Here is a 144179-nt window from a genome sequence, read left to right as displayed (position 1 = left end):
CTTTATTAAAAATGTGTTTTTATTCCTTTTTGAAACCATTTTTCTATACGTCTGTACAAATAAATAAATGAGACTAAAAAAAGCTTGTTACAATAATTATTGGCTTATTCGTGGTCCGAATCCACCCATAGCAAAAAATAATTAATTAGTGGTTTCACACCACTCCAATCAACGCGGTATGAATCGGGAATACAAAATATTTAAAAAACGGTTCTTCGCTGTTTCGAACCGTGGTTCGAAATTCTGTGGTGCGAACCAGCGAAAGACCCAATTTTTGTCGGTCGCGGTCGCACGCGGCAAAGATCCGAAAGCCACCTTTAGACCCTTTCAATTTTTGCCAAGTTATGGAATAAGCGTCACATCGCTCCGTTGCAAAATTTTCAGTAATGAATATTTTAATTTATAATAGAGCTATTATTAATATTGTAAAATTTCAAATTAGCTTAACTGTCATCATGTTTATGTTTCAGCTCTAATGCCTTATCAAGTTTTGTTAGTTTAATATCACTTAACATAATTCTGTTGACAGATCCAATGTAATTATAATATCCTATAGCGCAAAGTAGCTTTAACATTATTTAATCTAATGAGATGAATAATTTTTAGTTCCTATTATTATATTAAGTACTTACGTACTAACTTTGTTTTTGGTCAAAAGCTACGAATAATAAAAACTAAGGAAACGCTCCCCGGCCATTCTCAGGAGAGCAAAATTTAAGTGTCCCGGGCTTGTATACTCTGTAATATTATCTTATTCAAGTATGCAATATTTTTAAAAGGTAGATAGCATCCGTAACTAGCTACAAACTTAAACATAGGCTTCTAATTTAAGTAATTCAGACTAAATTAATTTAAGTCGTGTTCAAAAATCATATTTTTCTCATTACCGTGACGTGTCCCCACGCCAACTTGATCTCGAAACTTGCTTGTAATTTTTATAACATACATATTAACCATGATCTATTCATCGTTTTAAATGCTCATAAACATTGGTTATCGCATTAGAAAATATCGACTCAATAGGCCCAGCCTACAAATAGTTATCATGATATAATCGCTTGTCCTATCAAAAGTTCTAATTACCGTAACGCATGCTGTTTTCGGGTGCCCAACCAAAAATAACAGGATTTGGCACATTACAAGTGCACGGGTCACTTCTCCTTAGCGTGTTCCACGACCCATCAGCGGTCCCACGTCGTTAATGTTAGTGTGCCGCCGATGAAGCACGAGAGTATCTACTTACCGTAGCTTTGGTAACGAACTTTTCCAATTACCGTAATCTTATTTTGCTACTTGATTTTTAAATAAGATTGTATGTTGATCATGTCAATCTAGAAAGTAATTTGGCCTACGTACTTTTCCCTAAGCAAGTTTTTGCAAACTGTGTCGGTTTGTTAAATTTTTCAAGAAAATCTAACTTTTTCTAATTACCGTATACTAATTACCATATGTTCCTAATTACCGCTGTATGAACAACTGCTACGTACTTTTTTATCGATTGAAGTTTTCTCGCGGTTTTCATAGATTATTATTATCATGAATGAGTCTTTAATAATACTAGCTTTTGCCCGCACTTTGCCCGCGTTAAAAAGTATTATTATATACAATCTTTCATCCCCTATTTTATCCCCTTAGAGGTAGAATTTATCAAAACCCTTTCTTAGGGGATGCCTACGTCATAGTAGCTTTATGCATGGAAAGTATTAGCCCGATCGGTTTAAAATTATGTTGTAAAGTGGTCTGGGGCTCTCTCTAGCTCTCTCTGCTTTTGTGGAGTTCGACAAAGTGGATTAACATCTCCTCGTCTGTTCAACCTTTACGTAAATAAGCCTAAATTACACAAACATTTACATAAAGCGCTGCTATCAAAGCTTCCATCATACGGGCTGCCCGAGAAATTTTGTAAGTGGGTCACTAGTTTCTTAGCAGACAGAAGCATAAAGGTCGTAGTTGACGGCGAATGCTCGGAAACTCAGTCTGTTAATGCTGGTGTCCCTCAGGGCTGTGTGCTATCGCCTACTCTATTCATACTGCATATCAATGACATATTACAAACCAACGGCATTCATTGCTATGCGGATGATAGTACAGGTGATGCTGTATATACCGGCTCTCCTAATATTTCTCGGCAAAATGTCACTGAGAGTCGAAACGAACTTGTGTCTAAGGTGGAGAATTCATTGGAGAAGGTCTCTGAATGGGGTAGACGTAACTTAGTCCAATTCAACCCCGCCAAGACACAAGTCTGCGCGTTCACCACTAAAAAGTCACGAATGGTCGTTTATCCTCGTTTCGAGGGCACATCTTTAACCATCTCCCCTAGCGAAGTCCAGTTCCGATATCATCTTGAGGGTAAGGCCAAATTAGCCTCGAAGAAGCTTGGCGTTCTTAACAGAGCGAGACAGTACTTCAGTCCGGACCAACGCCTACAACTCTACAAGGCGCAGGTTCGGCCTCATATGGAATATTGTTCTCATCTCTGGGGCGGGCAGGGCAGGGGCGCCAAAATACCAACTGCTCCCTCTGGATCGTATCCAACGAAGGGCTGCTCGAATTTTTGACTGCCATAGTGTTTCAAACAGCTTGGACCCCCTGGAATTACGCCGAGATGTAGCTTCACTCTGCATCCTCTATCGGTTGTATCACGGGGAGTGATCTGAGGAATTGTTCGGAATCATACCACCTGCAACTTTTCGCTATCGTGCCACGCGAATAACATACCATCCTCATCACCTTGTGTGGCAGTCTTCCACAGTGCGTTTTTCGCGTAACTTTCTGCCGCGCACTGTAAAACTCTGGAATGAACTGTCACCAGCAGTATTTCCGGACCGATATGACCTGCAAACCTTCAAGAAAAGAGCGTATTCCCTCTTAAAAGGCCGGCAACGCACCTGCAGCTCTCCTGATGTTGCGAGTGTCCATGGGCGACGGTAGTTGCTTACCATCAGGTGACCCGTTTGCTCGTTTGCCCCCTTATTTAATAAAAAAAAAAAACGATCGAGGAGCTGAGCAGCACTAATATCGGTTGTTCCATTGGCGGAGTAATGCTGAATAACATTAGTTATGCTGATAACATGGTGTTGCTCAGTCCCTCGATCAGTGGCCTCAGAAAACTACTAGGCAAGTGTCAAGCGTATGCCGATGCCCAAGGACTCAGGTATAACTCTAAAAAAAGTGAACTTCTTGTTTTTCAACCCCGTGAACACAAAGTTAGCACAATACCACCCGTGTTTCTAAATGAAGTTCCACTTGCTAGAGTCAAAAGTGCAAATACCTGGGTCATTGGGTAACTGTCATGATTGCTAACGAAGTAGACATTGAGAGGGAGCGAAGGGCGTTGGCCGTACGTGGGAACATGTTAACTCGTAGATTTGCAAGATGCTCTACAGAGGTGAAAGTGACTTTATTTAAAGCTTACTGTCAGTCCTTTTACACATGCAATCTATGGGCGAGCTACACCCAGCTGCGATAAATGCTCTTCGTGTTCAGTACAATAATATCTTTAGAATGCTGTTGGCCGAAATGCGCAAAATTTACAAAGTTTTATAGCCCTTTGGGGGTAGAATTGATAAAAAAACTTTCTTAGCGGATGCCTACGTCATAACATCTACCTGCATGCCAAATTTTAGCCCGATCCGTCCAGTGGTTTGGGTTGTGCGTTGATACATCACTATGCCAGTTAGTCCCTTTGTGATATATATAATATTTAGATATCTATATGCTGAGTATTCATAAAATTATATACAATTTTTGTTTTATATCAGAGGTCACAGAAAAAAGTGAAAGAAAGGTATACTTAATAAAGGAAAATACTGCTTATCAGCGAAATTCCCACAAAACGGCGGAAGAAAACTCAAAAAAGAAATGAGTTAAACTTTAGAGCTTATTACAAAAGACAAAAAGAAAAGAGAAAAATGGAAAAAAATCGAGAAATAAGTGTTCATAAATAGAGATGAACTTCAGAAAACAAAAGTAAGTAAATTTCGAGCTGTAAAAGCTGTGAGCTACATTTCAGTTGCTATTCTGTCCAAAGAGATTTAGAATATAATTATTTTTAGGTTCATCGTACCTGGATCTTAATAAATATCTACCGATTAAAACAATGTTTGTTGTTATTTTCTCATTTTTCAGATTTTATTTGAAAGTGTCTATTTCTTACTATTGGCAGGTTATGGTAGTATAGGACATCGTTTATTCTACCCCTTTTGTGACAATTATACATGTGTAACTTATTAATCAGTGTTTTTCTATGATGTTTTAGATAGAATTATAATGCTTTCTAATTACCGTTACATACAATTTTACATTTGTCTAATTACCGTACCCATAAAATTTTTAAATCTTATTATCTAAAAAACTATAATTAACTGTACCACGCCAAATTTATTATTGTATTCGTATCTTTCATTACTTTCATATTTTAATGAGTTTAAGTCAAATTAGCGAAGAAAAAAAATGGTAACGGTAATTAGGCAAATAATGCCAAACCGGAGAATGGCCGTCCCATACTTCAATCGTTTTGAATTTGGTTCTTAAAGTTCTTTTCGCACACTTAAATAATATGGCAATAGCTACGAAACACTACATTCAAATTGACAAAATAGAACCAACAATGATTGTCACTTCTATAATTACACAAAATTCTTGCATGTATTCGGGTCTCTTTTCGCATAAAGTATGCATGTATTCGGGTCACATTTTGTAGAATCGGGAAAAATTTGACACAGTTACTCTTCCTTTGTTTTTATTATCCGTCGGTCAAAAGTGATTTCCTCTCAGTGGTGTACTAATAACGTTATATTTGTAGAAAATCTATCTAAATCAGTCCAGTCTTTATATTATGGATATAAAAAAAAATCTTGCTCTTAATTTTTTTTCGTCAGTAGGTAAAAAGTAGTTGCTTAATATTTTCGAAGAATATTATAGTCTATTAAAAGGTTCTATATTCATTGCTTATGGCGTGCTTTGTCAACTATCTACTGAATAGATGTCTTGGCTATTGTATTAAAGTCCAAGACATAAGGAGACTAGATGCGAATAGTTCTATGAGATGTTTTATATGAAATACACATTTCAGGTTGAGCAGAAATCTATGTCTATCAGAATATAATTTATAATCTATCATCTCTTTACAGCCATCTTTACTATTATAAGTTTTGTGATTACTGTAGTCGAGTCTAGAGTCTGGATAAGCCATTCCCAAAAAACATAAATTGACATCGGCATGGAGGCAATTCATTCAGACATTTTTTTGGGATCCGTCAATAATGTCACTTTTTAAAAAGGTTCCGCCACCTAAAAAGTTTGAGAGCCACTGGTCTTTAAGCGGACCCCTAGACGATCAATTTTATTGCGCAATATCACACACAATATTTATTGAACAACCCCCTTCTTGTCAACAAGATTGAAAGGAGGGCGCGTTCAAGCTTGACGGTCAATAATTTTAGACAATACATGATATTGCACAGTAAAATTGATCGTCTAGGGGCCCGCTAAGACTAAGTAGAGTCGAAAAAGTTCTAATTTTTTACCATTTTTAGGGTTCCGTAGCCAAATGGCAAAAAACGGAACCCTTATAGATTCGTTATATCTGTCTGTCTGTCTGTCCGTCCGTATGTCACAGCCATTTTGCTCCGAAACTATAAGAGCTATACTATTGAAACTTGGTAAGTAGATGTAGTCTGTAAACCGCATTAAGATTTTGATACAACAATGGAAAAAATATTAAAAATTTTAGGGGTCCCCATAGGTACAACTGAAACAAAAAAAAATTATGCGTATGGGATATCTATGGATAGGTCTTCAAAAATCATATTGAGGTTTCTAATATAATTTTTTTCAAACCTGAATAGTTTGCGAGAGAGACTCTTTAAAAGTGGTAAAATGTGTCGTCGTCGTCCCCCCTCTAACTTCTAAAGTAGGGGTATGATAAATCTAAAAAATATATATGATGTACATTACTATAAAAACTACCAACTAAAATTGGTTTGAACGAAATCTAACTAGTAGTTTTTTTTTATACGTCATAAATGGTAAACCTCAATTTAACTTTCAATAAATCAACTGAAATATAAAAATAAATCAAAAACCTTTTAATTTCATAAAAATAAACCTTATTGCTGCTGCGGAACCCTTCATGGGCGAGTCCAACTCGCACTTGGCCGGTTTTTTAAGAATAATGAAATTGTTTTTACTACGTGTTAAGAATAACACGTAACATGTAGTAAAAACAATTTTATTATTCTTAAACATAGTTAAAACTTTTTTGACTCTACTTAGTCTTAGCGGGCCCCTAGAGGATCAACTTTTTAAATGAAAATGTTTTCGAGTATGTTTGGATACTGTTCCCACCACAGAAGATTCCCACTGACAAAGTAAAGATGCATGTTGCATATTTTCATCACAACCGTCTGTCGTTACACATTTTGCTATTATATTTAATCAGGCATTTCCAGTAAAAATATTATAGATACGGTTGTGAACTCCCAAAGCAGCTGTACCAATAGTCCGCAATAAAGCACTTCTCAGTAAAATTTTTACAATGCAATGGACATTGGACAGTCTTTTGAAATTTAATACGATCTCGTTGTCATAATATTCTCTTGATCTGCCTGTACAGGTTTTTAAGTTTTGACTTCATCTAGAAACGTCTGGATCTGTAAAAGTAGTTCGAAAACAGCTGGAAATATTAAGAGAAACAACGCGCTGTTTTATACACAATTTCAAGACAGTTGTTAGAACTGAGCCGAGCTTTGTGAGGGCTCGCGTCGTCACACCTTAACTGACTGATGATGACACATCTACTTATATAAAACCTTGACTGACTGATGACAACACATCTACATTCTACATATAAATAAAAATTACTATGTTAAAGCACAAATCAATAGGCGTGATTGTTTTTCCATAATGTGTACCACAAAATGTACAGGTTGTGGCATAATATTATTATTACTAAGGCTAGCTTCACTCGCCCTGATAATAAATAAATAGTACCATCGAGGAAGTTGATTCCTATGCAATTGACAGACCAACGTTATTTGGTCGAATATGTCAATTCAATGTTAATTGTGATCTGTCAGCTGGGTTTGACGTAACGCAACCAAACTACTTAGGTCCCCGATTTGCATAGGAATCAACTTCTCTGATAGTACATAGGTTTTGTAACTATGTAAGTATTACGATATTCCACGAAAAAAGTATATAATATTATCCTTAGACTATTTCTTTATTAGAAATTAGAATTAATTTTATACAACGCTCGTATATCATAACTTTTCTTATTTCTGTTTATCACGAAATGAGTATTTCAATTAGGGCCTAGGGGAAAAAGCTTTAACATTTTTATCGTACTTCTATCTAATGTCGTGTTGCATAATCGGATTAAAGAAAACATAGCTTAGGATTATGTTATATCGTGTGGCGATACAGAACGGTAATTAGGGATTAACCAAAAGGTTAAGTCGGCTTAATTAGAAACACGCAAAAAACAAAAAAAAATTAAAATATACATTTTTTCACATCAACCGCTAATTCTGAAAAGGCCGACGCTGCCGCGCTCGCTGATGATTGCCCTAAAATTTGTGGCAGGGGCTTAATTCTCATAACTACGAATGTCATTTCGGATCATAACCAAAAATTTTAGCTTAATCCAATGCATGTTACGCCTTATCGCTTCCATCTCATCAACTTTATCTGTGTTCAGAACTTAAATCTGTGGTTGAGAATGACAATCCTCCATTCGTGCAATTTACGTAGGTATATTGCTGGTTTCAGACTACGCTATTATATGGCATGTATTTAAATCAATATCTGTATATTCCCTTTTCTCGATCAAAATATTTGAAAGTTTCACCAAAAATACTGACTTGCACACTAATTATGCACCCTAAATAATGCGAATTCAGCATACTATTAAAAGTTATTTGCGAAACTGTTTTACTGAACAAATAACTATTATTAAAATAGTATATCTAACAATTCCTTAGTTCAACAAACATACTACAACTTTTTAAAGGAAAACCATCACCTAAATTACTTTCAGGAACATCATTTATTCTAAATAAAACCCAATTTAATCTGTTATGTTCGTATAATTAAGAACACATAAAAATCATCAAGTGCTAACTAAACATGGCCTGAACTTTAGCATAGTGAATGGTAACTCAGTTTACAAACAATAATAATAAACAATCGGCAAAGAGCGAGTCGGATTCGCGCACAAAGGGTTACAAATCTTTCACCATATCTCATCATAATTACCAAAAATCTTTGTCGGTAACACAGAAATAGATCAAGATATATCTGTGGTCGCTAAAGAGTAAAGAGCGAGCGCAAAGGAGTGAGTGCAGCGTTAGATGAGGAGGCCCCAACATGTTTTTCAATAAAACAGAGAAACAAAAAGAAAATAAAGTTAGGTTGAAAATATTTTAGTTGCACGATTTGTCAATTTGTAGATTTGTTTTGATAATAGAAATTGATTTTATTGTGGTGCACCTTTCGATATCGTTTTTAGAAATTCCGTTGTAAGATTGTCCAATTTAGAGTGCAAGTTAGTATTTTTGATAAACAATTTAAATTTTAGTTTTACAAATAATATATCCGATGTATGAACCATATTTTTGGTGTAAATTCGGTTATAAAGGTCGTCTCGTTTTGTATGATGTTTAAGATTTTTTTGAAGGACATGTTCAGTTAATCTATTGTTTTTTTTGATCAGCATTAGTTTCTCTGGTATGCATTCAGTTAATTAGCGGAGTTAAGGTAGTGTGCTGAAAAATTATTCTGATGTGCATTTAATAATATCCCCTATTATATTATAGCGTAGTCTGAACCCAGCTTTAGGATGTGCATTGACGTCATTCATTTGTTTTAGATTTTTCAACTGCATGCTATTCTTACTAGATATATGACTTATTACAATATTAAAAATACGAAAGTGTGTCTGTCTGTCCATCTGTTATCTCTTCAAGCCTAAACCGCTGAACCGATTTTGCTGAAATTTGGCATGGAGATACTTTGGGCCCCTTGAAAGGACATAGGATACTTTCTATTCCGGAAAAATGTACGGTTACTACGCGATAAACTAATTTTGGCGCAACGGAGTTGCGGGCGTCATCTAATAATTGTGTACCCGGCGAATAGAAGCGCTAGCGGTCATTGACCCCTGTCAAATACTTTTAATATTGCATCTTTTTTTTGAGACACAATTTTTCAACAAAATATGACATAAATCATAACATTAAACTTTAACCCATCTTATTAGTTTTTATTATTGGTAGCATCTTACCCATTTAAAGCACCAGGGCCTAGAGACAAGTATCAAGCAATTATCGTAAACGCCAACAAATTGTATGGGATTTTGTATTCGCTAGCGAAGCGATGACTTATGTCAAATCGCATACATTTTGTTGGCGTTTACGATAATCGCTTGCTACTTGTCTACTAGGGCTGAGCAGAGAGCGGGCGAGAGATTGCAACGACAATAAGAGATTTTAGTGTCGAAACATTTACGGGTGGACTTATTTGACGGACGATAATATCGTCCGTCAATGCAGATCCTTACTTCCGATAAATTAGTAGGTCCGAAGTGCAATTTTTTAGTCGACTGTGCCGGGCAATTTGAATATTTCACGTCTCAAGCTTGAAAGAACTGTTCGATTTTAAAATAGTGGTAAGTTAAGGTGGCATCGGATTTTTTAAACTGCAGTTAGTTTACGTAGCATCCCTGACAATTAAAAAAAAAGAATCCTTTTGCAAAATTTATCTAAATAATATACAATATGTCCCGACCCGAATTTGAGAGCCAATTTTTCAATAAAATATGCCATACGTCATGACATTAAAGGATCGGACACCGGTGTCGGGACTCTCGGGAAAGGACAAAGGATACTTTTTATCCCGGAAAATGTACGGTTCCCGCACAATAAACTTTTATGATTTTCGCCTGAACTATTTAATCTATTTTGATGGGCATGGATGTACTAATTTGGGTCTCGGGACAAGGAATGCCTTTTGTCCTGTAAAAATGTGTGGTTCCCACACAATATACTTTTATGATTTGCACGTAAACTATTCAATCGATGTACGAGGACAACTATAAACTAAAGTCCACGCGAACGAAGTCGCGGGCAACAGCTAGTCTATACTTTTAATATTGTAAAGAGGTAAACTTTGTTTGTTTCTTTGTTTGTTTGTTTAATTGTAATGAATAGGCTCAAAAACTACTGGACCGATTTTAAAAATTCTTTCACCATTCGAAAGCTACATTATTTACGAGTAACATAGGCTACTTTTTATTTTGGAGAATAAAGGGTTCCGTAAGATATTTCAGTTTTTCGGAAACAACCAGAAAATTTACTTATTTTGCGTACGCTGCCTAAACTATAAAAGATCCTCCGTGGTCTAGTGGTATAGAGCGCGGCTCTTGACTCGGAGGTCGTGGGTTCGATTCCCGCGTTGGAAACATGTTATTTCCAAGTTTGGTTAGGACAATGCAGGCTGATCACCTGATTGTCTGACAAGTAAGATGATCCATGCGTCGGATGGGCATGTAAAAAGTTGGTCCTGCGCCTGATCTCTCGCCAGTCGTGTCGGTCGTCCGTCCCACTGGGTTATGAGAGTAAAGGAATAGAGAGTGCTCTTGTGTACTGCGCACACACTTGAGCACTATAAAAATTACTCCTGCGTAGCTGGCCTGGCTTCAATGAAACCGGCCACCGTCACCGAAACCGGTGTGGGAGCTATTATTATTATAAAAGATAGAACTATATAATGTTCTAAGTAAATGTAGATCTTATAAATATCTACAAAAATGTCCGCGACACACTATACCTACCTATGTCAAGTGAGGCACAAAAACCATTTTTTTATTTAAAAATCTTGATTTGGACTACATTTAAACGCATTTATTTTACTCATGCTAGTAATCCTTATCAAAATAAATAATTTCATCACTAAGTACAGTTTATGTAGATTATATTTGCTCTGTGAATGATTAAAATTGGACGTTTGGTTTAAAAGTTATGGCGAAATTAAAACATTGCGATTTACGCCCGTTTCGAAGTGGGCGCTACCAATGCCACAGAATAGATAATAGTACAAGTACCAATGCAGGGGTGCGCATTGTACACATTGAAAAGGTCTACAGAAAACTCCGCGATGGTATATATTTTTTTATGAAATAAGGGGGCAAACGAGCAAACGGGTCACCTGATGGAAAGCAACTTCCATCGCCCATGGACACTCGCAGCATCAGAAGAGCTGCAGGTGCGTTACCGGCCTTTTAAGAGGGAATAGGGTAATAGGGGAGGGCAGGGATGGGAAGGGAAGGGAAGGGAATAGGGTAGGGGATTGGGCCTCCGGTAAACTCACTCGGCGAAACACAGCATAAGCGCTGTTTCACGCCGGTTTTCTGTGAGAATGTGGTATTTCTCCGGTCAAGCCGGCCCATTCGTGCCAAAGCATGGCTTCGGCACGAATGGGCCGGCTAGGTAAGGGGGATATATCCCACAATGACATATTTTTTTGTCATTTACTTTTAACTTCAAATAATGGCTAATTTTCGAAGCGATTTTAACCAATACGGCAATAATCCTTATTCAATTAAATACTTTAAATACATTATTGATTATGGCCCTTTACAGCATAATTATTACGATTTTAATTTTAAATGAATATTTTCGAAGATATTACAGATTTAAAAATTGCGGGACGTAAGTAGCTTTTGCGGCAGTACCGACCAATGCGGGCCACGGGTAGTAATGAATATAAATTATTTAAAATCAAACTACTGAATCGATTTTAATCATTTTTTCAGTGACTTAGGCCATAATTTATTTTATACCCGTGCGAAGCCGGGGCGGGTCGCTAGTGTAGAATATATTTGGTCTTTGAATTATTAAAATTTGACGTTTGGTTTAGAAGTTATGGCGAAATTAAAATATTGCGATGTACGCCCGTTTCGAAGTGGGCGCTACTAATGCGGCGATGCGCTCGCGGGAAGGGTATCACTATACATCACCCGCGTAATTTAGGAATGTCACGGAAACCGTACATTTTTCAGCAAAAAAGAAACCTATGTCCTTTCACGTGGTCTATTCTTCAATTAAATAATGTACTAAGTATTGTACACATTGAAAAGGTCTACAGAAAACTCCGCGATGGTATATACGTATAAGGATATCCCACAATGATAATGGCTAATTTTCGAAGTGATTTTAACCAATACGGCAATAATCCTTATTCAATTAAATACTTTAAATACATTTTTGATTATGGCCCTTTACAGCATTATTTTTTCTGAAATAAGGGGGCAAACGAGCAAACGGGTCACCTGATGGAAAGCAACTTCCGTCGCCCATGGACACTTGCAGCATCAGAAGAGCTGCAGGTGCGTTGCCGGCCTTTTAAGAGGGAATAGGGTAATAGGGGAGGGTAGGGGAGGGAAGGGAAGGGAATAGGGGAGGGTAGGGAAGGGAATAGGGGAAGGGGTTTGGGCCTCCGGTAAACTCACTCACTCGGCGAAACAGCGCAAGCGCTGTTTCACGCCCGTTTTCTGTGAGAACATGGTATTTCCGGTCGAGCCGGCTCATTCGTGCCGAAGTATGGCTCTCCCACGTATGAAAGCGTGTAAAGCATATTATGATTTAAATTTTAAATGCATATTTTCGATGATATTACAGATTTAAAATTTGCGGGTCGTAGCTTTTGCGGCAGTAGGTACCGACCAATGCGGGCCACGGCCCACGGGTAGTAATGAATATAAATTATTTATCAAAACTACTGAATCGATTTTAATATTTTTTTAGTGACCTAGGCTGTAATATATTTTATACCCGTGCGAAGCCGGGGCGGGTCGCTAGTGTAGTATATTTTTGTATTTTTTGAATACCGTTTTTTAGGGTTCCGTAGCCAAATAGCAAAAAACGGAACCCTTATAGATTCGTCATGTCTGTCTGTCTGTCTGTCTGTTTGTCTGTCTGTCCGTATGTCACAGCCACTTTTCTCCGAAACTATAAGAGCTATATTATTGAAACTTGGTAAGTAGATGTAGTCTGTGAACCGCATTAAGACTTTGATACAAAAATTTAAAAATTATTAAAAATTTTAGGGGTCCCCATAGGTATAACTGAAACAAAAATTATTTTTTTCATCTTACATATGCGTGTGGGATATCTATGGATAGGTCTTCAAAAATCATATTGAGGTTTCTAATATCATTTTTTTCTAAACTGAATAGTTTTTTTTTTTAATATATGAAATAAGGGGGCAAACGAGCAAACGGGTCACCTGATAGAAAGCAACGACCGTCGCCCATGGACACTCACAGCATCAGAAGAGCTGCAGGTGCGTTGCCGGCCTTAGGGGAGGGTAAGGAAGGGAATAGGGTAGGGGATTGGGCCTCCGGTAAACTCACTCACTCGGCGAAACACAGCGCAAGCGCTGTTTCACGCCGGTTTTCTGTGAGAGCGTGGTGTTTGTCCGGTCGAGCCGGCCCATTCGTGCCGAAGCATGGCTCTCCCACGTTTGCGAGAGAGACTCTTCCAAAGTAGTAAAATGTGTCCCCCCCCTCTAACTTCTAAAGTAGGGGCATGATAATTCTAAGAAAAATATATGATGTACATTACTATAAAAACTACCAACGAAAATTAGTTTGAACGAGATCTAGCAAGTAGTTTTTTTTATACGTCATAAATGGTAAACCTTAATTTAACTTTCATTAAATCAACTAAAATATAAAAATAACTCAAAAACCTTTTAATTTCATAGAAATAAACCTTATTGCTGCTGCGGAACCCTTCATGGGCGAGTCCAATTCGCACTTGGCCGGTTTTTTTTTTTTAGTTTTATTTATACGTAATTTATAATTACCTTCATTTCGTTTTATTTGTGCCCAGTTTAGGGTCATAGGAGTTTATTAATCGATTGGTTAACTTTTTGACGCTAGCTAATTAAACTATGATTTAGTGAAAATCCTCAGAAACCGAGTATAAGTCAGAGTGCCAGAGGTTCAAAATTCCAATGGAAAAATATTTTTCTGACTCCTTCTATTGTTCATTTTAGTAGTTGATGAAAATGAAAATAATATCTAATAAAAATATAGAAAACAATATAGAATGATTTACTCTTCGCTATCAGTATAATAATATATTGATGACTGAAATTATAGAATGTAGTCTATAAATGTTTAGTTTTCAAACGTCAAAAAAGTGGTTTCCATAGCCTCACAACCTTACTCCTATATAAGCATTACCACAGAAGCGCTATTGATCTAGAATAGCCTAATTACAACAAGATGGAAGCGCCTAGACCTGCTTCCAATACCTGAAAATATCCTGAGATTTCTATCGTAAGTTAATATAGATATTAGATACCCATCTACAGTTAAAGTTGGTGTACAGCTAACTATGTCGATGGTAATTTTAAAATAACCGCCTCACCAACCTCACAATAGACAGTAACGAACCAGTAGGCCGACTTCAAACAAACTGATGAATCGGCCCTGGTACCGCCGCGCTGTATGCAGTATGCACGCTATAAACGGCTCAGCAACGCAGTGTCACGGCGCGGCGTGCGCCAGCCGATATTATGTAAGATGAATTTTTGAAAACACTTCTCAGACGTAGTTTACACATTCAGTTTGTCATCAATCTGGTGTCAGTCCCAGACTGAGACCAGATTGATGACAGATTGATGGCTAAAAAGTACATAATAAAGAAATGAGTCCGTTAATCAACTGGTTTGACATTCAGTTACGCGTCAATCTTACTAAATTGATGGACTGAACTGATGAAAAACTGAGCCTGTAACCTAGACTTGCATGACGTCTCATGCAATTGAAGTCTGTCAATTCAATTCATATTTAGAAATTCATCTACGCGTCGCGTTACGGTCTGAATTAATCCGTTGGCCTACTGGTTCGTTCTGTCTATTATGTTGACCTCTTTCAGCTGACAGTCTTTACGTTTGATGCCACCATAAACTCGACACAGGTTGTTTTATAGCACGTTAAAGCCTGGTAATGGACCGAAATACTTTTAACCGACTTCAAACTTTGATAGTATCTTTCTAACTTTCGCTATTTGATTCAGCATCATCAATTTGTAGTCGTTAACAAGATAATTATTAACCACAAGATTTTGCTTGTAAACTTAGTTGGGCCAAAATTATCCAATTTAACGCGGGGAAATGGTACATTTTTTGGTATAAAACTACCCTATAATATAATATTTTATGACACTCAAAAGTATCTTAGTACATCGTCAAAATAAGTGTTAAAGTAAAGTGAAGTAGGAATAGAATAGGTATGTTATTCGCCTGTTTATGCAGACAGATGTAGATATAATTATGCACGTGTGCGATTAAAATAATATTAGTATGATAATACAATACATATTATATTATGTAGTAATATTGAATTCTATCCCAGCAAAAATTTTGATTATCAAAGCTGTTATGTTTATGATTCCTGGGAAAAAAGGACTCTGTAATTACACATTCTACATTTTAATATATTTTTTATATGCATTCACAATTAAAGTTCATTTGGAAAAACGAATTAGTTTTCTTTTTTGTCTGATATTCTGTTTTATTTATACAGCAACCATTAAGCTTATCCGAAAATAAATATGAAATATCAGCGATGACGGATCCCAACTCGGATATAAAACTTCCGAGGAGATATAACTCCCGGGAAACAATATTTTGGCAACATTAATCAGTGTTCGGTTACTTTGAAATATATTTTTCACTTTCCCTCCGAGAAAGACTAATACGAAATTATTTATCGTCGGTTCGACTGTCAGCCCCAGAGTTGTATTTTTCGTACTATTCCTATTTCGTCTGAAAACCATCATAATAGTAGAGTAGGGAAGGGTGAATAATAAAAATAGAATGCAGGTTTGTGGGGACATTTTAAAATATATTTTATATTTTAAAATGTCCCTACAGGCTTACCTAATCTTTGAATCGTCATTGCTTTATATGGAAGCTTCTTTGGGGTATACTAAAACATCCTCCTATCTTAATCTGACAGATCCGATGGCATTTCAATATTTAAAAAAAAAAAAATTTACCCACTACGTGAGAAATCTGACTTATATACCATGATAACTAGACACATGTCGGAAGCCTATGCAAGCTTAATCTGACACGCTCCCCCTCCCCAATTATAAGCGATACCGCGACAGAACTAGATTTTTTGTTTTTTTATCTCTTTCGAGAAATAAAAAATCCGGGTTCAAAATATTAGGACAGTGTTCACTTCCATAGAAGTCTATTTATTTAGACATACTCTTTTTTTCTACATTACAAACATGCAAGCTTCGTTTGTATAGTAAACGATAGCTGACCTGTCGCACAATTGCCTTCACTGGTCTGGGCTGGTTAATCAGAATAATATTAGTGCAGTGCACTGGCTTTCCAATAATCCCCAACCCTACCTATGCCTCCGAGAATCAGCGATATTATGGAGGTACCCACAACTAGCATAGCGCCACAATACCGCATCCCGCTATCGAAGTTTCTGAGAACGGCAAGATATAATATGTAACACAGTCTATTTAGCCGAAACTTTTTCGTTTTCGCTTCGTTATAGAATCGCCGATCAAAATGTATGGAATTGACATTAGACGAGTCGAACGTCAACGTCATATTAACGAACGCTTATGTCAATTCCATACATTTTCATCGGCGATTCTATAACGAAGCGAAAACGAAAAGATTTTGGCCTGAAATTGCGGCATTGGTATTTGGTGCTTTGGCCTGACTAAGCATAATATTATCTCGGTCGGTCAGAAGATCTTCCCTTTCGGCCGCCACGCTTATTCCTAATACATCATACACATATGGAGGGTAGATGGAGGAGAACTATCTTATATGGGGGATATTTGAAAAAGTGTCCAGCTATACGCAGTAAATAACAGTTGAAAAATCCTCCAAGAGTTGCGCTGGCTGCAGCAAAGGGTATGGAATGAATGTAGCCGTTGGTGACAAAATATAAATTGAAGTAAGCCGAATAGCCGAGTCACAGAATTACTGGGTTAATACTTAATAGTCAATATATTTGAAAAATATAACCTAAAATAGCTGAAATAAAAGCTGCTAAATGATTTAAAATTTACCCTGTTGCTACTGTAGCGCCACCCTAATTTAACGCATTTCAGCGGACACTTTTTACATACAGAGATAGTTCTTCTCCATCTACACTCTACACTATATACACTGACTCTTATACACTGATACACTGACTCTTAATAGTAAGAAATCTATTCAATGTTGACTAGTAATTTTAATAGACCTTAAAGTACTATATGTCAAATTACGCAAATACCTATTAATATAATATACGGTATATTATAATTCATATTATCATAAGGATAGGTACCTAAAGTACAATAGAGCTGATGATACCTGAACGGGCACAACTGGTTATGGCCTAAGTTACCTAGTAAGCTGTAGGCCCAATAATATGAAATAACTGGCAAAATTCATCACAGTTATGACGATCCTTGAAAATCTGGACTTTATTACCGTCAGCAGTATTGTGTTTTACGAGCGCTTGTATTACTTAGCCCTTACTGACTCAAGGTAAAAGCGGAAGCGTTTCGACGACCTTCAATTATTATGTTTTACCAACCATAGAACTGCTCGACAGTAATTGTGATACGTTTCAGTTTTTGAAGCAGATTTTATGGTAAGCCAAATCACGATTCGGAAATAAAATAAATATAATAATAATTGTAGCCTGGAAATAATTTCTGAACCTTTGTACGCCACGGCACAGAATATATATTAGTAGTACTAAGCCGCGGCAAAATTTATTTTCACTTCCAAAAACTAAGATTAGGATGGATTTTACTTCAGACTACAGACAAATTTTATAAATGGGATAAAAAAGATATATTACCAAAAATCCCATATATGCGACTGAACTTTGTATAAAAATAATGCTCTCTGTTCCTCCTGTCTCCTCAAATGTTCCTCAAGTCCTAGGTTCAATCAAAGTTAACACGTTAAAAAAAACACGAATAAAATAACATTTTCTAAAAATGATTCCTAGCTAGATCGATTTATCGCCCCCGAAACCCCCTATATACTAAATTTCATGAAAATCGTTGGAGCCGATTCCGAGATTCCAATTATATATATATATATATATATATATATATATATATATATATATATATATATATATATATATATATATATATATATATAACTCAAATACCAATATATATATATATATATATATATATATATATATATATATATATATATATATATATATATATTGGTATTTGAGTTAGTCAACCGAAGGATGGCGGTAAAACCATCAACGATAGGGTCAGTGAAGAAATCCATGGTCATCAATGGGCTGCAGCATTGATGGTTTGATTTATTGGCCCCCTGTCAGATTGCCCTTCTTAAAAAGGGTGTTATCGCCCTTCTTAAAAAAGAGAATCACCTCGCTTTTAAGCCACTCTTCGGGGGAAACTCCCCGTTGAAGGACAAAATTAAAGACTTTACGAAGCTCTCTCAAGACGGGTTCGCCTCCCGCTCTGAGAAGTTCGATCGTAATTCCGTCCCTCCCCGGGGCCTTTCCTCCTTTAAGTTGTTTCAGAGCCAATCCGATTTCATAAGAGGAATTTGCCCATAATTGCCACGCGGAGCACGCGGATTGGCAATCCAAGAGTGCTCCGCGTGGCAATTATGAGCAAATGCCTCTTATGAAACGCACCAGAAAAAGATGGCCCCTAGTTCCCGGTAACGGTACTATTCCTGGCCACGGTAGCGGCCATGGTAACGGCACTGCGAGGGGTGCTAAGAATCTCCGGGCTACGGATCGCTACCACCAACTGGACCTGGCGACGTACAACGGACGAACGCTTAGACTCGAAGGCCACCTAGTCGAACTGGAGGTAATAATAATAAATAATAATAATAAAGCTTTATTGATTTCCATAAAAAAAATACATTATATAAATTAGATTTAAAAACATTTGATTTTTATAGAAATATTTCGTATACAATTTACTACATAATAATTCTATTTTTAAAGGACTTAATCAGATCTTTATAAATTTAGTACATAATATATTAATTCCTAATAAGTAATTATATTTATTTATATTCTATTCTATTATTATTTATTATTTTTCTATGGACCCCCTAAGGGTAAAAGCCTCCTCCAAGGTAACCCATTCGTCTCTTGCCTTAGCGATGCTCGGCCAGTCTCTACCCGCTGTTGCTACTATTTCATCCGACCATCTAGCAATCGGGCGGCCTCTAGACCTTTTTCCTTTTGGGCCAGGCCATTCTGTCGACCTTTGAGTCCATCTGCTGTCTTCATATCTCGCTATGTGCCCTGCCCACTTCCATTTTCTTTGTAGCATGTAAGTTAGAGCATCGCTAACTTTGGTCTTTTTCCGGATGTCGGTATTTCTTACTCTATCTTTGAGTTTTAGGCCTAAAAAGCTTCTTTCCATTCGTCTTTGGGTTGTCTGGATTTTATTTCTTGTTTTGTTGTCGAATACCCACGTTTGGCACCCGTAACTTAGGCATGGTAGTAAGGCCGTGTCCATGACAATCTTTTTAGTAGATATTGGTAATTGCGATTTGAATATATCTTTATGGGCCCAATATTTATTCCAAGTTATTGCTACTCTCCGCTCTACTTCTTCTGCGTTTCGGCTTTTCTCGAATGATATTTGTTTTCCTAAGTATATATATTTCTGCACAAATTCTAATGGTGTATCATTGACCTTGATCGTTGAGTTTATATTTTGATAATTTGTCATAACCTTTGTTTTTTCTAAATTCATCTCTAGTCCGACTTTTGTGCTGGCTTGATGTAAATCATTAATCATTATATTGAGTTTCTGTGGGTTTTCGGAAAATAATACAATATCGTCGGCGAATCTGAGATGGCTCAAGAATTTACCATTTATGTTAATGCCTTGTTTGCTCCATCTAAGGTTTTTCATAATTTTTTCTAAGACGGCTATGAACAATTTTGGGGACATTGGGTCCCCTTGCCTCAGTCCTCTCTTTATATTTATTGGCGGACCAATTTTATCTAGTTTTACTCTACTTGTACAATTTTCATAGATGTTTTTTAGAATATTGATGTATTTTTCGTTTATACCAAGAGAATGTAGAGCTTCCCAGATGCTTTCGTGTGATATTGTGTCAAAAGCTTTTTTATAGTCTACAAAAGCCATAAACAAGGGTCGGTTGAACTCTATATACTTCTCTATTACTTGTTCTACAACTTGTATATGGTCTATTGTACAAAATCCACTTCTAAATCCAGCTTGTTCTATTGGCTGGTATTTGTCAATATCGTTAGACATTCTTTCCAGGAGACACGAAGAAAATAATTTATAAAAACAGGACATGAGACTTATCGGACGGTAATTTGCGATGTCAGCTGGGTCTCCTTTTTTGTACAACAATATTATTTCAGATTGTTTCCATAGATTTGGTACGACCTCGCATTCCAATATTTTGTTCCATAGAATGGTGATTGGTGTTAGTAACAGCGCTCTAGCAAACTTTATATATTCATTTATTATCCCGTCCGGTCCTGGGCTTTTTTCGGTCTTTAGTCTCATTATCTGTTTCAGGACTTCTTCTTCTGAAAATGGTTTTATTGGGTTTGTATATAGAGAGACGTAAGTACTATTGCTCTTTGTGTCAGTAGAGTCTATTTGGCTGTATAGCGAAGCATAAAATTTTGTGGCTATATTTATTATTTCTGTACGGGATTTACTTTCGACTGTGTCAGAGCGAAGTGAGTTTATCCATGTATGTGATGCGTTCAGCTCTTTTTGTGCTCTTTTAGTAGATCTAAATTTTTCTAAATAATGTTGTATTGTCTCTGTTCTATGAGAATCGTAACATTTTTTAATTTCCTTGCTAGAGAGCTTATAAAGGGCTTTCAACTTTTCTCTATCGGCTCTGTAGAGTTTTGGCTTATTCTGTATCCTATTCCTTTCTTTCATTAGTTCAATTGCTTTCTCTGAGAGTATTTTTTTCCTTTCTGTGCCCTTGTTGTGTCTTAAACTTTCTTTTATGCTTTGAACAATTTTTTGGTAGTATTCTTCTGCATTATAGTGATTATGTGTCTTGGTTAGTTCTGTGATAAAGTTCTTAAGATTTTCGGTGTATTTTTTTTGTTCGGTTGGTGTTTTCAGCTTCCTCGTGGCTTGTGTGTAATTTCTTCTGCTTTTTTTGGTTGGTTTTAGGTTCAGTTTGGCTCTTAGCAATCTATGATCTGATCCGAAAGAGACTGAGGATAGTACTTCATACTTAGAAATCAGGTGTGGTGCTGACGTCATAATGTAATCTATTTCGTTTTTCGTATTTTTGTCTGGAGAGATCCAAGTCCATCTATTCTTTGGTTTGAGTTTGAACATGGTGTTAACAATTTTTAAGTTGTATTCGAAAGCATATTGAGTAAGTCTCTCTCCTCTTGTACTTCTACTTCCGTAGCCGTGTTCACCTGCAATATTTATTTGCTCGTGCTTCCTGGGTAGTCCTATCTGTGCATTGAAATCCCCCATAGAGATAACATATTTAGCTGATGTAGAGTCGTGAGCTTTACCAAGGTTCTCGTAGAAGTGCTCTATTTCTTCTTGGGATGAATTCTCAGTAGGAGCGTACGCTTGAATTAACGCAAAGTGTAAATTATTCAACTCTATTTCCAGAACGCATACTCTATCACTTATCCCAATAAAAGATTTTATATTTTCCTTAAGCTTTTTCTTTATTAGAAAGCCAACTCCGTACAGTCCTTTTGTTTGGCCCAGGTAGTAGAAGATATATTCGTTGTCTTCAATTATTTTTTCTCCAAGGCGTCGAACTTCGCATAAACCTATTATATCGTGGTTAATGTTTTGTAGAGCAGTCTTGAGCTCTATAAATTTAATTTCAGAAGACAACGACTTCACGTTATAGGTGCAAATGTTGTAGGTATTCTCCGTTATTGTGGGTTTCCTTGGTGGGTTGTGGTCGCGCTCTCCCGCGGTGACCGGCCGTACTGGGAGATGTTGGATGAGGCGAGGGTCCGGTTTTGGCTGCTATGCTATATTGTTTTGTGCTGTCTTTGTATGGCAATCTGGCGTTTCCTGGCTGAAGATTAATCTGGGTTTTTGTATAATATAGTCGTTCACGTTGGCTTTATTTTTCTTTAGCGGCTGTTTGTTGATGTGCTGAGCGGCCATGGTAACGGCACTGCGAGGGGTGCTAAGAATCTCCGGGCTACGGATCGCTACCACCAACTAGACCTGGCGACGTACAACGGACGAACGCTTAGACTCGAAGGCCACCTAGTCGAACTGGAGGTAGAATTGGAAAAAATCCGTTGGCACGTATTAGGGTTGTGCGAGGACCGAAGACAAGGGGAAGACACCATGACTCTGCCATCGGGTCACCTTTTCTACTTCCGAGAGGGAGATCATACATCCCGGGGCGGCGTGGGATTCCTCGTCAACAAATCTCTCGTTGACAACGTTGTCGAGATCTCGAGTGTGTCGGAGAGGGTAGCGTACCTTGTTTTGAGACTCACCGATAGGTATTCTCTCAAGATAGTACAAGTGTACGCACCAACATCGACACATTCCGATGACGAAATGGAGACCATGTACGAAGACATCTCCAAGGTCTTAAATACCACCCCTAAGACCCACTTCAATGTTGTCATGGGAGATTTTAACTCCAAAGTAGGAGTACGAGCTAGCGGCGAATCTTGCTTGGGACAGCACGGTGTTGGGATTCGAAACCGCAGGGGGCAAATGCTGGTCAACTTTCTCGAAAAAGAGGGGCTCTTCTTGATGAATTCCTTCTTCAAAAAGAAGCCCCAAAGAAAGTGGACATGGCGAAGCCCTGGGGTTCTGTCCGAGATCGAGGATTTCTATAGCCGCTTGTATGCTTCACATGCTTCGCAACCTGATCCTCGTGATGACGACCCGCGTGCCAAACTCACCCGGCATCTTTCTGGCGAGCTTCCTAACGTCAGTATAGGCTAAATCGGATTGGCTCTGAAACAACTTAAAGGAGGAAAGACCCCAGGGAGGGATGGAATTACGATCGAACTTCTCAGAGCGGGAGGCGAACCCGTCTTGAGAAAGCTTCGTAAAGTCTTTAATTTTGTCCTTCAACGGGGAGTTTCCCCCGAAGAGTGGCTTAAAAGCGAGATGGTTCTCTTTTTTAAGAAGGGCGATAACACCCTTCTTAAAAACTATAGACCCATCTCGCTTTTGAGTCACATATATAAGTTGTTTTCTAGGATCAATACGAATCGCCTATCCAATAAATTTGACGAATGCCAGCCACCGGCTGGGTTTCGCAGAGGCTTTAGCACCATAGACCATAGTCACATGAGTACAGGCAGCCATTGTGCCTTGCTTTTGTGGACTATGAGAAGGTTTTTGACTCTGTTGAGACCTGGGCTGTTCTGGAAGCCCTGCAACGATGTCAAGTCGATTGGTGTTACGTCGAAGTTTTGAAAGGTCTATATAATGCCGCGTCTATGTCCGTCCGAGTACAGGGGGCCACAACAAGGCCAATCTATTTGCATCGAGGAGTGAGACAGGGGGATATTATTTCCCCGAAATTGTTCACAAATGCGTTAGAGGACGCCTTCAAGACCCTAAACTGGAAAGGACGTGGCATAAACGTTAATGGCAAGTACCTCTCACACCTTCGTTTCGCTGACGATATCGTCATATTGGCAGAATCATTGGAGGTCTTGCAAGTCCTGGACCTTCCTGGACCAGCAAGGAAATGTTGAACGACCTAAATGAATCTTCCCGGCGGATCGGTCTCGGGATGAACTTGGACAAGACGAAAGTCATGTTCAACGAACATGTTCTCCCGAGACCGGTTGCAGTTAACGGTGTCTTTCTCGAAGTCGTAACGGAATATGTCTATTTGGGGCACATACTGCAGGTAGGTAGACATAACTTCGGGAGAGAAACCGATCGGAGGATACAGTTGGGTTGGGCAGCATTCAGGAAGCTAAGCCACATTCTCACGTCGCATTTTCCGCAGAGCTTGAAGACGAAAGTGTTCGATCAATGCGTGCTTCCCGTTATGACCGACGGGGCGGAAACCTGGCAACAGCAGGGCTAGCTCGTAAGTTTTCCGTCGCTCAGCGTGCTATGGAACGCGCTATGCTAGGAGTTTCTTTGGCGGATAAGCTTTGAAACGAAATAATTCGTCAAAGAATATATATATATATATATATATATATATATATATATATATATATATATATATATGCATATATATATGCAAGAATTGCTCGTTTAAAGATATAAGATTGTTAGCAAATATTTTGGAGCATTCAATGTGATTCATATTCTAGACCTTAAATGTATTATTCATTATTTTCGCCGGTAACTTGTGCCACGAGGGCCCGTAGGTAGTTGGCCTTCAAACTATCTTACCAATAAAAAGGGCTTTCATGTGAATATTTCTAGAGCCCTCCGCGCTGTCCACTTCTGTAATATCATTTCGTACAATCGCTTACAGATTATTTTTACTGTCGAATGTAAGATTATAATATTATAACCTATTTAAAAATGGCGTTAACATAATTGAAGCAAATTATTACTAAGCGGATTAGTCCACCACTGCATTATAAAATATAAGTTTCGAAAGAAAAAATCCTGCGATTAACTCAACAGCGACTATACGAAAAATGTTACTGCATTAAAAATAAATTTTAGAAAACAAGAGAACCTTGTTGTTTGCACAAGCCTAAATCTAGGGCTTTCACGAAAAACTGGCAAGGTATTTGGAACTTCAACAAAGTATAGATTAGTATCAGGTGGCATAGTCCATAAAATGTTCGTAAAAATAATTTTACAACAACCACTAAAACACAATTTTAATATCAATAAAATTACATAATTTAATTTCACCGGCTCCCGAATGTTTATGGGCGATAAAGTATCAAATAACAATAACGTTGAATGTAATGTCTGCCTGTTTAATGTTTCGATTTGAGAACGAAAAATTCAACTAATCGGTAGTTTTTTATTAAATGGATGGACAAACTTGTGTTTTTTTTTTTATTAAACATTTCTTTAGTGGCATTGTGCACCTATTTTGGTATGGGCAAAAATGTCTAACTTGAAGAGTCAGGACACCTGACTTGACTGCCCTTTGTACGCCGCAGCAAAATTTATTTTTACTTCTGGCGGCTCCCCCGTAATACAACCTGTGGTTGTCTTAGATAAAAAGATATGGTAGATCCGTCTTAATCGTGGAACACTGAATAAAAACTAGGACTTTGTTCTTAATTTTGCTTCTACGACACTCCCAAACGGTTTTATTATTCATCTTACGTCACCAACCCTTTTCAATTATCATATCAATTATTACTTCTGAGTAAAGGGCCTACGCCATAAAACACCTCGACAATAACAAAGGTGATTTTCTCGTCGATGCCGATTGTAAAAGTTTTCCCCCTGAAACAGCCATAAAGAAAATGGCATAAGGCTTGAGAAATTCCATTATAAGATTAAGCCCCGCGTTTGCACACTTTTTAATGGAGTTCTCGGTTATTTAATTTTTTTATTTCTTCGCGACGTTTTAGACAAATAAGAATTTGCCGTTGTTTATTGTTTTTTTTTTGGTGACTCTCCATCTAGTGAAGACTAGGGATTCTTACCCACAAGATTGTTTTAGTTTACCACTTTTTTAGTTTATTGGGGTACTACCTAGTAAATATCCGACTATAGGCATCAGACTATAGTGTGTACTTTGTTTGTCTCAAAGGGTTGATATTCTACAACAGTCAAATTACGAGGAGATACATAGTGCTATCTTAAAAATAGTACATCGGTTTAACGTTAACAAATTATAAGAAAACTAAATGTTTAACATTTACTTTTAGGCAAGTTAAAAAGTTGGTGGACGCCACTGTATTACACTAGATAGTATATAGTGGGGTCCTCATATTGCTAATTTTGCAGATAGGCTCAGTTATGCAGCATACGCAATCAGAAAAATACGGGTTTGGCCTATGGGGGATTTTGTATGGACCCCGTCCCCACCCTTCAACAGTCATGGGATGCGTCTCAATTTGTTGACTGGGACCCAGAAAAGTCTTTAGTACAGTGTCAATTTCAAAATCAATTGGGTTTTTAAAAAAAAATAACTTTTCTCCAAAAAAAAGGTGTTTATTTTTGAACAAATAAATCACTTTTTTCTACAAACAAAAAGCATATCAGGGTTCCGAAGTCAACAAAGAACCCTAATAGTTTCGGTCTGTCCGTCCCTCTGTGTGTCTGTCTGTCTGTCCGCGGTTTTTCTCAGAGACTATAGGGCCTACAAAGCTGTAATTCGGCATGTAAGCATATTATTTTAATTGTGGCGACAAAATGGTATATAAAATCATTATTTTTATTTAATGGTATACATATCAAGCGGGAGTGATTTTTTTTCCGCGTCCATCCTATCGTGTGGGGTGTCATTGGGTACGTTTTTAAAAAATATCATAATTCAGAGTATTCAAAGATAATTTTCCGATTTAGGAATCCACTTGTGAAATATGAAGTTTTGAAAGTGGAAAAAATTTTTAGAGTCCAGTCCTTCCACTAGCTCAAATTGTTTTAGCTCAGGTTGCTTCTGGAAATGTGGAAAAATTCGCGGGAGTAGGAGATATTATGCTGGCTTTAAAGGAAAACTATCACGGCTAAGAAAACTTCATAAATAAGTAATAGTCGATCAGCTAAAAAACTAATTACGATTGTTGGTACCCCGTCAACAGTTTTGGGGGTGAGCCAAAATCTTTTCGTTTTCGCTTCGTTATAGAATCGCCGATGAAAATGTATGGAATTGACATGAGCGTTCGTTAATATGACGTTGACGTTCGACTCGTCGTATGTCAATTCCATACATTTTTATCGGCAATTCTATAACGAAGCGAAAACGAAAAATTTTCGGCTAAATGGCCTGGTTTTCCGCACGATGCACCAACGTAAATTCTTTTACGTTACCACTTACCTTAGTTACTTTGTTAAACTAATTTAGTGATTGAAGTTTCCAGATGATTTTTCCTGTTATTGTCCAGGGAACGGACAAAGGTTAACCGGTAATTATTTTCGTCCGCTCTATAAAATTTTGTGTGCAGTGATAATAATATTATTATTATTACGGATTGTTATATTTATGACAATGTTTTCTGGAATATTATTACTTATAATTATAATTTTTACTTATTATTTATCTATAAGTACAAAGATAATTATTATAATTGGTATTTGGTACCTTTTCACATCTTTATAAAATATACAGTACTTATAAAACCTATTAAAATGATTAAGTACTTGTTGGGCAATTTGTGTATTTAAAGTATATTTTATGTAACTTATTATATTAACTAGAGTCTAGACACGCGGTAGAGTGTCCAGTCAAGTACGTAAAAAATATACGATCGCCGATCGGTAAACGAAATTAACAAATTTTCCTTAAAGGACGCATCACACAGCACAGTGACCAGTAACACAAACTATAACAAAAAAAAACGCACACTCAGTCGATGAATATTTATGTTTATCAACTAAAATGCATAAGATTTTGTAACAAAAACATTAATTGGTAATTAATTTGCTTTAATCTTCACAATTTTCAGTACTATTTAGCTAAAACCCCATCTATTACAAGAGTATAGAATTAACGAACATAATGAAAACCTCTGACACTGTGCTTTCTACAGCTTACAACACGAACGAGTTATTTAGTTCTGTATGTTAGACAGAGAGGGCGTTTTACAGATTTTCACTAATTTTAAAACTGCTTTTCTTCCTTGATCAGTGATTACAATATAATATATACTTAATGTTAATTAGGTTATATTTTTCGCTTAGGATTTTATTGTTATTGTAAATGTAAAAAGTCAGCCCTGTGCCTTTCTATCATCGAAGCGTCTGTAAATATATATTTTGTAAAAATTCCAAAAACTAGAGATCGCCCAATGGTCGAAATTCGACCTTAGTTTCAACGACATTAAGACCTATATTTTGTAAAAAATTTTTGACTTTATCATATTTTTTTAAACTTTTGTCTCTGGGACTCAGCTGATCTCAGACTGGCCGTATAAGCATTGTCTAATAGTATCTAAGATTCAATTAAAAATACTATTATCCATTTTCAAGTTGTCACCTTGTTGTCAACAGATTTCTACCATGAATAAAGGAGTATAAAATTGTATGTATAGGCTTGTCACTCAAAAATCTGTCATTTTTCCTAGTGTGTGTTGTAGTGTGTGTAATGTTTTATTTGTTAAAAAATTAAAAAAAAAAAGTGCATCGAACTAATATTATTTTGAAATAAAAGCATAATTTCAAAATAATATTAGTTCGATGCACTCCTTCACCTTATAAACTATAACCGTGCAAAATTTCATGTACCTACGTTTCCCCATTTTTCGTAAAAAGGGTGACAAAGTTTTTCGTTCGCGTATTAATATTATGATGATGATATAGATACTTCTGTGTTAAGCAAGAGTTTATTCACTAGCTATAATACGAGCTTGTGAGGGCTCGCAAGTCGCATCGTTTTCCTACGTGGTAATAATCTTAAAGGCAGTTTATTTAATATATTTTATTAGTAACCAAACCTTGACTGACCCATGATAACGTTAAAGCACAAATCGATAGGCGTGATATTTTTTCCGTAATTTGATAGGTTTCCGTAATAAAGTGCACCACAAAATCAGTCCTTCGCCTGCCTGTCCTGTCTGTTTGTTTGCATCAATTTGATGATGATCATTACTTCAATATATTATATTAATTTTAGTATTACTTTAAACAATAATTGTCTTTTATTATGAACGTGCTTCTTTACTTAAACCTTCGTGAAGTCACAACGAAACCATAAAGTTTAATTAAAATCAGATAAGAGTTAAACGATTTACAGCGCAAAATTATTAAATCGATGTCAATGCAAATAGATGATAATAATAACGAACATCCGCTATTTTCTTGTGCGATAAAAACAATTCAAACAAAAACAATGCAATTCCATAACCATTTTCACACGATTAATAATATGCGGCGTACAAAGAAAATAGATTATATACAGGAATCTAGGTCTAAAATAAGTCTAGAAATCGTGTACGGGCTAAGATAACGACGGAACCAATATGGATACTGTAATGAGCATTCGTAGACCTTGTGTGGAATATATTGTGCGAACTGCGAGCTATGGAGTAATGTTACTGCCTAATACTTCATACTATTTCATTTTAATAAAATAATGTATTTTTTCTGTTACTACCTTACTATTATTATTTTTTTGTTTATAACTACTCAAGGTCACTTGTTTTTGATGTGACTTTTTCAATATGTCAGACAAAAACAAGAAGACAGATCTTGTATAGTTATTTACTGTGCAAATACTTTAATTACTAAGGGTTTGAGATATAATTTCTATGAAGATTTTGTAGGAAATTTATTATATTTTTTGTGCAATTTTTTCAAATAATTCAGCTAAATGATACTGTTACGTGATTACGTGCTAGGGTTCGAAGGATTTATAGAGATAGGTCTGCTGACTCTTCTCAAGACTTTAATCACTAGCACTAAGTCTAACACAAAGCACTAGGTCCAAAACACTAAGCACTTACACTGCCCTAGGTCGTAGTCAAGTCGTAGGTTTCACTAAAATCATATAAACTCTTGATCACTTATTTTCACTCCGAAGTCGCCTTGATGATAGCTCAAACTAAACTGATTAACTAACCCGCCTGACTGCCGCTATTTACATGGGCCGAGGTGTGAACTATTCCAGAGAGTTCGTTTCTAGAACGTACCTGTCACCTGACTCGCGTAAACATGTGTTGAACGTTTCTAAAAAATACGCGCATGTAATCGTTAACTTAACGCCATCTAGTATCGACTAGGGGATTCAGTTCCCCGAGTGATTTCACCGATTGACGCTAGATGGCACTGTGTGTCCGTATCCGTACCAATACTTTACAACTTTATGCTCATTGAAAAAATAAACAATGATTTTAATTTTGTGGCGGTACCCACAATTCGCCTAACATTCCTGCATCGCACTATCAAAGTTTTCTAAGTGCGTCGGTATATATACGACAGCTGAAATGTATCACGTGGGCTTCGGCTTGACCGGGCATAACACCTCGCTCGGTCGGAAGATCTTCCTTTGGCCGCCACGCTTATCCCACATTGGTGACCCTCGACAGAACACGCCTCCTTCATCATCATCACTCCCTGCCCCTCCGCACCGCGCCAGCAGCATCGCCTAATTGGGTACATCGTCCACTAGCCGCAAAGTACCGCGGCCTGGGCGACTCCGCATCGGCATCATCGGGCTTTCTCACTACACCAACCGGTCAGCAAGCAGAGCACATCTCTCCTGGTCAGCACGTAGCATCGGCCCCGCACGGCAGCTATCCGACTCACTGGATCCCGTGCAGCAGCTTACAGTTCCGACTCACTGGGACTCACTGCAACAGTTCCGACTCACTGGAACTCACTGGCACTGGCGACTCAAGCGACAAGTCTTCAGGATTCGACCTCCGGTCTTCGGGGGGGAGTGATGTGGCGGTACCCACAATTCGCCTAACATTCCTGCATCGCACTATCAAAGTTTTCTAAGTGCGTCGGTATATATACGACAGCTGAAATGTATCACGTGGGCTTCGGCTTGACCGGGCATAACACCTCGCTCGGTCGGAAGATCTTCCTTTGGCCGCCACGCTTATCCCACAATTTTTTATTTTATTTGGTATCGAAATAAACTAAATACTATACTAGTTTTAATAATAAAGTGTTTTAATAATAATAATAAAAAAAATCTTACATTTGCCTAGAAAAGTCTAAGAACTCTACATTCTACATATTGCCCTGTCCAATTGACAGAGGGCGAGGTCATTCACCCTCGATATCGGCCAATATAACCCTAACTGTTAAGGGCCCTTCTCACTGTAATCTCTGAATCTTACACGGAAGTTGCCCACTCGTGACCGTGGGGCGGGACAACGCCGGTAATTACTTATTTATTATACCTTAGATTTATGAAGTCGGTCTATCTAATTACTAATTTCTTTACAACTTAATCACCTGTCTTGGTTTGGAGTTGGAAAACCAATATTGCCTTCAGGCACTACAATGTTTCAATTCCATTGTCTGTGTGTCTAAACCGAATGTCATGAAAATTATATACAAATAAAACAGCAAGAGTGTTAAGATAGAGCCTGGTGGTACTCTAATTCGAAAATTTAAATTAATGTTAACATAGTACGTGACCCCAACGTACAAAGTTCTCGGTTTATAATAATAATTGATGAATAATCATCAATGAGCATATTATTTTGTACCTAAGAAAGCCAACAAAGTAAACTACCAATCAATGTAATATTATCTAGTTATGTCAAATGGCTTAGCAAGATCCAAAAAAGATTAATCAGGAACTACCATGTCGAGCCCTGTTAAATCCTGGTGCAATTTTTACTTGCCCTCGAGCATTTGAACTAGGTGTTCCAATAAAGATCACACCTACATAAATTTGGTTAGGGTTGAACGATTTGAACGTAAATTATACAGTGACCTATGGCGATAAATGTATTCAAAGTGAATCGTGAAACAATTAATTCGAGTCACACCTAGGGTTGTCAAAAGAAAACTATACATCGGATAAACTATTTTTATTTATCGTTTAGAATTGTCTATGAAAGATTAAGCGAGTTTCTTACGCCGGTTCTTCTCGCCGGGTTAGTTCCCGAACCGGTGGTAGGCCCCAGTAGCAACAACGTTCGGAAAACATTTGAAAATACTTATTCTGAATAAAAATTTTTGACTTTGACTTTGACTATAACGTTTTTATCATGTTATGTATGAGATCATGAAAACTCTCAACACTAGGAAAACCAATACTAATATTATAATTTGTTTTAAACGCGCTAATCTCAGGAACTACTGGTCCAATTTGAAAAGATATTTAAGCGTTAGATAACTTATTTATCGAGGAAGGCTATATATTATCACGCTAAGACTAATAGGAGCTAAGAAATAGAGAAAAATGTGAAAAAAGGGGGAAATTATTTAAAAGAGCTTATCTCACGAACTACTGGAGCAATTTTTATGTTATTTGGCACAGATAAGAAGTAGACCACGTGAAAGATCATAGGCTATTTTTTGTGGACTTATTTGTCTATCAAATACCTAATGGAACTAAGTGGAACGCCTAGTGTCTCATAATATTGCAGGCTCAGTACATACACGTATACCTGGCGCATACAAATTTTCAGTCTGAAATCAGACTTATCTTATCTGCATATTATTTGAGTCATTAATCATAATATTATCAAGTACCCGGATTAGTTGTTCAATAGTCATATAATATAACTTAAGTTGTTTCAAATACGAACCTAATAAAATCTTCGCAAAATCTCAGGTGGTATGCAAATTGGCTTATCAGATCTTTTGGCAACCCTAATGCAGACCAGTAACGGGATGCTGGTAGCGCCTCACGATCACTCTTCTTAACAATACAGGAATTGAAACTAGGGCTGTCATCTGATAAATTGCGAACCCCGGGCGATACAACGCGATGATCTTTTTAACTAATACAAGTGCAAAAAGATTATCGTATACCTTTGGTCTACCAGAAGATAATTATAGCGTTTTATATTCTTATTTGCTAACATAACAGCTAATAAGTGAAAATAAAACGATTGGATGTAACGTTGCGTCAGCGGTCTACTCTGCATCAGTCTTACAAATTATCTATCAGGCCCCGTGTCCTGACGATAATTTACAATTTTTTACCCAACCCTCTATAATGAGACAACACCGCTAATGAAATTATTAGTCCAAAAACTCTTAGAATCACATGATAGTGTCTTAAAAACATTTTAAGACACTACAAATGAATGCAACAATCACAGTTCATCAGTTATCGTGTTTCCATAAGATTGTTCTTCTAATCTTTGCAAACTGGGATGGTAATCCACTTCTCACACTAGCGCAATTTGTAGGAGGTCGAAGTCAATCACGTGCAAATCGCAAACCTCATCACAATAGATCCAGCCCAGCTTCCTTATTGCATAGTTAGTGATAACGGATTTTGTGATTTTGTGGCTTAGAAATTAGAGAATCACATCTCATTGGTTGTTTGATTTAATAAAAACATGTCATCATTAATAGTAGGGGAGGGGAGGGTGCTATTTGTGTAGTCACTCGAGCGTCATAGAGACCGAGCAGGTTTTTTACAATAGGTAAATTTAATATGGAAGCTTCTTTGGGGTATACTAAACATCTCCTATCTTAATCTGACAGATCCGATGACATTTCAATAATATTTAAAAAAAAGTTTTGACCACGTGAGAAATCTGATTTTTATACCATGATAACTATACACATGTCTATACAAGTATACAAGCTTAATCTGACACGCTCGAGCTGGTCCTGAAATTAATTCTAACTATAGATCGCCCAATGGTCGAAATTCGACCTTACTTGCAACGACATTAGGACTACTACCTATATTTTGTAGAAAATATTGACTTCATCATGGTTTTTTTTAATTCTTGTCTCTGGGACTCAGATGATCTCAGACTGGCAGTCTAAGCATTGTCTAATAGTATCTAAAATTAAATAAAAAAAACAATAATCCATTTTCAATTTGTCAACTTGTTGTCAGCAGACTTCAACCATAAACAAAAGAGTATAATTCGTATGTGTAGGCTTGTCACTCAAAAATCTGTCATTTTTCCTAGTAGTAGTGTGTGTAACGTTTTATTTGTTAAAAATATATATGATAAAAGCATAATTTTAAAATAATATTAGCTTGATGCACTCCTTCACCATATAAACTATAACTGTGCGAAATTTCATGCACCTACGTTTCCCCATTTTTCGTAAAATGGGTTACAAAGGTTTTCTCTCACGTATTAATATATAGATATACTTACCTTAGAGTAATAGTAAATTTAAGATTTGTAATACCTATTTCGTTTGGTTCGCCCCGAAAGCTACCTAACATTTCAAATGTTATGGAAATACTCAATGAAGTCCAGAAAAACATTTAATTCATAAATTATAGTGAAAAATTGTCTAATTTTAGGTATAGGACATAAAGTTAATACTTATACCTAGTGGAATAGAGCAATAATCTCGAGCTGTCAAACGAAACCGAAATTGGTTTCATCTGTGTGTAAAAATATGTGTACTTATACACTTACACAAGCATGATTGAACACGATTTCTATGAGATTATATTGTCAACGTGCGGCACGTGCCTGGACTGGACGTCAAAAAAAGAGTGCTGCTGTCATGTATCACACGTCTCTTTTTACCACGCAGTGCTACTGATAGTGACATCTCTCTTTCTCAGGCCTTTGTTTCTCTATTCCGCTAGGTATATTAACTTTATGGTATAGGATGAAATGAGAATGAAGTATTCCAAAATGATGTGTCATGTCATCTAACAAAATACATATTAATACCACAGTTTACCACAGGCAACTGGAATGTACAACCTTCAAGGTGTAAATTGGTAAACGCACAAGGGAAATACCCGCATCCAGAATCTAAAGCATTATTCATATAAAAAGTTCCCGGAAAGAGCAAAAAGTACTTTTTAGCATTGAAACATTAATAATACAAACGAGACACTTCCGTATTAACTTTAAGTTATTTTTCATTTTGATTGCAGGTAAACATACTTTTTTTTCATTAGACAATAGTCACCATCTACGTACTGCAATGCATTTCGGTGATACTATAGTGTTTTTCTTTTTTTTTATGAAATAAGGAGGCGAAGGAGCAAACGGGTCACGGAAGTTGCTTTCCATCAGGGAAAGCAACTTCCGTCGCCCATGGAAACTCGCAGCTTTAGAAGAGCTGCACGTGCGTTGCCGGCATTTTAAGAGGGAATAGGGTAATAGGGGAGGATAGGGATGGGAAGGGAAGGGAATAGGGGAGGGTAGGGAAGGGAATAGGGTAGGGGATTAGGCCTCCGGTAAACTCACTCACTCGGCGAAACACAGCGCAAGCGCTGTTTCACGACGGTTTTCTGTGAGAACGTGGTATTTCTCCTTTAATTTTTAAATTTATTAAAATGATAACTTATTTCATCTTTACAGTATTTGACGGTTTACACAAAATGTATACATTTTGTGTAAACCGTCAAATACTGTAAAGATGAAATAAGTTATCATTTTACGTGCTTTAAAGATTTTGGTGTTTTTAGCTTCTTAAGAAATGAAATCTATGAAATCATACGTGGGAGAGCCATGCTTCGGCACGAATGGGCCGGCTCGACCGGAGGACCGGCGAGAGATTTAAATATTTTATCTAGTTTTTATTATTCGTAGTGGTATAATATATTTTTTGTAAAAAGCGAAAATCTTGTTACTTCTTTGGTCCCAATCAAGCTAAATCTTGTTACTTCTTTGGTTACATCAAGCTAAATATTCTAACTTCTATGGTGGTAATCAAAGCTTTCATGAGAAGATTCACTCGTCTCTTCTTAAAAAAATATTAGAAGTGCATTTTTTCGTGATATTAATTGGGTGTATGACGGATGAATTTCCGTTACATATAATTAAAGCGAGGGGCCGAAAAGCGTGAAACATAATCTGATTCGCGACAAGTGAGCCCCAACCAAAGTTAATTCCACGAACATAACAAAACTAAGACGCCAAAATTTGAATACTACGGTGGGCTCACATGGTGTTGTATTTGGGGTATAATTAACCATAGTAATAATATAAATAACTAGATGACGCCCGCAACTCCGTTGCGCCAAAATTGGTTTATCGTGCAGGAACCGTACATTTTCCGGGATAAAAAGTATCCTATGTCCTTTCCCGGGACTCAAAGGATCTCCATACCAAATTTTAGCAAAATCGGTTCAGCGGTTTGGGCGTGAAGAGGTAACAGACAGAGAGACAGACAAACGGACAGACAGACAGACAGACACACTTTCGCATTTATAATATTAGTATGGATTTTTCTTTTTATGAAATAAGGGGGCAAACGAGCAAACGGGTCACCTGATGGAAAGCAACTTCCGTCGCCCATGGACACTCGCAGCATCAGAAGAGCTGTAGGTGTGTTGCCGGCCTTTTAAGGGGTAATAGGGGAGGGTATGGAAGGGAATAGGGGAGGGTACGGAAGGGAATAGGGGAGGGTACGGAAGGGAATAGGGGAGGGTACGGAAGGAAATAGGGGAGGATAGGGAAAGGAAAAGAGTAGGGGATTGGGGACGTCACCTTATACAATGTGTCCCGACACCGGTGTCCGATCCTTTGATGTCATGATGTATGGCATATTTCACTGACAAATTGGCTTTTAAAATTTTTTTTGCTCCAAATTTTGAAAAAAAAAATTCTGGCTTCTTACTAATCTGACCAATATTACATAAGTAAATCGTTATAACTTCTAAACTATATGACTTAGAGCATAGCAGTAAAGGAATTTATATAAGATGAAAACCTCCTTTATCTTTTTAAAATAAAAAAGAATTATTTTAATGCGCTAGATTTTTCACAAAAAGCCATTAATTAAAATACACTTTTTTTTGCGTAAGATTTGGTTTTTCTATGTTTAATTCCACGAAATTTATAAGATAAGTATTGCCAGTGTAAGCGTAGTCCACAAGTTTAGCTATCAAATGATACCTTTTTATAAATCTTCATAGGATATTTACATGAAAAGTACTGGTCAGATTAGTGTGAAAGCCCAAAAAAAAACTAAAATGGCTGCCATTTTACAACCGTGAGAGAAAGAAAAAATTAGAGAGCCAATATGTCAATAAAATATTATGCCATAGATCATGACATTAAAGAGACACATTATATATTATTATGTATGTATTATTTTAATAAATGTGAAAATGTGGATGTGTCTATCGTTTTTTATTAATTATTATTAATTTATAATTTATGTCAGGACAATGCTTTAAAGTTATACAGGTATACTATTTAATGGTAATAGCTGAAAATCTTGCGACGCGACGACAATATTACTAACTACTAGGTATAAGGTACAGACAATATGGGGTGGGATGATTAATTACTAGATAAAAGTAGAAAAAAAGAGATTAGATAGGGAAAATATGAAAATATTCCAGATGTTTTTAAAATTTGAATTGTACAAATTACGTACCTATACGTTACAACGTCCATATTATACCTTCATACATCGTCTGTCCTTTAAATTACGAAAAAACTTTATCTATACTTCCATACTAATATTATTATAAATGCGAAAGTGTGACTGTCTTTATTTTGGCGCAACGGAGTTGCTGGTGTGTGTAAAGGTGTTATCTCATATTCTATGAATTCCGCATACCTTTCAGACAATAATCTTCCGAAATACAAGTAAAAAATTAAATCAGTCCATCGTCATGTGAGCCGAGTCTGTTCGCCAGGATGTGTCTGACCTCAATGCGGGACGTGTAAATTTTGCCTGAGACTTTTATTATAATTAATGCTCTTCAACCCGTCAACATGCTCCTATTGTCTGCCAAAAAAGAAACTTTAATACATCGAGGATGGGTGTGTTCGTTGGTTAAAAACAGCTTTTAGGAGCGAAGTCACGTTGCTCTGTTGTGTTGCGCTGCAAAACGCATTGTATGCCATACGTTATACGTGGGAGAGCCATGCTTCGGCACGAATGGGCCGGCTCGACCGGAGAAATACCACGTTCTCACAGAAAAGCGGCGTGAAACAGCGCTTGCGCTGTTTTTCGCGCAGTGAGTGAGTTTACCGGAGGCACAAACCCCTACCCTATTCCCTTCCCTACCCTCCCCTGTTCCCTTCCCTTCCCATCCCTACCCGCCCTATTACCCTATTCCCTCTTAAAAGGCCGGCAACGCACCTGCAGCTCTTCTGATGCTGCGAGTGTCCATGGGCGACGGAAGTTGCTTTCCATCAGGTGACCCATTTGCTCGTTTGCCTCCTTACTTCATAATAAAAAAACACTATTTCTACATAAATATGTAACACACCAGTGCAAGGATACGCTGCAAGTTGCACATTACTAGCCGATGACAGCAGATCAGAAACCCCCCATTTCATCCCTCGTCGGTCGACGACACATATAAGTATGTTGTTAATGAGCGACATACTTTTTATGACAAACGACACAATTAGAAGGAAATGCCATAATTTAGTATATTTTTAGCTCAAAAAAGTTTCCATGTAGGTGTTCTCAATAGCCTTAAAATAATTAGGAACACCATAATTGCATTCGTGATAAATAAATCGGTGAAGTTTAAAATGTGATAGAAAGTTAGTAATTACAAAAGTTGGAGGATTTATTTCACGATAATTAGCATATGCCGTGCCAAAACGCGATTACTGCTAAATATAGTTCTGTCCTTTGACATTTGCATTAAATGATTGTTAGTATCATTCTGCACCATTATTTTAGAAACTCACTAACACAATGATGTCATAATATAATGGGACATGCAGAAACCATAATAACTTTATTATCATAATATTAGTTAGCAGAATTGATTACTTTTTTCTTTAAGAGCAAACTCTTAAAGAAAAAAATATGCAATTTGGCTTTTGACTTGGAGGTCAAAAATAAATTGTTTAGTACTTTAGTGCAATACTTGCATTGCCCTCGCGGGCTAATTTAAATAATTATTAATTTTACTCCTCATAACTTCATTTTATTACGCACATCAAAAAGGATATAATAAGTAGGATCTACTAAGATCAACTTAAATCATTTTTCCGAGCTAAATACTTATCTAGCACGACAAGTATTCCATTCACTAACTCACAATAACACTGCGCTAACGAATTTGCAACTAACTTAATAAAATGTTACTCACGTAACAATTTCCATTTTAATTTCACACGACTGAGGTACTATTCTACGTCATGTGGTCGGATCGGTCGGCTGGGTTTGACATAAGTCGACCAAACTAAGTAGGTCCGCCGTTTGCCTATGAATCAACTTCTCTGATAGTACCATAAAGTTAATATACCAAGCAAAATAGAGAAACAAAGGCCTGAGCAAGCGAGATGACATTATCAGTAACACTGCGTGGTAAAAAGAGACCTGTGATACATGACAGCAAAACTCTTTTTTTGACGTCCAGTCGGCACTTATTGGCACGTTGACAATTGAATCTCATAGAAAGATGCTTGTGTAAGCGTATCCGTATACGTACACATATTTTTACACCCAGATGTAAATCAATTTCGGTTTTACAGCTCGAGATTGTTGCTCTATTCCGCTAGGTATATATTAACTTTATGGATAGTGCATAGTCGAAAAGCAACTAAAATTAATCAAAATGGCAACTTTCATTACACTAACCTCAGACAATTCGGTATCACTTCCGTCTCCGGTGTCGCCGTGACATTGCTCGGTAGCCATGACTCATGGTTATCTTTGAGGTTATTTGCATTATGCGCTGTAGGTAATACAACGGCTCCTTGTATAATGTTCTATGGGTATAACCAGGCTAGTGAAAATATAGGTAGACTTGATTTGATGATAAATAAAACCAATAATATATTAAAGCTTTATGGATTTATCTATCTTATCTGTTTTTAATCCTTCATCAACACAAAATATTATGTTTCTTTCCATTGAGTAAGCTTTTAAACTGCCAGATTTTGATTAGTTTAAGTACAGACGTGGGCACAGTGTTACAGAGTATAGACTATGTTATTGCTATTTACTAAAAATACATACTCAAACTTTTATCTCATTTCGAATTCAACTATTTAGGCTTGCAGCATACACACGTTTTTCGTATTCGATTTCCGATTTCGTTTCCCGTATTTGGGATTCCTTGTAACTAGCGCAAGAATTCTTGCGTTTTTTCACGCGCAAACGCGCCAGCTTGTACTTGAAACGTATGTGCGGAATTCGTTCCGTTTGGAAAAAGCAACCGTGTGCGACGGTAATTTTTTTTTAACTGACTCTATGCATACAATTTCCGAATACGGAAGACGAATTCGGAAATCGTATGCGAAAAACGTATGTATGGCCAGCCTTCAGATAGACCTAAATAGGATAGATAGACCCCAACTCCTATTATTATCTATCATCCTAATCTATACCTATAATAATAATAATAATAATAGCTCCCACACCGGTTTCGGTGACGGTGGCCGGTTTCATTGAAACCAGGCCAGCTACGCAGGAGTAATTTATAGTGTCCAAGTGTGTGCGCAGTACACAAGAGCACTCTCTATTCCTTTACTCTCATAACCCAGTGGGACGGACGACCGACACGACTGGCGAGAGATCAGGCGCAGGACCGACTTTTTACATGCCCATCCGACGCATGGATCATCTTACTTGTCAGACAATCAGGTGATCAGCCTGCATTGTCCTAACCAAACTTGGAAATAACATGTTTCCAACGCGGGAATCGAACCCACGACCAAGAGCCGCGCTCTATACCACTAGACCACGGAGGCGTTTTTCTTAATCTATACCTATAAATAGCTGGCGACTAACACACCCTTACCCCGCGTGAAAGCCGACACGCTACTGCTAATATTTTCGTGATTCAAAACAGGGTTGGACTACTAATTAGTCATAGTTTATGACAACTTTACACAGGAGACCGTGGCCAAGTTACGATGGCCAATTCGATAATGACACCTTTCGACTTGTTTTTCACATATTTCAAGAAGAAGAAACCATTGTTAATAATAATTTGAGTTCATTAAAGGCATAATAAAATAAATATATAATGGCAATATGTAGGACGCTCTGATTCAAATTTATTCAGAAATAAAATATATTTTTTAATAGATTCTGCTTTTTTGAAAGCCAGATGTCCTAGGTCCATTTTGTAATATTAAATCCAGTCGGACATCATTTTGTGATTTTATTGATTAAAACCGGTTCACACTCCAGTGGTTAACAATAAAACCTCGTCTCTATTATAATTACTGATTAGTAGAATTAAAAAATAATGATACAATAATAATATTATGTTATAAATTTTATTCAACAAATTCAGAAAACACTTCCAAATATTATTATCCAGGACAGTAACAAAAATAAGTGATAATACTTTAGGGTGTGTACGTGTGCCTTGTAGAGAGTTCACTGTGAAAGTAGCAGCGCTGAAAGACCAAAATTTTTTTTCACTTTTGTATGGAGAAACTCGTCACGCTCGGGCCCTTGCCCATCTTTTAGATTTTCTATAATTATTTATTATAGAGTTTCAGAAGTTTAGTGCTTCCAATAAAATAAATCTAAATCTATTAAACTTCGATAAGTAAAGTCCGCGAAAGCATAAGGGGTTAACTGATTCTCGCATTTGGTTAATGCGTAGAAGCCAACACTTTCGTGTTGTCGTTACTAATTACTGGCTACTGGCCACGATAATGCTCTACCATAGAGTTAGGGAAGGGTTTAATGTTTTAGGAATAGTCTAGGAATATTAAAATCGAAGGAAGAATAACTGTGTCAAAAATTTGTTCCATTCCGAATACATGATGCATACTTTATGCACGTATCTGGTACACAATTTTATAGAAGTGTCAAGTGACAATTATTATTGTCAACGGCTTTATTTATTTCGTGAGTAATAATAATTTTAAGGGCCTGTTTCACCACTTCCTGATAAGGCTATCCACCAATTACCTTGACAGATCAAGTATGGAGAATCTGTCAAAAAAGTTGTGAATAGCTATTAGGCACTTTATCAGAAAGTGGTGAAACAGGCCCTAAATAAAGCATGTAGTTTATTAATTTAATTATTTTATAACAATGATTATTATTATTAGATAGCAGAGAAATGGTTTTCTACCTTTATGACATTCCAAATTCGATTATTAAAACTAGCTAAAAGCCGAGCTTTGTGAGGGCTCACGTCGTCACACCGTGACTGACCAATGATAACACATCGACATAAATAAAAATTACTATGTTAAAGCAATCAATAGGCGTGATATTTTTTCCGTAAAGTGTATTACAAAATGTAAAGTAAGGTTGTGGAATATACATAGGGCTCGCTTCGCTCGCCCTGATTAGTAGTAGTTCTTTTTTAGTAAATTAAATGAAAAATCTAAAAGTAATAAATTGAAATTCCTCTTCGCCAATTTTTTCTAAGGATTAATTAATTGCACAACCCCTAGAATTGTATATACACAATACAAACTGTGTTACGTGATAGTAATATACGGTCACTTTATGTTTTATATGACTTCATAAAACTGAGCATTCAAAACATTTTACTAGCATTTTTTTAAATGTCACTTGTCTCATTAAGTCTCTTACTTTATTTGGCGCTTAGTGGAATAGTTGCATATCTAATATTGTAAAAGTCTTACAAAGAATTATCTAGTTGAATGTAAGCTAGAAATTAATTTCTACACAAAAACCAATTAATTAACAATTAATATAAAAAAAAACCTATTGTTTCTTCTTTATGGTTGTAAAAAGAGTTTTCATTTTTCTATTTTTACTAGGTACTCTCTCTAGGTAACAGCCACTTAGTACTTTAGTAGTACAGAGTACTATTTTAGTAGTTCTATTTCTGTGATCACTGCAACAACAACCTATTGCAAATTGTACACTAATAATAATTAGAGCATTTTAAAAGCAGAAAAACAAAATAACAAGCGTTCACAATTTCTTTTTAAATATTTGCAACATTGTAATGAGACTGGCTTAAATAATTATTATGAACAAACATAATAACCGTTGTTGCGCTACTAATTTACAGTGTAATTGTAAAAATACTTTTCAGAAAATCACTTCTGTACGTTTGAAATCACATGCTTATCTTTTTACTTTTAGTTTCAATAGGCTAGCCAGTATATTGCCGAAGGTGTCATAAAGTTTGTGGCACACATAAACCTTGATTTAGCTTTTATTGAGTGATATAGGAAAATCTGATGAATTTTGAAACCAAAATAACAATATCTAATTCCGACTGCAAGTTGGTAATCGCGGCCTATCACGAACCAGATAAACCGTGATTTCCCAGCAATGAGCAGGCTGATGATGATGAACTATAGCTAAGAACACTCTCGATCATGTCAGCTTTCAAACAATAAAAACTAGATCAAAATCGGTCCACCCGTTTAGATGCTACAATGCCACAGACAGACACACACACAGACAGACAGACAGACACGTCAAACTTATAACACCCCTCTTTTTGGTCGGGGGTGAAAAAAAAAGTATTATGTAGTAGGTACTAGATTACGCCCGCCACCCGTTGCACCAAAATTCGTTTATGGCGCGAAAACCGTACATTTTACGTGATAAAAAGGATCATTTATGTCCTTTCTCGGGATGCAAAGTATCTCTATACCAAATTTCAGGAGCTGGTTCAGCGGTTTGTGCGTGAAGAGGTAAGTAGACAGACACACTTTCACATTGACAACATTATATGAATATAAGAGAATGTGATGATTGCTTAATGTTGAAACTTGAAAGTTGAATCCAAAAGGAGTTCGAAAAAATAGTTTTGTTTTTATGTTATGTATACTATCAGTGAAATTGATTCATAGGCAGATGGCGCACCTACGTAAATTGGACGCATTTTTTCAAGTCCTATTATCACACAAGTCACATTATCACGCATTGACATAATTCGACCAAATGACGTTGGTCTGTCAATTGCCTATGAGTCAATTTCTTTGATGGTACTTAGGGCATTTTCACGTAAGTAAACAACTATCCGAAACGTTGTTTTTTGTTGTTTATTTTAAAGCAAACAGGAAAAAAGGACTATAATGTTTTAGATAACCTTTAGATCAGTGGGCACTAAGGAGCTATCTGTTAGTCATTAGTCGGAAATTTTATCAAACCACGAACCGCCCACTAGGCTTACCAGTTTGGACTTTGGAGGTCAAAACAAATTATTCCTTATCAGGTAATGTACTGAACCATAATGCGTCTAATTGAACATTAAACTGTACTGATAGAATACGGAGGCTGTATTTGAAAAGTCTAAACCAAGTAGGTGGTCACATACACAAATTTCAATGGACATGGATATACACTTGTTTTATCTAACCCAAGAATAACTTTACTAACACACCACGTGTTGGTCAATTTTTTTTTTAATTTATTGAGAAGTTTTAATTTTAAAAAATAATATTTTGCTTGGTGTGCCACAATCCCGCCGACTAAGAGCAATGGAACATTGTAAAGAACTTGCAAATGGGTTCTTAGATTCGTTTACTTTCTAAACGCCTCGTGTATACGTGGAACTGAGATGGGGAAGATAGGATTTACATATGCCCACGCAAGCCCAGCAGTGGGATTGAGTAAATACTGCTCAAATCTTGCCGCATAAAGCGTCAAATGAAGAAAGAAAGATATAAAAGTTCAATTAATAAAGAAAACTTAACAAAAATCGGCCAAGTGCGAGTTAGACTCGCGCACGAAGGGTTCCGTACCACAATAGAGCAAAAATATTCCAAAGGCCCGATACCCTACCCTTTTCCCTTTCCTACCCTCCCATATTTCCTTCCCTACCCTCCCCTATTCCCTTCCCTACCCTACACCCTATTCCCTCTTAAAAGGCCGGCAACGCAGCTCGTGTCCATGGGCGACGGAAGTTGCTTTTCATCCCGTTTGCTCGTTTGCCCCCTTATTTCATAAAAAAAATAGGCTGAAAATTGTGGTTTTTGTATGGGAGCTCCCCTCACTATTGAATTTATTTAAATTTTATTATTATTGATTAAAGTACAAATACTGAAGGAGTATAAAGGAAATACTGAGTATTTCGTGAATATTTCAAGTCACTATGTGTTGCCATTATTGATATCGAGCAAAAAATAGCACAAAAATCACGTTGGTTGTATGAGAGCCCCCCTTAAATATTTAATTTATTTTGTTTTTAGTATTTGTTGTTATAGCGGCAACAGATATACATACACAATCTGTGAAAATTTCAGAAGTCTAGCTATAGTGTTTCTTGAGTTACAGCATGGATACACACAGACAGACAGACAGACGGACAGACAGACGGACATCGAAGTCTCAGTAATCCCGTTTTTACCCTTTGGGTACGGAACCCTAAAAAGTTGGGATGTTTACTAAAAATCAACAACGCCTGAAGCCAAGTTTTTGTAAGAAAATCTTTATAATAATTTATACTATACGTTGGTTTTTTATTTATTTAAAAATATTAAAATATTATAGATGATAATATAATAAAATATGAGTACTTACTTATTACAATAATTTACAATATTCTTATTGGTTAGTACAAAATTTTAAGGACCCGTTAAGCATCTGTAAAGCCAGAAAATAATGAATGAAACCATATGCCATGGGTTCAAAAACCTTTCTCTAAAAGTGTAAATTTATTCAAATTAAAAAAGAGCCCTCACGTTATCCTCTCGAAACCTGAAACAGATGTATCAAGTGTACCCTACCCATGGTGTAAAAGAGAGACAGACAGAGTTCTCTACTTTCTTCTCACAAGTTTGTTTAACAATGGATGGAGAGGAATGATGTACACGCGTCGTTGAAAAAATGTTTTATGGCAATTGTTGAATAAAGTTACAGTTAGCAAATTCACCTGTCAGATATTAAGTACTGTTAATTATCATAATGAACGGCTAGATCCTAAAAATTGAATGGAGTGACTCTGTTATCGAAAAAGCAAGATGTCAAGAATCCTAAAACACCAATTATAAAAGCACATACACCTGCTTATTTGTCTATGAAATGAACCAGGAAACGAAAAAGTATGATCGGTGAAATGATGACGAAAGTAAAATAAGTTTTGATACCTTACCAGAATATTGTGTTTCAAAAACAGTAAATTTTTAGTTTCGTCTTTTTACTGTGCCAAAAATTTCGCAGAAGGTATCTTGTTTCGTAGAAGTACCACAGACGTAACTCGCACTCCCAGAATTAAACCGTCAAGTCTGATGTAAATGGGCTTGCCTGAAGTTATACCTGTAATTATAGCAGTCGGGTAAAAATTCTTATCTGGCATATTAAAGCTGCAGAGGAATCCGATACCTGTATCAGATCAGAAGATGGTCTGTGATGGTCGCCAAAGTCGATACCAATATATAAATACGAAAGTGTGTCCGTCTGTCAATCTATATGTGTACTAGCTGTCCCGGTGAACTTCGTGTCACTTTAAAACCTTCTCTGGACTTCTACGAATATTTTAAGACTAAAATTAGCCCAATCAGTTCAGCTGTTTTCGACTTTTAGCGTTACCACAATTGAAAATCCATTTTTATATATATATAATGTCTGTACAGACAGACAGACAGACAGCTGGACTGATTTAATGGGTATGAAGATACTTTGAGGCCCGGGAAAGGACATAGGATTTCCGCGCGATTAACGAATTTTGGCGCAACGGAGTTGCGGGCGTTACCTAGCTTGTAGGTAAACCAAATAAGTGCTATTATAGCAGAAAAAGATCAAAGTCTGACTGTATAGTTCTTTTAGGTGGCACAAAGTATTGTTTTATGTCGTCTTACTGACTTTACCACGCTGCTTCATCAGTCATCACACACGCCACATATTTCGCAACAGTTACGTTTTTACACCATTTTTACACCCAATGTAAGGAGACCAAATTCTTGTTAAAGCAAATATTGTGCCTATAATGGAACCTGGCTCGTGAAATATTGGTCGATAACAGACGTAATGATACTTATGTCACGCAAAATCGCGGCAACACGTCACAAGTCCGTGACCAACCTTGACATCCCTCAAGAACCGCAAAGGAATTGCATCACGCCAATAACGTGATGCTCCCCGTCAATTCTACGATCTATTCTTGTTCACGCAATTATAATGATTTCCAATCGGAAATCATTATAATTTTCAAGTTATAACAATAGTTTTACCGTTGGTCTAACACAAATTTCTAATTCTGTCTCTTGTGAGCCAGATCACAACGTCAATCCCTATCAATCCTGATAATTTCAATGTAAGTCTGCGTTTCCACCAGAGATGTGTTGCGAGGAATGTGTTTTTGAGAACCAATAGAATCGCTTCATTGACATGATTTTGCCATGACTTCGCTCAGCGCGGCGATGCTATTGGATCTTAAAAACACATTCCTCGCAACACATCTCTGGTGGAACCACAGCCTAAGGGCCCTGCAAAACTATTTGGTGACTAATAAAAAAAATCTTCTGTATTGTACTGAAACTTTTTAAAAGAAATAACTTCTTCCTAACATGTTACACAATTACTAGCCCACACAGAGCACAAAACCCATTTACTCTATCGTAATCTAACAATACTCGTTATTCTGATTCAACTTGTGCACCAAGTATACAGTCTCCAGTATCTGGTTTTAAGTAATTTATCTTGTTTATATTATTTATGCATCATGGGCGCCTTATCGGATGCGGTTAGCGGATGCATATACGTCCGGTACTGCTAGAGAACTTGAATTTCAATTGTCACTGTCTATAATTTTATACGATTAGAATGACTAATATCCAAAGATTTAATAATATTCAAGTAAAGTATATTTTCATCAATACGTTAAGTGCATTATTAAGGTGACATCACAATGAATGCTTAGTTTTTCTTTGAATAACTTTTACTTTTTTTTACTTTTTATGGTTTCGTACCCAAAGGGTAAAAACGGGACCCTATTACTAAGACTTCGTTGTCTGTCCGTCTGTCTGTCTCCAGGCTGTATCTCAAGAATCGCTATAGCTAGACTTCTGAAATTTTCACAGATTGTGTATATCTGTTGCCGCTATAACAACAAATACTGAAAATAAAATAAAATTACTATTTAAGGGGGGCTCCCATACAACAAACGTGATTTTTCGGCCTTTTTCGCTCTATATCAATAATGACAAGAGGTAGGCACTTGAATTTTTCACACATTCTTTTGTTATATGTGTACTTTAATATTTAACAATATTAAATAAAATAAAAATTTAAGAGGGGCTCCCACACAAAAAACACAATTTTTTGACTATTTTTGCTCTGTATTGGTGCCCTTCGTGCGCGAGTCCGACTCGCACTTGGCCGATTTTTATTTAAACATTTTAACAATCGGCCCAAATACCGTGTTTGTTGTCTTGTAACTTGGAAACCTTTATTAAAAAAACTTAAAGATGATCAATAATTTAATTATCTGGTCGTAAATCATTTGAGCGTTCCAGAGACCATGTTGGAGGTTAGGATTTATAACGACGCTTTTTATTAATTAAATTATGATTGCTGTTTGGACGCTCTGTTGGTTTTAAAATTCTTTACTTTGCCCTTTTTCTCTTTTTCCTACCTTATTTCTTATCTACATGAGATGGTAGAGTTTGAGCTTCTGTGTAATAATATTATTACTGTTTAATTCACTTTTTTTTGTTCTAGAGAAAAGTCTTCATCTTCTTTATAACTTGTAATAATTTCAATAAATGTGACATCAGGTTCTCGTTAAGGTAAGTAGGTAGTATAATTTTTGTTTAATTTTTAACTCTACATTTTACAATTCTACATATTTTATAGTCATAGTTCGTAGAATACGGGACTTACCACAATTTATAATTATAGTATGTAAAGGGAAGGAAAACACATATTTTAAAGTAGTTGATCATTCGAATGAAAATTGAAAGCTTTAAAATTATTATTTATCTTTTTTAATTTACCTCTTAATTACTATTGTCGTTATTTTATATAAAATGCATTATGCTAACAATAATAATAATAATAAAAACCGGCCATCGTCACCGGTTTCGGTGACGATGGCCGGTTTTTATTGAAAAAAAAAAGCTAACAATATCATAATTTAAAGTGAACCGTAAACCATAACATTACTATTCCAAAAAAAAATTGTCGTAGGAACAATTAATTATCTCAATTGATATCATTACTTTGTTTTTCTCTATTTAATTTTTATTCTCTATTTGCAATATCTACCTCCACTATAGCATAGTTAGTAAAAATGAAACGTTCAGCGGGGCTAAAATGGTCACATTTAGCAATTCCTCTCAATCAATTCAGCAAATGAATTATCAAAACTGTCAAACTGACAAATGTCAAATCAGTACAAAAATACAGAAATGAATTGCAAGCAGAGTTGCATTTTGCGGTTTTATAAAAATGAATCATATTATGATTCATATCATGATTCTTCAAAGCGACCATTTTAGCCCCGCTGAAGTGTGAATAGTTGAAACCACTTTTGCCTAAACCGGTCTGGCTTACCAACTTCACTCTGTCGCATTTCATTAGACGAAGGTCAATCCCGACCCGCGGCTCAGTCAGATGCTCGGCGGCGGCGAAGCGAGCGCGTGTCGCTACAAAGTTTCATCCACAAACTTGTGTTTGTTTGAATGTGTTTCGTGATTTTGTTCACACACTTTATGTGCTTGTGTTTGAGTTATGTGTGTATAAACTCTTTGGTTATCCGGTAAGTGTAACACTTTAATTTTATTACTTGACTTGTGTTTTTTAATTTTATTAGTTGTAAATATTTAGCAAATTGGATGCTATAAATAATTTCTTGTAATTAATGTAGTAAATCAGATTGCATAATTCATAAACTATAGGTTTAAAGAAAAGGATCGCGGTTTAGTCCACGGATTCATTTTAAAATAGACAAAGCCTTGCGTTTTTATTCTGCCTATCTGGTTACAGCCAGTCTCGGATGCCTGAACTTAAAAAGTTGTTTTTTCTTTACCCCGGCTGTGTGCTTGTGACGGTATTTTTCATTTCAAGGTTCTATTTATAATTTATCATGGCTTTTCACTTTCCATCCTTCTATTTTTATCTTCATTTTACATTTTGTAACATAAACATTATTAAATTTTTAAATGTTTTAACAACTATGATCGTCATCACAAACCACTAATTATAATATTAAAATTTGGGTATCTTCTGTATTGTACTAGGGAAGAGTATTGAAGATCCAAAAATAGAGCACTGAAGATCTACCAAAGGTTGCTAAGACTTTCTACAATTTAAATTCAGTTAGAAAAAACAATTAAACTCTTTTCAGAAACGTTTTACATACGAGAAATACGATCCTAAAATCTAATACTACTAAATAAGAACGTTAGCAGTACCTACATTATATTATTTGATACTACCCAGAATCAAAGTGTCTAATAGCCCTACAACTCACGTAGACTTAACTAGACGATTGACCAGATTCGTATACTGTATAATAATATTATGATGATAAGCCTAAAAGAGAGATCTACGCACAAGTAAGCTTGGTCAGGTCGAAGCCTAACGTAATCTTAAGAGTCCGGGTGCCATCGCAGTTCTCATACAAACGTACTACCAAGATAATTTCCCATACGAGAATATTTACCATATTTGAGTTATTATTCAGCTTAAAATAGTAATTACCTAGGTTCCTGTACAAAGATTCACGGCACTGCAAAATATTTTCGTATGGAAAATGATGTTGGTATTATGATTGTATGAGAATTGCGATGGCACCCGGACTCTTAAGATGAAAATGGCACCAAGGTATATGGCACATACATCATCAACACTCCACAGTAAATATTATTTACCCTTTAAAGTTAAAAAGTATAATTTGCTGAATTCTGACATCTTGTGAAAAATCATCAAACATCTCCTATATGGTACCAGCCCGTTACTTTTAGCAGCTGTCTTGGATCAAATTCATCCTCAAAATACATCTGGTCTTAATTAACCTACTTTGTTTCAAACTTGTTTTGAGCTACCTCTCAAAATTGCTACTAAAAGAGTCCAACTAACAAGAGCAACTGCTTTATCTGGTTCATCCAGTGCCAATGTGGTTACTGACTATGTACACTGGCAACATAATACTCCCAAGGATACTAGCAACCCCAAAGTGCCAATGGACTATAGAAGAACTAAAAAAAGTTTTTTCTTTTACGAACTTCGAGTTTTATGTACATTTATGTACCCGTCTACGAATAATAATAATGGTACTTTCCCACTAGGTTGATACACGGTGTCGAAGGCTCTGAAAAATTCTATACTTACTTACTAAAAAAATAGGATACTAGCAACCCCAAAGTGCCAATGGACTATAGAAGAACTAAAAAAAGTTCGACTTCGACGACCTCTGTGGCTCAGTGGTGAGCGCGTTGGTAGCTCAAGCCGGGGGTCGCGGATTCGAATCCCGCCGACGGAGCAAAAAGTGTTTAATGTTCCCGGGTCAGGATGTGTATTAAATATGTGTATGACATAATAAAAATCTTAAATATATGTATAGTATAAAAGTATTAAATATATTTCCGTTGTCTGGTACCTGTAACACAAGTCCTTTAGGTATTTGGCACGGGGCCAGACTGACGTGGTGTGAAGGGTCCATAGATATTATTATTATTATTATAAAGTTTTTTCTTTGACGAAATGCGAGAATACTTCTTCGCGCCAGCTTTTATGTACCCGTCTACGAATAATAATACTTTCCCACTAGGTTGAACGTGTCGACTCTGACAAATTCTATGTTTATTTACTAAAAAAAATGTAATGTCATGAATTTATGATTCATATTCCGCTTTATTTCACTATTATTAATTATATTGATGAATCACAATTTTCAGATTATTAATATTTATAATATATCTACGTTAGTAGCTTAATATTCTTATTATATTACATCCTAGACAGATATAAGTTATTTGTTGTTACCAAGACAAGAAATGTAATTAAATTTTCTGACGTCATCTCCACAAAAACAAGAATAATATTATAACCACATTAAATAAATACAATACCTATGCATTTAATAGGAGAATAAATCACATTTATTTTATTTTTGGGTTAAAAGATATCATTTTCAAGATATAATTATTATTCTGCTGCGGTAGCAACAAATTTTTGTAATATTAAAATTACGACGTTTTAACCAATATTTCATAAGTAAACTTCGTAATGTATACGAAGTTTTCTAAGTGCGTTGGTATATAATATACTAGCGACCCGCCCCGGCTTCGCACGGGTATAAAATAAATTATGGCCTAAGTCACTGAAAAAATGCTTAAAATCGATTCAGTAGTTTGATTTTAAATAATTTATGTTCATTACTACCCGTGGCCCGCATTGGTCTGTACTGCCGCAAAAGCTACTTACGTCCCGCAATTTTTAAATCTGTAATATCTTCGAAAATATTCATTTAAAATTAAAATCGTTATAATTATGCTGTAAAGCGCCATTATCAATAATGTATTTAAAGTATTTAATTGAATAAGCATTATTGCCGTATTGGTTAAAATCGCTTCGAAAATTAGCCATTATTTGAAGTTAAAAGTAAATGACAAAAAATATGTTATTGTGGGATATATCCATAAGAGATATACTTATACGTGGGAGAGCCATGCTTCGGCACGAATGGGCCGGCTCGACCGGAGAAATACCACATTCTCACAGAAAACCGGCGTGAAACAGCGCTTACGCTGTGTTTCGCCGAGTGAGTTTACCGGAGGCCTAATCCCCCACCCTATTCCCTTCCCTACCCTCCCCTATTCCCTTCCCTTCCCTTCCCATCCCTGCCCTCCCCTATTACCCTATTCCCTCTTAAAAGGGCCGGTAACGCACCTGCAGCTCTTCTGATGCTGCGAGTGTCCATGGGCGACGGAAGTTGCTTTCCATCAGGTGACCCGTTTGCTCGTTTGCCCCCTTATTTCATAAAAAAAATACCATCGCGGAGTTTTCCGTAGACCTTTTTAAATGTGTACAATGCGCACCCCTGCATTGGTACTTGTACTATTATTTATTCTGTGACATTGGTAGCGCCCACTTCGAAACGGGCGTAAATCGCAATATTTTAATTTCGCCATAACTTCTAAACCAAACGTACAATTTTAATCATTCAAAAAACAAATATAATCTACATAAACTGTACTTAGTGATGAAATTATTTATTTTGATAAGGATTATCAGCATGAGTAAAATAAATGCGTTTAAATGTAGTCCAAAAAAAATCAAGATTTTTAAATAAAAAAATGGTTTTTGTGCCTCACTTGACATAGATAGGTATATTGTGTCGCGGACATTTTTGTATATATTTATAACATCTACATTTACTTAGAACATTGTATAGTTCTATCTTTTATAGTTTAGGCAGCGTATGCAAAATAAGTAAATTTTCTGGTTGTTTCCGAAAAACTGAAATATCTTAAGGAACCCTATATTCTCCAAAATAAAAAGTAGCCTATGTTACTCGTAAATAATGTAGCTTTCGAATAATGAAAGAATTTTTAAAATCGGTCCAGTAGTTTTTGAGCCTATTCATTACAATTAAACAAACAAACAAACAAACAAAGTTTACCTCTTTATTATATTAGTATAGAAGTATAGATTACCGTTAGAATGCAGAATACGTTAACGTGCACATTACCTAGGTAATCTGCAGATTGCCTGATACCATCGGTTAAAATGTGAAATTTTTAAATAAAAAAGTTTTATTTCCACTTTACCTAGTTAGTTTACATTCTCTTCCTTCGTAAAAGTCCTAAAAACTTTGACCTACACTTGTCAACCTAAGACTGTTGTAGTTTTGATTGGTTTTTTTCTAGTTGATAAGATATGTTATATTTTATTAATTGAGTAACATTTTACTTAAAATTAATAATTTGTTCCTTTGTTTATGTCCAAAAAATATAATAAATAATTTTCTACAACTAAATAATATGTTTAAGACAAACAAGAACCTGTTTTATGCAATTTAATGAGAATAGAATAAACTGTTTGCACTTTAACTGACTCACCCAGATAATCTGCAGTCTAACTAGTTTACGCACATAAACGGTAACATATTATAATATATACGACAGCTGAAATGTATCACGTCAGGGTCACCAATTTTACGATGTGCGTGGCGGCTGCAAAGGAAGATCTTCCGACCGAGCGAGGTTTTATACTCGGTCAGGCCGAAGCCCACTGACGTGTTAAGTTACCATTGTAACAGGAGTTTGTGTGGTCTTCAGGATTACTCCTGTACATACAATCACAAAGCCATTTTAGCCGTACTGAAATACTACAAAGGGGTTACTAAAGAAACATGCAAAAAATCTATTAAATGCGTGCCGGTTTAAGTGACGACCTGTCACTAAACAGTTTAACATTTATTTCGGTTTTAATTCCGAAAGGATTTTATTTTCTCTCAAAGTTTTTATTCGTGTTTATAAATTCTGAGTTTATGATTTTAACTCATAAACCTGCTAGAGATTCAACTGGCTTACTACTTTTTTCGCTTACGAATGTTGTTCTATAACCCGCTGTCCTCGGCGCAGCCAGAAAAAAGTTGTATCCTCTTAATAAACTTAAAATACATTTTATAATCGTATCATCCAAACAAGAAAAAGTTGACACAATATTAATAAAGTTATTGAAGAAATAACTCAACTATTTAAACCACCTCACTATTTGATTTAGATTGTTACATATTATATCACTCTCACAGTGAAATGATGATAAAAAATAAAATAAAATATCTTTTTATTCCAAACTAGCTGTCCCGGTGAACTTCGTGTCACTTTGAAACCTTCCTTGGACTTCTACGAATATTTTAAGACCAAAATCAGCCGAATCCGTTCAGCCGTTTTCGAGTTTTAGCGCGACTAACACATTTGAAAATCCATTTTATATATAAGATGGGTATCATGATACACTTTTTGAAAGTCGAACGAAGAAACTACGTTGCCTACCACCGGTTCGGGAACTACCCCGCCGAGAAGAACCGGCGTAAGAAACTCGAACGGAACCCTATAATGATGATACAAGACGAATCAAAATATTATGATGATGCCTCCCTAGTTACATACGAATATGACTATCCTTCTAACGTAGGCGCATAGAAATGTATGGTTATTTTACAGTTTTGAATATTTGCAATAAGAATATTATGTAATCAATAATCATAATTCATAACATCACAATCACTGATTACTAAGTCTATACTCACTGAAACTATTTTCGATTACTTCACTTACAAGCTTACATTGTATTTTGTAACTTACAGTTATAGTTTCTACTAAATCTATTAGATAACTAAATTGCACTAGAAGAACAGCACTTAGTGCCATTTGGTGTAGTATCAAAAAATTTAGTGCCTTAGATACAGTCCTGAGGTACTCCAGTACACTTACGGAGTCTTACAAAGCAACAATGTTGCACAAGATTTACATAGCAATGTGAGCGAAAATATCACTAATACTGCTAATACATAGGATAATGCATTTAAAACTGTATAATTATTCTAACGATACAACAATTTCTCAAGAACAATATATCACAAGATTGAGAAAACTTAGCTAGACTTTTGCTGGCCCCATATCCAACATACAAATACACTTTCATGAAATTCTAAGACACTTGCACTATTTTAATTTATATACAAGCCAATCTCGTTTAAAGTATAGAATAAATCATAAATATAAAAATAATAACACGAAAATAACAATAATGTTTGCGCCAATAAAACATAACCTTACCCTACTAATAGATACTCAGAATCCGCTAGTAGTAGATAATACAATCTATGTCACAGATACTATATCTAATATCAGCGACTTTCACCCAAAATCCTTATAAGGCACCCGATAAACAAGTCCTTGAAATAAAATAGTCAATAGTCGTAAATAATTTCTAATACCATTGGCGACCTACTTGGAACATTGTTTTATGAGTCCTTCTGTAATATATTCAATAGGGAACTGTTCGTTTATGATATTTTGTGAAGAAATACTTCACATGATCTTATATAGACGTATAGAATTACCTTATAGATGTACGCAAAACGAACTAAAGACGACATTATTTTATTGCATCAGTTATTTTTACTTTTTTGTATGGGAGCCCCCCTTAAATATTTATTTTATGTTATATTTATTATTAAGTATTAAAGTACAAATATAATTTATAATATTGTGAGTATTTAATGCGTCTAGCTTCTACTATTATTGATGACGAGCAAAATAGGCAAAAAAAATCACGTTTGTTGTATGAGAGCCCCCTTAAATATTTTATTTTGTTTTTAGTATTTGTTGTTATAGCGGCAACAGAAATACATAATCTGTGAAAATTTCAGAAGTCTAGCTATAGCGGTTCTTGAGTTACAGTCTGGAGATAGATGGACAGACGGACAGACATCGAAGTCTCAGTAATAGGGTCCCGTTTTTACCTTTTGGGTACAGAACCCTAAAAATGACGTTATTGATAGAATCACCAGTAGAGATCTACTTAGATTCAACTGCCTTATATTAAATTCTATTGCTGACGTACTTTTGTCAAAATAAAGTGGCATATTAATATTATCTTACGACTGTTACGTCATAAAAGTCAATGTCTTATTAATGTAGTGCAAATAGACTCACAAATAGAGATATTTAAACCAGTTACTAAATGTAAACAACTCAATTGAATTTAATTAAGTTACAGGAAGGTAAAGAAGATCTGATTTTTTAGCAAATGCCGTTTATTTTTTAACCTTAAAGGTAAAGGTTGCATAAATGCATATTTATTAATATGATAATAATTACTGAGTCATATTTTTATCCAACTTCCAAAAAGATAAAACCAGTAAAAAACTTTGTAGGTACCTAATAAATATACAATTGTACAGGTACCTAAAACACCAAAATTAGTAACTTAGCTGAGCAGGAACTTAGTCTTGACCTTGAATTGAAGATGAGTCGATATTGGCGCCATACTCATTCGCCAATCCACAATAATAGCGTAGCAAAAAATTGATAAAACTGGCGTTAATAACTTTATATAAGTATATAAAGTTATTTAAGTTAGATGTATTGAGAGACTAACGACAAAAATACAAATAATAAGGACGCTTACAAACTCTTTTATTAAATTGTCAGTTGAAACCCGACACATTCGACCGCGATAACGATAGATTTCCACAAATCTACGATCGAGGGATTAATGGGTGATAGGACTTTTCTGCGCGCCATAGAAATTGAGGGGAATATAATTTCTTCTCCTTTGTCGATCTATCCTTCCTTAACCTTCCGTCTTATGCATTTTACATTAGGTTACATGTCCCTAGGATGCGGTGGCCCCACAATCCACATTTCCCGTGGATCTGTCAGTAGCAGAAAGGAACACAGTCGGGTTTTAGTGGGTACAGCTGCAGCCACTACCAACGCATCAGCCGCAGAGAGCCCCACATACCCCGGTTGTCCTCCCCAGTGCTGTTAAAAAAAGGTTACATGTCCTGACGAGAGTTTAATTTGAGCCATCAAAAATGCACATAACACTGTTAAAGAAGTTTTCACTTCAAAAATTCATAATAGATCAATGAACCATTTTCAAGATTAAAACACACAGGTCGTCACGAATATAGAACATGGCTTATCAGCAAAAATTATCTGCCCTCTTGCGAATGTTATCATACAGGTCAACTAATTCCGTTGTTAATACTGTGTTGATTTTTATAAGCGTTTTCTGATCGCGATAAAAATACACTTTGTATGAAAAATTGGAGAAAGTAAATTGGTAATAAGCCCGGCTCTTTATGAACAAGATCATTTCTGCTTTAGGTGAAGTAAAACCTAGTTAATATTATAGTGTCCTAAGGGAACACTACGTTTTATATGAGGGTCAAAAAGACGTATCTTGTCATCCCAATTGACCATGGTAAATTTCATTTTACTTTATTAGTTTTGCTCTTTACTTTCATAATACTTCTACATCTCCGTAATTGTCATTTTTATAATGTTCCAATGTGATGCGATATACCGATAGTACCTTTAATAAATGGATTTTTCTCAGGAACGATTCCTACAGCTAATTTAATATTCTCCGAGGGATAAGTCTAGATTTTCTCTCCGTCTAGGGCCTGGATCTAACCTGTATGATTGATGAGGTTCATTACACCGCTGTCGAGAGCGGTGACGGCTTCGCTGAGTACGTCGGTAATATTATATCGAACGTTACTCAGGATTATTAATAACTTTGCGACCTCGGTTTCCTTGAGCTTACGTGGTGGACCTTTAGGGCTCTCTTTTGCTAAAACAGTCCTATTGCAAACTATTGCTATATACATAAAAATATTTTGTGTTGTCTAAAAACAATACCTTAGCTCTCACAACACAGGTTATCCTAGTGTGAGAGCTACAGATAATCATTTTAACTGAGTTAGCAATTAGAATTTTTATTGTAATATTTTCTATATGCACTGTATGTTTTGCTTTAGTAATTTATATTTTTTCTTGTTTTAACGGACCAAGAGTCCTTAGCTTCTCCAACTATTGTTACCTTTGCAATTTGAAGGCCGTAAATAAGACTTTCTTCGTAGGGAATGCCCACGCTTCATACGTCCCAATGGTGTATGGGAATATTATTGAGAGTTTAAGTTATCAATTTCAATTCAATTTTATACATTTTCTATAGAGTATGAATTGTCACTATCTTTTTTTTTTTGGGATTCATTTAGACGATCGAGCCAAAGGTCTAAACCCCGGTCCCGTGCTGCTCTTCTCCATCGCCGTATTTGGTCTGGCGGTGGGATCCGTCCTTCTTCGCGTTCCTCCTGGTACAGCCAAAATATTTCAGCCAATGATTCGGCTTCGATATCCCACGGGATGCTGCCGGCAAGGACACACGCAGCATTTTTGGAGATGGTCCGGTATACCCTTATCGCCCTTATTGCCATTGTCCGTTGCAACCCAGTCAGGATCCTCCTGGTCTTGGTTGTCAGTCGCTCGGCCCATATCGGTGCACCGTACATGCACATGGAGCGAATTACTCCCATGTACAGGTGCCGACATCTCAAACTGGGTCCCCCTAGGTTCGGGAGAAGGCCCGGCAATGCGCCGGCGGCCTTGGAGACTTTCACCGTTAAACGGCGGAAGTGCTCTTTAAAAGTCCACCGGCTATCCAGCACCTAGGTATGTCATCGACTGACTGACCTCGATCCTTGTACCGCCTACAATTACGGCAGCTCCCGTCGGTGGCGCGTTTCGTGGGTCATGAAAACTGATCGCCTCGGATCTCTAAGGCAACCTCCAGGCCCAGAGCGCGGATGCGGCGCACCACCTGGGCGACCGCAGCTGTCGCAAGAATAATAGCCTCGCGGTGCGTTTTCCCACGACAAATTACTAGAGTGTCATCAGCATAACACAGCAACACTACTCCTCGTAGGTTGGCGATGCGTAACACCCAGTCGTATCCGATGTTCCACAGATGGGGTCCCAGGGCAGACCCCTGTGGAACACCGCACACAACTGCCATTCTTTTCCATCCTTCTTTTGTTGGAAACTCTATGTACCGCACCGCACTGCAACTTTTCAATCACCTGAAAAGTTGCACTTATAGAACTTATTTTAAAGCATTTGGTTTCTAATGCTTTTTAAAAAGCATTAGTTCATAATATTCATATCACTATCTCCGTGCCAATCTGCTTTTACTATGTGCCTGTTTTGAATAACAAGAGCCTACGCGAAGAGAGTGTAACATACGCATATTGTACAAATTTCGGTCAAGACCGTAAATATAGTGCTTTCACAATAATCGCGGTAATAATTTTCAGGTTATCAGTTGCCACGATTTCCCACTATCTTTGATTAGATAACACAATCGAATATCAATTTTATTCCTTTCTCGGAATTGATGTATTTAAATTATCTTTGATTTGTTTAGTTGAGCATCAGACGTGGGAAGGTTGTGCTTTACAAGACCTCTGTGTGATAGAGCCAAAAGTGTAATGTTAATTACATGCCATAAAAAGAATCTGTCAATATAAAATATTTTTACAAAATTATTCCTTCAATGAGGAACTGAGCCCTGACAGAATTTTATGAAAGCGAAAACTCGTCTTTCGTCATATATATTGCCTAAAATGCCCAACCTTTTCTTTTGTAACGGCCGTGTTGTTGGATTTAATTAGGTACAAATTGAGGTACAGATATATAACTTTATTGTGCTATCGAGCTAAAATTAGTTTGTTGATTTCAATAAAACAAATGAAACCGGTTACAATAATAACTTAACTGCTTTTTATTGTTATGTGCTAAATGCCAATTTGGGTTGAAACAAAAACCCCAATAATTGCCTCTTAAAAGCTTAATTATAAGCACCTCACAAGTCTCACAACATGTGTAATTTGAGCTTTTTTACTCAAACATCTAGTAGGTAGCTCTGGATTTTGCTTTCAGAATTTTTCATGTTCCTTTGTTTGAAATTTAATTTTTGAAGCAAAGAGTTTGGATAGAGGCATAACGTTTTTTATGCAAAGAGGTTAGATAGAGGTAAAACCTTTTTCATGCAAAGAGGTTGGATAGTGTTAAGAACTTCTTTTTCTGTGGGTGTCAAGGATACATATTCGGACGGACTGATTGATGTATCGAAACGTCCTATGATTGATGATTTGGGAGTGATCTCATTCGGCCTTAGCCATTGTTCTGTGATGATTAAATGATTTTTTACCCTCCCATGAAGGAGTTCAAATTTGTTATATCTAATAATAGACGTGTCTAATTTAATATTGGTTCTTTTGTATTGATTTATAGCGTTCATCATCAGCTTTGTGCTTTGTGCGTTAACCGACTTCCAAAATAGGAAGCGGTTCTCTGTTCGGGTGTATATAATATTTTTGTTCGTAATTTAGAATGTACTGTTAAAAAAAATATTTATAGACAGACGGCAAGCTCGATTTGACACAGCACAGCCAAATAACATTGACTTAGCCTGACCAAATAACTTGGTCTAAAACTTATGAATGTGACAGTGTGTGTCCCAGGAAAGGACATTAGGATACTTTTAACCCGCGAAATGCCGCGCGGTGAATGAATTTTGGCTCAACGGAGTTGCGGACGTCATCTAGTATCTTTATTCTTTATATTTATTTTTTTTTAAATAAGGGGGCAAACGAGCAAACGGGTCACCTGATGGAAAGCTACTTCCGCCGCTCATGGACACTCGCAGCATCAGAAGAGCTGCAAGTGCGTTGCCAGCCTTTTAAGAAGGAATAGGGTAATAGAGGAGGGTAGGGAAGGGAAGGGAATAGGGGAGGGTAGGGAAAGGAATAGGGTAGGTGATTGGGCCTCCGGTAAACTCACTCACTCGGCGAAACACAGCGCAAGCGGTTTTACACGCCGGTTTTTTGTGAGAACGTGGTATTTCTCCGGTCGAGCCGGCACATTCGTGCCGAAGCATGGCTCTCCCACATATAAATTATATATTGAATACTTAAGAGTCCGTATACGAAATTTTGTCGAAATTTTGAAGAAAACGACAGAAATAATCTACATAGATAAAATTCTATCCAATTCGAGAAAAAAGAAAAAAAAACAATTTGTGCAAAAAAACACGATTCAAAACAACATAAATCTCACATTATATTACACGCCGCAAGGCTAATGTGAGATTTAGAGTGTTTTTTTTTGGCACAATTTGCTTTTCTTTTTTTTCTTTTTTCTCGAATTGGATAGAATTTTATCTATAGACTATTTCTGTCGTTTTCTTTTTATGAATTACAGCTCCAAGTTCCCGAAATTGACAGCAATTCTTTGCCCATTTTCTCTAAAATTTTGCCGAGTTACATATTTTTTACTCAACTATTTCCTGTTAAATTGGTAAAAAGTAATTCCAACATTGTATAGACGACTTTCTCAACAGTAAATTGTATTTTTTTCATACCGTTAAGACGTCAATACAATCTATAAACAGGTGATATTATAAACCTTTTACAGCAAAAATCACAAAACTGTCGCGGGTTTGAGTTGGATTATTTAAAAATACTTAAAAAAACAAAAATCTTGCTCCAACATTTTTGATTTAGATTATAATTGAAATGATCTTACATGTTGTGCATTAAAAGTTATAGAAATACTGTATTTTAACTGTTAAATCACGTCTGTTAATCAGCGAAATCGGCAACATTTCGTATACGGACTCTTAAATGTACAGGAGTATATGAATGATGAATTTTGTGACTAGTTTTGTGACTTGCACCATAACAATCTCAGCGCTGCATTACATATCTAACACATTTCCAAGACTCACCTCGACAAATATTAGACATGTAACTGTTTCACATTTTGTGTTTAACTAAACTGATTATGTGAGGTACTAAGTATTTTAGTACAAGCTTATGATGAGATAAAGATTAAAATGTTAATCATTAAGCTATTAGTTATATTACAGAAATAATGTCTATTTAACTGTCCCTAGTTCCAATTCATAAAAATACCTGTAAAATTGGTAATATAACGATTGTATTTCAAAATATTATTAGGTACAAAGAAATTTCCAAATCCTAGGTAGTTTTTTCGTAGTGAAGAAGGAATTTAAGCAGTTTTAGGCAAATCAATAGAACGAATACCTAATAGAACGTTTGGCATAATCAATTCCATAATATTGTCTGATGGTAGCCTATTTTATTTAACTTTTTATTGTACACAAGAACTATTTACTATGTACGACCTCTGTGGCTCAGTGGTGAGCGCGTTGGTAGCTCAAGCCGGGGGTCGCGGGTTCGAATCCCGCCGACGGAACAAAAAGTTTTCAATGTTCCCGGGTCTGGATGTGTATTAAATATGTGTATGATATAATAAAAATCTTAAATATATGTATAGAATAAAAGTATTATATACTAGCTGTTGCCCGCAACTTCGTCCGCGTGAATGTAAGTTACTATATCGAGATTTAGAAAATTGAACACCTATCTACGACTATTTTAGTTGGATCTATATTACACACGAAATTGTTAATTTACATCAAAGACCTTGAACCTTAGATACTTATGGTTTTGAAAAATCCTTTCTTTGAAGACCGCTTGGCGTGGACAGGGGATGGGGGCCACAGTAGGTATAGCTACATACAACAAACATGATTTTTTTGGCCTTTTTTGCTCGATATCAATAATGACAACAGGCAGGCAGTTGACATTTTCACAGAATTCTTAATTATATGTGTACTTTAATAATTATTAATAAAATTAGAATAGAATTAATATTTAAGGGGGGCTCCCATACAAAAACACAACTTTTGGCCTATTTTTTCTCTATAACGGTACGGAACCCTTCGTGCGCGAGCCCGATTCGCACTTGGCTGATTTTATTGTAAACATGGTATCAAATTCGGACAATCTATACAACAAAAAATAATTTTGAAAATCTGACCACAAACAGCAAAGTAAACATTAACTCCTCCTTTTTTGAAAGTCGGTTAAAAAAGTATCTAAGATGTTGACCAGGGATGTAAGGTATCATCATGCCAAAAATCGGTCCAGCGGATTCGGAGATTAGCCTGTACAAACAGACATACAGACAAACAGACAAACAGACAGAGAAACAAAAATTTCAAAAACGGTTAAAATATGTTCTACTACTCTTCTTACATGCCCCTGACTCGTTTTTTCAAATTTATTTTCAATGTACAAAAATTTTACCTCTACGATTTTATTATAAGTATAGATACAGATATAGATATTATTTCCGTTGTCTGGTACCTGTAACACAAGTGGTGGTGTGAAGCGTCCATAGATATTATAATTATTATTATGTACTCTTTGAGAACATGAAAGTGGAAAAAAATATTACGTAAAATTTATTGACGTTGTAAAAGCACATTATTACTAATATTGCCGTAACGTGATAGAAATTCTTTTACGTGTCGTATTACGCAGTAACGTAAAGCAGAAAAACTTTCTTTTGTCTTCAAGCCTAGTTAACATTTAAAGACACCACAAAAACCTTTCCAGTTGAGTGAATAGAAACGATGTGATGTGACCTTTTAAGTAACTGACTTTGTTCAAACAACTGTTTAAGGAGTTTTCACCTTTTTAACTTTCTACGTGCACATCTTTAACAAAAAAAATCTTCTTATATGAAAAGCAGTAGAGCCTACTTTTCGTTTATTTGTAAAAAATGTGAATTCCTTGTCCTTATCAATACTTTCAAGTAACTTACTTACTTAATCTGTTCAAACAGAACACCGTAAAGTTTTCGCCTTTTAGGCTGCGTTTCCACCAGAGCTGAGCGGAGCTGTATTGCGAGGAATGTGTTTTTGAGAACCAATAGCATCGCCGCGCTGAGCAATGTCATGGCAAAGTCATGTCAATGAAGCGATTCTATTGGTTTTCAAAAACACATTTCTCGCAACAGTTCCGCTCAGCTCTGGTGGAAAGGCAGCCTCAAACTTATTATATAACAGCCCTTTATAGTAGCCCTTTACAGCCCTTTATTACTGCAATGTTTTCACGAAAGACTGAAAACATTGCAGAGGCTAGAAGCTAGAGCAGGGGTTCCACACTATGCGCCGTGGAAAGGCAAGAGCATCCTCCATCTGAAACCACAAATATAAAAAAATATATTATATTAATTATTAGGTGAAGCAGGTAGATGAATAAATATTTGTTTATTATTATTTACCTCCATAATCTAAGTATAATCATTCAAGGTGTGTATGTAGCTTTTTCTAATAGCTAGGTAGAGTAAGGCGCCATGACAAAATATTGACGTTCAACTGCGCCGCAGGCTGAAAAAGATTGGGAACCCCTGAGCTAGAGAACGCACTGGCACAATAGACATAACGACTGGCATATACAGTAAACAAACAGCCTGTTCGACGTTTGACAACGTTTAGTATCAATATTCTGATATAACGTCGTGCGCAATTTATGGGATTTTGGTCGGATTATTAACTGTATGTGCTAGTAGTGCCCTTTGCTCCGACTTTTGCGTAATATTAAAAAAAAAACGAAATGATTGTCATAAAATATACATAAATTATTCTAAGCATAGAGTCTAGAGAACAAGACGTGATGATATTAATGGTAATTAGACTCTAGACTGGGAAACAATTTTTCCCAGACCATTCTGCATTTTTCTTTTTTTCGTTATGATGTAGAACGAATTTTAAAGCTCATGCTATCCTGCATAAACTGTATCAAACCATTCCCACCCTTATTACACGGTAATAAGAGTTTATTAAGATAATGTGCGGTACAGTCAGTCAAGTGATTTCATGAACATTTTATTTTGAAATAATATAATATTATAAATACACACAATGGGTATTATATTATAATATTAAATGTCAATATAAATGAAATTGTTTAAGGATAATATTAATGTAAGGTGAAAACTTTTTAAGCGGCAATCGCACTTTTTTTGGCATATAAAAAACTATGTAGAGTTCGCGTCAGTTAGATGTAAAAAATGTATGCGACTTGACATAATGTATACGGTATATGTGTCACGCCGGTTACGATGCATTGTCAAACATTAATTTTTGACATCTAAGGGTCAATCAGACCGCAACGCGACCGGGCGAGACGATCGCGCGGCGGCGCGGCATAGCATAAATTTGTATGGATTTGACAGATTTCAATTATGTACGTGAGACGTCTTGCGAATCTGTCAAATCCATATCTATATATTAATACGTGAGCCAAAAACTTTGTATCCCTTTTGACGACAAATGGGGAAACGTAGGTGAATGGAATTTTGTACAGTTATAGTTTATATGGTGAAGGAGTGCATCGAGCTAATATTATTTTGAAATTATGCTTTTATCGTATATTTTTTTAACAAATAAAACATTACACACACTACAACACACACACATGAGAAATGACAGATTTTTGAGTGACAAGCCTATACATACGAATTATACTCTTTTATTTATGGTTGAAGTCTTGTCAAAGTTGACAAATTGAAAATGGATTATAGTTTTTTTTTATTGAATCTAAGATACTTACACGGCCAGTCTGAGATAAGCTGAGTCCCAGAGACAAGAGTTGAAAAAAAAAAAAGATCAAATCAATATTTTTTTACAAAATATAGGTTACGCCCTAATATCGTTGAAACTAAGGTCGAATTTCGACCATTGGGCGATCTCTAGTAAATTTAGAAGTGCATCTATCTACGCGTCGCGTTGCGTTCTGAATCAACCGTAACTTCGCTATCGAAATTAGAGATACATTGTGACTGAGCGAGTTTAGACTGTTTCGTTTCCACTTCTGCCTCAGAGAATTTTTTTAATGTTCAGGTTCACTTATTACGCAGCCGACTGTACATGTATGAAATCGATTATATTACATCCATAAACGTATGAGGTCAAAAAACACATCAGTTAGCAGCGCGGTTAGTTAACCGTCGCTAATCCAGCGGTTATCGGAATGCAGTCGCGGTTAACTTCTCTGACCTTAAAGGTTAAGGTTATATCAAGATTTATCTGATTTCAATTCTGCCCAGTGCCCCTAGCGATACCTGGAGATAGCTTCGACAGTGGATGGAGTGGGAGGGAGCATCGCAACCGCCACGTGACTTTGCGTTGTGGCAAATCCTATATTTTATTTGTTGATGCGCTAACTTCGCTGTTACTATCCATAATTAATATTACAAATGCGAAAGTTTGTCTGTCTGTCTACCTATTACCTCTTCACGCTTTAAACACTAAACCGATTTTCATGGGTATGGAAATACTTTGAAAAGAACAAAGGGATACTTTTTATCCCTAATATATATATATATATATATATTAGGGATAAAAAGTATCCCTATATATAAACATTCAACACATAATGATAAGAATTTAAATAATTTTACTCTAGCAATTGCACCTCAAAGAGATGAACCAAAATATAGGAGAAGGTGGTAATGTGGCCCCCCACTTTGTTTATCAAGCATTATTTAAAAAATATAGGGGTCGGAAACCTAAAAAATACATTACAAGGACTTCTTATTCATTTGTTGTACATGTCTTATTAGGTAATAAATAAAACTCGTGCAGGATAATCGAAAGTTTTAATTATTCTTAATCAATCACATTTGGTATTTTGAGATCAAGTGATGGTTATGTGACCCCCCGGGACTCCCTCATTATAGATGTTTTTGATGTGTAATACAATTACCATCACATAGGTACGCTATTGTCGTGGTCGTCATATTTAGCACATAGGGCCCAACGGCCAACGTGAAGAGGCGCCTTCAGGCCTTCAAAATTGGTTGTCAAGTAAGAAATATAAAACATTGTTATAGCCACTTAGCTGTGTCTTCAGTATTGATGACAGAGTCTCTTCTCTCGTCTTTGTCTCGTCCTCTCGACCTTCTCAAGAGCTTCTCAAGATCTTTTGACTTTGCTATAATTAATCCCTTTCATTTTCATTGTTCTTCAGACTTTTTTTAAGAATGTGCCTAACTAACTAATAAGTTAACTAGCTACATAATATAGTTGATGAAATGCGTAAAAATAGCATCATCGCAACCACAAATTGGTGGCTCAGAATATAAAATTATCAAGTTACAAAAATATGGTATTAAATATTTACATTTGTTTTCATGTTTTGTGACTCGTGCTATGGTTTGTAATAATATGTTTCACTGTATTTAAGGCTAATAGATACACAATTCATTTTTATCACAAAAAATTAATTATGATATTGAAGATAATATCGGATTTCTTTACACTTATTATTGGATTCTTTTACATTAAGTAAGTTACATTTTCCATTACATTCAAGTAATTGAATCTGTAAAGAGTTGCGTGAAATGAAGCGTACACACGTAAAGGTTAATAAAAGTTCATACATATTGAATTACAGACGTCTACAACAGTCAACACACAGTAAACTACCATACGACACAATATCGAATAACACAATAAGTAATGTAAGTAATTTTTAATAATAAGTCATTAGGAAAAGAATTCTTTTCGAGTATATTATCTTGTATTGTTTCTAATAAATGCAGAAAATTTTACGTTAAAACAAAATCGAAACCGGCTATTGGTAAGGAAAGAGTGAGAAACTCGAAGTGAGTTTTTTTTTAAAGAATAAATAAACTCACTTCGAGCCCGTATTAAGAGAGGTATTTCCGGTGCAGATAAGAACTTTTAAAGTTCAGCTTGATAATATGCTGTTTTTATTCACATAGAATTAGTATACAATAAATAATTGTGTTTCTTATTACTTAAATGTTTTTATCCAATCAGAACAAAAGAGTCAGTAAGAAACAAGCAGAGAACAATAAGAACAGACTTCATAGTTATGTCAATAAACGAAAGACATTTTTAGGTTTGACCCTTTCTACCGGCTCCCCCTACGGTAAAATATTTTGAGATTCCTCTCGATCTCCCTGCATTTAATATCATATAAGACTTATCTATACAATTCTTTTTTTTCCGATGAGTTTGCAGTTAACAGTGAAAATGTTAACTCTTGTATGAGACTCGTCCTCCTCCTCTATTACGCTAGTTAGTTTTACGTTTAAACGGCTCAATCTATTTCAAGGTATCTTCAAGGCCAGCAGCTGAAAAGCGTTAAAACAAAAGAGTCCCATGCTCATAGCAATTTTGATAATCACAAGCCTAACAAAAGGTGCAAAATACAAATCAATTAAAAAACAATAGACAATGTAACATTTCATAAAAATATATCTGTATGGGAAATCACTGTTGAAAAACTTTAGATTATGGCTTTTAAGTAATTTTGAGTTCCATCATTATTATTACCGACCTACCTATATGAAGTTGTGGACTGTGGCTCTGTCCTCGAATGCTGTTCTGTCCATACTAATATTTTTTTATGAGCCTATGCTATCCCACTGCTGGGCAAAGGCCTCCCCCAAGATCTTCCATCTGTCTCGTTCCGACGCCACCGCAGGCCAGCTTGGCTTGTGGGCATCCAGTTCATCTCGGAGTCCGTCCACGGCAGCGTCGTCCATCCACTGGTCCAGTTTTTAGAACTAACTTAGTTTCATAAACACCCCCTTACAACCCCTTTTTCCAGTAAAAAGTAGTCTATGTCCTTTCTCAGGCTTTAGACTATCTGTGTTCGAAATTTCATTACAATCGGTTCAGTAGTTTTGGCGCTGTTGTTTTTGAATTTGATATCTAAGTTGGTAGGTGAGTTATTAGTTAATAACGTGTATAACAATCGAAAAAATAAAAAAAACGCAATCAAACATGGTACCACCTCTTATAGAAATACGCATGAGCAAGCGATAACGCGATCTAGGGGACTCTTGGCGCCATCTGTTTTGAGTTTTTGGAATTAACTTAATTTGACCAAATTTACGCATTTTCACCCCCTTACAACCCTTTTTTCCAGTTAAAAAGTAGCCTATGTCCTTTCTCAGGCTTTAGACTATCTGTGTACAAAATTTCATTACAATCAGTTCAGTGGTTTTGGCGTGAAAGCGAGACAGACAGACAGAGATACTTTCGCATTTATAATATTAGTATAGATAACTGTGCAAAATTTCATGCATATCTACGTTTCTCCATTTTTCGTAAAAAGGGTTACAAAGTTTTTCGTTCGCGTATTAATATTATGATGATAATATTATGACTATAATAGGATAATAATATTATGACTTTAATGGGATATAGCAGGTCCTATCAAACATGTCGTCTGTCCCAATTCCGAGTGTCACTGCCTTTTAAATAATTGTTGACTGTAAACGAGGGTCCCCCTCTATAAATTTTATCATGAACATCATGATTCACACTTAAATTAACAAAACAATGACGTGTATAAACGGTATTTTATCTGAACATCAAAAAAATGAACTTGAAAACATTATTGTAAGTAGTCATTTAAATGATATTTTCCGCTAGAAAAACTTAAATATATCTAAAAAAACGTGATCGTGGCGAGTAATTCGTAAATCATGATCAAAAAAACCACTACCGTATGACGATCATCAAATCATCAATGCGTTTTTCTTTTGTTTCCTGTCAGATGATTATGAAATCGTGAGTTCTTCTAAGTGAGGTTAACGCACATAATAAAATCACATAAACCACGAACTTGAAGTCTAATTATTATTATAGGCACGATTTGCCGAGACTTTAATAAAATTAGTATTATTGCTTCAAAGTACCTGTTCAATAACAGCATCTTATTTATAATTAAAATACTTTTACATAATTGTCATGACACCTATGATAATGAAAATCTGAATAATAAAAATAATTTCAATTTGAATTTGAATAAGCAATACCTACTAATATATTTTCAGTGGCAATACTAAGTGAAAATTAATACTGTGCCTGTAGTACTGTCAAAACTATTTAGGATACATAGTAATAAGTTTACTTCAATTCATCGAAAGTCGTTGTTTCAAATTTATCGTTGTAGCTTTATCACTTTTGCAAAAAAAAAAGGAATCTAAGTTTGCCATAATACTGTATATTTTCATCTAAGTAACTATTATTTCCGTCCCGTTGTTATACATTTGCATCCATTATAAATATTATCTGTAATAATTTTTTTAATCCACATCATAAAATTAATAATCTACAAAGGCTAACGATGTTACTAAATTAAAGATGGCAAATTAATAGTGAGGTAATTACCTCAAGTCTATAGTTACAGTGTGATGATCCGTGACGCCCCTAACCTTAGCTAAACGCATGACTAATTGCACGAGGAAGTATCATGAAGTCATCGATATACGGGCTACTTGGTGGATGAGGATTTCCCTAAAACTTAATGAAGACGTAAACAGATCAAGTGGATAACTAAAATTTTATGACATAAGTGCAATTACTCTATTTTTATTGGCAACAGTCAAACACAATAAACTCCAATAATAACTTAGCTTTGGCTTAGGAGTCACAATTATTAACCTTATTTCCGTGGTGCTCCCCCTTAAGTTCCCGCTTTTATGGGGAGGGAAATAGGCTACTTGACCTATATTCAATTTCATTGAACAAAGACATATTTCTAGTAGAACTTGGCCTAGGAAACCGTATTTCACCCTTATCATCAAATAAAAGCTTATGATTGATTAATAAAGTCGATTTGAAAATATAATTTTATGAAAATAGGATTTGTACTGACGAAAACGCTTTTGCGGTACTTCCGAATTGGATGTGACGTCATTCTATTCGTAATTTAATATATTTTATTTATCGTGCTCGTTATATGTTAGTTTATTTGTACATAAATAATAAAAATAAGCCTAGAAAGATTTGTAAAATATATTTTCTTGAATAATTCAAATAAAACATCAGTTTTATAAATTATCTCCATTAATTGTAGACGGGAAATGAAATGGCCAAAACTTTTCTCCAAAAGTTTTCAATATTACAAATGATTTCTAATTTCTTATTTAATTCTTTTATAATTTTTGGACACTTTTAGACGCGTACATTTAGCATATAAAAAATGTTCAATAAAGAGAGCTTAAAATACAAAACGTATGACGTCACACTATGGCGGATAGTGTTTTCGGCGCCATTTATAAGGCATATTTTTCAATTAACATTTTTATGGGTTTCTACTGTGTAAAATATTAAAATATTAGTTTTTTTTTGTAATAATGAATGATTATGAAGCGATTAGCATGAAGAAAAAAATGAGGTCAAGTAGCCTATTGGAATCTTCCTACTCCTCCTATTTTCTTCTGATTAAAGTCGTTGCGGGTCCCAAGACAGTTTAAGCATGTCCCTTGGGCTCCCTGAGATCATATCAAAGGGTTTTCGTGGTTGGATGCCGCTGTCGATCCTGGCGACACAGGAGATACAGTGGTGGGAATATGTGGTGGGCCAAAGCCCGACCAAAAAAAATATTACTCAATTGTCCCTTATAATTTGAACAAATCTTGTAATTTACCTATTCATCATCTGGCTAATACATATTTTTATAATATTATTCTGGCTAATATTATTTCAAATCATTTTCCCGGTCCCAAAGCCTCTATTTGTGAAAGAAACGAAAATTTACAAATTGTTAGTTAGCCACTTTTTGACATTGACTTGCAACCATCGACATGCAATACTTACATTAGGTATCTATATTTCTATAGACCAACGAGCTTTTGCCCGCGGCTTCGCTCGCGTTAAGAAGTATTAGTATATATAAACTTTCATCCCCTATTTTAACCCCTTGGAGGTGGAATTGATCAAAATCCTTTCTTAGCGGATGACTACGTCATAACATCTACCTGCATGCCAAATTTCAGCCCGATCCGTCCAGTGGTTTGGGCTGTCCGTTGATAGATCACTATGTCAATCAGTCTGTCACCTTTGAGTTTTGACCGGTCAAATATGGCTCCAGCTATTACTGTCAGCACGCTGAAACCCTTGGTGTGCATTTTGTGGAACCATTTTTTAAATTAGTTTTCTTGTTTCTTTGTTTTCAACATTAACACCCGTATTCTTAGTCGTTTCCTCGAGATTCCCTCAATCCTCAAAAATTATGCCATTAATTCAACGAAACGTCTTCGACTTATGGAATTTCCTTGAAAAATGAGGATTGAAGTGTAGTCGAGTAAAAAAAATCTCGAGAAAACTAATAACTGATGTATGATGTTGAATTGAATCAATTCATTAATTATTATAAAATTATTATTATAAGAAATGTACTCTATCCGACGTCCCCTGGTTGTATTTCGATTTTGAGATGAAAATCGATTCAGCGACAGACACACTTTGGCATTCATTTTTAGCACCTGGAATGCATATGAAGCAGGTCTGCTTCATATGCGTAATCCTTTGCTTATAATATAGCTATACCCTAGCTAGCCAATGGAAACTTGAAAATAATCAAGTTATTTCTAGACAAAATTAATTTCCGCTTCATTACACGTAGGAACTTTCGAGTCTCGTTCGAGAACAGCTAGTATCTGACACCAAGGCCGCTGGCATCACGTTCGGTGACCGAATTGTCAAACGGTTAACCCACTAACATTACTTACCGGTTACAATGGTTCCAATTGATTAGAGCGGATCTCTGTCGCAAGATGTTGCATACATTTCTTCAATTGGAACAATCCTGTCGTAGTTCGTACCGATTTGGTGACGTCTAGAATAGGGAATATAACGCAAGGGTCGGAACTCGGAGCGGAGAGCGCTACTACAAAGTACTACAAACAGTATAATCCCACCAAAATCATAAAGTTAATATACCTAGCGGAATAGAGCAACAATCTCGAGCTGTCAAACGTAACCAAAATTGGTTTTCATCTGTGTGTAAAATATGTGTACGTATACTTGCATGATTGAACATGATTTCTATGAGATTAAATTGTCAACGTGCGGCACGTGCCGACTAGACGTCAAAAAAAGAGTGCTGCTGTCATGTATCACACGTCTCTTTTTACCACGCAGTGTTACTGATAGTGACATCTCTCTTGCTCAGGCCTTTGTTTCTCTATTCCGCTAGGTATATTAACTTTATGACCAAAATCCGACATGTTCTCATATCAGAATATTGACAAAAACGTTGTCAAACGTGCGGTGGGTTTTATCAACAGCAACTTTTGGCGCACCATAGAGTTTTGTGGGTAGACCCTACTGGAGAGTCCCACATACCACGGCCGATGTCTCCAACCCACCGGGGATGCGTAAAACATTTTCCATGCAAAAAATAGAGATCAGATAAACTTTCGAACATAATTTGAAGACCCAAGTATCTACCTACCTCTATAAACATAATATTATTATACCTTCCTTTAAGAAAGAAGCAGTCTTCTTCACAACGCAGACTCCACTGCAATTTTAAGTTATTGCACACTTCTAATAACTAGTAAATAGCATATTTGTTAGTACAAGACCAAACGGTTAAATATATTTTGCTTTACATGATAATCGTACTGTTTCACACACTGTCGTAAGATCGCAGATCTTGAATGAGGTAACACTAATAACGGCCGGCGATAGTAATTTTGATAGTAATTGTAGCTTCAACACGCTATTCAGCTTATGTAATTTGAAATGATAATAATATAATTATTACTGTATATTCAAATTATGAAAAAGTAAGAAAGTAAATACAGAGTGCAATGTTGTGGCAATCTACAATTGGATAGAATAGAAAAATCAATTATTGATCTATGCTTAGAGAACTAAAAGGATGGCACGTGGATGGCAGTGGTGAAACACAATTACTAGACAAACCCCAAACCAGCAGTGAGCGAGCTGATAACAATTAACTATTGCTATTTGCTAAGAAGTAACAGCCTTTCTACACGACGTATTTTTTGCGCACTGAATACGCACGTTTCTAATGCGCGCGTCTTCTACGCGTTTTCATCGTGTTTTGGCAGATATAAAGTTTAAAACGTGTCAGCTTCCTTCCGTTTGAACGTTCAACTTGCGTTTGTATCGATACAAACGAACGTAAAAAACGTCGTGTGGAAGAGCCCTAAGAACACTCTATAATATTATTATCAGCATTGAAACAAACACACGCCGATAGACAGTCACGTCACACTTAATAGCGCCCTTTTGATTTCGTCGGATGCTAAATAAGCTAAAAATAAATTACTTTCAATTTTAACGTTAAAATTTGGGTCAGAAAACTTATTATTACTACGTATTTATACAGCTTTTATACACATTAAGGACCATAACTAGGACAAGGACAGGCTAAAATAGATTAGACTATAACCACCTCTAACAGAACTAAATACCATAAACACTGAACAGGCATCTCAGAATCGACAATTACTCCAAGCTGTTACCACCCCTATTACCTAGGAATTTAGTGTGAATATCCCAGCAATTTTAATTTTAATTGGGTCAGGTTACAAACTGTATTTTAATTACTCCTCAACTAGATTACGTTGGTAGTTCTTCAGTACCGTGTCTCCTTGACTATTGAGTATAGTGATATTTTGCAGTGCTTTTTATTGTACTCTTGACAATTAAGATTAATGTTTTTTTTTTCTTTTTACAGATTCCTCACTTCGTCATAAATAAGGTAAGCAGTTATTTAAGACTTAATAGTAAAATAATTAAAGTAAGTAATCCAAAATCATAATTATAACATTGTGATGATTCACATTAAGTTATGATTTTGAAGTTAAAACTTCTTTAGAAACGTGTCCTTTTTGAGGAATGGATGAAGAACTTGCCTCCGGGGTTCCTGAGACTCGTCGTATGATAGAAAATTCTACTGCTCATATAAATTAGGTCGCTATGTTTTACTACTGTTTAAAGTTAAGTTTTTAGCGATTGTTGGTTCGTACGAAATTTTTGTATTGTATTAAAACTATGAAAGTAAACCCTTCAATGAGGCGGTTTCAGATGGCTGCAACATATATTATAAATCTTATAATGATATATTATTTTCTAAATTATTTTGACCCAAGGGCCAGTGATCCTCTTTCGTCATTTTATAAAAGCTGAAAGTTTTTCTGTACCCTCTACACGTAGAGGTAACAACAAAATAAAAAAACTTGAGAGGTGTCAAGGGACACCCGAATGAAACGAAGTTATTTCTTATGTTCAAAAAAACCTGTATACATATACACTCAAAAAATTATTTAAAAAAAACTCCATCTAGTTGACGCACAGAATAAAGTGTAGAGGTCAAATATCGTTCTGTCTAGCCTCCTTTACGCTGAACGCACGATAAGGAACTTCGTTCAAAAATAAAAATTGAGCTTTTTACTTTAAGCAAGGTTAGGTAGATCATTAAAACGAGTACTCGGGCTATTGGACCCATGAAAATTGGACCCAGTGGGTCCAATGACTAGATATGAATTTTTATCATTTTTTATCTAGCGATTGGACCCAAGTAATTATTTTTTATGACTGTCGGGTTTATATCCGTAGGGCCAGCAAAAAAGTTTTGGATTAGAATAAAAACAAAATAATTACTTTGTATGAAAATATTTATTGAGATCGGTCAAGGCTAAAGACAAATTAAAACTTCAAACACTTAGTAAAAATAATAGAAAATAAATCAACATTAACCAATAATATTGATATAAAGTATTTTAAAACTAATACCATAAGATTCTTCGTACTTCTTTTGTTTAAAAACATTGAAATAAAACTAAAGTAGGTATTTTTTTTCTATCAAATAAAATGACAGGTTTTATGTATCTTTAATATTATTATAATATTAAAGATATTTTTTTAAACATAATTCGACGCAGTCGCACTCGAGTGTTCTAAGTTTTAAATATACAAAATAATATGGTTATTATTTTTTATGAAATAAGGGGGCAAACGAGCAAACGGGTCACCTAATGGAAAGCAACTTCCGTCGCCCATGGACACTCGCAGCATCAGCTAAGAGCTGCAAGTGCGTTGCCGGCCTTTTAAGAGGGAATAGGGTAATAGGTAAGGGAAGGGAAGGGAATAGGGGAGGGTAGGGAAGGGAATAGGGTAGGGGATTGGGCCTCCGGTAAACTCACTCACTCGGCGAAACACAGCGCAAGCGCTGTTTCACGCCGGTTTTCTGTGAGATCGTGGTATTTCTTCGGCCAAGCCAACCCATTCATGCCGAAGCATGGTTCTCGCACGTATTATTTATAACTGATTATTTTTGTGCCAACCCTACTTCAAAATTTCTTGCCAGAAGACAATGAATCATAAAAGTGGGTCCAATCGCTAGATGAAAATATGTTAAAAATTCATATCTAGTCATTAGACCCAATGGGTCCAATTTTTTTGGGTCCAATAGCCCGAGTACTCATTAAAACTTGGTACCTCCCAAAATAATCGCGACCTAAACTCCATAGTAGTTATTCTTACCTCTAATAGCAGACATAAACAGAAGAACTTTCGCCTTTATAAAATGTAAAAAATCTGGCTGTCGCTGGCCCTTACTCTATTTCAAGATGTAACCAAGTTTTATCACGTGCTTATTATAATAATAAGAGGCGAAATCGCCTTTTTGTATGTGCACAATCGCTATGTTGCGGCACACGACATTGAGAGGCGTGCATACGTTTATAGATTTCCAACAATTATTTCGAGATAGGTTACGGCGTTAGTTGGAAATACAGGCATTGTAGAAACATTATGGAAAATAATTATTATAATGATTTATTCAATCCTTGTTTACGTTTGTGTCTCATAAATTATTATCTTAACACTTTATAAATTTTGGAAAAGTTGTATCGGTAAAAGAATTTTATCACCAGCGGAGGACAGAATTTGACAATAAATATTTTACTTTTTATTTTTTGCTAAAAGGCTAGACGGGTTTTCACGAAATTTTGTATATTTATCGCTTATGTCTAAGAATCAGATAACATCTGTTTTTCATACCCAAAATAACATATAAAGCAAAATACTAATTTAATCTGCAGCATCCTAACTACCGCACTCAGATACAAACATTAATTACTTATCTGTAATTAAATGAAGAATTTGTCATAAGTCTCAACCATTACGTCATACATTTCTGTCAAACTCCTTTAATACCTCGAACATGGGAATGGCAGACACAATAGATTTTCAATTGTTATGTGACAGTCTGGTGCCGCTTGGGGATTGATGGGTTAATTTGAAGTTTAATCATCATTAAATACCTATGTAACACAGCATAATATATTATTTTGATCAAGCGAGTCAGACATGACAATCGCGTCGGATTTCACGCGCGCTGCGACATAGCATTTAGTTTATCCGTAACACCATTGTCTTTAGAAAGGGCGTTATGTGAACAGTGAAAGTCGAAATTTTGCAATACGCTCGTGATATATTTTTGAAACGCTGCCAAACTACTACGATTTACGATCTCATATTAATCCGGGAGTTTACCTTATAACTTAGGTATAGCAAAGAAATTACTTACTTGCTTACAGCAAAGAAATCCTAGCTGACCAAAGATTATCTTAGGTGTTGTACCGGAACTCGAAGTCTACTTACCAAATATCATCCAAATTCCACGATTGAAACGTTAGATAACACACAAAGAGCATAATAAAAACTTTCCCTGGATTTCCACGAATATTTCGGGACTATAATTATTATCCAAATCGGTTACACCCTTTTTGAGTTATAGCGAGACTAACATAATTTAAAACTATTTTTTAATAAATAGATTGATTGATGACCTTGCCTGCATGAGTTGCCTGCTTTTTGTAACTTTTAAGTTTTACGGTTTACCCGCGGTTAAAGGTAACGCGGTCTCAAGAGTGATAGATTACGTTACCTTCGGTAAGTTCGATAGGGTTGAAACAATGACTTCGTAAGGATCCTTCATTTCGAAATTATAATAGACCGTCGATATCTTATCTGTTAATTATAAAATTTGCTATTTGGTTCTTCATTCTCATAATCGCACTAACAAGAAAAAGTATTTAAACACTAATTTTGTATAATCTATCTTTATCACTATTAACACCAGCCTACCAACAATCGTGAAATCTATATATATAAAAATGGATTTTCAAATGTGTTAGTCGCGCTAAAACTCGCAAACGGCTGAACGGATTGGGCTGATTTTAGTCTTAAAATATTCGTAGAAGTCCAGGGAAGGTTTTAAAGTGACACGAAGTTCACTGGGACAGCTAGTCTTCTTATATATAAAAATGGATTTTCAAATGTGTTAGTCGCGCTTAAACTCGAAAACGGCTAAACGGATTGGGCTAATTTTAGTCTTAAAATATTCGTAGAAGTCGAGGGAAGGTTTTAAAGTGACACGAAGTTCACCGGGACAGCTAGTTTATATTATATTTGTGACGATAGAAAGTTTCATCACCTAAAGAATCTTCGATATCATCACCGCCTTCATCATTTTTACGAACACTACCATCACTTTCATCATCACCATTATCACCATCACCACCATCATTATCATCACCACCACTACCATCATCATAAAGTGAGTGAGTCAATTAAAGTGATCCCTTACCGTTATGTATACGCGATGAATGCGTTTACAGCTTGTCCGAGGTACGGTCGGCATAATTGTTCCGGCCGGTTCTGAGCCGTTATTACAGTTTTATCAACGACTTATTACTTTACATACCTACTATCATCTGGGTACGGTCCGCAAAAAAACATTTGACTGCTGCAAACCGAGCCGAATATTAATTTATAGAATCTAGCAGCGTTTTTTTTATAAATAAAACCAAACGTTCTACAGACTTGGTTGAAGAGAACACAGCTTATAAAATTAAATACCCTTGGGTCCATACTGCATAGTTGAAACCACGTCACTTGAGAAGAGTTACTACTTACTCACAAACTTGATATCAGCTTAGTATGTATTACGAAGACTTATAACTCGTTTCATGGATCATTGTAGTTAAAAATACCAGTATAATAGCATAATATTAGGTACGTGCTAAGTTCAGTAGGATATACATAAGAAAATAATTAAGTGAGCGTATAAAATAAAATATATAACAGATTTAATATTCTTCACAATAAAAATAAACTTATTATTTCTCGTTCTGACAAGGAAGTGTCGCTTACAATATAAATATGAAATGAGTTTTTTTCTGACCATACGTCCTGTCCAAGTAAATACGGAACCAATCCGACATGCGCAGCTAATATTAACGTTATCGTTACCACTGAATATTATTTAACTGTTATTTTAACCTCAGCTAACTTTAACTAGACGTAGTGTCTTTTTTGGCTATTCGGTGAAATAGGAGCAACGTATGTCTTTCTAGAGATGATCAGGAAACGAAACAATTACATTACTTATAAAATAAACAATGTTGCATTTCCTCATTGTTTTTACCCCTTCATTTATTTTTTTGCAAAATGTTGCACTTGTATAAATTATTGCAAAAAATATGCAAAACGGTTTTTATACTGTCTTAATTTTTGAATGGACCATACACAACGTACCAATTATTATTGTCCTTACTCCGAATCTTTCTCAAAAAGTGCTTTCAATGTACATTAAAAAAAAAAAAACAATCTATAATGTTCAATAGCTATTTGAAGTCAACTATCCTTTTCTACGTCCTATCCAGTTATGATTATTAGTGCCGACAAAAAACACACCGATTCGTTTCATTCTTCAGACCATTATAACACCAATTGCAACAGGCGTAGGACGTTTTCGCCTTGAGCAACAAAAAACTTAGGACGTATTTAGACAGGTGTATCGAACACCTGATCAAGAGGAAATTCCTCTGGACAAAAAATCAATTAATTCTGACCACGCTTCGACGGGGTTCAATGTTCTTGTGGCGTGACATTTTTTATTCGACGGTTTGACGGCTCAGTTTGTTTCAGCGGTGACGTTTGATGGTGGTCGCTGGTCATCATATCAAACGGTCACACGAATATTAATTAATGCATTTTAAAGCATATTAAAATGCTTTTGTTGCATTATGTAGAAAGAAAGCAAACTTTATACTGCAACGTTGTTTTGATTTTTTGCATTTGTTGACGTTAATTTTCAATTTACTGACAGGATGTGGATTTACATTTTATAAGATTAAAAAAATCATTAGTCACTTGGAGAATGTAGATATGTCTTATATTTAATTCATTATTGATTTTGAAAGGATTATATTATTCAACTAGATTAGATTATTACATGACGCCTACATTCGAGCATAATATTAAGAATAATTAGGACATATGATTTTTTATATTTATTTTAGTTGCAAGATCAAAAGCACTCAAGATATAATATACAAAAAATGCAAAATGTTCAGCTTTGAAAAATATTTCACATTTTTAAAGCTTAATTTTATGAAGACACTGAGCGCTTTTTAAGTACGTACACTTGTAAGCTCGACGTGTATTAATAGGATCCCTGCAACTTTGTATAAAATTGATGGCCTGGACCCTATTTTTCCAGTTACTTCAGTTATTTTAATGATAATATCCATTAATGTACCCACTTATCCTATTCCAGTAATTTTATCATTATTTAAATTATATTATTATGAGATTTAAATTGGTCGTCGTTGTAATTTGTAGGTGATAATATTATTAGCCTTATGCTAAGCTGCATTTGCGTCAACGCTCTTTACTGGAGTAAAATTTTTATGGCTTTATATAATTTAAGCTTATTATCAAACTCAAATGTTACTGCTATTGCATAGTCGTCTACATACAACAAAGCTACAATTTAAGTTATCTGATATTCTTCTCTTTGAGCTCATGGTATTGTGAGCGATTTTTTTGGGTTTCTTTACTATTAACCGAATAGGTACTATTACTCGTATATGGTAACATGTCTAGAAAATATTAGACGAGTCAGAAACAACAAATTGGAGTTCCACCAGGGAACAGAATTTTCCCACTGTTCTTATATCATGGATCAGATCAGACGATATCCAATTATTAATGATAAGTGATAACACAATAATATTACTTCTAATATGTCTTTCTAGTGAGTGTTGATATTCACTTTATTCTCTAGACTCCATATAGTCTATGCCTCTATGGTGTAACACGTTATACTACGTTTCCATACTGTTAATATAAAGGGCGGAGGCTTGTAATTGAATTCACCTTTGTCTTATAAATGAAAACGTCACAGAGATTTATGAAAATTAAATCCACGGTAAAACGAGTAGCCGAGTAGGAAGCGTTGAAAATCAGCACCGTATCTCTAATGTCTTGTTTCATTTCTGAAATCGCATACAGCTAAATTGATTGCCCTAATCTTCATTTGCTGGTAACTGCCCTTTCCTGGGACTCTGCAATGGAATTAGAATCGTATGTTCCTGTGATAAGGTCTATATTCTTTTAACGGTTCACGAAAGATCAGGTCTAATAGGCGTTCACATCGATTATGGAGTCTATATTTAAGCCTTATTTACATTACCTGGACTGTAGCCAATTTGTAATCTGTTGTCTTATCCCATAATTGGATTGTGTAGGTTTAAGAGTATACCACTGACGATCCTTTCGGCTCTCGATTGTTTTAGAACGGGATTTATCAATAACGGGCTCCCATTTGCTAAATCACCGCGGACCCATAACAGATGATGCATGATTATCTTGAGTTCTCTCAAGATGAGAGGAGAATATTGTAAGTTCTAATGCTATATTAACTAGCAAAATGTGATGCACTAAATGTGTGAGCGTTTATCTTTTTTCACTTATGTATTTTCTCGAAAATAATAATTATGGTAACGTTATATCATCGACAGTATTAACAATAAAGTCACTTGTCGGAAGAACTATTTACTGTATAATATATTTTTACTGCACGGTGGACATGGCGTATTAGAACATACTTTAGTTTAATTTTTTTGGGTGGAAAGAAGGCAAGTCTTGCTGATTGACATAATCTACCAATCTGATAATGACTTTTTATTTTGTTTGTCTCGCTAAAACTCGAGAACAGCTGAAGCGATTTCACTAACTTTAGTCTTGAAATATTCGTGAAAGTCCACGGAAGGTTTATATTATGAGGTAAGTTATACAAAGTCAGGTCAACTTGAAATAGTATAAATAAACTTAAAAAAAAAAAACTAAAAAATGCTTATTTTATTATTATTTTTCAAAAATTTTAACAAATTATTGCATTATCATTAGCTGCTAATACGTATGCAAAGTTTCGAATTAATAAGACTACTGGAGATAGGTATAATCGTGCTCAAAGATTCCGTTACATACATACAGCCTAAGCTAATAAAAGCGTGTTAATAATAATTATATTACACCTTAAACTTATTTCGTAGGTATCCTTGGGTATGATATATCCAAAGGGTATGATTATTGATTACAAATCAACGGTTCAAATACGAGCGTGATTGCGTTTATTAACTTGTTGAAACGTCAAATGCGTGTTGTCACAATAACTGTAATTTACCAATAACTGGTTTAAGTTCGTACATTTCCGATCGTATTTTATTCGTTTCATCAGCTGTTATTTTTCCAGTCTCCTACATTTTGTCTTCAATAAACTAACAATAAATTAGCTAGATGACGCCCGCAACTCCGTTGCGCCTAAATTCGTTTATCGCGCGGAACCATACATTTTTCCGGGATAAAATTATCGACTATCGTATGTCCTTTCCCGAGACTCATCTTCATACCAAATGTTCAGTAAAGTTGGTTCATCGGGGTGTAGGACGTAGGCCGGCCTCCGTTTAGTTGCGGGCCCATGTTGGATGCGAGTAGCAGGAGATCGGTCATCTTGGCGTTCATTGAGAGAGGCCTATATCCAACAGTAGACGAATATTATAGGCTGATTTGATTGATTGTTTGATTGGGTTCATCTGTTTGGACGTGAAGACGTAACCAGTAGACAGACAGACACACTTTCATATTAATAATATAAGTATGGATAGCTACTTCACATCAATACTTCAGCTAGCATCACTTAAAATTTTGCTTTTAATAAATTTTTGCTTTTATGACTTATGAGTTATGACCTTAATTACTACAAATCATGATTTAAGACTATCATTAGATTACTCATGATCAGTTTTAGTTATTTAAGTATAATTAGATTTGATTCGTCAGCTAATATAATAAGTTACCTTCAGTAAGCCACTATAAAGGATGTTTGGTCTATTGAACGATTTAATGAAGACTCATGTTTACTATTATTTATTTGAAACTCTACTTTTCATTTTTTTTGTGCTTATTACTATTTTCTTTTTCATTATGGTAAACGACTTCCATTGCACAAAAAAGGACTGTTCTCACGTTTTGCAAGGTACCATCGAATAAATTGATTCATAGGCAGTTGACGGACCTACGTCAATTTGTCGGATCGGATTGTGTCAAAAAATTTTTCTACCCCCTAACATTATTAGGGCATGTTATTATTCTTTTATTTATTTCTTTTATCTTTTCTTTCTATTTCATTTCTTTTTATTTCTTTAAGTCTTTTTCAATGATTTTTTACATAGCTATTACATTAAATCATTTCTTGTTTCTTGTCATTCTTATACAATTTCGTTTTTCTTTTCGACTTTTCATATTATAGCCAAATTATAATGTGTCAATTCAATGAAAGCCAGCATCATAGCTGTGATCCGTCAGCTGGGTTTTACGTAGGTCCGCAATCTGTCTATAAATCAACTTCTCTGTTAGTACTTCTAGGATTAAAAAATACAAACACATATACTTAACTTTTTAAACTGCTCTTGATCTAACTCCTAAATCTATTTTAAGCTATAAAACTATAGGCCTTCCACCGATTGATTGATTGTATGTCAGTAATTGTGGTTGATTGTTTTAAATAACAATTTAGATAATAAGCGCTCTATACGGTGTTATTACTAGATCCGATAGGGTAGTGTTATAAAATTCTGAAAAATTATGTAATCTTGAGAATTATTCAAAATTTTGTAAAATTATCTACAGCAACAATTATAATAATAATTAATATTGTGTTACTGCGGTGTTCATACTCAAACCGCTGAACTGAATTTGCTGGAATTGGGAAGCTGGGAAAGGACATAATATTGTTTATCCCGGAAAAATGTACGGTTCCCGTGCGATGAACAAATTTTGGCGCAACAGAGTTGCAGGTGTCATCTAGTTATATAAAATCGTAATTTTCGAATCGGATATAATTTTCAAAATATTGATTTTATTAAAATCATTTTACTAATATGCAATAAGCAATTTCATGTTTATTTTAATTTAAAAAAATACTTACAGTGGCAACCCTATTATGTTGATTTGCGTGCACCTTTTTAGAGAAACTAAGTGATTTTGCTTCCACGCAACCTGCAACCCGCTTCGCAATTATTATGTCACCTATAAATACTATTGTTGGTCTGAAAAAATCGTGTGGGAACGAAGAAACGTGACAGGCTTCTTCATTTAGACCCCACGTAACGAGAAAATAACCTTTCATCTTTACTACAGGTGTACTTGTAAATAATACTTCTAGAGACATTATTGTAATTTGATAATAATGTAATTGAATCATTTTATTGCAAGGGTTGCCTGCACATGATTATTAAGAGTATCCTGAAAAATATTAATTTGCGGAATTAAGCCTTCAATGTGGTACCGAGACCCCGCTCTCCATACCGAGTTTCACCAAAAACGGTTCAGCGGTTTATTTGTGAAAGAGCAACAGAAAGACAGACAAACACATTTTGGTTTTTTGTAATATTAGTATAAATTAACAATACTATATCTTATTAATACAAATACAAGCATCGTATAATAATCACTGATTTTGGTCTTGTCTCTTAGTTTTCTATATTTATGTTCTATTTTGTCATATTTGGAGAGAGTAGAGACTAACATATCAACATAGTAAAACGTCAGATAAGTAACGAGTGTTCCTGTGGGATAATATACGATGTTCCTGCTTGTGCTAGTTATGACAGATCACGCGATTGAGAGCTATAATACCGCCCGCTAAAATGGCGCTCCTATGCGCAGGCGCACTTTATGTTTATTTAATGTAGTGTACTGTGTATGTCATATGTTTTTTTTTTCAATCGAAGCAAGTCCACGGTTAAAATATAGGTCTGGGATGAATGATATCGGAAACTCTATTTCTATTTTTTTTTTAATGCGGGTTCGTCTAAGGAACCCGTATAGTTTCTCTCTGTATAACTTTATACGTGGGAGAGCCATGCTTCGGCACGAATTTGACCGTATGCTCGTTTGCCCCCTTATTTCATTAAAAAATAATAATTTCCGTTATCTTTTCGATTTAATGAAATTTGGAAACCAAAGGAATGGACCTCAATGGTATCTAAACTCTTGATCTTCCCTTATGCCCTAACATTTCTAGCTTTGGTCTTAATTTTTTTTTAATTAGTCAGTAACTTTGAAGTAGCTGATTCTGGTGTTGGAAGTATTTTGGTTTAACCTACATACTTTGGATTTTAACACTATCTTTGACGTCATTTGTCTATGAAGCAATATGCAAATGCATTTGCATCTTAGCGCTCCTCCATACTAAAATTACCCACGCCATTGCTCCCTTGATATATGATGCGTGGCCCAGTGTTTTATGGAGCTGGCCGAGGATTTATGGTGAGCAATCATTCTGAAACCGTTGCTATGGCAACGTGAATAAATTACCTCCAGTCGAGAAAATAATGCGCAATATTCATTACGATAGGTCTAGTTTTGGAGAAATCGGTTAGCCATTGGAAGCATTAATCTTAGATAGCTCGTTTTCAAATGAATTTTCAGTGCTTCCTATAAGGTAGAGATTCAAATTCTGTTAGGACCTTTTGGAATGGAACGAGCCTTTGATATTAAACCAATAGCAATGGAGTAAAGAACACGTAAGTGACAAATAAAATGACTATCGTAACTCCAAAAGGACGTATCAGGATTTGATTCCATGGATACGTATTCCACCAGATTTCTAGGCTCTCATAATATAAATTAAGCATATTTTATATTTAGTTCCATTTTTCATAATCATAATAGATAGAATTGCGTTCTTAATTCTATTTTAAAAATTTCTTTGAATCCGAACCTCGTGATCATTATCAAAAAATCTATTGAAGATTCCATAGCAACTAACAAAAAAATCAATTAAAAAACTGAACACACCGAACCGTCTTACATTTTATTGTATTGACTTATCCTATTAATCAGATAAGCTTCGACAAAAAAGCTTCACAGTCGGATCACGCTTGAGCTTAATCTTTGGATGGGTTACAAAAAATTCTCGTAATACCGACTAGTGTTAGTCATTCCTATTATACTTATAGAAACAAGATTAGTAGACACAAATAAAACACAATATTACTTGCACTTTTTCCACTTTATTCATAATTACTACAAATTTAACTTAAACACGACCGGTTTCGATATAAATCATCATCAGGTGTACTTAACGTTGGTAGTTTTGAATAATTAAATATAATCAAAACAAATATTAGGGTTGTCAGCATCATGGTATTTTTTACAATTTGGTAGAATTTTTCTTCCAAATACGACTATTTTCTACTGATATTGAAATTAATATTTATTATAGATTTTTTAGAAAATAGAATATCAGTAGAAAATAGTCGTATTTGGAAGAAAAATTCTACCAAATTGTAAAAAATACCATGATGCTGACAACCTTAATATTTGTTTTGATTATATTTAATTATTCAAAACTACCGACGTTAAGTACACCTGATGTTGATTTATATCGAAACCGGTCGTGTTTAAGTTAAATTTGTAGTAATTAATGAATATAGTGGAAAAAGTGCAAGTAATATTGTGTTTTATTTCTGTTTAAAATGAATTTCCACCAAGAACCGACAGTACAATCAATTATATATAAGATTAGTAGACCATTTACGCTTTACGATTTATTTACGCTAAATAAGTAAATATTGTCTGAGTGGCGTAAATCCTTGCTATCTATTATTATCCGAAAATAATCATTTTTATTAATTTAATATAATAGTAGTGGTATTTTTTTTTCACTTAAAAGTGATTTTATTTGAATTTTCATTTATATCTTGTTATATTCTTACATTTCCTGTAACTTTAAAAAGAAATACTGCACTCTACATCTCCTAGATTTAAAGATTTATTATAACTTATAGCACTTATCACAATTCTGAATCGTTGTATTGACAAGATGAATTATTTTATCTCGATCTCAATTTTTTGTTTGATATACATAATGTAGGAGCACTGTTTGTTTAATCTGATATGTCTCATAAGAATTTAATGTTATTAATGAGACACAGATTTCTTTTAAGTAAATTAGAGCTACGATTAGAAAAGATCTTAGATTAATCGAACCAGATATTGAAATGCAAACCAAAAGCCTAGAAGTTTCTATTGATCTGAATCTTAAAATGACATCAGACAAATTGCGTGTAATGCTATTGCTAAATCCAGTCCGAATAATCCTGACAATGTCGATCTGTGATAGCAGACCAAATAAGAATGCTGTTCCTGGTACCAATTCTTGGGTGAATCACACGGAATGCAGACAGCATTCAAATCGGGCCTTTGTTGATCTTCTTGGTGGGTCTTGGGTGAATTGAGGTGGCGTTTGATATTAAAAAATATAGTAAAATAAGTAATTAACGTATAACCATAATATAAGATTAAAGAGATATTGTTTAGTAAAATACTATGCTATAATTGTGTGAATATGATTGTGGTAAGTAAAACCATAAAATGATTTGTAAATCTGAGTAATTGTTTTAAGTCTAGGAGCAAAATTAACCTTTGCAATGTATTTTAATAAATACATAAATTGTTACATAGAAGTGGTTAATCTACGGTAAATTCAATACAGATGATATAAATAGCTGATAAAAATAAGACAGCCGAAACAGACGTTCAATTTTTTTGTTGCTAAATGTCATTGATGAATGAGTAAACAAATCACTTTCCAATAGTTATGACATGTGATTTATTAATTGTAACAATTTAGAAAATTATGACACTGATGAAACAACAAAGACGAATTGTCTAATAGAAGCATACACCGTGCCCAATCTGTCGCATTTGTAGGTCATGCAACAAAACTTTCTACTTACTGTTTTTAATCTTAACAATGAGTGGAATGTATAATTATTAATAGCAATTATGTCTCTTAAGACCTTGTAACAAAGGTTAAAATCGTTTATAGAATTTAAACAGCAGTGACACGTTTGCTTATTGTTCATATTAATCTTAATGAGTTTCGGTGCGTGGGTTAGAACAGTTTTAAATATGAATACTAATGTATCTGTTAATTTACATGATAAAAGTGTCTATTATTATTTTTAACAAAAAATTAAAACCGACTTCCAAGGTAAAAACAATAATAACATCCTCATAATATGAACTAAAAAGTATTAAATAATTTTTCCTATCTAATAGTGCCTTTTTCCGAATTCGGCTAAAACTCAACTATTTCTGTACTCAATCTTCATCATTTTGAAGTCGGTACCAGATATACTAAGCTGAATCTTCATTCTGCCAGAATATTTGAAACTTTTTTAACTGGCACCGACTTCAATATTATGAAGATTGAGTACAGAAATAGTTGAGTTTTAGCCGAATTCGGAAAAAGGCACTATTAGATAGGAAAAATTATTTAATGCTTTTTAGTTCATATTATAAGGATGTTATTATTGTTTTTACCTTGGAAGTCGGTTTTAATTTTCTGTTAAAAATAATAATTTCACTCTTTTTAGTTACCTAGTAAACTATCGCGTACTACACGTAGAAAAATACATCTGTATATTATTCTACGTATCTTATTACAAGCTCACCGGTGAGCGAGACACAATAGAATAACAATAGATGTCCAAGAATCCACGATCGAAGGATTAATAGGAGTATAATCATTAATCAGTAAAACCGTTTCGGAGGAGTAAGGTAACTAACATTGTGACACGAGAATTTTAAATTATTTATGAAGATAAGAAGATGTACTTATTTATTATATTAAATATTAATATTAATATTATAAGGCACTTATTTAAAGGGGCAGTTGTAAATTGCAGTTTTGGTAAGTTAAAAATTATAAATGGCACGTTTAATAACTAGTTTAGCAGTTAAAACTAAACAGTAAAGTAAACAAAAATGAGTTGTAAAAAATAATGAAATGGATCATTGAAAACATTATTAAACAGTAAAATAATTAAATGAGTGGTAAAAAAAAATGAATGAGCGGTTACGTGTGGGCAGTAACGAATCGGAATTTATCAGTAAGAAATCTCATTCTAAGCAGTTCTTTAAACAATGAGGCGGTAAAATATAATAAAATCGGACAAGTGCGAGTCGAACTCGCCCATGGAGGGTTCCGTACCATTATAAAGCGAAAGTAAGACGGTCGCCGACTGCTGCCGCAGCATGCTCGCTTCGCTCGCTCGGCTCCCTCTGTGTTGTGGTCTAAGTTCTTGCCGAACCTAATGTACTCTTGGACTTTCTGGATTGTGTTTATTTTTGTTTTGGCTGCGCCCCCCCCGACCCCCGCTACGGTATCCGTGGTTAAGTAGGCCTTCTGTTAAGTCGTTATAAAACCGCTTATTCCATCATTTTTACCGCTCATTCATTTATCGAACCGCTCATTCCATCATTTTTGCCCCTCATTCAGTTATTGGACTGCTCAATTATTTTCTTTTAAATACATTAACTTATAAGTAGGGAATTATATCGTAAAAGAAACATGAGCACGAATATATTTTGTTCGTAATTTATTTATTTGACAACTACTTTGCTACATATCCACCAATAGGAGGGTGAATTTGTGTACGAATTCGGACATCTACCGGTCCCTAGCATTTGTATGACTCTAGCGATCTTTACACGAAATATTTCGAGTGTGAAGTTTTGAGAATACACAAACTATTAGCAACAAATTATATCGTGCAGGAAACCGGTCTCGAATGCTTCAACTCCCAAGCGGCCACATGTGGTGTACGAATTCGGACATCTATAACCGGTCCCACTCGTTCGACTCGAGCGATCTTTGCACGAAATATTTTGAATGTGAAGTTTTGAGAATACACAAACTGTGTTACGCTCGTAAAAATCTCATAATTCGGTATTTTATTCGAAGATGAACTTTTCTCACATCCTGAGAATTGGGCCCCAGGTGCGCGTGGTCTATGGTGGTTGCATACTAAGTATCTATGACTATCTCGATGGCAGCCGCGGCCTGGTCGACGCGGACTGGTCGACGCGGCCTGGCCGCTGCGGCTCGGCCGCTAGTGCAACAGCAACAAAACAAAAATTTCGAAAATCGGTTCACAAACGGCGGAGTAATTGTTGAACATACAAAAATAAAAAATAAAAAAAAATATCCACAGCCGAACATATAACCTCCTCATGTTTTGGAAGTCGGTTAAAAAATAAATAATAGCTATGGGATTTTGAAATTACCAGAGTTTGCTGAATTAAATATTCATACTATTATAAATCAAAACAACAAAATAAGGTGTATTATTATAATATATGAATTACCTATCTATATATATAAAAATGGATTTTCAATTGTGTTAGTAACACTAAAACTCGAAAACGGCTAAGCGGATTGGGCTAATTTTAGTCTTAAAATATTCGTAGAAGTCCAGGGAAGGTTTTAAAGTGACACGAAGTTCACCGGGACAGCTAGTCTCCATATAAAAATAAAGTTACTCATAATGTACAAAATTATTATAACTCTTAGGTCATCGATTGACTTGAAGGTTAAAATGATTCGAAACGGAATTCGATACTTAAACACGATGATGATATAATCAACACATTCATTAGAAGACCGGGAGCATTGTCTAAAAATATAGCAAAAATAAACCACTTAGAATTAGGTCTTGAAATCGAAACCAGAAATAGGAAGGTCAGTTGAACCTGTCTATCGTAGCGCACAGGGTATTTTGTTACTTGCGGTGTGGCTAATAAAGGCTGTTGTTGTTCGCGACGGCTTACTAAATCTTTGTTGCCCTGCGTATACGGAAGCTGAGAGTGAAATTAAGCAATCGCTAAACGCTTTCTAAACGCCCTCGCACCTGGAAATGGGACATCAATTGTTGTACATCATGCTATTGTTTCATTTTCTGTGCCAGGATGATACTTGCGCCATGTCATCAAATTACACAGAAGCCTAACTTCATTTGGGTCAGAATCGATATGGAGTAAAAAACGTGTAGTTTCACAAACAATTTTATTCGTTCCCAATTCCCATATAAGGGTCTTTAAAATACCATCTTTATTATCGATGACTCTTACTAAGTAATAGTGTTTAGCCCTTTTCCCTCTCGTTCGTATGCAGCCAGATCCTAAGTTATGAGCTTACTGCCATAGAATGTTAAGTAAAGTCGGATTATAGGTGTTTATATTTGTAGACGGGTCATGCATGTCGTAAATTCCAAGAACTGCTTAGTATGACGTGTCAAAGAGGAATCCTGACACAAAGAATATGTAAATTACACAAAATTACCTTTGCTGCTTTCTAGAAAATCATGAGCCGTATTTGCATTTAAATAGAGATGAAAGTTGATTTTGTCGTCGGTGACAAATTTTTAGACATGATGGTCAAACACGCACAATATCATGTCTGGCAGAACGAAATGGATTCAATTTTCGCTCTTAAAACCAAAAATTAGAGCTCATATTTTAATAACATCAGGTAGTGGCAGCTACATCCATAAAATAAGTATAATATATTTTATAGCAGATATTTTCAGAAGAAGGAAAAGTAACGAAATACAGTTAGCCAATGTAAGTAGAGTAATGAAATAAGTTTGATATTGTTATATTTTCGCACATTAAATTTGTTACAGAAAGGATAAAATAAGCAATATAATAATTATATCCTTAATGATGATATGAAATTAGTAAGTTTTTGACAAACTCGCGTTTTTTTTTGTTTCAGTCTCTATTTCAGTAGACACTAAGTTCTATTTCCTTTAAGATTTTTATTAAGAGACCAGTCAAAATTAAAATAGTCATACTCAGCAATAGTAACAACCTGCAAAAAATCAGTTATTATAGTAATATTTAAAGTTGCAAGTCATTATAAAATATTGCATTCGTTGATGTAATAAAATTATTACTTATTGCCAGTAAGGCAGTGCATTGCCTCTTCGAGCGGATGTCTGAAGAGGAAACAGTTTCAATTGAAAGAGGCTCTATGTATTTACAGTCAATGAGGGTTCACATTAAATGTTTATTCAATCATCTACCCTCCCTCAGCCTTCTTTAAACACTTCTCAAGCTTGAAGAGTCTAAATTCTAAGTTATTTCAAATTGTGCTACGTCATATTATTCTCTAGTAAAATGTATTACAATACACTTCGTTTGAGGAAATTTGTTTTATTGAAAGCAATCCTTGTTCAAATCAACAGGAAAAGGAATGATCAATTGTCATAATTCATTATTAACTCACCGCCTACAACTTTATCATAACCGAATATCGCTACAATATTAATTGTTTTAACGTCATCAATAAAATCAGCAATAACAAAATCATCATCGTCATTAATTTCATTTGTTTTCATTGTTTTATGACATAATATATTGTTATTTATATTTCCACTGTTTTTACAATAACGCCACTAGGTCCAGTGGCTGTGGATGTGGCTTAAAGCATTACTCTTAAGTCAAGCTCTCAAACCATGATATTTCCACATCAATAAAACCCGCCACTGTCACCGAAACCGGTGTGGGAGGCATTATTAAGTATATATTAAAATGTTGATCACCGATTCAATTCTTCTGATCAGAGACCGTATCCTCTCAAAATCAAATCAAATCAAAATATTTTTTATTCAGAGTAATTTTTTTACAAAAATATTTCTGAACGTCGATACTAAATCAATCTCAATTCCAGTCAGTTTACGCCTTAAAACAAACTGGCTCGCATTTTGGTATTATGACCACAAATTGCAGCGGTCATGTGACACTTTACTTTACCACTTTTGTTTTGTATTTTAAGTATGTGTTTTTCCTGTTGTTCTTCGGTCTAATGGTAGCGTTATCTCTGAACAGGATAGAGCCAACATACTGCCAGGTGTTTGAACCCTCTGTTTGAATGAGCAGAGCGTAACATCACTAACAATCGCACCATTAGGAAGTGCTTCATTACTACTTCACTTTTTCACACAATATAAATTGTAACTGTAGTTAATTTGTTCATAATCTATTATGAAATTGATTTGTTACTTTGTTTGTTTTTATTGACATTTTATAATAGAATTGTAGCCTGGAAGAAATCGCTTGTAATAATACATTTTTGTACTTTTATACCTAGCTTCTATGTTCTATGTATCCTGTTTATTTTGGTGCAATAATGTGTTACATATTATTATTGATTAAAATTAATTCAAATATCTTATCTAAAGCTGCATCTTAGTTACGAAGTGAACTATAAACCTAATGACTGCAATTTAATAACTGAAAACGTATTTTATGATTAATGTATGGTGCCAGAAACCTATGGTGAATAATTCATATTACTTGATTAATAATAATCCGTTTATGCAAATAAGCGAACAAAATTACAATCTAAATTGCTATAATAAGAAAATGTATTGCCTATAGCGCGCACATCAACAATACCTTTTGTTTTTAAATAAAATAATAATCATCCTGTATAAATACTAAGCAGGTAAAGTAAGTAAACGATCTATAACATTAGTGTAAGTGAGCGTTGTAGGTACCGTGGAATTGTAATACTATAAGTTGACGCTGTCTAGTACGGTTATACGGGTTATACGGCTAACGTTAGTATTTTTATCATCACCACTACTATGCATATCCATACTAATATTATAAATGAGAATGTGGGTCTGTCTGTCTGTTACCTCTTCACGCCAAAATCACGGAACTATTTTTTTTATTTTATGAAATAAGGGGGCAAACGAGCAAACGGGTCACCTGATGCAAAGCAACTACCCTCGCCCATGGACACTCGCAGCATCAGAAGAGCTGCAGGTGCGTTGCCGGCCTTTTAAGAGGGAATAGGATAATAGGGGAGGGTAGGGATAGGAAGGGAAGGGAATAGGGGAGGGTAAGGAAGGGAATAGGGTAGGGGATTGGGCCTCCGGTAAACTCACTCACTCGGCGAAACACAGCGCAAGCGCTGTTTCACGCCGGTGTTCTGTGAGAACGTGGTATTTCTTCGGTCGAGCCGGCCCATTCGTGCCGAAGCAAAGCTCTCCCACGTATAAATTTTGCTGAAATTCGGTATACAGATACTTTGAGTCCCGAGAAAGGATCCCGCGCGATAAATGAATTTTGGCGCAATGGAGCTGAGGCCGTAGCCAAAGTCCTTTCGTTAAAAACGATCACGAAATTCGTTATCAAAAATCACGAAATTCGTTATCAAAAATCACGAAAATCGGATTTGACATTAGTCTTCGCAAGCGAAATGTCATTTAGCGATGACTTATGTCAAACCGCATACATTTTGATAACGAATTTTGTCATCGTTTACAACGAAAGATACTTTGTCTTGGGCAGCAGCGGGCGTCGACAATAATATTGATTCTCTATAATTTCTGACTGTAAATACTTGTACCATAACATTTCTGCTTTTGCTACCAGGCTTATGAAAACGAATGTCATTACAAAATATCGGTGTGTTGTGTAATTGGCTTATTAAAATTCTTCCTATCCATAATATTAACAGTATATGAGACTCCGAGGTTTTTTTTTCTAATTACAACCCTATAATTTAAAAAAACACATTCAAGCGAAATTGCATATGCGTCCCATATAATTTCTGAGGTCCAATGATGCGCATATTTACCGGTACCTTATAATTTTATGACACCGTATGATAGGGCTGTCTACAACGAAAAAAAAGAAAATAATCCCAAGTTTATGCTGATGAAGGTCTGTCAACATACGTTGCAGTTCTATTCGTTGTTTTTTTTTTTTCGCTTTGAACCGAGTAATACTAACGCATTATACGTCGCATTTACATTTTGCTATTTTTACTTGTTTTTCTTAAAATAAAGTAGGTACTGTTATTAAATCTTCCAAGCGTTTAGTTAAATTGTTTGCAATAAAGTATAATGAAAACCTATTTTTGTATAATCCATTTCGTTATTACATGTAATTTAGTAACAATAGTAATAATGGCTTGGTAAATTGAAAATAAAATCTAACTGCTTTTCTTATTCCACGCTACTGTGCTCGGTGAATTATATACTGTTCTATTCCCATAGATTAAACAGTCATAACATGTAAAATTAACATTACTTATGAAAGCCATAACAAATCTTAATCAAAGTTATTGTTTATTCATCGCACAGTTGGAGCATTGATGGACAAACATCTAATTAATGGTCAAAATATGCTCATTGAAATACTTTTACAGTTTTTTGTAAATAACTACTTTTTGGATTAACGCTACACTATGTCCGAGTGAATGAAAAAAAGTAAAAACCATAGAATATAATTGAAGACGCAAGTGGATGTGATGGATTTGTGACATTTTATAACAATGGGTAAATACTCATTTTGTCTCTTAAAGTTTAAGCAAACCTTGTAATTTACGTATCTGGATATCTTGATATCTGGATCTATACAAAACAAATATTTCAAATAATTTTTCCGGTCCTAAAACCTCCATGTAATGATTAAAATAAAAATTTTAATCTAATCTTTAGTAATTCACTTTATTCACTGATGTATTCAATTATTACAGACAAAATATAATAATATTATGTTTCTTTTTAAACTTTCTTCCCGCAGCCCTAGCATGAAATCAATATGGCATCCGCAACACTAGGTGGCGTTTTCGCATATTAATACTGGGCATTGTTCATAATACCCATTCTGAATATTAATAGAGAGATAGCTCATTTCTAAATCGAAAGATAGGTTCCCATGATGTCAGAGGATGTGCTCCTATAATGGTAGTGCAATGGCCTCTAATAGCCGTTTAACAGGCTTCCTTGAAGCCTTATAAGATCATTATTAGCTTTTTTGTAGCAAATTGTTATAAATTGAATATCCTTGATAGATTGTGTTTGTGGACGATGGCTTGTTGGTTCCTTGAGTTTTCGAAAATTAAGTTCTTAAGTATAACAGTGAACTCGTATAGCAGTGAATTTTTAAATATGCTTATTATAATTAACTTGTTCATAATATCATTGTCAGCATATATAATTATTTGTTTAGTTTTTTTTAAATATTTTACTTGTTTTTTAACAAAACTAAATAATATGATTAACAAGCCATCAATGTCGATCATTTTGTCACTGGGGTCTGGGAGAGACCTATTTCCAACGTCAAACCAGTTAAAGTTCCCGATGCATTCGAATTTTTACTTTACATTATTGGTGATTAAGTTCACATTTGCATATCGAAACAAATTTTAGCGAGTAGGGTGACCACCGAAGCGCGAAATCACCTGATACTTCACACAGACTTGTAACATATGAAAAACGTAATTGAGGGTCAATGTACAATCGTACAAGCGATATGCAAAGGAGTTACTTGTTTCATTACTGTGGTGCAAATATATTAACTTTTTTCTAATTTATTTTTCAAATTTTTTACAGATCACGCAGTGGCTGAATCGAGTAAGGTTAGTAAATTTTAGCTTAAAAATAATAATTGTTGGTAAAATGATAACACTTTGATCTACGATTAATTAATATATTTTAATTTATTCACATGATAATTTATACGATCGCTAGAAACTATAAACGAATAAATTTAAATGATTGACTTTTTAAATGATGAACTTTATTATTTTAGTATGTTTTAAAAGGACTTCTTAAATGATATACCGGTTTAAAGCTTTTTTTTTTAATATAAGTAAGTAAGTACCTAATTTTTAGCAAAAGTGGCTTGTACAAAAAATCGAAATTTCTGGGCATCAACAATAAAATGGTGTGTTCTGTAAATAATGTTTACTCTAAATCTCATAAATTAAGTGGTATTTCACTGTTTACATGACATTGTTTAAAAATTTCAAAGTATTTGATACCCAAGTTTGTGCAGATTTCTGGTTCGTTACGTTTGGTTTACTGGTACAAATAGACAGTTTTGTAAGCTAGACGAAAAATATTCTAATATTTTGGTTATCTTTATTTTTATACTCGTCAGGAATTTATTTAAGCAACGACCTTGTGGTTTATTAAAATGCAAAATTAAAACCGACTTGAAGCAAACAATATCGTATCTTATTACATTATGCGTAACGTTTATTTTTAAAAACACATTTTTGCAAATAGGGTGACCATTAGACCGAGACTACGAAAACACTAATAAGATGATAATTTGATACCTAAGTAATTTTGTCTAGATGTCTATTTAGTTCTCACTATGTTGTAACTTAAATTCTTAGCATTCTAGTTATCTTTTTCCTCGGTTATAACTTTAAAAGTAGGTAAAACTTTTTGTAAACACTGGCTTTTTAGAATATTCTATTTTAAGGGGTACGTAATCAAAGAACGAGAGCCAATAAGTGACACAATAATATGGCTATGAAAATTCCTAGGTTTATGAGCTGTGTAGGCTGTAGCTCTTAAACCTATAGCTGTTATAGAATACTGACAGTTTTCTTTTAGCCAATTATATAACAAATGCTAAGAACAGAATAAAATAAATGCTTAATCCATTGAGCCTTAATCTGTTATCCATTGTAATGCTTAATCCATTAAAACCATAAACATAAAACACGTTTAGCTACCTAATGTATAAGGAACCCGTATTCGTCGAGTTCAAGTCATACCTTTGTAGAACCTACCTAGTACCTACCTAACTTCAGTTTGATTTTCAACCCCGTCTGTCAAAGTAATCGATTACGAAAATCGATAATGTGTATCAGTGTGACGAAACTGTACTCGGTGTAGTTAAGAAATTCGCTTCGGTCAGTTAGGTCGTAGGGTACTGGGCATTGGGCATCGTTTACGACAGACGAGAATGACAAAGTACAAAAAGACAGGGGTTGCTCTTCAGGAGTACCAGCAAAAGAAAAGGTGACATATTATGTAGAGTTAAAAGGAAGAAAGGGGAGAAGAAAGGGAGAGGGTCTAATTTTTCCGACTTACTTCTAGTGAAGTCACGTGACCTGTTGCGAGTTTGTCATTTCTCCCATCCCAAAAAAGTGCACAACGCTGCTTAAGAAGTTGTCACTTTCAAAAATGTTGTAGATCTATCCAGATTCTAGTAACACAGTGAACACTTGGAGCATACCAAAAAATTGCGCGTATAACGTACATTTTTTTGACAGCTTGAAAAAACCAAACCCTATTGTAGCAGTTGGGTACAAACGTTATAGACAAGGGATTAAGCTTTGCATTTGGTATAGTCTTTGATTATCTATGTTCATGCAAAATCTAGGACATCGAGGGTCAAGCGTTTGTTTATAGTTAAAATAATTGCGTATGTAATAAACAATTCTGTACGTGTCATAGTTCAAAGCGCATCCCATCGTTAGATACAAGCAACTCTAACCTTTATGCTGTTGCAACACGTGCTACAATTGCTTGTAAGATGTGCACTAGGCCTAACCTTTGCTGATTACTGTTAAATGTCATTGAAAATACATACATAAATATTTGAGGAATACACAGAATTTGCACATTTAGTTAAAGGCTAGACGTGCTCTCAGGGAATCATTATAAGTTGCCACATTTAAAAAATGTTTATTTTGATCCTTAAATTATGAGGACGGCGAGGTGATACCCCTTTTTGTTATTTCTTGACACCCGATTTACCTAGTTCCAATATAATAAGGAAATGTAAAAAATATGAGATATAGAGCACAATTTATACGTGGGAGAGCCATGCTTCGGCACGAATGGGCCGGCTCGACCGGATAAATACCACGTTCTCACAGAAAACCGGCGTGAAACAGCGCTTGCGCTGTGTTTCGCCGAGTGAGTGAGTTAACCGGAGGCCCAATCCCCTAACCCCTACCCTATTCCCTTCCCTACCCTCAACTATTCCCTTCCCTTCCCTTCCCTACCCTCCCCTATTACCCTATTCCCTCTTAAAAGGCCGGCAACGCACTTGCAACTCTTCTGATGCTGCGAGTGTCCATGGGCGACGGAAGTTGCTTTCCATCAGGTGACCCGTTTGCTCGTTTGCCCCCTTATTTCATAAAAAAATATATTTAAAAGGATTTAAGTCATAAACCTTTTAAAAAAAACCCTTTCACTGTAATTAATTTACAAACTCACCTCCGACAAAAGTTAAAACTCTTTGTCATCGAAATATAATTATTAACAAGAATAACTTACTATTTATTTTAAAAAGGTCTGAACCGAACAATCTTAATATTTATTTAGAAAGATATTTAAAAAACACATGAAAAATAGAGAAGATCCGCCCTTAGAAACTACAATTTTAGGCTAAGCTAAAATGAATCTTATTGCGATGGGTACACGCTTGGTCTTTGGTTTTGTGCAAGGTTATCGTCTTATCGTTTTGGATTGAGCTAAGACCTCGTCTTAAGGTAAGATTAGACATGGCTGGTGAATTTAGAAGCAATCAAAGAGTCTAGAATTTGCCATATTTGGTAGTCAGGAAAGCGATTGCGCTATTTTATATGATTAACAGGAAGGGCTTTCGTCTATAACGAATAGGCTCAGATTTCAAGAAGACCGATCTTGATGAAAGGCTGAAGAAGGCAGACAGATATTATAGAGTTGACTGTTGTCAAGCCAATGACTGTGGCCAAGACTAGGCTACTTTCTACCTCGAAATTAAATTAGTGTTCGCCTAGGTACGAAGCCTAATTTATACGTGGGAGAGCCATGCTTCGGCACGAATGGGCTGGCTCGACCGGATAAATACCACGTTCTCACAGAAAACCGGCGTGAAACAGCGCTTGCGCTGTTTCACGCCGAGTGAGTGAGTTTACCGGAGGCCCAATCCCCTACCCTATTCCCTTTCCTACCCTCCCCTATTCCCTTCCCTTCCCTACCCTCCCCTATTACCCTATTCCCTCTTAAAAGGCCGGCAACGCACATGCAGCTCTTCTGATGCTGCGAGTGTCCATGGGCGACGGAAGTTGCTTTCCATCAGGTGACCCGTTTGCTCGTTTGCCACCTTATTTCATTAAAAAAAAAAAACAAGTTACAATACCTAAGTTGAATTACGAGTAAGTAAATTGGATAACAAATAACTACCATTCTCGAACCATGTTCCATAATATTATGATTAATTAAATCCATACTTCCATACTAATGTGTCTATCTGTCTGTCCGTCTGTTTGTTAACTCTTCACGCCCAAACCGCTGAACCGATTTTTCTGCAATTTTGAGTGATACTTTGAGTCCCGGGAAAGGACATAGGATACTTTTTATCCCGGAAAAATGTACGGTTCCCGCGCGCAATACTCGAATTTTCATCATCTATTTAACAACTTCGGTACGGAACCCCAAAAATGCTCCCAAGTACCAATGCATACTCGTTATTACGAGCAAAAGGTCACTTATTGTTACGTTGATATTAATTATAATTATCACATGCATACTTTCGAAATCCGACCGTGACATAATCTTAGAAGTTTACGTTAAATAACGTTTATTGACCACGTATGACACGATCTGACCGTTACCACCAAGGTCGAGTAATACTCACTTGTTTCGCGATTTTAATATACAACCGATTGTGCCAGGAGATATAATGTTTTTTAAGCTATTGCTAGCTTTAATCGCGAGCTTTAAGAGCGGGCTGCCAAATTTTGCTGTGTTTTCTAATAAGTATTACGATTCCGGAAGACGATTGACTTAAATGAAATTAAGATTTATTTAATCATTGTATATTTATCTAATATTTGCCTAATGGAAAACACGATCACTTATTTTGACTCGATAGTTATATTTTTCGAAATTATGAATATTTCTGGGCTTTTCAACAAATATCTGTTACACTTATTGAGTTACTGTCATTAAATAACTTGCACTACTACAAGCACACACGTTATAAAATAATGGCTTAAATAAATATTAGTATTGTATTTAATTTTTAAGTAATCATCAAAAACAGTTTTGGGACTTACGACCTTTACTTTCGTGCTATAATGCGGGAACCGTTGTTATGCGATATTGTTCACTATTAGCTGCAGCGTAAAGCACATTGCTCGGGGGCACGATTCATGGAATCATTATATTATATCACGATTGGAGGATAGCGGGGTACGTAGGCGGGGCTAGCGTGCTTTGATATTTTTGGCAACAGGCTCTTAAGCGCGGCTACCGAATCAAGAAATTCCGTAACGAAAAAAAAACTAACACATGCCACTCCGATGTGCCGTTGCTTGTCAGACTTCGGCACGGTGTTTGTGTGCGTGCGACTTGACGTATGTGAGTTATAATTGCATTAGTTGATAAAAAATCGCGGCAAACCCCGAGTACCATACGTATTTTTACAAGAGTTTTATTTTTATAAAAAAAGGGGGCAAAACAGCAAACGGGTCACCTGACGTTCCATAGAACTGCAACTACCGTCACCCATGGACACTCGCAACATTAGAAGAGCTGCAGGAGCGTTGCCGGCCTCGTAATACAATGAAATTTGGGACTTGGGAGTAACAAAATATCAAATAGTACTTTAGGATTTCTATGTAGCCCTTTTATAAGTAGTTCAATTTGAAAGTAGCAGCGCAGAAAGAGGTAATTTTGACTTCTATGTTTCTATGAGAAATACCCCGACCGCATAATTTTGCTCATTCAAAAAGTAACTCTATCAGCGCTGTTTCTTTTACAGTGAACTCTATCAATTTGTTTTAGTGACAACTAACATCCTGTAGATAACATTAGTATGAATGGTAAACAAATAATTTAACAAATAGAAAGCTCTGGAAGCTAATGAAGTTGTCTTTTGGAGTTAGAAGTTAAGTAGTTTTAATGATACATCGATGTTTATTTATTTTAGTAGGTATCTACGTCCTAGGGTTAAAACGGTTTTTTATATTATAGCTTGAGAGGTCAGTGTCAAAATCAATCTAAAATTAATGGATATAATATATTATATTTTTAAGCTATTTTCAAAATTTAACCAATTTTTATAGAAGACACAAACCCTCGGTGAGATTTACGTATATAAGATCAAAAAAGGCGCCAGCTGATTTTCCTTATAAGTTATAATCAACAACAAGTATTTTCCAATATCGCGCGCTATTTTGGCAAGTTTCCAACACATTCTTCCGAAGAATTATCTATTTTATACTGTCTCCAAATTATGTTATGATGCATACCCTATCTTGAAGTCTATTAGGAGTTTACTTTATACAACAGTTGATTAGTTATCGATAACCCAAGTTGGAATTTCTTGGCGCGAATGTATTAGCCTACTTAAAAGTGGAAAAGGGTTAAGACGAAGAATGTTAATTTGTTAGTTAATAAAAAATGAAATGTAAATCTCAGAAACTAGCTGGCCCCAAACATTATAAAGTATAAGCTTTATTTGAAACTTAGCGACAAGCCTTGTACTTTCGACCCTAGATGTATACATTGGACACTATCTCTACATTGTTCAACAAAGGAACACGGGCCAACACAATTACTAGGGTCCCTAGACTTAGATTCAGGCCATGTGTCCAAGGTTATCTAGGCTATGACGGAGCGATAGGAATCCGCGTAGGCGCAATCACGTACATGTCGCTCTAATGTCCTCTAGACATGTCCTTCAACGGCCATTAGTTTTATCGATATCGATTGCTTTTGTTTCTTTTTCATATTAACTTTAAAGTATATTTTTGTTATTGTATCGATAATCTTATAGTTTTCATTAATATATTACAAGATTCAATTTATTTATTTTCATTATTTCTGACGGGTCAACTAATTTAAATTCAAGTAATCAAAATATGCAAAAAAAATCGAACTAAATTGCTAAGTTAAAAACTTTATTGGGTTTATGAGGTTTTTGAAACAAAAAACAATGAGATGATACGTCCACTGGTATACATCATAAAATCACATACATCAATGTAACGAACCCAACTAAGTCACTATTGAATGCGCTATCAAGACGATTGTTAATTCATATTGTCATAAATCTTCGCCAACTTATTGCTTACTCAAATGTTGCTTGGCTTTGTAAAATATCTTACACGATATTATTACTTGTACTAAATTGAATAAATCACGTCATTACTATTGAATAAGTTTTTTTTTTTTTGCAAAATAATATTATACAAAGTTAATAGAAAATAATATGTACCTCGTAGTGATATAAAAAGTCGTTACCGGCAATAAAATGTAACGACGCAGTATAAAAACATTTCGCCTCGTAAAAACATAGATACGGGATAATGGGCACAGTTTATTTTACGCGTAAATGTCAAATATAATGTATCGTAGGTCATTAAAGTATCGATAACACGGATGGCGCATCACTACTTCTAATATGTGTCATGAGAATTTTCTAGTTCTCCAAACACTTATTTTTAAAACGAAATAGAGATAAGAGAAGAAAGTAAATTGAATTACTATAAAAGGTAGCATTAATTATTGTGATACATTAGGTATTTGTTTCAATTTTCTATGAATCATACATTTTAGACTTTAGTAGGTTGGCGAGAAAAGATAGCATGTTTCTGTTTAGGTCGTATGTTAAACTTAGAAAACACTTCGAGCCATGCTAAAGATAACTTTTATGATAGACAAGATGTTCTTAAGAGGATTCCACACCGCCGTTTTTCCATACAAACGCTGTCCCCTGTTTCCTCCCTGGATAATGCCGGTAGAGTTCTGATTTTTTTCCTGAATATCTATGGCCACTATTAGCATGTCCCTATGTTTTCTTTTTTTTCATAATTTAATTATTAAAAAAGATATGAACGTCCAAAAACCCAAAAAAATGGCCAGATTTTCCTCTGTGTTCAAACACCCAGAAAACAAAACTGGCTAGAATATACAAAAAAAAAAAAACATAGGAACACAGCTCAAGCCTTGCTTTAATTCTTAATTAAAAAAAAATACTTAAATCGGTTAAGTTTTGGAGAAGGAATCAGCGGACAACGAATCGAAGATTTTCTGTTCTTTTATTAGAACTTTTGTCGTGTTGTCTCTATCGCGCTCTGCGGTGGGAGACTTGAGATTGGTGAGACAGCAATACATTTTCAAATACCTATTTTCAATTTCTCTCGCCCCTGGTGTATCCTCTTAACTATTCTCATCATAATGAGAGAGATGAGTTATGAATTATTACATTGATTTTTTTTGTTGAATTTTGAATGCTGTCCTGTACCAGATAATCTAAAGAATAATATAATAAAACTGCATCCATAACTCAATACGCAATTTTCGTGAGTTAGTACACGAATGCTTAACAGCGTCCGGATAAGATATAATATACGTTACGTAGAAATTCGGTTTTATTAATAATTATGCACCTATCTCGAAGATTATCTCTATCAAATTTCATCCAAATTGATTCAATGGTTTGGACGTGAAGAGGTGACAGATTAAACAGACATTTAAAGTATATAAAAGACACTTAACTAGGATTTTAACCTAACGATCAAGTGATAAGTTTCCTCATTTACCGGGTATCCCATAAAAAAGCTAGTTACTACGAGAAGTTAACTAGTTGATTAGGAATGCTCGTTGTTGCCTTGACGGAAGTAGAAAAAGTTGCTGAGCGACTCGTCACTTGTCGTCGTTCGCTCCTGTAAATATAAATCAAGATCCTGGGGAGAAAACCTGGAAATATTCTGTGTTGAGAATACTTTGGTAAGGCTTGGGCTGGATGTACCATCGAGGAAATTGGTTCCTAGGCAGTTGACAGACCAACGTCATTTGGTTGGATCATGTCAATTCAATGTTTGTGATTTGTCGGCTGGGTTCGACGTAACGCGACCAAACTACGTAGGTCCCCCATCTGCTTAAGAGGAGTCCACACCGCCCTTTTTTCAATACAAACGTTGTCCCCTGTTTCCTCCCTGGATAATGCTAGTAGAGTTATATTTTTTTTCCTGAATATCTATGGCCACTAATACAATATCCCTATGTTTTCTTTTTTTTTTCATAATTTAATTATTTAATAAGATATGAACGTTCAAAAACCCAAAAAAATGGCCGAATTTTCCGCTGTGTTCAAACGTCCAGAAAAAAGATTTGGCTAGATTATACAAAAAAAAATAAAACATAGGAACACAACTCAGGCCTTCCTTTAATCTTTAATGAAAAAAGTACTTAAATCGGTTAAGTTTTGGAGAAGGAATCAGGGGCCAACGAATCATTAATTTTCTTCAATTGTCTCTATCGCGTTCTGTGGTATAGGCTTGAGGTAAGGGAGACAGCTATAGATATTACAAGTACTTTTTTGTCATTTCTCTAGCCCCTGGTGCATCCTCTGAAGAATCAACTTCTCTGATAGTACAGGGTGTAACAAAATTAAGTGATAATATTTTAGAGTGTGTATGAATCCCCTGTATTGAGTTCACTGTGGAAGTAGCAGCGATGAAAGGATACATTTTTTTATACACATTCATTTTACCCCATGGTGATCCACTCTCCTCTTAGGGCAGCAACAGACCTGCTGCCATATTAGTGTCTACGTGTTCTTGTAACTGTCCGCTTGAAAATTGAAAATTAAGTAGTAAGCTAACTGCAACAACAGTTAGCATTGCTAGAAATTAAAGCTTTTCAAAGTGTTCTCTTCTTGAACGTTGACAGATTGTAAAGGAGGTGACAGACGTGCGAGTAAGTACGCGGACTTATGGCTCGACGATCTTAATCGACTGTGTGTCAACAAAGAGCCGCGAGCCGCGAGCCGCGAGCCGCGAGCGATTTCTCTGGTGTCACCGACGCGACCGAGCCGAGTAAGTTCGCAAACTTAAAACCCGCGTACTTTAAGTTCGTACGTCTATCAGGTACTTAAAGATAGAAAATACGGCGTCAGTACATTCCAAAGTTTGTGCAGAAATCTCTTTTTTATTTGTTTTTCCCGTTGTTTATCTTAAAAGTAATATTATGTAACTTAGACGTTTACTTTTATTGCACATAAATTATTCTAATACAGCTATTAACCACAGGTATGGCCACGAAATTTCGTCTCGGGTATAACATTTCTTCGCTATGTTAATTACGTGTCGTGGTCTAACCATATTGTCTTTGTTACCTAATACACTTTCACTCGCTTTTTATTCATACATTAAATAGAAATCTGGTTTAAATACGTAATATTAATCTTCTAAAAATATAACCTTATACTATAATTAGAGTAAGATAACATTTATATTTATTGGCGCTACTGTTTTTATAAAGTTAAGTACCTGGATGACCGAGCTTTGCTCGGTATAGCAAAAACTCATTGACTTCGTGTTACTTAACACGCGCCATCTGCTGGAAAAGCTTTAGCTGTTGTTGTGTCGTTAAAGCAATTAGTTGCTCACAAAATAGTATTATTATTCGCCAATAGATGTCAGGAAGAGTCATATTTTTCAGTTTATCGATTATCGATAAAACACGAATAAAAAGACATTTTCTATAAATGATTCCTAGCTAGATCGATTTATCGCCCCCGAAACCCCCTAAATTTCATGAAAATCGTTGGAGCCGATTCCGAGATCCAATTATATATATATATATATATATATATATATATATATATATATATATATATATATATATATATATATATATATATATACAAGAATTGCTCGTTTAAAGATAAAAGATAGAATTAAAGGGAGATCATCCGACCGAGCGAGGTGGTATGCCGTAATATTATATGCTCTGTCAGACCAAAGCCTTTATTGATTTCAGTAGTTGTATTTATTCCGTTGCATAAATTAATAATCGATAGCTCGATGCAGGATTGTGGTGCTGGCTGGTCAGAGATTACCCATCACACGACGCTTACTTTTTATTTTACCCAACGGTTAATAAAAATTGTACAAAATCTCTACTTAAGGCTTTCTATCATCCCAGTTTTGTAGCAACATACAAACTCTGAGTCCTTATATTAATATATTACATAAGTTTTTATACAAGATTTCGTTAATTTTGCTGTGGAACTCAAACTCAAAAATTAACATAAATCATTGCAAATGACACCAAGCCATGACTTCAGAGTTCAGCGTCAAGTAATACGCCGGCAAAATCAACGAAGGTATATTTAAGGCCCTATACGTCTAGACCAGCTATATTCAACCTGCGGCCCGCGGGCCGCGCTGGGACTATGTCAGTAGCCCGATTTTAAAATGCATACTTACTGACAAAATATAGTGCAAAGTCGTCGAGAAAGTCGTGAAGATTTTTCCACTTTTAAATCACTCATTTTGAAAAACCTAAAAAATTTTGGTTGCGGCCCGCGACACCAAGACCAAAATGTGTTTGTGGCCTGTATGAAAGAAAGGTTGAGTACCACTGGTCTAGACTCTAGATTCTAGAATCTAGATATTAAAACAAGTAGCGACAACTAGTACTTATTAAACGCTCCTGGCTGAAACCAGAATATAATGATAAGGTGCAAAATAGATTTTTAAGTTATGATGTAATTTGCTTTCGTTTTTTACCGTGGGACGGTGGGATGTGAGCTGAGTAGGACTTAAGTATCAGTCGCCGTAGGGCAGACGCTAACGGCTAGGGCAGACGTATACTCCTGTCAATGATGCAAATATAAGGGCTAGAGCATGACGTGTTCTAGTTCTTATAGAATAATGTATATATAAGTATATACATAATGTTATTCTGCGTTGCCTTTATCTTTTGCGATTTCATTTGTGTCTTGTAAATATGTTCTCAAATTAAAAAATAAATAAATTTGACCTTTGTTTGTGATTAAATAATTCAAATAATTATGAATGTTACCGATGAAGGGGATGTTCCAAAGTATATATAAGTTTCAGAGCCAGATAATTCTTGCAGATCTGTCAACAAGATCTATTACATTTTGACCTTTCGGTACCCCCGCCATCTAGCTTACCGTATATTATATCTTATACCCATAGACTCTACACCATCTTATATTTCTGAATCGTAAATATTTACTAATAAAATAGTGTTGTCAATGCAATAAACGGTCATGATTTATCGATGATTAAATCCCGTATAACGATCCAGTGAGTTCATGGTTCCCGGAAGAAACTATCCCTTAAGGCCTACATATACGGGGAGGCCAATCGTTTCGGTCGGACTGATCGCAGGCCGACCTAACCAGGGGCCGTACCACGAAACTGTTTTGAGACTCAAACAATCGAACGAAAATGCCGCATCCTACTTTAACAAAAGTGAAATGACGATGAAATGATGAGCAGGACGTGGCATTCTCGTTCAATTGATTGAGTCTCAAAACGTTTTCGTAGTAGGTCTACAGGGCCTACACCCGAAACCTAATACTATTTCAATTAAAGACCGATTCAATGTTGATTTCTATTCAGCTTCGATCGTGCTTTATACTCTGAAACTAAAATATGAGAGGTTCCCAAACTCCTTTGTTGCATAGAACTCTTTTAAAATTTGGTGGATTCGGTGGACCACATACAGTAACGGGCCACCTGAACTACTTTGGGAACCATTGCTCTAAACGAACTCCAATCAAGATGAACTTTGCGTTGAGCAAACGTCAAATTCCCGATTCTGTCTAGTTAAAAATTAAGCCACCGCATTATCGAGCGCTAGTGTAGATGTCAGTACCAAATGGGCATTGTCCAAAAAAAATCACATGTACTTTTTATATTTTTTTTCGTTAAAATAGGGTATTTTAAGAATATAAATTAAATAATTTTGAAATTCATTGGCTAGTTTTTTCTCAATAAATTTTTAAAGTTTCGCTCTGACGTCATCATCGGCGGCCAATTGACCTCTGAGTATGTTTTAAATTTCCTTTTAATCTTATTTATAATGGCTGGTTCGTCAAATGCAAGTTCTCATTATGTGAAAGCTGATACGAGAAGCTTACCAAAAGTTCGAAACGTAATGTTGGTCGAATTTATTGCTAATTTAACGCCATTGAAGGTCAAACAAAGGTTAAACATATTTGTTCAAAAATATAAGTAACTAATGGGTATTTTTTTCGTTTATATACAGAAAAACGATCACTGACCTTATTCCTCGAAATGTTTTTGTAATGAGAAAAATTAAAAAAAAATGGACAATCCCCATTCTAGAGATCGAGATAATGAAATTCTTGATTGTGTCGGGAGTAATCTGTGATTAGTCCGATCGGATCTTTCGGACTTCCCGTGTATGTAAGCCTTTATATACACCCAATATGGGTTCAATTTATGTGACGTATTAATTTATCGGGTTTCATGAATATCCATAAATTTCCCTGGTTGACTGCAACCATAAAATATGCTATTGATATGGTATTAAAGCTTATATCTAGTATAAATTATAATGTACTTTTCTACACACTTATACAAGTTATGTCTACTCGAACTCTTAGTTATGTCTACTCTGCTTATACTGATCGTAAAATATGACGGAAAATTTTATAATACTAAGCTTAGGGCTAGTTCATGCTGAAATTAAATAAAATGATCATTTTATCGGCAGCCATTCGTAAAAATAAAGCAAAATTAAAATGTCAAGTAGCATCTGTCGACAGGCATATTATTTGACATTTCATTTTTTTTCGCCGCGTTAGGTCTCGTATCGTATTAGTGAACTGACATTATGTGCTATGTTACATTATAACGAACGATTTTTTTGTATATAAATGTATTCGTTCCTCGCATTGTAAAAATTTGTAACGAAATTGAACGATACATTTATCTACGTAATTGAACAATAAATTTATCTTTATTTATCTTTTTCTTTATCGAAATCCAAACCAGTGACATCTGGCTTGACGACAACTCCGTTACCACTGCGACACTGAGGCCATGAATTGTACAGATTCGATCAGAATCGAGACACTCATGTATTGAAACATTGAAATATTGAAACATTGAGTAATTCTTCATCATCAAATTGCTTAATCTATCGTGACGTCATAAACCTTTTATAGCTCAACCCAACAAAACAACTAATAATACTCCCCACACCGATTTCGGTGACGGTGGCCAGTTTCATTGAAACCAGGTCAGGTACGCTGGAGTAATTTTATAGTGCTCAAGTGTATGCGCAGTACACAAGAGCACTCTATATTCCTTCACTCTCATAACCTAGTGGGACGGAAGACAGACACGACTGGCGAGAGATCAGGCGCAGGACCGACTTTTTACATGCCCATCCGACGCATGGATCATCTTACTAGTCAGACAATCAGGTGATCAGCCTGCATTGTCCTAACCAAACTTGGAAATAACATGTTTCCAACGCGGGAATGGAACCCACGACCTCCGAGTCGAGAGCCACGCTCTTAACAACTGGACCATGGAGACGATCAACAAAACAAATATACAGGGTGTAACAAAAGTAAGTGATAAAACTTTAGAGTGTACATGAATCCACCTTGTATAACTATACTATAGTTGCACTATAGAAACTATACAACTACGCAAAGTACATAATATTATACTACTACGCAAATTATACAACTACAGAAATTATAATAGAAATACACAAATTATACAGCTATACAAACAGACCATCTCGAACACAAATCTCTTCCTGGATTATCATCGCGAACTCCGAGACATGTCATAACACAATGCTTATCTGCAGAAAGGGAACCCTAATTTAGAAACATAAACAAAACATAGAAAATCAACTCGAATCTTGGGTTGTGCCATTTAAATTTTCTGTTGCTTCGACACTCAACCTTGTTGAGTTGTGTTAAGGTACGTTTTAGAGTGGGACGCGTCCTACAATAATATTTATAGTTGACAGCAAAATAAGTGAGCTGTCCGTCGCTATTTTCTATTATACCGGGGTCCGTTATGACCCCCGGCTAATAGTTTCCTAGACTAGACTGACGCCTGACCTAACCTTACAAGACTCGTGACGCTTTATGGATTTACCTGCAATTTTATTACAAACGAACATACAAGTTGTTAATTCATAGCAATGTTCATAATAATATAAAGGCAGATTTATGAGGCAGATTAATTACAAGTTTGATCTGTAGAAAGATAGATGAATATCAGGGTGTGCGAATCCCCCAGTATGATTAATATAAAATGAAAAACTAATTTGCCCAACTCTTGGATGGATTTAATAAAAAAAAAAACCATAAGTGACTCATAAAAAATTAACAGTGACTTTTGGGGTGTTTACACACCCCACGATCCAAGTAACGGTTGACAGTAGGGGGCCGTCCGCATGTTACGTCAAAATGAACAAAAGAATCAGCCGATGAATAAAGATTAGATCACTGTCGAATTGCCTTGTACTCGTCACTTGCGTAAATTCGCGCCCATGATTGTGACACCGCAGTCACCCTCGGCACAGTCATTGTCGTAGTCATAAAGCCTTTTAATCACTTACAATACTTTCTTATACAATAGAACTTATATGTTCAACCTTATTAAATGTTCTGAAAGTTATAATAATTTCATAATGACTGGTAAGAAAGCACTTTATATTATTAGAAAATATTGTGTTGGTAAATGGTACATGATAACAAAACAATCATTTTTCGGTCGTAGTGATTGACATACATACTTTCTTAAATTAATATTATAAACGCGAAATTATGGCTTGCTGATTTAGATGATATTTGGTGTAAAGATTTGAATGACGAGAAAGCACGGTAGTTTTAATTGCGGCATAATTTCGGTGAAAAGAAGTTTTGAGCAACATCTATGAAAAAAACCTGGGTATTCACCAATGTGGTGCATTTTATTAGAACCCTAGCCGATTGAGCTAACAGACAGGCATTAATGACTGTCACAAATTTACGATCCCATAAACTCGGAAACAGGACAAATTTTACGACCAACTCCTAAGCTATAGGTTCTATACCTCTATTACAGGTCCAAGCTATAATAAATGTCCCTTTAAGATGGGGTTCCAATGAAATACTGTATAAAATAAATAAATTAGTGATTTGATAAATAATAATTAGTTATTGTACAGGTGACTTTCCGATCTTTGCAGCAAACGACCGCGACCGACAAAAATTCTAATAAAATGCCACTCTATGACATAGGCACATAGACATAGCTTTCATATTCTACGGACGTTATATTGGCGTAGAGCAAAATGAATCCTATAGCCTGCGGGATTTTATTTGAATTTTTGTCGGTCGCGGTCGCTCGCCGCGATGATCAGAACGGAACCTTAAGGCTTAAAGTCCTTAGGCCACTCTTTCTTTACTTACTGGCTTATGCTGTCCCTCTGCTGGGTAAAAAAAACTTTATATTTGCCCACTCTCTGCCTATAATAATTTGTTGGAAATCAAAAATGTATGGGGTTTGACATATGTAACCGTATTGATCGTTGAAGTCTTTTATATGAAAAATATATATATTTTGTTTGAGATGCATTTTCGTTTTGATGTTTGTTTTGTCTGTGTGTACGAATTGATGAAACGATTCCTTTTTTGTCAATGTTGTATGTAACTACCACTATATTAAATAATAATACTCTTAATGTTATGGAAAATTTAAGTGTTTTAAAAAAATGTGTGTGTATTATATATATCACAACTTTCTGATGTTTAAAGGTTTAAGGGAAAAAATTACAAATGCTTAAATCTAGTTTCTAGATCTTTAACTCAGAATTTTGGATTACAAATTAAAACAAGGAGTTTCTTCATTTTATAAAAATAATTAGAATATTTAAAATAATATAATAATAATAGACTATACTTAAGATTTAAGATTTATTATTATTTAAAAGGCCTTATTTTATCAGTGTCAAATTTGGTACACCTATCACGGTATTATAAACGCAAATTTTCGTTACACCTATTACTTTCTGGCATTTTCCTGTGACATGTAAATAGCCACATGGTCCAATAACCTAGTTCGTGAAGCCTTCTGACCCCTTATCTGTATCGGACGAACTATCCGTATCGAAAGTCGGTTAAACCAATAAATTTCGTAACCGATCGAGATTGTTATATTACCCACGTATTGACAAGGCCTTTGACCTATGCCCTCTGGCGCAAATCAGGAGATTATGCGATAAAGTCGCTTTCTCTAAGGTTCCTTGAGTTGAGGTCCATTTGTGTGAAACTAGGGTAACATTATTGTTTGGTTAAATGTCACGTTCTTTTCTTGTTTATATGAAATTTAAAATAACGCGTCGCTAAATAACACTGCCCTGTAACGCTTTATATCAATTTGACTTTAAATTTCACAGTCGAAATCAATAATAATTTTTACCGTGAAGGAGCAATCCACAGAAATAAATCAAGATTTATTTCTGTGGAGCAATCACTCGCCGTTTACAAAATATAATATATACAGCTATATTAAAAAGAGTTAAATACTCACCTGATGAAACTTTTTAATCGGGACTTAACGCGACTTTTTTAAGTAGTAATGCTACTACGAGTACATACTTTTTCTCGACGTAGCATTACTATTTAAAAAAGTCGCGTTAAGTCCCGATTAAAAAGTTTCATTATAATGCAACGCGAAAGTTTAAAATGTTACTCACCTGATATCCGTGTGGGACTGTGGGTGCGCTCTATCTTTATATTTAGTATATTCCGTTTTTAGCGGTGTAACTTTAATTTAATGTCGTGTTTGCAGATAGTAATGTATGAAGTTCATATCAATATTCATTAAAGTTAGTTAATAATAAGAACTCTCTAAGTTCGGCTTTAAGTCGCTGCTCCTGGGACTTGAGCCATACAACAATTTGACTGTCCCGTTAATGAGATACTGACCGATATGCGGGGAAAGGTCAGCTCTTGACTTTGCTGATTGTACCGTGGGTCACGTGTGCGATGCGCGATTAGCGACTCTACACCACACACGTAGAGCTCAAAATCTCTTGCGCACCGTAACTAGACATTCGTATACAATCAGTGTTATGTGATAGCCAGTAATTTCCTGATTATAACGTCACTTCAAACACACTCCTGTAATTTTGTCCGCTCATTGTACGTATGTCATGTGCCATATATGGAACTTTGGAAACACGCAGTAACAACTTAAATCACATAGATATAGGAATAACACAGCCTTAAATGTAGGAAATGTAATCTAATATATAAAATTCTCGTGTCATAATGTTAGATAGCGGACTCCTCCGAAACGGCTTTACTGATTTTAACCAAATTTTATACCCATATTCAGTGGGTCTGAGAATCGGCTACTGGGTACTTTTAATATTGATAAGTGCATTTGTTGAATAAATAATAGTAAATTATTACAACTCGAGATGACGGCGACCATTGTTTGTGCGACGGGATAGCGATGGACGTTGCCATGGTGACATACTTCTTTAGTCACTTTAATAAAATAATACGGGCGAAATACTTTATATGGCAAAGAAACGTTTGCCGGGACAGCTATTCATAATATAATTTGTAAAAAATATTATCGTTTTTTCAAATCGGTAGGTTAAGGAAAAATAATCGGTTCAGCGGTTTAAGCTGAAGAGGTATCGGACAGACACTTTAGCATTAAATATATTAGAGTAAATTACATATTAGTGTCGCCTGTATATTTTATTAAGAGTGTCGTTTTACCCATATATAGGAATTACGTATAGTTGAATAGGCTTCAAAGTGCATTATAAAATTTATGTAGTCTATAAAATCTAGGGTTAATCTTTAAGTCCACCGTGGGGTGGTCAAAGCACCGTAATAAATTTTAACTTGTGGCTTATTGTTCTGAATAATAAACACTAGTCTATAGGTAAAGGTTTTATTTATTTAGTTAGGTTAGGTTAGGATTTGAATGTGGTAAGTATATTCTAAGGAGAGTCAATTATTTGCGTGAGGATTTTTGAGCCCCTCCCCCCCCCCCCCTTGGTAAGATTTCGTAAGATTTTCCCCAATTCCGCCAACTTTTTTTCCACATAATCAATTCGTTGAAGTCCAGGGAACATATTACGAGGAAAATACGAAGTTCACCATGTCATTTTGACTTTGACTTTTGTATATTATTATGATAAAGCAGATGACGCCCGCAACTCCGTTGCGCCAAAATTCGTTTATCGCGCATAAAACGCCTATCCTATAAAAAGTATCCTATGTCCTTTCCCAATACTACATACACAGCAAAATCAGTTCAGTGGTTTGGGCGTGAAGAGGAAACAGACAGACAGGACAGACTCGAATTAATAATATTAGTATGCATGGATGGAAGCAAATTATTTCAATACTAATCAATAAAACAATTATAATAAGTAGATTTTCTCTAATCCGTCATAATATTTATTATTGGATTCTAATTGCTTTGTAATTCGACTTAAACCAAATCTGTTATGCCAGCCTTGTAATTATTACAATTAATTTAATATCCGTACAACCTCGATTCAGTAACAAGATGTAATGAGGGATTTAATAGGTATTGTTTTTTTTTTAATGAGGGATTTAATAGGGATAATAATTTTTATACAGATGCATACCAGCTGACCCAATCGGCTTCCCCCATAATGATCTCTAAAGCTAATAAAGTAAAAAAGCATCAAAATTCATTGTGTAGTTTTGAAGATCTAATGTACACGTGATTTTGTTTAATACATACTATAATATTATGCATTATGTGATACCTTGTTATTTTCCATTCGATTTGATATTATTAGTGAATCAAAACGATTCTTCTCGATATTGTCTTTATATAGTGTGTTTATGTTGTTATCGGTTTAACTAACATCTTCGGAGAAGTTTAATACAATTTTTATTATGAGTGTAATAAATCAAATCTTCATTATTGTTACAGATCAAAGACGAGGAGTTGCATCTTTTCGCGATACTCTACCATCACGTTTAAGCTTCTATAAGGTAATTACTTCATAAGATAACCAAAACGCGGCCCTAGCCGTTTAAAATTAACACCCCGCAGAGACCGTACATTTTTGGACAACAAAAAATATCCTATGTCCTACCCCGTGGTCTAATCTACAGTGTGTAACAAAAATAAGTGATAATACTTTAAGGTGTGTACGTGTTCCTTGTAAAGAGTTCACTGTGAAAGTAGCAGCGCTGAAAGACCAAAAATTTTTTTCACTTTTGTATGGGGAAACTCGTGACGCTCGGGCCGTTGCCCATACAAAAGTGGAAATTTTTTTTCGTCTTTCAGCACTGCTACTTTCACAGTGACCTCTCTACAAGGAACACGTACATACCCTAAAGTATTATCACTTATTTTTGTTACACCCTGTATATTTGTGCCAAATTTCATCGAAATCGGCCCAGTAGTTTCGGAGCTTATTCGATTCAAACAAACAAAGTCTGCCTCTGTAATAATAACAATAAAGGTTATTCGTTGTAAATTGTAATGCATACTTTATTATTCTTACTACCCAACTATACCAATCAATCAAAAACTCCAAACTGCGAAAGGTTCTCATGAATTACCGCCAGAGTAAATAAAATGACAACCAAAAAAAGTGTTCCCACACTTGAAAACCGAACAGGTTGACAACCGGTTTTTATGTCATCATTTTTACATGATGATCAAGCATTCATTTATTATGTTGATTGGCGATATAATTTAATATGAAATATGCAGACACCGTCTCCTTGACTATCAGGTATGCCATTAGTATAATCGCAAATGTTACCTATATTGTTTACCAAAATAACATAATATTATGTGGGATTTCAATTTTCATGGTAAGATAGTCTAGCACGGCAATATTTTGCGGAATATTTTCGTTAACTAAAAAATATGTAACTCTGCCATAGACGTATTAGCGTTTCAAAGCAAAAAGCCCTAAAACCTGGAATTATCTTAACACTTTGTGGCCTGAAAGTGACGTATTTTTTCTTATATTAAGGCGTTTCTGAAAAATGTCGTTAAGTTTATCGATTGTCGAGTCTATGTTTAGTTTAGAAATCATTTTTTCCTGTACTAAATACAACTAAAGGAAAAAATGTTACGCTTCAAGTTTTTCGGATCTTTTCAGAGCCAATTCCAAATCATATTGTCCCAGTTAAAACAGTTTATAAGTATCGAGTTTAAAACTGCTTTTCCAATGGAGCTAAGCTGCGTTGCAATTTTTTTTTATGAAATGAGGGGGAAAACGAGCAAACGGGTCACCTGATGGAAAGCAACTTCCGTCGCCTATGGACACTCGCAGCAGCAGAAGAGCTGCAGGTGCGTTGCCGGCCTTTTAAGAGGGAATAGGGTAACCTTCCCATCCCTACCCTCCCCGTAGGGATGGGAAGGGAAGGAAAGGGAATAGGGGAGGGTAGGGAAGGGAATAGGGTAGGGGATTGGGCCTCCGGTAAACTCACTCACTCGGCGAAACACAGCGCAAGCGCTGTTTCACGCCGGTTTTCTGTAAGAACGTGGTATTTCTCCTGTCGAGCCGGCCCATTCGTGCCGAAGCATGGCTCTCCCACGTATAAATGTGTTTTTTTGAGAATTTATGTAAATTTTTCTAACTCAGCTTAGGCAGCAATTTTATTTTATATTGGAACTTAAAAACACATTTTCTGCAATGTAGCTTAGCTCAGCTCCGATGGAAACGCAGCCTTAGAGACCTTTAACGTGTTGAACATTTGAAACCAAACCCACGAGCTAACTGCTAGCCAGTGGTAACATTAACACGCGATCATCTGACGCGATGTCTTGCTCTGATAAACGTCTAGGTCACACCTAACATACCATACTTAAACAATGAAACTATTTAATTATAGTATTCATAATATTATTTTATTTGAGAGAGAGGTGGGTAAATAAAAGAACTCTACTAAATTAAAGTAATAATAAAACGAAGTATGCTGCGTTGCTTTGCAGCGACGACGCTTCGACGTTTTGCCAACATTATATTATTACTACATACTGTAAAACAAAGTCACTTCACGCTGTATGTCCCTAATCTCTATAATAATAATAATAGGTATCTAGAATATATATATATATATATATATATATATATATATATATATATATATATATATATATATATATATATATATATATATATATATATATATATATATATATATATATATCTATACTTATAATAAAATCGTAGAGGTAAAATTTTTGTACATCCATACTAATCCATACTTCCATACTAATATTATAAATGCGAAAGTGTGTCTGTCTGTCTGTTACCTCTTCACGCCCAAACCGCTGAACCGATTTTGCTGAAATTTGGTATGGAGATACTTTGGGTCCCGGGAAAGGACATAGGACACTTTTTATCCCAGAAAAATGTACGGTTCCCGCGCGATAAACTAATTTTGGCGCAACGGAGTTGCGGGCGTCATCTAGTATTGTAAATGCGAAAGTGTGTCTGTCTGTCTTTCTGTCTGTTACCTCTTCACGCTCTAACCGCTGAACCGATTTTGCTGAAATTTGGCATGGAGATAGTTTGAGTCCCGGGAAAGGATATAGGATAGTTTTTATCCCGGAAAATGTACGGTTTCCGCGCGATAAAGTAATTTTGGCGCAACGGAGTTGCGGGCGTCATCTAGTTGAAAATAAACTTGAAAAAACGAGACCCTGACTCGTTTTTTCAAGTTTCAAGAAGCATGTTAGAGGAGTAGCAGAACATAACAAATAATAACTGTGACAAAAACGCTTGAAGGCACGGTAGTTCCCTTAGCGCTGTCCACGATATCACCGCGACATCAGATTTACACTGTAGGTTAATGTCTATCACAAAACAACGTTTGCAGGGACAGCAAGCATTTTTAAAATAATAATGTCACGGCGCGACGCGTTGGTCTTCATTCTTCAACGCTCAGTCAGTAAATTGAGGTGTCATCGGAATTCGCAACTTTTTCCTCCGTCACAAAAACTGATGATTTCACACATAACCTACTTATTGTAAACTAATCAATACTTTTTATAATTAATGATGTTTTCGATGTCTAACGGGAATAATATTACATGTATAAACGAGATGTACTGTTAAATAGCCGTTCGTATTTGGTCAACGAAATTGGGTACAGCTCATCAATTTTACATTTATTATGGCAAGTTTTATTAAATTTTTGCTTATACTTTTTTGGGAGAAATTTTGCCCGTACGTATACATAAAATATCAAATTCTACCAAATAAGTGTGTAGTTTTATTGCAGATATTTTTTTATGTTTGTAAGATACTTACTTAAATTAGAGATAGGTACTTATTTAAATTTTTGAGCATGTGAGTGATAATGTATGCCACTGTGGCAATTATTTTATAACTTGAAGTAAGTTTTTGTTATTAACAAATAAGCTCAAATAAGGTATACTTAATTATGTAGCAAAAAATATATTGTAATCTTTAATTTTTATCTTTCGTTTGCATTTTATCTTAAGACACGAGGTGTCGATTACTAACGGTTATAATATATTATCACGAATAAAATATTAAACAAAAAAATTTTTGTTTCTTCCACAAATCTGATTTTTCTGCTTTTCGCGAAAGAAAAAAGCAGATTTGAATGAAAATTATCAAATAGCTCTCGTAAGCCAAACACCCAAAAAAATATATTTTCCTACGGATGACTATGGCAAGTAAAGTCACGGACAACAATTTCGTACTTTATCTCGAAACTTTGTATATAATTTTAAAACTCTTGTAATAACAGGTTACGCTGTTATTATGTTAAAATTTTCACCGTTATAATGCGCAGCCATTTATGCGTTGTTTACGATATAATGATATTCATTCGGACTCATAAAATAGCTTAGTAATTATTCATTCTACCATGTGGTCAATGATTAATATGCATATTGTGCCGTAGCTACATAATATGCAGGAGTACAGAGTAGAGACTTCCATCATTCTTAGTTCAAAGTAGAATTTTACGAAAACTGATCCAAGATACAATTGATATCAATAAAGAAATTCAAAATAAGAAAAGTATGATATTTGACACATCGCTTTGTGACATTAGCGATACTATACTTAGGGCCTGTCTCTCCACTTTCTGATAAAGTGCCGAATAGGCTATTCACGACGTTTTTGACAGATTCTCCATACTTCATCTGTCAAGTTAACTGGTGAATAGCCTATTCGGCACTTGTCAGGAAGTGGTGAAACAGGCCCTAAGTCTCTGAATACATTTTCGATTTCTTTGACAGCAAAATTAACATACTTAACAAATTTTTTGGCTAAAGACCCTACGCGCTCTGATGGAATAAATAAAATGTCCACTTTGACTCTAGCTGTTGTGATATGAATGAATAAATGTTTAGTCTATCCTTGTAGGTTGTACCTCTCTCTTGTTTAAAAGTTTAAGCGTGATGAGTAACAGACAGACAAAGAGCTTTTCAAAACGATTTTAATGTAAAAGCCTGTTACATTTTTGTCTGCGGATGATTTATATTTAAAAGTGCATTCGGCCTGCATTCGCAACTTTAAAAAAAGAAACCAACCTTCCGAGAACAGGTACCAAAAAATTCCATCGCACCTTAAAAAAACGACGTTATAAATGGTTTTGTATCATAAAATATTACGTCAAACGTTACACTTGTACCTAAACCAGCTTAGGTCAACCAGGTTACCTAACATTAACATATTACCTGCGTCGTGCACCGGTACTTTTCAACAGGTCCGTTTATATCATACGACATAATATTTAACAAGTGGCTATAAAAATTCTAGACTTAATAATCCTATTAAAAATCTTAAAATCTGGACATTACATCCGTACCTGGATGACCAAGCTTTGCTCGGTATAACAAACACTCTTTGATTACGTGTTACTTAATAACGCCATCTGCTGGTCGTTAAAACAATTAGTTGCTTACAAAATGGTATTATTATTCGCCAATAGATGTCAGGAAGAGTATTATTTTTCAGTTTATCGATTATCGATAAAACACGAATAAAAAGACATTTTCTGAAAATGATTCCTAGCTAGATCGATTTATCGCCCTCGAAACCCTCTATATACTAAATTTCATGAAAATCGTTGGAGCCGATTCCGAGATTCCAATTATATATATATATATATATATATATATATATATTGGTCATTGTTCGTGTGTAATACGCACAATACGCACACACTTAGGCAATAAAAAGGCATTTTCTGCGTAGCTAGCCAATTTTACCGTATACAGTATAAAAGTTTGTGTTTAAAAATAGTGTTTTTAAATATTTTCCGATGAGTCAGGTAGCAGCTGACAACCGAGCTTAATATGGCGCAACAGCTCTATATTTTTTGAAAGATGTATAAATAGTATAATATTCATACAAATTTCATTATTATTACTACTATATTTTATACATAATATGGGAATGTTGCGAGTGTCCATTGGCGACGGTATATTTTGCTTTCCATCATTTTTGCTCCCTTAAATTATAAAAAAAAATAGTGATTTTGCATTGTTTTACGACCTAAGCGTACCTAAAACTAATCATTGTGTTGTGATAGTTTCTTTTCATACACAGTAAACTCCACCGTATCTTATGATACAACCCAGGTTGAACAAAATTCGTGCTGAAGCATCGCTCGATGCAATTAGCAAACCTTACAAGTAGTTACTAATGAGTACGTAGACCTAGGTACTTTCATTTGCCTAGATAGGATTACTAGAAACATGATAAGTATGGATTGTGGAATATGTATTGGTTAGCCATTTCAAAATACATGTAGGTAAAGCTATTTTCGCGATTACGAAAAATTCTTCTCAGGCGGATTATATAGCATACTAGTTACAAACATGTAAAGAATTAAACCATACATGGAGTGAAATGTTGGTATGTCTTATTTGAAGTGTAGTGTGGATTTCTTTTTTAATGAAATAAGGGGGCAAACGAGCAAACGGGTCACCTGATGGAAAGCAACTTCCGTCGCCCATGGACACTCGCAGCAGCAGAAGATCTGCAAGTGCGTTGCCGGTTTTTTAAGAGGGAATAGGGTAATAGGGGAGGGTAGGGAAGGGAAGGGAATAGTGGAGGGTAGGGAAGGGAAGGGAATAGTGGAGGGTAGGGAAGGGAATAGAGTAGGGGTTAGGGGATTGGGCCTCCGGTAAACTCACTCACTCGGCGAAACACAGCGCAAGCGCTGTTTCACGCCGGTTTTCTGTGAGAACGTGGTATTTATCCGGTCGAGCCGGCCCATTCGTGCCGAAGCATGGCTCTCCCACGTATAAGTGGATGTGTAAAAATCGGGTGAGAATCTAACTCTTTTGCAATGATTCTACTAGTCTACGCTACTGGCTTTCAGAAGAACCAGCCCCCTTAGACAAAGTATCTTTCGTTAAAAAGGATGACGAAATTTGTTATCAAAATGTATGCGTTTTGACATAAGTCATCGCTAAATGACATTTCGCTTGCGAAGACTAATGTCAAATCCCATACATTTTGACAACGAATTTCGTCATCGTTTTTAACGAAAGGTACTTTGGCTAGGTACGGCCTCTGCGCTTGTTAATATTCTCTAAGATCTAAAAAATATGGATATAACTAGGCAAAATATGAGATCCATGGATAACCTTATCACTCAAGACTACACAAAAACTCTGCGTAAACGTAGCATTTTTTTTTTTCATTAGTGCAAACCAAAAAGTGACTTACAAATATGCACCGACATATTTTAATAAGGTTCTTTGGCGTGGTCGTCTTAGGACCATGATATACCAATCATGCTCTAACTATATATGATTAAAGCCCGTCTTAAGTCCACATTAATATGTAATGTTGGAACCTGTAAGTAATCTAAATGAACACAACTAGCCAGACCTGCAGCTTAATATAGCTGTAACGGTCAGCTCGCTTCCTGCATGATACCGCTACACATACAGTGAACTTGAAATCCATACTAATATTAAAAATGCGAATGTGTGTCTGTCTGTCTGTTTGTCTGTTGTTCGGATTCTTATGGCACTGGAAGTGTGCTGGGCCCATAACCTGTTGGGATTATAATAATTATTATACTGAAATAAAAGCGTGTAAGACTTCTCACAACGACAATATATTTTCAAGTGACACAATACAATTTTTTTTGTTTGGTAGGCATATTAAAATATCTTCTAAAACTATTATGTGCCAGGAATGTAAAACAAGTAGTTTTACTTTATAATATTTACATCTTAACATCTGTTGCCTCTTCACGCCCAAACCATTTAACTGATTTTGCTGAAATTTGGTATGGAGATACTTTGAGTCCCGGGAAAGGACATAGGTTACTTTTTACCCCAGAAAAAATATGGTTTTTGCGCGATAAACGTATTACGGCGCAATGGAGTTGCGGGCGTCACGCTACATCTATACTAAATAGCTGAACTTAAAAAAAAATACGAATATTACTGACAGTTCTGTAAACTATGTTTTTTTTTTATGAAATAAGGGGGCAAACGAGCAAACGGGTCACCTGATGGAAAGCAACTTCCGTCGCCCATGGACACTCGCAGCATCAGAAGAGCTGCAGGTGCGTTGCCGGCCTTTTAAGAGGGAATAAAATAGGGGAGGGTAGGGATGGGAAGGGAAGCGAATAGGATAGGGTAGGGAAGGGAATAGGGTAGGGAATTGGGCCTCCGGTAAACTCACTCACTCGGCGAAACATAGCGCAAGCGCTGTTTCACGCCGGTTTTCTGTGAGAACGTGGTATTTCTCCGGTCGAGCCGGCCCATTCGTGCCGAAGCATGGCTCTCCCACGTATAAAACGTTCTTCTATGGTTACTATTTTCGTAGTCAAAATTGCGTATAGTCGAAGCGGGTTTGGGGTTATAAGTCAGAAACCTTTGGTCAAGCGTCTTCTTTTACTTTAATTTGTGTAATGAATGAAAAATGTGTGTGTTAGGATAGAGCTATGACCGACAGAACTGGCGAGAGATCAGGTGCAAAACGGACTTTTTACATGGCCATTCGACGCATGGATCATCTTACTTGCAAGATAATCAAGTGATCAGCCTGCATTGTCCACTGTTCTTACCAAACTTGCCAGCCCGTAAAGGTGTCCCGGATAGCTGTGAAGGCAGCCTAACACCGATAATATAATAATTATGCAAACCTGCATATTATTATAGTTACTTGTAGTTTTGGATACGATACCATTTCAATGGTATCATCAACTCGAAAAGTGCTACACACACAATATGCGTAAGCATACCGTTACAAAAAACAGAAAGATTCCGCTCGCGGGGACCGTGAAGCTCATTGTCGATTGTGCACAAATTTCGCCGATTGTTCATTCAACGACAAGTGGGTCAAAGAACAATGATTTAGAAAACGAACACGAATGGCTATTGATAAAAAATCAATAAATTTTTCCCGCGACTTCACGTCAATTTGTTTGGTAGGTAAAATAAAAAAAAAATCAAAATATCATAAAAAAAAGTAAGGGAAATGTATTAATTTAGCACATTCCAGATCCTGCTAGATTTTCAATTTCGAATTGTAAAAAAAAGTAGGGAAACTCATTTCTACTGAGAGTGAAAATTTAAATGGACCAAAAATAATGACTGGTTTTATATTATGGCTTAATCTTAGTATCTTCTAATTTTTGTATCTGGCATTTATTTCTGAAACAAAAAGATATTTGTCGACATTAACTTAATTTATTTTCCTGAAAAAAAAAACTACCAACAAATACCAACAAAAATAAATTTAAAATACCTGTAATATAGTAAAGATAATATAGTAAGTAAAATGACGACTTTAGGAGACAGCAATGCAACAAGTAAAATTATTGTACAATGTCAGTCGTCGAAATTTTGTATACGAATTGTACAATATTGGCTTGTAGCAAGAAACATAATCTGATATATGGTTATGAATTTGTACCTTAAATAATTCTTATTTAACAACTTTTACATCGAACTGTACCTTCCATAATTATCGCGTCCCATATAAACGTAATGCCAAATTAGGGATCAGCAGGACAAGCGCAGGCGGTAAATCAGCCAATTCATGGGAACCCTGACGTAGCGGTCCGTCACTAGCTTAGCCTTGTGGGGCTCCTAAAACCACTTGCGAACGCTAAGAGGTTTTTGTATTATTGGCGGATAACTATCAGACGTATTGACAAAATATGCATTTCACGACTTTAAGCGTCAACGCAAACAAAATCAAATTTGGTGCAGTAATTGCTATGCTATTACTGCACCAAATTTGATTTTGCTACTTTTGTATAATTCAATTTTATTTAAATACATAATAGTTTAGACAAAACATTTATGCTGAGAATGTAATAATTAAAATTAAATTACGAATTGAATATTTTCCCAATAAAATTATATATTTTGCATTTATCTTGCAGTTTGCTATGCATAATAATAAATACTAGAGATCGCCCGATGGTCGAAATTCGACCTTAGTTTCAACGACACTACTACCTATATTTTGTAAAAAAATATTGACTATCATATTTTTTCAACTCTTGTCTCTGGGACTCAGCTGATCTCAGACTGGCCGTGTAAGCATTGTCTAAGATTCAATAAAAAAACTATAATCCATTTTCAATTTGTCACCTTGTTGTCAACAGACTTCAACCATAAATAAAAGAGTATAATTTGTATGTATAGGCTTGTCATTAAAAAATCTGTCATTTTCCTTGTGTGTGTGTTGTAGTGTGTGTAATGTGTTTTTTATTAAAAAAATGTATGATAAAAGCATAATTTAAAAATATTATTAGCTCGATGCACTTCTTCACCATATCAACTATAACTGTTCAAAATTTCATTCACCTACGTTTACCCATTTTTCCTCAAAAGGGATACAATGTTTTTGCCTTACGTATTAATATATAGATAAGAATGCTCTTTTCATAAAACTCAGTTTCAAATAACGAAAATTATATTTAATTCTACGTATTTTAATTCTACATAAGCGGTTTTTGTAAACCGCGTATGAAAATGTAAAATATAAAAGTATATGTATTTTCCAAATTATTAAGGTTTCTAAAAAGACTATTGTCGCTCGGCATGAGCGTGTGAATTGACTCCTGCTTTAGAGCCACCGCTGCGCAAACTTCTTGGCCCGACACGGAGCTCCTTATTTGTCTACGAGCGATCTAGTACAGTTAGCCGCAATATTATCTTTCAAAGCACAATAAGTTTAATCGTGCGATGAAGTCGTGAGGTACACTCGCGCACAAATATCAACAATGTTGCAACTTTTGAGGAAAATCGATCGGAAATAACATCAACATTTATAGTTTATTTAAAGTCCTCGGTTACATCCCTGTAAGTCTATAGCAAGACGGATAAACAGTTGCATGTATGCTTATCAACAGTGTAGAAGAATATTACGGCATGTTTCAATAAAATCGATTGAGAACTACTCACCTACTCGCCTAAGGTGTACTCGATGAATCGAGACAGTAGCGGTCATTGACTCCTTGTCAAAGAACTTGTCATTTTCTATGCATACTCGATGTGAACTGAATATGAAGTATATCACTTCGAACTTATAAAAAGTTGGAGATTACCATTGTAAGAGTTACCAAGAGGTTTTCCGATGAATCTAAAATAATCTGTTAATTTAGAAGAGGTCAATTTTATTCTTAAATATTCTAAATACAGTGCGAGCATTTTTCATTTAACGCCTAGACTAAAAAGGTCAATGACCGCAACCGCCTCGTTTCACCGAGTACAGTATAGAAAACTTAGACATGCCGAGTTGTGCGTTTATAACGTAAAATTTGTCGTCGCTTTAACTGTACACTTTAATTAATTAAAATAATTAATAATAAATTAAAATTTTCACGGTTTAAATGATAGAGAAACCTTTTGCCAGTAATTGAGAGTATCGGTAAAAAACGTAATTTGTATTAAAAAAAACTGAAGTTTCAATGTTAATGACCGTTATTAAATTATTTAAATTTAATAATGGTTAACAGGAAACTTTTTGAATAATACAATATTTTAACCATTATACCAGATTTGGCTTAGTAATCATTTATCATGTTCCTCATTAACGATAATAATGAAAATCACTATCAGAGAAGTTGAGATCGACTCTCAACTTCTCTGATTATACTTTTCATTATATCAAACACATCCACCAGACACATCCAAAAATATTGAACTTTTTCACCATTCAAGCCTATTTATTTTGCTGATGTTCGAACTGCGAAGACAAATCAGAATACCTACAGGAGGAGTCACATATCCATAAGGGTTGGAGTCACTCCAACCCTTATGGATATGTGACTCCTTCGCATTAGATCAACCCCAGCCCCATACTCCTTAAGAATTAAACGATAAGATTATGATTGGTGGCACGAATTTCCTTATGAAAAGTATTCAAGCGGACTGTACCGCGAACGGGACCGAGCAACCAATAAACATGGTATTTTTTACTGTACAGCGGTTCCTTTGTATCTGATGTCTTAATACAGCCATTGTTCGAGATCACGTGACTCGTGGTACTCCGCCAAATGTCAGATCTTCGAGGCATTACGACATCTTCAACGATGTAAACCTAGAGCACAATAGACATAAAGAATCAGTAGGCAGACTTAGAAGAGTTCTCGAAAATACGTTAGACGTAGCATGTAATATAGGCGAGCGCCTTGATAGTGCATTGCTCTGACGTTTGTAGCATGCTGGACAGCAGCGGTACCCGCGCCAATTCGTCTGTTTGAAGACAGCCTACTGAGCCTACTGGTTAGTTCTGTCTATTGTGCCTAGAGTCTAGGTGGACAAAGATTCGTGCTTGGACTTATGGCCATGGGCGTACCGAGGGGGCGGGCAGGGGGGGAGGGGGCAGCTGCCCCCCCCCTGCATCATGTTGACGTCCCTACAAAGTATATTATCTAGTACTATTATCTATAAAAATTAAAAATTAAGAAAACTAATTTTTGCCATTTGTTTGCAATACAATATTTTTACAACTAAAAATTATTAATATGTTATTCTTTATACACACCTTGCTTATGAAAAATCTGATTTGCCCCCCCCCCTGGCCCAGGACCTGGGTAATTTGCCCCCTCCCCCTGGCACCAGAACCTGGGTAATTTCAAAAAATCAGACTATACATGTAACGGGCGTTTCCGTGAATAGAAGTATTTAGATGTATCACAGAATACATAATTAGTACGGTTGTATCATCAAAGGTAATCTGAGCAAGAAGAGCATACCTTAAGTCCCTTCAGATCAGATTGATCGCAGGCCAACCTGACCTCATCTACACAGTAATGCACAAAATTGACACGTCGGCCTGTCAGTCCAACCAGAATAAGCAGCCTCCCTTATGTAGGCCGCGCTTCGCCTTATCTTGTCTTATATAAGTGTAAGATACTAATATTATAGCAGACGCATCATACCTCCTGCAACTTTCCGCCACGCCACGCGAAAAATATACCATCCTCATCACCTTGATGAGTGGCAGTCTGCCACCGTGCGTTTTTCGCGTAACTTTCTGCCGCGCACTATAAAACTGTGGAACAAACTGTCACCAGCAGTATTTTCGGATCAATACGACCTACAAACCTTCAAGAAGAGAGCGTATTTCCTCTTAAAAGGCCGGCAACGCACCTGCGGCTCTTCTGATGCTGTGAGGTCCATGGGTGACGGTAGTTGCTATCCATCTGGTGACCCGTCTGCTCGTTTACCTCCTTTTGTTATAAAAGAGACGCAAGAATATACACGTAAACCACACTTTCATTTGTCGCGAAAGAGCTTCGTCAAAAGTGCTCATTAGCTTTGTCCACACTGTGCATTTTTCTGTTCGTCAAGGGCAGCGTTATAGCGCAGTCAACAGCGAACGTGAGGCATGCCCGCGACGCATGCCCTCTGACCGTATTCAAAACTTCAATAATGACAATATTGGCGTTGCGTTCCTTGACGCATTCAATTATTGAATGCGCCAATATGAAAGTTGGTGACGAAAATTGAAGATGAAACGTTGTGGACATAGCTTATTGACATCACACGCTCGTCCTCAACACTTGCGATAGGCGAACGAGTAGAAACGGTGTCAAAAAGTGTCACACTTGTTTCCACTTGACACACTCCGCGACTCTTCTTGACACTTGGCCTCTTATCGTAAAAAATAGTGCTAGGGAGTAGGGGTGCAACTTCGGGATGTATCATGTAACCTATATGGGATACTCTCTTACTAATTAAAATGTACAGCGTGCACAGACGTCGCATATCTACAACTTGATAAATTTTGCCCTTGTCTGTTGAGCGTTTTATTACTAAAAAGAGGATAATTCTGACATAATTGGGTTATATTATGTATATGGGTGCAGTCCACATAGTGCAGTATACATAACTATATATTCGTAGCGATAACTGCGAGAGTCAAGAAGATAGTCTGTGTTTAAGGCCATCCCCTGAGCAAACGACCTTGACCATACATTTGCCGCGTTGCCGAGATCGCACCAAAAAAATTTTTTTTACTTATCATAGTTCAAAATTGACCTAAAAAAAATTCAAACGGCAATATGTATAAAATGAAATCTATTGACATGTGTTTCATATAAAGCTAATTTGTAAATACTAGGGAGATACTGAATGTATGCTTGAATTTAAATAAATTGGTATTTTTTGGAAGCTGATATCATGAGTTTAATAAACAAAAATAGGAAATTAATAACTATGAAAGAAACGTTCATTACACTGAAGATTATTGCTGTATTTTCATTATAATTTTGTAGATTTCATATTATGAGTTAATAAGGCTCTAAAAACGGTAAATTACGGCATCTCCGTAAAGGAGCGTCTTTTTATCTAAGAAAAAATCTGCTGAAATTTGCAATTTGTATGTAAAACGAACCTTATTTGGTTCGAATTGAACTACAAACGCTCACCGCTTGAACAAACAACAGTTTACAGTTATATAACACATTTTTCGCACAAGAAAACGAAGGTCACCGTACAATGACTTATGTAACTATAGTTACGCTCACTAAGTCTGGTGGCACACCGAGAAAGTACTTTAAAATATTCTCCCTGCAGGGCCAGGAACAATGCGTTGCGGCGTCGTATTGCAAAAACAACATCGCCCAGAAATGCGGTGCGTTGTTACAACGCAAAAATTTCGTCGGAAATGTCGCTGACGCATCGCATATTTCCACGATGCGTTCTGCGAAGTAGATTTTTACGATGCGGCGCCGCATCGCATTGTTGTGGCCTGGCCCTAAGAGCACTGAAAGGCGTTAAGTATGCAGAGTGAATGGGGTTGAACTCAGAAAAGCATGCAGTGGATTCTCAATAATGCCATAATTATTTTCAAAAAAAAAATTGGTTTAATAAACTTACCAATACGACTCCTCATTCCTGGCAACATTCAAAATCATTTATTATTATATTTTATTTTAAAAAAATGGTAAAAAAAATACCAATACGACTCCTAGCAACATTCAGAATCACAATCTGCATACATTTCTGAGCTCAACCCTATTCACGGAATGGGGTCCTCATATTATTTGCGTACGCGTTAAACTCAACACCACCGGCCCTAAGTTCCAAATTTTGAAAGGAGTTAAACAAGGCGACCCAATTTCCCCAAAATTATTTTGCTGTGTCCTTGAGGAAGTTTTCCGAAAGCTGGACGGCCAATGGAAAGAGAGGGGCATTGAGGTCAATAACAAAAAGCTAACCAATCTTCGCTTTGCCGATGACATTGTCCTTTTTGCTCCTACAGCCACAGACCTTCAAACCATGCTACAAGATCTAAGCACGGCAAGCCTCGAGGTGGGACTCACAATGAACAGGTCCAAAACTCAAATAATGACCAACAGCACGAGACGTAGGGTCGAGGTAGACGAGCACGAAATACACTATGTCAACGAGTACATCTACTTGGGCCAGTTAGTTTCTTTTCATAACAGACAAGGGAAGGAAGTCGATCGACGAATCGAAAACGCCTGGAAGAGCTACTGGTCCATGAAGACGCTGATGAAGGGAGATTTACCAATCTCCCTGAAACGCAGACTCGTCGACATGTGTATTCTGCCCGTCCTAACCTACGGTGCGCAAACTTGGTCATTGACAGATTCGCAAAAGTCCCAACTCTTGTATTTTGTATTCTGTGACAGCAATGCTACCAGCAAAAATTGTTCAATACCATAATATTCTGTCAATAGTCTTTTGTAACTTGTATTACTGTCGTGAAACATACATATGATCCGGAAGACATTAGCGCAGGCCCGCAAAGGCTATTTAAAACACCTACCAAATACATAAAATAAACAATTTATGATTTCAAACTGCTATAAATATTACTTTAAGTCCTAGATAGTAAAAGTCTAGAACGTATTTCAAAACTGTGAGCACTGTTTTAATATTGAAGTCGTAACATACACCGCGGACGGTCGTATAATTCAGTTTAAAATTAAAACCATATTTTATTTTAATAGAATACTAAAGCAACAACGTTTATTAGCTGTAAATATTGTGTTCTTGGCGTGAAAATTGTAACAGCTTAGCGATAGAGAGAGGGTAGAGGAAAATCAATAAACCAACTTGGCCCTAATGCAATAGTACTTACTATGATCTACTTAAACATTAAAATATGCAACTACATAATCTAATCTCTTGTGTTTTAGCGTTATGTAAACATAGTACAAAGTGTTAATTTTTTTTTAATGCCTTATACCAGTTAGGCCATCACAAATTACGTGAGGTGTTTTTTGAATTTTTTGACTTCTCCCTCCCCCGGTGAGATTTCGTGAAGTCTCCTCTACATATCGGCGGACGCGTCGGCAGATTGTATCTGCGGATGCGTCCGCCGATGTGTAGACGGCGGTTTTTGCTTGTCTGTGGTAGGTATTTGACGTTGGCCGATGCATCTGCCACACATCCGTTTGGTGTCGGTTTTTCGTCACGGATCAAAGGGATCGAGCGCGAATTGCAAGGCGCCTGTCCAGTATCCACACGTCTGCCGATGTATCAGTATTCGACGGAAATTTTGTGGGAGTGGACGTCGTGTGTTTCGTTGTCGTCGAAATGGCTAACATGACCAATGAGGAAACATTTCAGTTCGCCCTAATCAAAATTAAATAAACATTATTATTAGGTATATAAGTTAATATTGCCAAAATATTTATTTCGAATATATTTTCAATTACTTTGTTCTGTTTTTGTGTATAGACAGCATCCACCACCTTCTTTTGCTCCATTTTTTTTATTACTCTACTGCAGTGCACTCTTAGGTAATAATTATAGGTGCTAATTAAGTATATAGAAGCAGCCGCCAGCCGCTACTGTCTCTATATCCATTTTTTGCGGCACGAGTTACGTCTTTCACGATTGAGCACAGACTGATCAACTCACAGATGTGTGGACGGATCGCAATTTATCCGCAGATATGGTTGCGGATGCATCTTCCGACGCATCCGCTGATATGTAGAGGAGGCATGAGATTTTATGCAACCCCCTTCCCCCCCCCTCACAAATCTCACACAAGTTTTTTTAAATGTGGGTTTCTTACGTAACCGTTTGGTTTGAGTGTTTGACAGTCAGACTTAGATTTTCTTTCGAACGAATTTGTGAATGATCTTGATGAAATTGGTCCATTTCAATAGTATTATTTTGTTGAGAAAAAAATTACGTCAGATGTGTCGAGACCCCCCCTCTCCCCAAGGTGAGATTAGATGAGATTTGACTCGACCCCCTCCCCCTCCTAAACACCTCACGTAATTTGTGGACGCGCCCTTATTTAAATTAGGTAAAATATTTCAATAAGTTTTCCCCTAGGCTTAACAATGATTAACCATCTTTAATAACAATAACGTTTATTTTTCTCTCCACAATAATCATTACAATAATTTATAACATTTACAATACAGTGCACTTATTTATGTTGTGGGGAGACTGGCGCCTTAAACTAAGCAGTTTCCTGCTTGTACATATTCCAAAACACCAGGCCTGCATCCCTCGTACTCTAATAAATATTAACAAATAATAACATGAGTATTGAGTAGGCAAATTAATTAGTTATAATATAATAAGTAGTCAATGTAACAAAAAATTACGTGGGAGAGCCATGCTTCGGCACGAATGGGCCTGCTCGACCGGAGAAATACCACGTTCTCACAGAAAACCGGCGTGAAACAGCGCAAGCGCTGTTTCACGCCGGTTTTCTACCCTACCCTCCTTTATTACCCTATTCCCTCTAAAAGGCCGGCAACGCACCTGCAGCTCTTCTGATGCTGCGAGTGTCCATGGGCGACGGAAGTTGCTTTCCATCAGGTGACCCGTTTGCTCGTTTGCCCCCTTATTTCATAAAATAAAAAAAAAATAAAAAAAAATCCTCTAACTTTCTTCTGACTTGAAAAATATTTTTTCTCCTAACGCAACCTGCATATACATATTAGCTGCTAGTACCGACTAATATTTTCCTATCAGTAATTTTGTGCCCAGTGTGCCACCAGGAAGTGAACATCACGTATGAGCGCCATAGTTTTAACACTGATTCACCGGGCCACTCTAACTGTACTAGTATCAAAAAACCCGCGGCTGCGGTTACAAACAATCTCCATTACTCACCACAGATCTAATAATGTTAGATATGTCTAACCGCACAGTAGTACCAGTAGCTGTATATGAATTACGAGTGATACGGTTAATGGTTATTTCAAGTCAAACGCTTTACTTATGTGTATGTTAAAAACAAGATACTAAGTGAAAAGTTTATTTAGAAATATTGTAAATAAATATATTTTGTGTTTCATAAAAATATCAAAGACTCCAGCTAAGTTTATTAATAATTATCATAAAGACAACCGTTGATTTATGAATAATGTCCGTTCTAAAAAACTCAATATTTAAAAAAGGTAAAAAGTTTATTAAATCATTGCAAAAAATTTATAAAAAACACATTTTTTTACTGTACAAATTTAATTAAATTTTGGACATATCTACTGTTTCTATCGACACTGTCATCAAAGTAATAAGCATGAATGACCAATTTAACATACAATCCAAACCATACGATTTCTTATGGTTTTCGTCATGTTATTATAAAGTCAATGTCATTGGTTGTTACATTTGTTCTGGTCATAACAGCGACATTTGGCTTACTTAATAACTGTATGTAGTTACAATGATAGTTACCCATTTACAATGGTAAATTTTTGAAACAATTTTGTGTTTTAAAACTTGTACATATTTGTAAGGCCAAAATATGCCATACAAAAAGTACTAGGCTAAAGTATTATTCGATTTGTACTCAATAGCAAAATTCTCTCATTTCAGATGTGACAACCCACCATGGCAGCCACTGATGGCCAGATCGTGGTAGCAGCAGCCCGGTGGTCCGATGAAGGCCACTACCTCAGAGAGTTTGCGGTGAAGAATCGTCTGCCAAATGTCGCAAAGATCATTAAGGGGCAATATGGTGGGCTTGGAGTTCCAACGCTCCCGAGCCCAGGATTGCAGAGTACAGTTCTACTTATTTCTGCTGGAAAGCGAAAGAAGATCATTGCCCAAGCCATAAAATTGAAAGAAGGAAGACGTATGGTCAGTGTAGGGCCAAGAATCGCTATACCCGATTCATACAAAGGCTATTTTGAACTACTAAGCGAAGAAGGTAGAGCTGTGAGATGTATAGAAACGGTTAATGAATTGTCAAGGAGGAAACTTGAAGATGGTTGCTTAGTCAGAGAACCATTTAGAGTGATAAGTGCTAAAATTGATTTAGATGGTAATATAACAGCAGATGGAACGAGAACCTTACCTGCTGGTGAAATAATCATGCCAAGAGGTGAAACTTTTTTAGGTAAAAATAAGTATTTAAAGTGCACTGATTCAAAAGGAGATTTAGTTTTGTTAAGCTTAGATCAAAGAGGCAAATTCTCGGCTGTGGCAAAAGAAGATAATATAAGTGGTGTTCATACTGCGAAAACCTTACTAACTAAACGATTACCTATAACTGTAAGACTTGTACATGGAACTCCACCAAGAGGACTCAAGAGCTCCAGTCATTTTGTGCCCGAGCTAAGGCTTCTGTCTCTCTTTGAAGAAGACCATGTGTTTGCATTACCATTGCAAAAAGAAGGAAACGCTTTAGTAGCATTACCTCTGGCCGCTCCTCTTAAAATGCTAAGATGCAAAAATGAAGAGCAGATCAAAAACTTTATGGAATTCTCTAGACTAATAGAGAAATGTAATCGACTTTTAGTGGATGTTGTTGATAGGATCCACGTTTTAGATGGAAAACTTGGTGATCCTAAGAGATTATTAAGTGCGCCACTGCACGCTCCTCCTCTTATTAAAACTGGTTATTTCCTACGCAGAAGCGCTTCATCTGATACAGCAAATCATAATAAAAATTTGAATCGCCATAGTCATATTTACAGTAGTCACCGCGATGAAGCCTCCATTCCCGACGAATACGATGAAATTGACCAAATATACGATTATGTTCGTGGTTTTGCTCCACTTCCCAAAAGCATTAAAGCATCGTACTGTAATGATATTCCAAGGCACGAATCTGCACCATCATCACCAGCCGCTACACCAATTCATATGCCATTAATAAAGGAAATCAAGCCAGAACCTCCTCCTATTGAAACCATTCCTACAAAGAAAGCCATTAACAAAGAAATAAACCAAAAAGCCGAAAAAAGGACTCGCAAGAGTACAGCGTCTAAAGAACCCCCGATAACCATTTACAAGGAAAAATGTTCTGTAGCACCTGCGGCTAATCTGCCTAAATTGTATATTAAAAATAACGCTAACAATAATAAGAGTAGAATGCTTTTTAGCCAGAAAAGTACATCTCCAACTAAAGAAACACCTAGTCCAGTAGCTAGTCCAGTTCGACCTTTAACTAAGGGTGATTCTCCTCTCTTCAATATCAGATACAAAAGTCTTTCAAATATTCATCAAGCCATGGAATTAGATGGGACCTTGGATTCAAGTCATTCTGGTGGTAGAACGTCTGGTGATTCTGGAAATGGTCCCAAAGTACCAGAGAAAAGATCTAGGAGACTAACCAGACCTAAGTCGTTGACTAATTTGGTATGGGAACTCAAGGGTTGTCCTGTGGAAGCTAATGAAAAACCAAAATCTAGACTTAAAAATGAAAACTATAAGAAGATAGGAAACAAATTGTCACTGGGGTCTCAGAAGAGAGCTCCAACGTTGTATCTTTAATTTCTGGTAAGCATTTTATAATTTATTTATATCTCTAATTCATAATATATTTTGCACGTTCCGACGTTTTCTGACGAATAAGAAAATGTTTAAAATTAAAATAACGCTTTGTCAAAATATTTGCATCTTCAAAAGACCTATTTCAAGGTAGTCCGTAAAAAACTAGGCAAGCTCACTATATTTTAAGTTTTTCCAACTGAAAGAAAGATTTACTAAAAAACTTTATCCAACTTTATATTTAGCCGATTTATTCTAAGCAAATTACATCCATTTTAAGACATAAATTGAGGTCGGACTAGTTGATGGCTTCAATAAATGAAATGGCAAAGGTTATATTCAGCACAAATTAAAATGCGAGTTAAATTACATAGTTAATAATACAATCGAGGCGCTTCCAACTAGCGGCACATCGTGCTACGAATCTAAATTCTAAACCTATTATCAAAACTATTTTATTTATTTTATTCCGTCCAATATTTTACACTATAATACAATACAATAAGCTATCAAAATATTATGTCGTGATGGACACATAAAACTGGAGACAGAAAAGGGGCTACCTAGAAAAGTGAAAAATCATATTACCTATAATTTATCGTAAAAAATATGCAATAAAATAATAATGCCAAAGTAATATAATAATAACTTTTAAAATTTTATGTGCAGTGTGTTATCCAATTAATCATCCATCTTAAAACTTTCTATTTAATCATTGAACATACAAATCTCGGATATATAATACAATTTGGTCGGCTAAAAGGTCTATAAGCTAAGACAGAACACCTGTGAAGATCCAGGTGTTGAAACGTTGGAAGTTCACATCGTGAAATGTCGTATGCATCGTTCTACTGCCATTTCCGATTGCAAGTTCACTACAAAATATATTATGATCGAGAACGATAACTCCTTTCTTGATAATTTTATAGAGATTAATTCCTAACAATGAACTGGAAGTTATAAAAACAATGAGAATACACATAACACAAGCGTATGACGCAAAATATGAATTTATTAATTCATAACCATATCATCCACTTTGTTTTCTTATCACAACAATATTACATAATTCTTAAGTTATTAACTTAAAGTATATTTCTTGGAAAATGTAATGAACGAAAGACTGTGACTAAAGTAATTACTGCGACATAAACTTAATCCAATTAAAATGCAGAATGTAAATCAAGGTATTGCATGACGAAGAATAACATGAATAAATTCATATTCCACTGCATATTGTCATTTGCATAATCAAAACTAATATTTAAATGACATTTTTGTGCGTGATATCATGCATTAATTTATCACCCAAGGATTACTTTTGAGGATCAAAATTATTATTTTGGGAGTTTAAAAAATCGTATCGAAAAATAAAACGAAAATTAAAATGTAATAAAATAGGGGAGAAAATCTGACACTTGAGTAACAAAATATTTTAGTTGGTATAGCAAGACCTCACTCTTAAGAATTTCGACAAAACATCGATGCACATCAAGTTAGTTTTACCAGGGCTGGGCCTAAATGTCCTTGGCCAATCCTTGGGGATTGAATTGAACAAAAATAGCAATAAAAACTATATAATAGTTAAGGTCGACAGTAAACTATTACGACATGGGCATGACATAGGCTATAATTAATAAACTGCGCAACGAATTCCAACAAATCAGTTTTAATGTCACATGTCGTGTTTTTTGATTCGCACACCAACGCCCAATTTATCATATTAATTTCAGGGTTGGCACTTATATTTGCGTTGCTATTTTGTGTTGCGTTTCATAAATACTATGTTTTATATTGTAACACAACATCTATAAACTTCTTTGGTTTTCGATTCTTCGGCTTCTTCTGCCTAAACAAGTTAGAAGTATTTTGATCCTCAATAGCCTTCAAACATACAATTTCTAATCTCCTAGATTCACCAATAGATACTCTGACAATAAGTTTTGCTTTAGGCACCAAATCTCATACGATCTTAATCCCTTCATTAAAGAAAGCTTTCCATTTTCTAGTGATTTGATCAGCAACGATGCATTTTCATGACGAAGCTCGAAGAAACAACTTAAGAGTCCGGGTGCTGTCACAATTCCCGTACAAACGTATTACCAAGATCATTTCCCATACGAGAATATTTACCATATTTGAGTTAACCAAAAAATATGAACGATTACAATTTAGTATGTAAATATTGTAATCGTTCATATTTTTGGTAAGTATGTAAATATTTTGCAGTCAATCTTTGTATAGGGACCTAGGTAATTACTATCTCAAGCTGAATAATAACTCAAATATGGTAAATATTCTCGTATGGGAAATGATCTTGGTAATACGTTTGTATGGGAATTGCGATGGCACCTGGACTCTTAAGTTTAGACTCTGACAACTCTTTCATTCCACGGCTCTGAATATTTATGTTTTTCAAGCTTTATCAGTGTCTTTACCTTCTTCTTCAAACCTAATAATAACATTTCCATTTAAATTACAAAACCACGCACCTCCCCTATCTGCGAAGTAAGCAAATAGGAAACAAATACGAGCACTTACCCTATGAAAGCATTGTAAAAGCCACTAATAGCGCAATCTATGGGTGTGACGGCGCGCCCCGTAGCCGCACCCGGGTCTTCATAATTATGTTTTCAATGTCACTTTACTTTAACGAGAAAAGTAACGATAGCATCGCGTTATTTTCCATGTACGATTTTAATTTTGAAAGCATAAGTGGAATTGGCCCCTATTTTGCACGAGTGCTTAGTGTGTGCAATGTGCATTGACAAATTTCAAAACGTTTATATTGCAGCTACGAATAATAAAAACTAAGGAATCGTAACTCCCATACTATTACCGTTTTAAATTTGGTTCCTTTTGATCTGTCATGTACCGCTCAAGGTCACCTAAATATTGCAAATGTATTGAAATGTGTACCTAAGGTACACTTTTTTGACAAGTATTGTGGAGCATGTTTTTGACGGAGTTACTTTTCCTTAGTTTTTATTATTCGTAGTATTGCAGCCAGATTGCAGCTATGTTTGTATTGCATGACGTTGGGAAGTCTTTTAAATGACAGCTTATCAATACAGTATGTATAATATATTATAACAACATGGAAATTTGTCGAACATAATAGTAATATTTAATATATTCCTAAGCAAAATCCAATAGCAATGTTTCTATATTATAGTCTATATAACAGAAGCATTGCTATTGGTTTTTGGTCTACAATCTCAACATATTTTTAAATCATTATTAATGTTTAATCATTCGTGCCGATGGCTCTCACCTACGTTATTTTAACAAATGTCATCTCATCAATTACTGACGTTTATTTCCCTTCAGTTCCCCGTAAAGTTACTGTCAAGTCTCCGAGAAAAAACTTTCCGGAACATTCCTCGACTTTTTGACTTTGACGACCTCTGTGGCTCAGTGGTGAGCGCGTTGGTAGCTCAAGCCGGGGGTCGCGGGTTCGTATCCCTCCGACGAAACAAAAAGTTTTTAATGTTCCCGGGTATGGATGTGTATTAAATATGTGTATGATAATTGATATAATAAAAATCTTAAATATATATATAGTATAAAAGTATCTATACTAATATTATAATTCTGCAGAGTTTGTTTGTTTGTTTGTTTGAATGCGCTAATCTCAGGAAGTACTGGTCCGATTTGAAAAATTATTTTACTGTTAGATAGCCTATTTATCGAGAAAGGCTATAGGCTATATTTTATCACGCTAAGATTAATAGGAGCGAAAAAATAGAGGAAAATGTGGAAAAAACGGGGAAATTATATGAAAGGGCTTATTTGAACGCGCTAATCTCAGAAACTACTGGTCCGATTTGAAAAATTCTTTCAATGTTAGATAGCTCATTTATTGAGGAAGGCCATAGGCTATTTTATTTATTACGCTGAGACTAATAAAAGTGAAGAAATAGAGGAAAATGTGGAAAAATCGGGGTAAATTATACGAAAGGGCTTATTTGAACGCGATAATCTCAGGAACTACTGATCAGAATTAAAAAATTATTTCAGTTTTAGATAGCCCATTTATCGAGAAAGGCTGTAAGTTATATTTTATTTCGCTAGAACTAATAAGAGCGAAGAAATAGAGGAAAATGTGGAAAAACGGGGGAAATTATATGAAAGGGCTTATTTGATCGCGCTAATCTCAGGAACTACTGATCCGATTTGAAAAATTCTTTCAGTGTTAGATAGCCCATTTATTGAGGAAGGCAATAGGCTATATTTTATCACGCTAAGACTAAAAGGAGCGAAGAAATAGAGGAAAATGTGGGAAAAACGGGGGAAATTATATGAAATTTGATGAATTATATGAAATCTTAAGAACTACTGGAGCAATTTTTATGTTATTTGGCAAACATGAAGAATAGACCACGTGAAGGGACATAGACTATTTTTTGCGGAACAATGTACGGTTGCGTGAAATTCCTAAATTACGCAAACGAAGTCGCGCGCAACATCTTTATGTAATAAAATCGTAGGAAATTCAATTCTGTACATTGAATATTTTTGTACAATAAATAATACTTGGGATGTGTCATGTGATCTACTATGCTAACGCGGACGAAGTTAGTTAAATATATTTCCGTTGTCTGGTACCTGTAACACAAGTCCTTTAGGTACTTAGCACGGGGCCAGACTGACGTGGTGTGAAGCGTCCATAGATATAAAAAAAATATAACTTTTCTATTTTCACATAGATTGTTCGTAGAGAGAGACGAAACAATCTGGAGTTCTAGTTTTTACATCTAGACTAGTTCTGGCCGACCGGTCTATAAATAATTGAATAATGTATGGATTGTCTCGTTCTGAACGCCCTTTGTTTTTTTTTCTCCGTTACTTAATGGTTTCGATTCCTTGTATTGCACCAAATAACTTTATTGAAAAACTCATTAGACAATAAGGGTTAATTTAATAGACCAGTCCTGGAACTTCATCAACCCGTTAATGGATGTGGAAATTTAATTACAATTAATGGGGGTACTTTGAATTTTATTGACATGTCTAGACCCATCTTTCACTCGTTGGCAATCAGTCACAATTGAAGAAGATGTAATAGCACCATTAATTGTTTTAAGTACAGTCGGAAATACATCTGTTGTAGCACTTTTCGCTCTTGTTACACGGGAATAGAGTTCAAAAATGATAGAGCCGATATATGTAATTACCCTACAATTAGAATTGCTAGAGGCTACTACCTGATTGGTAATTTGTGGTAATAGGTAGTTTAGTCTCTTTCTATTACAGCTGTATAATAAAGAAGAAATAGGTATTAAAAAGGTCTAATGGCTCAAATAAAAATACGCCTTATGTCGGATTTTATAGGCCATACTTAGAGATGCTAGATTAAAGCCGACGTGGGAGAGCCATGCTTCGGCACGAATGGGTCGGCTCGACCGGAGAAATAACACGTCCTCACAGAAAACCGGCGTGAATCAGCGCTTGCGCTGTGTTTCGCCGAGTGAGTGAGTTTACCGGAGGCCCAATCCCCTACCCTTTTCCCTTCTCTACCCTCCCCTATTTCCTTCCCTACCCTCCCCTATAATTCCCTTCCCTACCCTCCCTTATTACCCCTTCTGATGCTGCGAGTGTCCATGGGCGACGGAACTTGCTTTCCATCAGGTGACCCGTTTGCTCGTTTGCCCCCTTATTTCATAAAAAAAAGCGACCTTCGCTATATTACGAGACACAAACAGGTGCCCTGAGGTACACCACCCCATCCACTATGATACAGGGTGTAACAAACAAAGTGATTACACTTTAAGGTGCGTATGAGTCCCCTGTGGAGACTGTGAAAATAGCAGTGCTGAAAGAACTTTTTTTGTGATTTGTATGGGCATATGCCCCAGCGTCGCGAGTTTGCCAACAAAAGTAAAAAAAAACTCTTTAAGAAGATATACCAGGGGCTACAGAAATTTAAAAAAGTACGTGTAATATCTATAGCTGTCAACTCAAGCCTATACCACGAACGCGATAGAGACAACTGCAGAAAATCTATGATTCGTTGTCCCCTGATTCCTTCTCCAAAACTTAACCGATTTAAGTACTTTTTTCATTAAAGATTAAAGAAAGGCTTGAGCTGTGTTCCTATGTTTTTTTTTAATCTAGCCAAATCTGTTTTCTGGATGTTTGAACACAGCGGAAAATCTGGCCATTTTTTTGGGTTTTTTAACGTTCATCTTATTTATTAACTAAATTATGAAAAAAAAAAGAAAACAGGGACATTGTATCAGTGGCCGTAGATATTCAGGATAAAAATTATAACTCAACTAGCATTATCCAGGGAGGAAACAGGGGACAACGTTTGTATAGAAAAAAGGGCGGTGTGGACTCCTCTTAAGCGCTGCTACTTTCACATTAAACTCTACACAATGGACTCATACGCACCCTAATTACTTATTATCACTTTATTTTGTTACATTTGTATGTGTTCCTGTATATTTATTCTCATTATATTAGCATTACCTATGGATAAGAGTTAAATAAAGAGCAGTCAGACGTTTTAATTTTTTAAACCGATACAACATAATATTTGACTTAAATATCTCTCCATCTCTTTTCAGGTCCATGCTGTCGGGCTGCGAGAGCGGGACAACAGAAGTCGGATCCTGAACGAGTCAACTTCGAATTGTATTCTAATGTAGAATTTAATTTGATCTCTTATATTAATTTTATTTATATGCCATATTAATGTTCGGTGTTAGTATAGAGCATAAAGGACAAGTGTACTTCGCGCACCATTCTTTCCGGCAGGCTGTGTTTATTAAAGTAAAACATGCAGGATAAAGGATGAATTAAGGAAGTCAAACACGCTAGGCCGAAAATACGCAACCGAACTTCCGAGGCCGATTTTACGTTCCGACACATTCGGCCGATATGACACACGATAACAGCCGGAATTTGTCCGAGTTTTCAGTGTATCGACCGCCGCTGAATTGACGTCGAATCGCTGCCAAACTTACGCCCGACCGAAGTTCGGCTGTACGCTATAACGCGACGTAATTTCGGCATGGTGTGTCATCAGTAATTTAAAATACATTGCAGGCGTAATCATGCCGAATTTCGGGCTCGTATTTTCGGCCTCGTGTGTTTAGACACTTAGGGCCGATTTATATGCGTCCGCAGGACATAGCGGTTTTCCCGCTACTTTTTCATTGATGCAAAATACAAGAGAGCTAACAATTAACATGATATTCGACAAGTAACATTAATAAACGATGAAAATTTTTGTTTGAGCGCGTCAAATATGCATATTATGCATTGACGTGTGATATTCTGTACCTAAAGCCCCCAGTACACAATGGCCCACGATGGCCCACTGCAGGTTTTCGTGAACTAAAAATAGGTATAATAAATAATCGTGATTTAAAAATAAAAAGCGACTACGATAATTTGGTGTTAAACACAATGGCGCATGCGGCATAACTTACTATTGCCTGGCAATCCACTGGCCATCGTCCGTCATCATACGCCATTACCCCGTCTACACTATGGCGATGGCTTGTAGGGGGCCAGCATGGACAATAGTGAAGAGGCACCTTTAGAATTCGTAGTTTTGATTTTATCACGATCACAAAAATTCTGGCTCTCTTTTTATAGAATAAAAATTGTAAGATTACGTGTATATCATGTTTATACATATTAAAAACTTACGCAAGCTTGTGGTTCACACTCTGTCTATAATTTCTATTTAGTCTGAGACTGATAAGCGTTTATCACACAGCGTAGCAACTTTTTTATACTGTGTGATGTGCCTTATATGATTATTTGTTTTTCCATAACAGCTAAAAACTATAGTTTCGGTTAATTCGCATACAATGCGTATAATATCACCTTAGGCTACATTTTTACTAACAAGTAAGTAGTAAGGTATTTTCAATATTATTAAGTAATATTATGAAGAAATGACATTATGTAAAAGGAACCAATAAATTTTATCTTTAGTTTCTGATTGTAAACCAAAAATAGAGGTGCCTTACTAAGTAGAGAGTAGTTTCGATCGCCACTGTCAATTTTAGGTCTATAGGCTTAGGAAAAACCAGTCACAATTTAAGTAATATAGAGTAAGCTAACAAGTTTGATATGCATTTATTTTAGATATTAGACTGTTAATGCAAGTTTTAGATTAATAATAATTATAATCTAATTAAGACGCTCCCCCTGCGGAGATGCCGTAATTTGCCGTTTTTAGAGTCTTAATAACCCATTATTTGAAAGCTACAAAATTATAATAAATAACAGCATTAGCCTTCAGCATAATATGAACATTCCTTTCGTCCTTATTATTTCATCAAGCCCATACGCTCACCGGTGAACGAGACACAATAGAATATCTGTTGTGTCTCGTTTTCCCACGATCGACGGGTTAATTTGGTATTTTA

At 35.6% G+C, this 144179-nt stretch overlaps 1 protein-coding gene across 2 annotated transcripts; it reads left to right on the top strand.

Moving 5' to 3' along the window:
• The first annotated feature begins 49218 nt into the window (after nt 1-49218).
• On the top strand, nt 49219-143965 carry LOC121727880. Of its 2 annotated transcripts, XM_042115924.1 has the most exons (6): nt 49219-49350; nt 74536-74559; nt 96422-96447; nt 115564-115625; nt 133891-135798; nt 142362-143965. In XM_042115924.1, the coding sequence occupies exon 5, from the start codon at nt 133906-133908 to the stop codon at nt 135790-135792; it is 1887 nt and encodes a 628-aa protein (XP_041971858.1). In that variant the 5' UTR covers nt 49219-49350; nt 74536-74559; nt 96422-96447; nt 115564-115625; nt 133891-133905; the 3' UTR covers nt 135793-135798; nt 142362-143965. The 2 variants fall into 2 exon arrangements, with proteins under 2 accessions (XP_041971858.1, XP_041971859.1); XM_042115925.1 differs by lacking the exon at nt 74536-74559.
• The last annotated feature ends 214 nt before the right edge of the window (nt 143966-144179 follow it).

This window comes from Aricia agestis, chromosome 6 (assembly GCF_905147365.1).
Source record: "Aricia agestis chromosome 6, ilAriAges1.1, whole genome shotgun sequence".
Taxonomy (NCBI): Eukaryota; Metazoa; Arthropoda; class Insecta; order Lepidoptera; family Lycaenidae; genus Aricia; species Aricia agestis.
The sequence above is the reverse complement of the archived record's forward strand: the minus strand, read 5'-3'. Positions and strand labels throughout refer to the sequence as shown.

Bases quoted from the DNA above. Each gene is read 5' to 3' on its own strand.
- LOC121727880 (XM_042115925.1), top strand. From the start codon at position 133,906: ATGGCAGCCACTGATGGCCAGATCGTGGTAGCAGCAGCCCGGTGGTCC.